Here is a 130,979-nt window from a genome sequence, read left to right as displayed (position 1 = left end):
TTCAAAATAATCTAATCTTTTAATTAACACTCAGATTCTCTAGGAATTATGTTTTTAAATAATAAAATGAACCAAATTCAGCTTTTACTTTTCATAGTGCCCCTCCTAAAGATAAAGAAAACTAGAGATTTTCACAGGCATTACTGAAACAACAAAGATAAAACAAAGTTCCAACTCCATACCTTTGTAAACACACACAAGTCTCTTTCCTTCTGATCAAAAGAGCTGTGTGCATCTGATGTTGCTTCATGTGAGTCCATTTCCCACAGGATTCTTTCAAATGACAGACTGATCTCTGGGCTATCCTTCAGGGACTGCATACGTGTGTATTAAGTAAAATAGGTTGGCTTTTTTTCAGTTTTTTTAATTTTGTAAATACCTCATTTCAATTCCAGCTGTCTTTTGAAGAGCACACATCTTGCTGATACCCTAGCTATATTTGGTTCTGCTTATATATATATTATATATCTGTATATATATAAATATATTCCCTGTGAGATCTGTAGAGCCACCTCTGCTCTGCCTGTTCCATATCACAAATGTGAACTGAGGTGTTAATGAAGATGCATCTGCAGGGTCAGATGCTGGCCTTTGTAATGGCTGCAGCCAGCTACTCCCCTGTCTGCCATTGTGTATTCTGAAATTATGATCTTTCAGAACATAAAGACCAATGTAATGTGTTAAATATTATCTTCCTTGTTGCACCTATCCACCAGACAGTGCAAACAGTCTGACTTCTATCAGAAATGGTGCTTCTTGGCAATAGAGAACATACTTCTTGCTTATATTAGGAACATGATTGACCTGACCTCTGTCACAGAATCATACAATCCCAGACCGGTTTGGGTTGGAAGGGACCTGAAATCTTATCTAGTTCCAATCCCCCTACCATGGGCAGGAACACCTTTCACTAGAGCAGGTTGCTGCAAGCCCCATCCAACCTGGCCTTGAACACTTCCAGAGATGGGGCAGCCACAGCTTCTCTGTATAACCTGCTCCAATCAGACAGTAAACATGGGATTCTTAAAGCCTGCATTTATGCCATTGCTTTTTTTGAGTGAAATATGAGTTTAGTCTGCCTTAACCGGAAGAGGAAAGTCATGTCATTTCTCATGACACCACCCACCCCACTGTGCAGTGGGCTACTGTTTTCCTTAGACTTCTTTTTGCTGTCATTCTAATTCTGAGAGCTTTCTTGCCGTATCATCACACACTGGTTCCTACTTCAGCTCAGTGTCAGCCTCACTAATGTGACCTCAGCATGGTCAAGTCAGGTTTCTATATTCCTTTGAGCAGTCCATTCCCACTTTCACTGTGCAAATCCTGTTCGCACTTGAGCTCAGGACTTTGTTGCACATTCATGTTGGTTTCTGCAATGCCTGTTTGACTTCCCATGGTTTGGAATAGTGCTTTCTTGTGTTTTGAGGAGGCTGTCCTTGCAAACCCATAGTCTGTCGTGAGTCCTTTGCCCTTCACTGCAGTATTAAGTTGGGCAGAATTTTCTAGGGAATGTGATCAGGATGTGGGTAAAACTGGCTGGGATGTGGAGTGGTAACAAAACAGATTAAAGTTTGCTCCTTCAAAATGCTATATAATCACAAATATATAAATCCTACTGAAAGGAAACAGAAGAGAGGTTTGAAATATTTCACTACCTGGGCTTCCTCAAGGGTGATGTTTACAACTCTAACTCCTACAAACTAGCCAGAAAGGATTATTCTACTTTTATAATATTATGATCTGTATTCCTATTTATTCCTCTTCTGTATATTTTGATTATAAGAAGCACTTCTGAAACATCCTGAAAAGTAGTGCATCATCCAGGCTGTTACCTTGGGTTTAGCTGATGTAATCTAAGGTAAAAGGTAATGTACCCTGCAAGTGAACTTTATATTTTGTCAAATTTTTACATCATTACTTGCTGCTTTGTTCATATATTTCATTATACCATAAATTAAAAAGACAAGAAGTTCAACTACACCCCTGTAACTCTGTACTTTTTTTTGTATCATGAACTTCTAGTAAGCTTCCTATTTTCTAAACAGTAGACATGAAGCCTTTGTAATATTTTTAATTAGCTACAGTTCCTAGATCCATCTGGAAATCTGACAAGTTTGTATTCTCTCTGTTTCTATAATATCCTTTTTATAATAAATGGATGGCTGCATCACACAGGATAGCTCAAGTGCAACATGTTCATAAACTAAGCCAATCCAAAGAAATATTAACAACTGATAAAAGGGCTAAAGGAAATTAAATGTGAGGAAAGGGAGTTAAAAATATATAGCTTAGGGAGAAATAGATGACAAGGTGAGATATAAGTCTACAAAAATCAAAAGTGTGTCAACAATGAAGCAAGAAACAGCAGAAGGACAGGAACACAAAATTAAACGTGCACAAAATGACTGAGGGGAAGACGTAAATTGAATGCTAAGGAACTGTTGGGGTTTATTTACATATAGATCCCTACAAGTGCAAACATAATCTCCATATAAAAGCACATTCTAAAATTGATTATAGCAGATTTTTTTTTTTTCTTTGTGAATATTCTGGAATAAAATTGAGAAATAGGGATTGTGAAAGACAGCAATCAATCTTCTTGACCTAATTGATCATTTGCCTTCTAATACCTTTTCTCCAACTGCAAATTTTATTAGAAAAATATTAAGTTTACAGGGAAGTACCCAAAATTTGAGAGTGTTGCAGTTACTGAACCAGATGAGCATTCCTAATACAAAAAGTCCAGGTTTAACCTCAGCTTTTAATTTATCCAGATGTACAAAGATAAGGAAAGGTATGAGTAAAAATTATGAAGTTTGATCTCCATCTTATAGTTTCACCTTGTATTATACATATCACATATTAAACGGTCATCATAAGGCAACTGTGTGCTACTGCCTTATTTTTATCATCAGCAAGTATATAATGTTTTTGAACAAGTTTGGTTTTGATCAGACTGCAATGCTTTTGACCAAGTGGCCTGACTGTTCAATGGTAACTATAACATCAGTACAACTGACAACAGTAAAATGAGAAACAAGAACACCCATTGGAATTACTAAAAAACACGCAGTTATTAAGGCAAGCCACTTTTGCCAGGAACAGATGCTCTTGCTTTAGAAAACAAAACTCACTGAAGGAAATCAGTATTTTGCCAGATCTGGTACTTAAAAAGAAAGAATGGGAAAAAAAATAATAAAGGAAAAAAATTAGAGCATTGGAAGATTAAGCAACTGTGCAAAATGAGAAAGCCTCCTTTGCAGAATCCTGAGGCAAATAACAAAAGAACTGGGGCAATATTAGCATATGTATTCAGTATGCTTCCGGAAGCAAGGGGGTGTTTGGAAAGATTCAGTTGTAACACCTGTCTTTTATACTAAGGAAAATGCAAGAATAAAAAAGCATGCAGGAAGGGTAACAGAGGACACCGCTAAGCCAAGATGGAGCAGGCCAGCTGGACTGTTATAATTTAATTAAGGAGAGTTTGACTCTGTGGGATTCACACATGGGGGATTATTCCTATCAAATCTGACAGAATTTTTCACAGTGGTAACAAATATCACAGAGGGAAACTGTGGACATAAAAATGATTTGACACTCTGCTGCATCTTGTTAAATGAGGAAGCTAATGATTAGGGTACATACAGCATGAAAAGATTCCAAAAGGAAAAAGCTGGCTTTGATGTTAAATATATGAACTAAAAAGATAAAGTGTAAATCAAATTTTAGTTTACTCAGCTTCATCAAATTAAATGTATCAGCCTACTCCTAATATCTTTTGGTCAACTAGTCCTAGGGGCATAATACACTTCTTTCAGCAAAATGTGAATTCCCATCTACTGAAAGTGCTTGAATTGTGAATTACCTCAACGTGACCAATTCCTTCTTTGATTCTGAACTTATCTTTTGTTCTGAGGAGCTCACTGTCAAGCTGCTTTACTAGGAACCAGTTTTCTTATCATTCCCAGAGGCACAGAACTGTTGACATTAGAATGTACCTTCTGGACATCTAGTTCAACACGCTGCCCAAAGTTGGGTAAGCTAAAGCAGTTGGGTTTTGAATACCTCCAGGAATTAAGACATCACAATCTCTCTGGGCAACCTGTTCCAGTAGTCAGCTACTGTTATAGTATGAAAGTTTTTTTCTTCCGCTTAGAACTGAATTTCATGTATTTCTGTTCCTGCCTATTGCCCTGTCAATATCTGTCTCTGTCTGCTTTACTCCCTCCAATCAGGTAAAAATCAGACTGATAAAATCCCATTTGATCCTTCTCTAGGGTAAGCTCTACCAACATTCTGAGTATCTCCTCATAACTGGTCTGCAGTTGAACCTTCTACCTCTGCTCACGATGCTGTGGTCAAGTGTGGTAACTGTCCCAGCTAGGGGGAAAGGACATACAGTGGTGCATAACTACACTGAAAACACACCAGTAGATATTCAAATAGACATTATTTCTTCAGTAAAACCCCAGCCAACAGAAAGCCTTTTTACTGCTTTATCTTTACAGTGCTGCTGTGCAGCACAGAGAAGAAATTAGTCAGTAGCTTCCATTTATGTTTTCAAATTGTCAATATGTCAGGTTTTAACAAGAGAGAGCACACCCTATGTTCAGCTGAATGCAAGGACTTAATTATAAACCAAAAATACTTGTGAGTTTTTCATACAACACTCTCATGGATTCTAACATCTGAGGCTGTTGTACTACCCAGGAACTAGTTCTAGAGGAACTCCAGGTCATTGCCTGTGGAAAAACTTCTTCAGTGAATGCTTCTCAGCTCTAAAACTCATCTCCCTACTTGCCTTAAGAGAAAGAAAGTTTCATGATGTTGGTCTCAAAACTGTACTTCAGTCAACACTGAAGTTATTTGTGTAAGAACAGAATGTTTCTAGATAGAAGTTTAAGGTTGAAGGCAGTCGCTCTAGATAATATCAACCAAATAACAAAGAACGTTAAAGAATTACTCATTTATTTTACCAACAGTAATGTTTATAGCAATGTAATCTGTTACAAAGATAATTCTAAAATTGCCTAATATTTGGAAGGAAATTAAATGCAGGCTTTGACAGTTATCTGTTCTGAGGATCAAAACTGGGGCCACACATATTGATTCTCTGTAATAACAGTGAGTTCAGATTGCAGAATGTCAGAGCTCATTCTGGTAGCAAGAAAGCAACACATTCATCTCTGTCAGGCTGATATTGTGATCATTTCATAGAAAAAAGAAAGATAGTGGATTCTTTACTAAGAAAATCTAATAATATGTACTGTTAAGTAATGCTTGGAAAGTTCAGTCCTGTAGTTTCATAGACACTGTAATCCATTTCAAAACTCACATGCTAGTGTGGCATTTACTTATATACATTTTAGGGTACATGTGTGCAGCACATAGCTACATCACAGAGCACTCTGCCATTATTCTTCCTCAGGGAAGAAGATGCATAAATCCTCTTTCTGGAGTGATCTGTTAACAGAGAAAAGAAGCCAGAGGAGGAATGCTTTCATGCCACAGCATTTTGGTGCGTCTCTATACCACAGATGCCTTTAGCTAATGATAAGTCCTTGAATATTTATGCATATGGAAGTATAGCTATTTCTCAACAGACCTGAACAGGGGATTGTGCAGTACTGAGTAAAGGTCAAAACGCAAATCTTGAAGCTGATTGATGTTGAAGATACCAAAGTGAACATGTTTTCCTTTATGGCTGCCATGGACCATATTACCCAACCCATGTGAGGAACCAGACACAGCTGTCTAGTTGCACTGGCTCACTCAACCTAAGTCCTGAGCTCCGAAAGGAATTGGGATTTGGGAAGGGGATATATTAAACATAGGCTGAGAGTATAAAGCAACTAGATATTTATTTTCTTTTCTCATCTCATATCTGGATATAGTGCTACCTCTCAGTTCTGCTGGTATATCAGCATCTCTGAGCACTGTTAAAGCTGTGTTAATCTATCCCACTCAGTATCTCATTGTAGCATATGCTGTTCTCAACTTTCTGGAACATGGACTCAGCCCAGTTAGCACTGGAATAGTTTTGCCAAGCCTGGCCAGGGCTTCCATGTGGACCTGCCTCAGGCTTATCTTCAGGAATGTCAAATGAGTCAGCACTACCCCACAGTTAAACTGTTTGTTCTTCACTCAGAAGTACGCAGCTCCTCAGAACCATACTCTTCCTGCGTCCTCCCCATTACTGCTCATCTGCCTGTGACATACACCATAGAGTCAAAATGCAGATGGGGAAAAAAACCAAAACCAAATAAAACATTTAGTCTCTGACTACACTACCTCTCCTTGAACAGACCCTGTTTTTCCTCAAATCTTATCTACTTGATACCCCTCATACTGACCTCTACCACAGTCTGTGCCCAGAAAAGCTTTTCACTTCTCCAAAACATCTTTATCCTCAATTGCATACCAAGAACGTTTATAAAGCCATCTCTTATTTTCCTTTACTTGAAGAAGTCTGTGTGCCTTTGTGTACGTGACTGAAAAGCATTGACCTTTTTTACTGCTAGTCACTCATCATACACAGAGACAGAATTTATGCTGACTGGTGTCCCAGAAAGCAGACAAGGACAACCTAAAGGTAGACTTCAGTGAGTTGAAATGAAGATTCAACTCTTTCAGCTTTTAAACATAAATGACAGTGAAGCATCAAAAGGAAGGAAGATGTAGGCTTCTTTAAGTAAGAATAGAATGCCCTTGAGCAATAAAACGATGCAGAGTGAAGGAAGCATGAGCAGAACAGAATGATTCACACATGAGAGACATTGCGGACTGTGCAGTAAAAGGTGCTTATTGTTCACAGAAGCATCCAGTTACATGGGCACCAGAGGGCTTGGCTTACCCCACTGGGCTGTCACCCTTGATTACAGGAAACATAAGTGACAGTAAATGTACAGGGAAATCCCAGACTGCTCTGAAACAGAAAGATGGCACATAAAGGAGGGACTTGCATCATAAAAAGTGGTTGACCAATAAGTTCTCTGCCCTTTGCATAGAAGTAAAATTCCTAATACATCTTCTGCTGGCAATGATCCTGATAGGGCTCTTGATATTGACAAAACTCAGTAACGACATTATATAGACAAAAAAGGAAAAACTAATACAGTCCCTTCAAAGGTTAAACTCCTTAAAATCTCTGGTTTACCAAACCAGCCATGAAAATGTCAGAGAGTTTAAGCTGTCACTGTGCATAACCCATCTCAATTCCCATGTTTGCTACAGTGAACGACATGGGGGTTTTTTTGAGAAGATAAGTATCTATCATCTCTTACTACTCTTTCTCTTCATCTGTTTTTTCATCTACCTTTCCTGCTTTCAATCTCCTATTACAAATCTCTCAGTCACAGCACTGAGGTTTCTGGCCTGTTTTCTCTGTTTCCCTTTCATTCAAAAGGGAGCTGTTTCCCTAAGCAAGAGTTGGGGTCTAGTTCCTAAACACACTCTGCTGCTTTTGCTTATAATGTTTCACAGTTCTGCAAGATGCCTTTTGGTACCGTTATCTTTCTACCTTCCAAATTAGTTTGTTCTTCAAATCTGGTCCATTCCTGGCTAAAGAACACAGTATTTCTTTTCACACTTACTTCCCTGCCTACAGTATGTCTCTGTTAACTGTCTGCTAATATTCCTCTGTTCTTCTTCCTCCAGAAAACCTTTGTGAATCTTTGTGTCTGGTCTTATCTTCTTTTTCTCCAGTATGTTTATTTTTCCTGTTTCAATGTAGATCAAGTCACCTGTTAATGTCCTATTATTCCAGCTCTGACCTCTTCCTTCTCCCTTCCTCAGCCTTGAACTTGACACTTCACTTTTCTGTGCTGCATTTGCAAATAAACTTCAAAAACCAACCTGGTTATACCCTAGAAATAGTCTATATTAAATCACCATAAGGTTTGTAAGTAATAGACTCTGAAAAAATTCAGTGTTTAGACTACAGTTTACTGTTGATTTGTGATGACATTTCATGTATACTACAGGAATCTGTCATACATCCAGCTCTACAGAACTGGTTTACTAGCACCTTATGTGCTATAGTAATGCACAAAATTTTAGCTGATGCCAGATAGGGAAAAAGGCAAGCCTTTTGGTATTCAAAAGTACCTTGTCAATTTGGGAGGAAGAGTCTGAAATAAGACAGAATTTCATAATGACACATTCAGAAAGGTACAGTCAGGCAGGTCAGAGCAAATACAAGTGAGTAAAATGGGGAATTAAATGAGTGAGTAGTACTGCAGAAAATACCTGGGGTTATAGTGGTTCACAGACTATTTAGATGCCACTTTCAAGAACCAGAAAATCTCATTCCGGGGTATATTATCAGGCACACTGTATGCAAGACAAGGGAAGTAATTATTCTGCTCTACTTGTTACTAGCGAGAGCTTGGTTCCTGCTTTGGGCACTGCAATTAAAGAAGCATGGGTATAGAGAATATCCAACAGAGAGCAAGAAAAATAAGGGTTTTTTTCCAAAACCACTGTCTTTTTAGATGATAAGGTGATGGAGGGAAGGCAAGAGAGTCTTCCAGTTTATCAAAGGTTATTACAATGAGGACACTGATCAGTTGTTCTCCGTGTCCTCTGGAGGAAGGCAAGAAGTAATCTGCTTAATTTGCAGCAAAGAGGATTTAGGTTACACACTAGAAAAACACTTGCTACTATAAAGATAGTTAAGCTCTGGAACAGGCTATCTGGAGAGGCAGTAGAATCCCCTCAATAAGAAGTTTCAAGAATAGTTTTGGATAATGCGTCAGGGATAAGAGCTGCAGGTGTTTAATATTCCAAGTAAGGCAGAAGATCGTTTGGTTGTCTCTTACATCTTTGTGGAAGTTATACCACTGTATGTACATATATTCTATACGTAATGATACTGGACCAGGCTGTGCATCTAACCTCACACTGTAGAGCATCTTGGTTGCCGATTTAGCAAGAATTCTTGTGAGAAGCTTGCTAAGGTGTTTGGTATACTGAGTATATTCCAGCCATCCTTTATATAACTGGCTATTTACACACTGGCAAGGACCATTAGCAGCACTATTTGATGACAGCTTTTCATTATGAACCAGAGAAGAATATGAAAGTAAATTATTACAGGGCAGATCCTGCTGGAGCACTTTATGACTTTGTCAATAGGTTGCTACAGTATTTTTGACACTGGACTTCTCTAATTTCCTGAATTTTTGTGCGTCAAATAACACAAAGAGTACAACATACCTATATTTTGCAGTGCAATGCTTTCACCTATTAATTTTTTTCTATAAAGCTCAGTTGCTTGTGTCTTGTTTACCTTGGCAATCCTCTTTCTCCCCATGTGACACTAAGCAAATTCTTACTTACTGAGCTGCTTTGATACATGACAAGCTTTTAAATGGGAGGAAACCAGTAACCTGGTATTTTCTTTTGGTCATCTGCAAGTTGAATTCACATCCTTCCTGGATATGACAAGATGCAAAGTTAGTCTTTCAACATGTAATGTAGCTAGTGGGTTTTATTACACTGAGCTTAGGAGCTTTAAACATTGAAGAGAAATAAGGAATTCTGTAGATTTTTTAAGGACACTAGGCTTGCTGGAATTTCATGTTTCAAAAAAGTTATAAAAGTGTCTAATGGTTCAAGCCAAGTGCTTTGAGTAAATAAATTTAAATAAACAGAAAAATACTATGCTTACACTAAGCTGTGATAATGACTTAGTCATCTTTAATTTTCATTATCTTTCACTTGCCCATTTGTGGGTCTTTCATTGTGTCAGGCCAATAACATGCAGACTTTCTAGAATTTAAAAAATACATTACATGTTTTCTTTCCTATGGATTAACAGCTGTTTCAGTAACTCCTTTCAAAATCCCAGTTCTCACTTTTGTGACATTGCAGGTCCTTTATTGTAACAAGCAACAGTGATGCACACAGCAAGGTGAGAGAACTGTGCTTCCAACTAATGCACGATCTTGCAACCACAAGACAAAATTTGGGAGATAATGGGCAGGACGTACTGTCTGCCAAATATTATTACAACAGGATAGAGATGCAAGAAAAGTTTGTCCATGCAGACTTAATCAGCTTGCCACTTACTGTAGCACAGGTCTGACAAAAAAGAAAAAAATAAAAATCAAAACCAAATGAAACCATGAACACCCCACAAAAACCAACAAACAAACAAATAAAAAACCCTAAACCAAACAAGATCAAGACTTATGAAGCAAAGCAGTCTGAACAAAAGCTGCATAAGACATCCCGGAGCACCAGGCTGGTCCAAGCATAAGCCAGGTTGATTGCTGTAGGAATTAATGACTGAGATGCTCAGAAGTTTGTCTATTGAACTCTATTGTTTTAAGCTTGTGAAAAGAAGTCTATCCTGTCAGCTGCTCGCAAAGGCCTCAGACATATAATAGGAGCAACGTAAATCAAAGTGCTCTTTCCCTACCACTGTAGTAAAAAAAAAAAAACCACAACAAAACCACCCTGATAGTACAAAGATCACCAGAAAGTACCAGTTGGTTTTAAACAGTACTAGGAGTCTCTGTGCTTTGATCTGGGTGTAGATACGGAAGGATTCCTTTTAAGGACTAGCTAGATAACCAACTGCCATTCCCTTTATTACATCAAGGAACAACTGCTTTGTTCCAACCCAAAAGTTTTCAGCATTCACTTGGTATTTGAAGTTATTCATTCAGAGAAAAAACAGCAGCAGCTCAAAAATAACAGTGAGGTAGGTTAGGGTGTATGCTCTTTACTCTTTTCTACAGTATGTGCATGATAAGACCAGAAGTACACAGTAAGGTGTGCACAGGCTGCAGTGGATCAACTTCATGAGTCTCAAGAAAGGCAGACTGGGACACTAGGCTTCAGGACCTGGAACTGTTCAGAGAATCCAAAAGCATACTGTTAACCTGGTGACAGACAGGGAGAGGGAAGGCAGCAGAAAAAATTCTGACAGTACTTTACTCTTTCGTTAGCTCTACCTTCATGTGATGTTTACCATAATTTGGATTTTAACCACTGAAAGCATACTGCATCATGTTCCCAAGTTGTACAAGTCAGGGAGACGGTGGTGGAGCTGGAATATGTGCAAAGGAGTGTAACTTTTTTTCCCTTGAGTCAGCAACACAGAGATGGTGTAAACCACCCATGTTTACTCCATGCCTTTAATCTGTCTGCAATCTATAGCAGAATGCATCCCTAGAGTCTTTCCTAGTCCTTGAATTCTAGCAGCTGTCACCTTAAGTTAATTTCTTCCCTTGTCTGGAAGCTATTTTAGTGCAAATGGAAGTACATATGCTCTGAGCAAGGCTCTTAAGAGCAGCCAATGTGACAGGTACACTCCCACATATGTGTATTATCTTCTTCCAACAGGCTAGGAACCAGTGCCAAATATTTTTCCTTTGAATGTATTTTTTGTTAATCCATGTCCTGTTGCTGTGTTCTTTAACCCCATTGCTTCCCAAATCATTCTCTACCTCATAAAGCATTTGCCACAGCAGCTTAGAGTTTAAGGTGGTACTGGGCTCACAGCAGCCAAAAGATCATGGGGAAGGAGTAGCACAGGGACCTATGCTAGACGTTACAGTTCTCCTCCTCCACAGTCTTTTCATGTCTGTGTCTCTTGAGCTCCAGCCTGTTCGGTCAGCAATTGCTTCTGAGGTCACACAGCCTCATTTCTGGCTTTCCCATTGCTCCCTGAATGCATTGTAGTTTTCTACCTCCTCTTATTGTGCAGATAATTACCCCACAACCACTTGTCCAGCGCTGTCTCTTTCTGTGCCTATTTGACGTATATTATGAGCCAATGATCTTGAGAAGAGCCTGAACTTCATTCTATTAGTCATTCTCTCCCTCTACCCAGTATAAATTGCATTGCCATCATACCTTGCTCCCCAGAATAACAACCTATTAACCTTTTCATCAACATAGAAACCTCCATTCCTCCTACACTCAAACAATACTCTGTTGGTACAAAATTGCGTGTGTGCGAGGCTTAAGCAGGAGAGAGACTGAGAAGACTTATTTAAGCAGAAAAATAATTGCATAATGTTTACTCTGAACTTATAACTAATCAATATCTACTTGACCTCAGAAGCTCGATTGCTTGAAGATGAAAATTAAGAATAACAATCAAATAATCTTGTTGGGTTTTCTCACTCTAAACCAAGATTCTAGTAGATTCCCATGTGAAGAAGCCCTGCCCATGGCAGGGAGGTTGGAGCTAGATGATCTTAAGGTCCTTTCCAACCCTAACTATTCTATGATTCTAAGAGACAGAAAAGGAACTTTTGGCCAGACATGTTTGCAGGAGCAGACAGCTGTAAAACCCAAAGCGTGGGATTCCTCTGTCAAAATGGAGATGATTGTGGTGCAGACTGTCACCTTGGAGCTCATTGTCTGGGCTCTCTTTATGAAGAGACAGAAATAGGCCTTTCAAGGGTCACCTCATCTCACTCAAAAATAGAACAAATGACTAGAAATTCAGAAGCGTTTATTTCCCTCCACTGAGTATGAAAGGAGACTCAAAGATTAGATCAGATGCAGATATCTATGCTGCAGACTTGTCAGATTAGGCAAGGTGAATCCCACTAGGTTTTCTAAATCTTGCCCACGTATTTCCCTGTTTGCCCATGTAACATGAAATATATGAATACTAGCTATAGTATTAAATATTATTTATTTGATTCATTACTGAGAATAAAGTTCCTTGGTTGACCCCTTAGCATGTTGTAATTGAGTACAGCAGTACTAGTTAGGGAAACAGACTACTGTGATGGGAGCATTTAAAAGAGAGATAAATAAGGACAGTTTCAAACTCTAAAATCAACTCCACTTGCTTGATACTAACAATATGCATAATTAATGGCTGTTGGTACTTATGATAGCAATCACCATGCATTCAAATAGCATAAGGCTCCCATCTTTGATGATCTCAGTCCAGAAGGTGAAAGGGATCAGTTGTGAGAAAGGAGAAGCTGGAATCAAAGGGGGAAAACCTCTCCTTACAACCCTGAATTCAATACTTTCCTCCTTTTATAAGTGTTTCAGTTTCCAGACAGTTCTAAGCCATTCACCCGTGCACTGCAGCATGCTGGGAGGGGGGAAGATGTACTGTCCCAGGCTGCTACATATGTCTTGGCCTGTTGCTCGTTTTTCATTTTGTGCTGGGATTTCGCATGAGATTTCTCTTCTTTAATCTCTTGATAAGCTGCTGCTGTTTCTGCTTCCCACCACCTTACAGTAAAAGCAGTCTTTTCTCAGCTTCCCAGGATGTGGCTTTTTAATCACCAGGAGCTGATCACAACTGATCAACTCATTGCTGACACAGTTCTGGGGACTCTTTCAACATGTGCCCATATTTTCAAGGCCTTCACTGCTATCTTCTGTTTAAATTGTATATATAGCTAAAGACCCTAGTTGAAGCTCAAGTTTACACACAAGTTCTTTTAACAAGCTGCTACCAAACCTAACAAGCAGGGACTGGAGTCTGGTACAGTTAGTGTAAAGCCTAAAACCTGTTTCTAGCAATGGCAATACTACTTTTATTAGGTACACCAGGTACAAAAATGCTTATACACTGATAATTATACAAGTGTGCTTATGTTTGAATTCCAAACAAGCTGATATTAATTATATCCTGCTTACGAACTGCCTGCTTCCAAGGATACAACAGGCCTAAGCTTTGGCTACAGCCACCTGCCAGGCCCAGAAGTTTTGAAAGCTTAGTATTCTCTAGAAAGAAAGTCTCAAATATCTTGTCCAAAAATACAAGTACTCATTACACTAATGAAGAAACAGTTGCCTTATTTACAACTTTGGTGATTTCATCCTTCAAGCTGTTCTGTTTGAATAAGTGGGTTACTCTATTTGTTTTTCAGTGAAACTTCTATGTTTGCTTTTTTAACAGGCACAAAAACATAAGCAGTGATTTAAAAAGCCATTACAGAAAAGAAGGAATAGACTAATTTGGAAAGTCTGAGAACAGCTAACTGTGAATACAGCACTTTTCAACTTAGTTTCACACCTATAATTTAGAGTAAATTTATTTAGAACAATTTGTAACACTGGGGACTAAGTAAGCCAGCATAACATTTCATATATTCAGAAATAAGGGATTTCCTTTTAGAAATGAATATTCAGAAATAGCTAAGATTTCTTACCTCATGCTGGTCAGAAAAAAAGAGCTTGATAGGTATGGTTCAGACTCGGGACCTTGCATACCTGGACATCGGTCTCATCTTAGAAAGGCCCTCTTAAAATTTTTCACAGTGAGAGAAAAAAACCTCATTTCTTGAATGAAATAACTTTTGTCTAATGAGGAACATAACCAGCACCAAATACTACTTGAAACTTCTTCCTGCAGTACAGAGCTAATGCTCTCTTGGTAACAGTTTCCTGATTTTACTGCAATACTGAATTATCTACTTCATCTTGTGACTTCACGTAACTTCTCAGCACTTTTTCAGTGTGGACTTCTGAAATGCATTTTCTTAAATTCAGAATTTATCATCACCATTGTGGAACTGAGTAGCATTTTTTAAAACATCAAAAGTTATCTTGATGGCTTGGATAAAGCCTTGTCCTATCTCTCTCTTCCATGTCTGGTATCAGCAGTGAATTTGTTGGAGCATTAGTGATCAGCGCAACCTTATTTGTAACCAGGAAATCTCAGCCAGAATTTTAACAGCTTCTTGAGAAATTGCTTCATTTATTACACAATTTTAGCCAGTTAAGTAATTGGCTACTTGATCTGATGGAACTCTATACACACACCCTGCCTTCTGAAAAAGGAAAAGGACTTTGATCCTTTAGAAAAGAAGAATGAGCATGTCCAAGTGATTATTCACTTCCAAAAGCACTCGGAAGAGCTATCATCCAGGAATGCTGTTCTTTGTTAACCAGTAAAGTGATTTGGAATAAACTCATGACATCGAATAAAGAAGAAATGGCTTTGAATAACTATTCCAATTTAAGATATCTACATTTAGAAAGGAGAAATCCACACTTTGCAAAGTCGTACTTGTACAATTATTTTAAACTATAGAAACCACCAGGTTGTTTTTAACTCTTTACCATTTTTACCTAAGATCCAGGCTCTTTTTGAGGCAGAATGCTACCAGGTTTTGAAGCAACAAACGATTTGAGATTACACAGAAACAAAATTCTTTCCTCTTTTTTGAAAAAACCCACTACCTGCGAAAACCACGGGCAGCCTGGGGGCTTTATCATTCTTAATACTGAAGTTCACGCAGCTCTTTCACCTCAAACCCCGTTACGTCACTTAGGAAAAGGAACAAGCAATTCAATACCTTTCACAAGCTGAATGAAACCGGACGTTTTTTAGCCTAACTGAAACGCTTTAACTGATCGGTATCAATTAAAAGCACATGTGGCTCAGCTGTTTATTCTACTGCCTTTGCAGTTATCCTCCCAGCCCACGTGTTTTTTAAAGTGATGTGTTTTCTCTGCAATATTGTTATCAGACTTAAAGAGAATAAGCAAAATTTAAAAATTCATGTTCTTTAAACTGAAGATTCTTTAAGTTTAGGTGAAAGCACTTTCTTCTTCTTTTAAATTCTGTTTCCTCCCCTGCCTCCTGCAAAATAGAAACTTCAAATGCAAAAATGCTTCCTCCGTGTTGCAGTCAAGAGCTGCTGCTTGCCAAAAAGCAAGAGCAAAGGTAGAGATACACCTCCAGTTCGCTCTTTGTCTCACAGCATGAAATGTCTGCTTAGGACTGAGCTCCCATAGTCCGAAAGTGGCTGATGCTCTAAGAGATCTGTTCAGCCTGAATCCTTTCTGGAATCATGTCCTTTTCTGACACTGCCAGTCCAGAATGGTAACTGGAGAGTTGAATATCACCGGATAACTTGTATTTTCTTCTTTCTCTCTCTTCCAGTGATTTCAGAACAGAAATGATTATGAGCACTTGTGTCTTATAAGAGAAGCAAACAAATTAATGTAACGCATTTATTTACTGAAAAAAAGGGAACGGGGGAGGAGAAGAAGGAAGATACTTAACCATCCTCATAATATTTAAATACTACAGCAAACCCTCCCATCTCAGCACTTAACAATAAATTAGTTTAGCCTTGCGGCACAGCCAATAAGGAGGCAAGCTTATGTGCACACAGATTTACTCAAAGGATCCACAGCTGGCAGCACTCAACTCTGACAGAAGAAGTCATCACTGGGCGAAAGTGAATTTTAAAAAAGCCAGAAAGAAGAGAAACTGAAAAAGCGTCTCCTTCAATGTAACAAGGAAACTCCGAAATCTTTTCCAACTGCAACAATACGGTTTCTTCAGGCCCCGCTCAGTGTCCCCATTGTCATTGTTAATAGTGTGGACTACAGCAGGCTTTGATGATGTGTAGATATCGCAGTGCTAATTGCCCATCAGACTTAGTGCTGCCCATCACTGAGTAATGTTTATTAGTTGTTTAAATGACACTGCCTCCTATTGTTACCTACTGAGTAATGTGGCCCCTAGAGCTTAGACGAAAGGTACAGGTGGAAAAGGAAAGCAAATTAACCCATCCGTGTCCCACTACAAATCTAATCTGCAAGACCTAGCAGTTATTTACAATACGCTAGTACATAACGCCGTTGTCTTCTTTGAGAGCACACGCAGAATTAGTCTCGAGGAGAAAAGACAACGTAGAAAGAATCGCTCCCCGCCTATACCACCCAAGGAGACCTTTCACTGTGCTTTTTGCAACCAGATTTGCCTATCCCACATTGGCCTTTTTAGTCATCAGCGCACTTGTACTAAGCGTGGGTAAAGCCCTTCCCAAATCTTCGTTCGAGAAGTCAAGCCATGATGATGATGATGAGTGTAAGAGGATATCGGGTGCAGAGGTGAAAACACTGTCCCAGAGTCTGGCGGTGACTGCAGGGATATAAAGGATTTAAATAAAGGATTTATATGATGTGCTTTAGGGTTGCACATAGGAAGTTCCCATTAGAGAGGTGAAGGCACTGTAAGCACATATTTGCCATCCTTGCCTATTTTGAAGGACAGCAACATTGGAAGATCAATCTCCCACTAGTAGAACTACAAATAGCTATTTTTGTGGTTCAAGACAGTCTTTCTCATTAGAGGCTGTCTTACCTGTTTACCTATCTGTCAATTTTTAAGTGTTAGAAGTAGATCTCCACAAGCTTGAAAAATCATTCTTCCAGGATTCAAAAAATCTAACAAACTTCAAGTTCATAACCAAACTATTGCTATCCTACACAAAAATGTTCAGATTTAGCTACTAGGTTCTTCAGACGTGGAACTCCCAAACACTGATCAGTATATGGTTTCTTCTCTCTGTTTTTTTGTAACCAAATTATTCTTTTACATTTTTGTTAAAAGCATTTTTTTCTCTATCCTCAGGGTTTTGACATAGAATAACCTCCTTTCCTAGTCTGAAACACAGTAAGCTGTGCATTAAAAGAAGCTCAGCTGCTCATTCTGTAACAGATTTTTTATAAGATAACATATTATCTTTTTTAAAATTATATGAGTGAGAAGGGTGTCAAATAAAGCATTAAAGGAATGACTTTGAAAGTCACAGAATGAAAAGCCCAGGTTAGTAAAATACATAAGATTTCTAACCTCAATCAAAACAGTCCAGCTGAGCAATTCTTCTGCTCCCATTGGTATTTGATTTCCAGATCAGCTGGTTAGGACAAAAAATAAACCACCTCAAAACCATTAAATGTGTATAAAACAGTGTTTCATTGTTCAGGATGGGTTCTGCCACACAATAAACCCTGGTTGTGTATGCTCATACACAAAAATGCAGATATTTTCCTGGATTCTTAAGCAGGCAACCTAAAATTGCCAGTTCTGGACCATGTCTCTAAAAGCAGCATGCCCTCGTGCACTCATTTCTTTGTAGGATCTGGTGTGATTGTTGCCTGCAGCAGAAACGTACGAAGAACAGACACTTTGTTGTTAACATTGCTTGGGTGGAAAAGAAATAGTGACTGTTAATGCCTTGAACCTATATGTGCCTTTTCTTAGCCATATTCATAGTGAATCACAGTGATCTTATATTTGGGGAGAGGGAGGGGAGAGGGAGGAAAGCAGTAATATGATCACAGTGACCTTGCTGGATGTATTTGAGGAAGAAGCTCATTTATGCGACTGTAGCAGAAAATGTCTTGTACTGACTGAGGAAACCAGTGTTTCTAATGCTGCACTGCTTTCAAAGAATGCCAGAGAAGGCAAATTTGCCCCCAGCTTTTATTGTGGCATGTTTCATTTCATTACTGTGAAAAGCTAGAGGCTGATAAAAGACTTGGTGCCTTTTGTCCACTGTAGGATCAAATTCCTATTTTATTTCTGTGATTTCATGCTTGTCTTTGTCATACAGAAGACAATCTTGACAGCATGTCTACATGTTGAAGGGGTTGTCCTATGTCACCAGTCAGCCAGAGAAATGTGAACTGCCACATCTCTGACAGCTGAAAATGGTAGAGACTGTGGCAGTGAGTGTTTCACCACAAAACTCACTTGCTGTGGTGCTTTTGCTTTGTAATTTAATCAATGCAGAACTAACTTCACCATCAATATTGATCAGGCTGCGAAGGCTTTGCACTATAGCACTGCAATATCCCATTACTTCCAGGTTGCTTTGCATTAGCCTGTGTGCATACTAATGAACGCCAGAACCTCCGTGGCTTGGCAGGTTCACAGAGGGAGCCCAGAATGCACAATAAGGGCCTAAGCAAAGATACTTTATGAGTATTTTATTTTTTTTCTTAGGTACAAACAATTGGAGCAATCTAACTCACAGGTCAGCAGTTCCTGCATCAGCCAAACAGCGCATTTGACAACTATGCAGATGATATAGGCTATTTGTGAAAGCCTGTTTGACCCAGGGGGCCATTAGCAAGATCTATAGGCAGAATAGCCTCTCCTCCTGACTGAAAGTAAGTGCCTTTAGTGCCCTGGGTTGGCCTCTCACACTTTGAATCTCTTGTATCTTCTAATGTTAGAATCATAGAATCACAGAATAGTTAGGGTTGGAAAGGACCTTAAGATCATCTAGTTCCAACCCCCCTGCCATGGGCAGGGACACCTTACACTAAACCATGTCACCCAAGGCTCTGTCCAACTTGGCCTTGAACACTGCCAGGGATGGAGCACTCACAACCTCCCTGGGGAACCCATTCCAGTGCCTCACCACCCTCACAGTAAAGAATTTCTTCCTTATATCCAATCTAAACTTCCCCTGTTTAAGTTTGAACCCGTTACCCCTTGTCCTGTCACTACAGTGCCTGATGAATAGTCCATCCCCAGCATCCTTGTAGGCCCCCTTCAGATACTGGAAGGGGGATACTGTTATGGAAGAATCCGCCCACATAACACTCCCAGCACTTTCTGGCTAATAAATGTCTCCTTGCTTGAGCAGCTGGACAGAATATGACCATATGTGACTAGCTCAGACCTCCTCGTGTGTTTGCAGGGAACCTGAGGATAAAAATAAAACTGGTTTCACCTTTTTGTGCCATTTACTCTCTGAAAACAGGGGGAGATACTTGTGCCCACCAGCTCTCAGTGCAGTTACCCTCCAGAGTAAGATGCAGCTTAATCTCAGGTTTGCATTTATATTGTAACTGCACTGAAGTAGGTTAATAGAAGATCCTTACATGTGGCTTTGAGAGATCAAGGTAGCTTTTGTGATGCTTGGTGGCAGCTTAAATTCAGTCCTACAAAGAACTTTTGTGAGTCTACAAATAGCTGATCTAATGCAATTTATACACTCTTGGGGTTAGGCAGCTCCTCTTTATCCAGTAAACAGCCATCAGGAGCTCTGTGGATCACTTCCTCAAATGTCAGTACCTAAATGTTGCCCCTTTTAGGCAGGCAAACAGAATTTCATGGTTTTAGGCTTGTACCTTATCTAACATGCACCCCAGGTAATTTCCACACCACAAGGGAGGGATTTGACAGCAAGTTCAGCAAAGTTAAGCCCCTTCATCACATCATGATGTGGCCCTGGTGCCACCTGAAGCTCTCCACAGCTGGGTTTCACAGCGTCTGGGAAGGGCCAGGTTGGCATAGCTGCTCCAGACAGGGCCTGAGCCTCCTGTGCCAGCCCATGGGAATGAGGTCTTGGGTCCTCAATAATCCTAAGGCTGTTTATACCATAGGTGATGAAGGAGAAGGTTCTGACACCAGTCAGTAACTGCTTTGACAGTATAGATAATGTGGGGGTAGGAGTAGTGATGTCTGAAAAGCCTTAAGTCCAAGTACAGAACTGATTTGATTTGTAACTGCTCAGCACACCATTTCACAGGCAGAGAGACTTCAGGTAGGATTCTTTAAACACTGGTGGAAAGAAGATCTTCAAGGCAGGGATTGCTTCTTGTTTTCTTAAAGGAGGGCTATGATGCACTAGGGGCTTAGTTAAGATTACATCTACACACATTTTCAGTTTAGCTTCCCCCAGAATCACACACATTTTTCCCACTGAGGCTGCATAAATGGAATTTGAGTTCCAGAAAAGCTGAAGGGTTTACCTAACAGGAAAACTATTACAGGATTAGAAGTCTAGGGTGGCTGTGTGATTGATGTGTTTTAACAATTATTATGTCTTGTTGGGCTTCTTCTGTGGCACCACTCCTTTGATTAATGGGGAAGGACTTTCTGATTCTCCTCGGTGCTGCTCAAGTGGTGCTGAGACATTTGAGGCACACAGAACATCACCAAAAGAGCTGGAACAGGGCTGCCAGGGATTAGGAAGGAAGACTGTACATGGTTTATTTTACCCAGTTGTTGACACAAACATGGCTGGGTTAAAGTAAGTGAGGCCAATTGTATAAAAGAAAGTCAGTAATTGGCTTTACATTTGAAGAATGCAATTATAGTTTGAGAACAAGTGATTTTACAAACAGTGAAAACTCTAACTGAAGTGTTAGATGGCATAAAGCAAGAAGAATAATGGACTTATCATGTACCTAATTGTGTTACATATAGATTAGGGTGCGAACATAGCGAGGTTTCCTAGAGGAAATACTATTTATTGGAACCTTGAGACCGTTAAGTCCTAGAAAGTGCAGGACTAACTTTTTGACCAGCCAACATGAATTATATATCCTATAGAAAAAGCACTGTTCTATAAAGGTAGCTTACTCACATTTCTCCTGGGGAGAAAGTCAATTAACCATGTAACAGCTTTTTCCAAAAATGGAAGCAGTTCTTGAAATGCATCAAATGAGTGAAAAAGAAGGGAAAATGGAAGATGATCCTAAAATATATCAACGCTGACTACAATTAATTACATAATGGATTTTCATATATAATATTTGGGAAATGCATCTGGGGTTCTATTTTCTTCCCCTTATGTAAGAACACTGGAAAACTTTAATTGGATCCTCCCCTGTGATGTGCAATGACCCAAATACTGAGCCGAAAGAAACCTAATGTAAAGTAAGATATCTTTTTAATATCAACATGTAATTAATATACAACATAACTCAGACTTAATTGTTATAAAAGCCCAATAGTTTTGTTCACTGATCTTGTATGCATAAAAACCAGACTTCCAAAGACAATACAGAAAATACATGGATTCTGAAAGAAATAAATTGTTCAGGTGGTAAAAGGCCCCAGAACTGCAATTACCTTGTTAACAAATTCTGCAGTGTACTTTGTCTTGCTCCTTTCATTGTCAGCAAGAGAATAAAAGAGACTTTTGTGTCTTGGTTTTTATTGGTCTTGGCCACCTCTGATTCTCAGTTCTCATTGTCACGTAGTATTTAAGCAGCACCCCCCAAACCTGTGGCAGAATGTGCAAAGTCTGCCCCCCTCCTACCCCACAAACACTTTGTGCTGAGCATTTCTCCTCCTCCTGGACACCAAAATCAAGGATGTCAATGGTATGATTTGTACACTAGTTTTGAAATAGTCAAATTTCACTTATAATGTCTCAGCATTCCAGTTGTACTACAGGTTCCAAACACAGAAAAATCTCTTAAAAATCTGGTGAGCTGCCTGATTCGGTCTTCTGAAAACACAGTGAAATCTGTGTAATGCGTATTCTACTGGTGCAATCCAGTCTCATTTTAAACTATGCCAGTAAGAGCATCTTTCTCCTCTGAGAGTTTTTTTGCTATTCTATCAGATCTCTATACCAGAATGCTTCTCTTCACATATTTTGCTTTTGTCTACCAAATTATGCAAGCATAAATTCCTCCATAAATAATCTGCAGCAAAGACAGCACTGGCAAAAGTAGGTTTGTGTTAAAACAGGCAAATCGGGCATAGTGCAGCTCTTGGTTCATTTTGATAGAAGCAAACCTTGGAAAATCAGCTTCATATGACCACGGGTGAAAAATTAATCAGATTAGGTTTATAGAGGAAAAGGGAAGCACTCAGAAGAAAAAATAAAGATTAAACTGATATCTAAAAATAATCAAATATTAAAGATTCCTGTAAGATTTTAATCTTTGTGTTAGATTTTTGCCAGAGGCATTGAGGAGAACTACTTTACGATGAGAACAAAACAAGAGTATCCTTCTATGTGTTGGAGTTACCTCCATAACTCCAGTTTATAAACATTTTGGAAATGGTTGGATTAGTCACCAAATAAAAAAATCAGTCTAAATGTACTTGCATAGAAGACTTGCATGAAAGAACAGCTCCCTCCCCAAATCTTATGTTTTTTCATCTTGGCTAGCCTTTAGAACTGAATCAAGGATTCTCTTTCTCAAGTATCATCTTCTTCATTGCCAGTAAACCAAGACTGGTAGCACAAGAAAACTCCAAATAGACCACATGAGGCCATTGGTGGTTCATGCTCTGAGATACGAGTTCTTTTATTAGAGCTGTACCTTCTGTGGTGTTTTAAGACTTGCTGCAGGTTCTTAAAAATGAATAAGAATTCTCCTATTCTGAACTGTCAGCAGTTTGGAAACTTAAAACATTCAGGACATGTCTCAAGAAATCCAGTTGTTCTTTTTGATGCTAGATTAAAGGGCCTGTTAGAAATCTTAGAGCTATGTAGCTTCTTGCACAGTTCCAATTAATAAGACACTTCAGCTTTATTCTGTGAATGTACAATAACGTAGAAAACTCCTTGGAATTCCCTCATCAGCTATATGCTATTTAAAAATACATGTATTGGTTTTATATCAACATCCTCAAGCACATTCAGCACTCCATTTACACCCTTAGGTTTAGTAATGCACAGAGCTTAAGCTTCACAGATTCCTACCAATAAATCCTCAAATGCATGCATAGCTTGATTTAAGAAAGATATTTTACTTGTGTTTCATACACAAAAAACTGATAATCAACAGTGGCTTAAAAAATTAACACTACTCCACTTTTCCACAAGTGTACAAAAAAGAAATAATGAATTTACATTCAACGGTAAAGCTTAATGTCCACTCTAATAATAGTTGCATTGACATTCACATACACAAGCACAGAATAAATATTTCAGGATTCTTATAAGAGCATACAGCATACATACAGTACTCGAATTTTACATAATGAGTGTTAATAGGGTCAGAAATTCATAATCTCATAGAAAAGTTAAACTAAAATCAGAAAAGGTTGTGTAGGAGGTAACACGAAGGTACTGCACAAAGCTAGCAGGTTAGTAAATCCATTTGTGTGAGGAGTTTGCTTCTGCTTCTTCATATGAGGACAGTTTGTTTGCAAAGGTGTATTCAAAGTGCAGATCAATGCAATAAAAAATAAAAAAAAAAGAGAAAAGATATTCTTGTATTTATTAATACATGCAAGAGGCAGCCCCCAAGTCACCCGACAGAATAAAGCTGTTATTGGCAAGTGGCCGATATAATACAGATGTTTCAGGCAATTTTTCTAAAGCACTTTAATAGCAGCAATTGTAATTTATAATGGCTCTAGACTGACTTCTGTTTGGGTTAAAGGGCATCATATTTCTTCAACATTTACAGCTATATTTCTTTATAAATAAATATCTCAAATAACAAATAGCATAGTTAATATTTTTTTTTTTCTCTCTTTTGCATAAGTGTCGTGGAAAAACTCTGACCTTTTCAGAGACATAATGTGCAAAATCATATTAGAGTGGAAATAGGGACATAGAGCATCACAGTCAGTTACATTCCTGGAATGTCAGCCCAGCTCTTACACTCTGAGAGCTAGCCATGCCAGGGTAATACAGGGCTTCAAAGGACAATTGTCCCAATGGCTTCCTTGGTAGAAGATAAAATTTATGGTATCTTAAAGAGCTGTAAATGTGAGGTTTTATTTGCAGGGGTGTGTATAATACGTCATGTATAGGACTCAGTATTTCCACACAGTGACTTTTCAAGATTTGAAAAGTCTGGTCATCTCCTTTCAGACATTTCTTCCCCAGCCTGAACATCTTTGAACGTTTGTGTTCGTTAAGTGTTTCCTCTGTTGCATATTTACCAGCTCTTCTTGCATTTTATAATCTGATCTCATATAATCTAGCTGACATCTGCACACAAATATTTCCAATCAGGTAGAGGGTGCACAACATTAAAACTTTTAAACCTGTCCTGTAAGTGTCATCAAGACAGGAGCACAGGAACCACAGTGCAGAGTCCAACCTCTTACTGGCTGTACTGTGAAGATTCTCCTTTTCGGCGTAGGAGAAAGGAAACTTGTGTCTGCTTTTTAGATTCTGAAAACAAGCCAGAGTGGAGAAAAAGAGTTAACACCAGACTTAATAAAGCTTTTAAGACAAAACCTGTTAAGCAATTTAGACAGACACTGTGAAATTCCTGTTGATTTTCTCAAGTCTGTACATACAGGAAATTGGTTAACAATAGGAAGAAGTTGGGAGTTGCTACATAGGAGAAATCTGCCATTATTACAAAAACTGGCTAAATGGTTTCTTTCAGTATAAACCCCTCACTGGTCACTGTTCTCAGTGGTGCTGTTGCCCTTTTCTTTTTTCTCCTGAGTCTTGTTCCCCTTCTTCTTTTTCTTCTTTTTCTTGGTCTCTTCCTTCTTGCCAAAGGTTATGAAGTCACTTTTGTCAATTTGGCTGTTTGGTGGCTCCTGCCGGATGGAGATGATTGCAGGAGATCCTGGGATAATGAATTTGTCTGGCAACTCACCAGGACCACCTTGTTTGGGATTGCCCGGTCCAAATTTAAAGGTCCAGCTGTTGCTGTTCACACCAGCTCCCACTGGGGGGGACACTTCTCCAGCCTCAGGTTCTGAAAAAGTCAAAACAAGCAAGAAAACCTTAAAGCATAATTAAATACCAGCACTTGGTGAGTATCAGCTTCCTATTTGAAAGCTATGGCTTTAGCCTGGTTTTAGCCAACTCTTGGTTGCCTGGCTACTCATCTGGGGCTTTATTGACTGGTTCTTGTCCAGGCTGCTCAATGCACTGCCTCACTCCACATACTGCTGGGCCCAACACATTCTAGACCCTAAATTGTGCCTTGAAATACAGTTGTTTTCTATTTTTCTTTTGACTTTGAAGTGCATGGAATAATGGATTGCTGAGATGAAGCAAGCTGTAGTGTTTTATAGCATGAGATACAAGCACATGTATTGCATGGCATAAGGGTATGTTTTAGGGTGTCATATTTGTGGCAAGCTGTCAAGAATGGTTCAGAAGTAAATAATAGTGCAATGACTTCTGAAACTGGGAAAATCCCCCCTATTACATTTCTTTTTTTCTTATTATAATATCACAACATGAAGGCTGAAAAACACTAGAGTGGTGACTAACTCTTGATTCTCTGAATTCATATGGTAAAATGGTAGATCACAATATTTGATACAGGCAAATCTAAAGTGAAGTCTGTCCCCACCTTTAGGCTTGCAGTATGAAGCAAGTTTTAATTTAATTTCCACAATTTTGACAAAACTGAGCTAATCAGATTGAAATGTTTACATATGTTGCCCTGACAAGGACAATTTCCTAGCATAATGAGATGCAACACAAATTAGGTTCTTCTATGAGAGAAAGTCTTAGAACCTGGCTGTTTTCTTTCTTCTTAAACTTTCAAAAATCTTTGCAATTTACATAGATCCCAATTTTGAATACAAACTGCAAATCTATTTTAAAGTACCACTTTAAGTGTTTAAAGAATCGTGATGGGGGGAAGCTCTATGTTTATGCATTGATGCTAAAGCCCTCAAATCTGATGAAAATGCTCTTATCCACATGCTAAAAAGTGCAGTATCACAAATGTAGGACCTGTCACACTTGCAACACTCCTAGCCACCCACACACAAATTCTTGCAATACGACACAAACAATGCCAGTACTACTGATCTGATTAAATCTCAGCATCATGTATTCTGCATCAGAGATGTCCAGCTGAATAGGTAAAGATGTTTGGGGTAAAGAAAGAGGTGGGATCTGCGTTACTACAAAGGAAAGGAAAGGTTAAAAAAACAGCTGAAAGGGACTCTCTATCCCTTGGAAGAGTAGGCAAGAGCACAGAAAGCAGGAGAAATCCTTGGCCTCCAACATTTTGCCAGACCAGAAGATAGTATCCAGTAAACCTCAGCTACTAACTGCTCTGTACCCCTGTAGCAGTAATGAAGAATCGTGCATTTATTTTAGCAGCCATTTCATGAAATGAGCAGCATCTCCTGTACTTCTTATTCTTTTATGATTTGTCATCTTCTATAATGTTGTTCATATATTTTATTGCATAAAATAGAAAATTGTATGACATGTTTGCAGACATAAGGCTCTCTTGGTTCAAAAGCTAAAGAACACATTCTGCTGCTTGACAACCTCTCTCTCACCTGGCAGCAAAATAAACACTGCTGGAAAGCATGATTCCCTTTTAAGCTTTTCCATAGTTATGTACTATGTCCATGTTACAGAGCCAAAGAAATGTGTATACATGACACATCAGAACTGTCCCTGAGACCATCTGTGCAATACGTTTGGCACACAGAATCTTTGTGAAGGAGATGATACGACTTCTTTTACAATGTGATGTTTAATCATGTATTAGAAGAGCCTGTACACTTCTTTTTCCCCTAAGACTGTATTTAATGAGGAAGAAGATTTGACTTTGAGTTTATGTTCTTCCCAGGAACTGCTGAAGTTGTTTTAGTGACCTTAATCTCCCTAGTCTCAAATATCTTTTTTGACATTATTAATGTGGAAATTCCTCTCTTTTATCATTTGTAGCTTTTCTGTAGATTTCCTACAGTCTTAACTATGAACTTCAGATTTTACATGTTTATTGTTGCTAACAGCAAATTCTTAATAAGCCCTTTCATACTAAATGCATTAATATGAACCAGCTTTCATTTCTGCTTAAAAAGTATTTTGGTCAGGTACCTCCTATATCACTTTTCTTTCTTTGAGATAACAAATTACAAAGGTGAATATTGTGTGCCTTTTACCAAATTATTAATCAATGTCTTTCTCCAGCAATACAAAAATGTCACCTTTGATATTGTACATTATAATTTAAGTCCTATCTGACAAGTAAATCCTTTCTCTTTCACAACAAGCCCATGCAACATTCATTCCAAACAACAAGGGCTCAGACCCAGTGCTTTCTTCCTATTCCTGGCAGGAAAAACACAGTTGAAGGTGACCTCAAATAATTTTTGAGCCATCCTTGCTCTGGCTGGGGAGAATCCTATAGCAGTGAACAGTCCAAAATCCCCTTGGAAGTGTACAGGGTTACAACACTTCATGGACCACAGTGCCACTGCGCAGAGCTGAAACAACATGGTGTGTAAATGTGCCATTTTGATGTGAGTATATCAAACTGAAGACAGGACATCAGGCAATGATGGCGACTTTATATTATCCACTTTACAATACAAATACAGTAACACGCAAGAATAGAGGGTATCCTTATTTAACAGGGTGCGCATCCATGTCTGCATTACTGAAATCTAGTTCAGAACAGGATACTGACACTTTAATCTGGTTCTGCCTTAGACAAATCCATTCCCCAGATGAAGCCAGTAACATTTAATACAAAGCTATCTGACAGAACGTATCCAAACACAACAACGCATCATATCTACCTGGGAATCAGGACTCTGTCAGTTTAAAGACTTAGGGGGTTTTTTTGCATTTTTGTGGGGTTTTCTCCCAGACCCCAAGTATGTTTGTTGTTCATAAAAACTAAGCATTTTAATACTCCTTAATACTCACTAAGTTAAAGGAAACTAATTATCCTTACAGCTGTGTGGAGTGCTCACACACAAAAAGGCAGACAGACCTTAATGAGTTAACAGCCATCATTTCCTATGAGTGGGGCTTTAACAAACCCCTCAGGAAATCTCTTTCTGTGTGATTTACTTGATAACATGTGTGTTTATCTGTATTGGCAGGCTGGAAGGTCACCGTTGAGCTGTACTAACAATGTTGTATGTTTAAGCATTTCAATCAAGTATAAGTGTCACCACCTAGTTTCCAAAACTTCCTTAAACACCTCTTCTGTTTCACAGAAATCAGCAGCAGGAATTTAACAACAAAAACTTTCCATTGAAATGCTGTTTTGCATTAATAGGATTAGTTGTACTTCTCTTGCATATTTTTCTGGGTCTTATTAAATGCTTTAAAGCTGTTTATTAAACTTAGAGGAAAACCTAAATAAAGCAAATCCACCAGCTATATTTATAGCACTTAATTTAAAACATTACACTTCTCTTCCTACAGTTAGAGTTCCTACATAAAAGCACAGTCTGGCCATTTCCTGGTGTAACTCAAAGAACTACTTTGGAGACTACCCCTTCATTTTACTCTCAAGGAATGAGAAGTAACTTTATTCTCAGTTCATGTTCAATGACCAAATGATTCAGTTTTAAAATGAATGCATCCAGCAGAACCCAAAATCTAGGCTGCACCTGCAGCTCCTGATGCTTCTCCGCCTGTGTGTCTGCGTGCTAAAATGAGAGATGAACTCTTCACCCCTTCCATTTCGTCCTACTCTCACCAAGATACAAGTGTCTCAGTAGACTTTAAATGGAACCTAGAGCAACAGAGGCTCTGCAGTTGAGTAGATCATGTACTTAGTTGGGAGGAAAGGACTTCTAGGTTGTCTTTCAAAATACTTTTTTCTATTCTGTGACTTGTCTGAAATACACAGGCAGATTTACATGCAACAAACCTCCACATCCTAAAATCGCCTATCAGAAAGCTTAAAGCAGTAGGGTATTTCCTCTTCCAGATGCATTTATGGGTCATACACTGTAGCCCTCACAGGACTTGAAAAACACACAAAACTGAGCCAACAGGCATTTGTTTAACCAGTCCTAATTGAAAAGCACCTGATTTCCTACACATTGCAGATAGGAAGTATCATGTGGATGACACAGGCTCCAAGATCCCAGAAAAGAGCAGGCTGCAGGTGAACTGTGTCACCTCACTGAGCACTGAGCTTCTCCCTTGCATGTTCCACGCAGTTCTCACCTCAGCACACAGGTTTTCAGAGATAACTAATTTTCTCCATGATCAGAGCTGGCAGCCCAGGCACCTAATACAAAGAACAGGGTCCCTAAAATGTAGCTTGTAGTAGCTGTGAACACCTGAATTTCTTTTTCTTATATGTCAGCCGCATAGTAAGGTAGCTCTTTTCTAAATTCAGCCACCAAAGAAGTAGGCATCCACTCTGAGCTGTCTAATTTAGTTCTTGTTACAGTTTGTAAAGAGAAGCAGAAGGCAGTTCAACCCACTTAGCTTAAAAGCTTGGTTTTAGATACAGTGAGTTGTCTCTCTCCTTTCTGCTGGAGCTGGATTACTTTTGCTTCTTTACCTACAGATAAAACCCAGACAGCCAATTTAAACTCTTGGGTGGCTAGTGCAAAAGAAGCTGAATTCCACTCTTGGCAAGCTAAGCAGCATCATGACTTGGGGGATGTTGCATTAATGACCATGTCAGAGTATGTAAAAAACAAAGAAGTTTAAAACTAATCTCTCTAACAGTGACAGCCACAAAAATCCTTGCAATTATTTGCAAGATGAAGCCACTTTCTCAGCCCTAACCCCTTAATGGGATTTTCATTTAGGCAGGCATTGGCATCTCCTGTTCAAAAATACCTGAGAAAGCTCAGCGGTATCATTAAGGTCCCACCATTTCCACCCCTTAAAAGGCTACATTTGAATTGTGACAGCAGGGACATCAGTACAGTTTAGGTCTTCAGCAATATCGTGCTGTAAAACTCCAAAGCACAGGTCTGTCACTGAGATTTGCAGCACTGTCTTTTCAGATGCTGCATTTGCAAATTCACTCAGTTGAAGGGCTGGCTTTCATCAGCTTGTAAAAACCATCCAAAGCAATGCGTAATGCTGAGTGATGGGTACAAACAGTCTGAAATTAAGATGTCTTCTAAATCTGGGGTAAAATGCCTGCTCACAGAACATGTTATCAGTCAGTCCACAAATTAATATCCCATCAGGTTGGGGCTAAATCTGCAGTTTCTACCTCACTGACATTTTTCTCTCTTTTGGGGAGACCATGTGTTTTTTCCCTGTCCCTGGATAGCCCTACAGCTCCAATCTGGTGTTTACTAGGAACAGGTGGTGCTCACTTCCCATAATGCGAGCTGGCTGTATATTCTGAGTGTCATGTACATGGTCTCTACCTCCTATGCCTCTGCTGCTTTCTTAGGGAACCTTTGTCGGAAGAAGGCTAACTCGTGTTAGAACAGATGTGTTCCTCCTCAAGGGGGAGAAGAGAAAAGCATTTCTCTGCAAGTCTGTCTTCCTGCAGAGGCATTTTTGACTGTGTGACATGCTCAGCCAAGACAGCAGCTTGCTTTTACTCAGTTCCACCCCTCCCCACTCATCACTTTGTCCCTGTCTTTAAAAATTTGGTGGCTCACAGACTCAGGAGATCACTTAGACAAAAGCTTGCAATCAAACCATCCATTATTATTAAGTTTAAAGGAAATCTTTTTCGATTATTTTTCTAGACACCAGAACACGCCAACTACAGCCACTGTGAGACTATAACTACCCCATCAGTAACCTGTGACCCTTCTGTCCACAGGTCAGAACAGCAAAACACATTAATTAAATGAATTTATTTAAAACTGAGATCAGGCAATAAGCAGGAAGCAAATTGCAGAGAAACCCAGTCATTAACCTGATTTCTCTTCCCTGCCTCCTCCGCTGATGCTGTACTGACTGCAGCTTCTGCCTCTGGCAGGCTTAATGAATATTCACCATTATAAAGAGTCTGACGTTCTGCACTGATTCTGAAACAGCATATCAAATGCAAATAGCGTGCACTGAAAAAACCTCTCTGTGTCATTTGGAGGATCTCTGTAGACATTCTGGTTTCACTCATCATCCATAAGCCTTTTTGGGATTAAAATGCCCATTTAATCTTTAAAACAAAACAAAATTCTCAAAAAACCCATCAAAAAATCACAAAACAAAACCACAGCCAACAACACAACAAAGAAAACAAATTGAATTCCATCATCAGCATGATAAAATGACAGATACTGAACTGAAAGACAGAGAAATGATTCAGCCAGAACAAAGTTGAACCATTTTAACTCTAAGTTTGCCAAACAATCCAAATCATCTCTAAGGGCTATGTCAATTTGGAGTCTGAAATCAAAAACCACTTTCTGCCCTTGCATCTGTTTCACCTGATCTGCACTAATGAGTCAGAGAGAGGAGGAACGAACAGAATGAAAACTTATTCCCACCAAGGAGCCTACAGCTTTAATCCATTGCTTGGATTTAAAGCCAGTAACATTAAACAGGGTAATTATAGCACATATGTTGAGGGAGATGTGTAACCCCCCACTGCTCCCACATCCAGATACAAAGCAGGCAGTGGGTGTGGGGGTCAGTCTCAGGTTACTGTCCATGCTGACATAGAAATTTAATTCAAATGGACATCATTTATCTTATTATAAGAAAACAATCTTACTTGACTGTGTATTAAAGCAATTGTCTCTGCTACCAAATAGCTCTGCCAGCATATTCTGAGACATGTGAAAGCAAAAATTAGTTTGCTTCCTACCACAGCCTGCTGCAGCCAGAGCACAACACAGGGGAAATGGCTTCCCACAGCTGCTGAAGAAGCAGAATACAGTGTCTGCAGCTCCTCTACTTTCTTTTCACTAAAAGAGTGGCCACAAAAATATCAACCTTCTCAGGTAACTTCCTTCTAGTGCTATACTGGTGCCCAGTCCTGCTCCCCACCCCCGAATTTGTCTTAGAAAGCACCAGTTAGTACTCACTCAGCACAAGCTTTAACCTTCTCCTCACCAAACTGAGGACTAATTTGCTGCATCACTGAGAGAGCGTGCACACACATCCAGATGCTCCATATCATCTTTCCAGATCTAATTGGACGCTGGACTCTGATGGATGCAGTATATGAACGTCTGTGTTGCAAACAGGTTGTTAGGGACGGACTATCCCGCTATGGACTATCCTGGTAGATGGATTTTTATTTGGGCCTTTCACCATGTCTGCAGGCTCACAGTGATCATTTTCAAGATTTCATAGTTAAAAACAAGCTCGGCACCAAAAAAAACCTCAAACAAAAATACCCACAAAACTCTCCACAGATTATTTTAATCTTATAAATGCATTATAAATATAATGTGGGCAGCCAAAGCACCAGCCATTCTGCCCTTGTTTGAATACAAACAGTAAGGCAAAGGGCAGAAAATAGTGCAGGAAAACTGGACTTGGTGTTGAGGGGACTGCTGTGCCTCTCAGTTCTTGGGAAGGGAGAAGGGAGAGGTGGTTTGAAGGGCACAGTGTTTCCCTGAGGACATGAGTGCAGTGGATCGGCCTTGCTGGCACCCATCCATCTCCTCCAAAGGCTTTTTTTTGCCTTCAGGTTAAACCAGGTGCTACATAGCCTCCTTCAATGCCCCAAACTGAACCAACTGGAACAGCAAACAGCTGGCCATGCCTCTGCTGAGGGCTGGTTTTAGGTGACACATCCCAAAAATGTGGACTTTGAGACAAATCTTTAAACACTGGGATGTCTGATTTGTAGCTTAAATCTCCCTCTGGATGTGACCAGGAGGGAGGTGGCATTCTGCTCCCAGCTGACTGGTGCTGTGCATGGGTGCTGCCTCTATTATATAAAAGACATGAAATATTGCCAATAGAGCAAAAGACATTGCAGAAGACAAAGCTCTGAATGTCAGGAGGCCAGGAACAGATCTGTGTACTGCTTAGCCTGTGTTACAGAAAGCCAATTCTGGTTACTGTGTTCTGTCAAATTTAAATAAAAATAATTTAGTTCTTATAGGCAAGCACTTTTATGTGAAAGACAACAGGCTCACAAAGCATCATAAATCCTCCTGTGAAGGTGAAAAGGAGGAAGCATTTCCTGGCTTCTGCTACAGCCTGTAACAGCGTTCTGCAGGCAGTCAACCCCCCTGCTCCCCCTGCCTCGATCTCTGCTGGATGAGCTGTTGAACCGAGGCCAAGAGCACAGACGCTCTCTCTATCCGGTCGCCTCCTGCCACTGGAGGCCACTCTGCTTCCATGGGGTGATCACGCATCAGCAGCTTGGGCTCCCGGTCTACAGCCACTACAGCTGCCACCTTCTGCCACAGCCGCCACCTTCTGCCTCAGCCCCCAGCTCGAAGGCTGTCTGAGATTGCCTCCCCAAAGAAGGAAAACTTCAGATTGGGGATTTCAGGTTACTTCAAGGGAAGGCAGAAGGCAGGATTAGATGTTCTCTTAGCACTGGACCTCCTGCACAGGACTAGCTTGTTTTTATTTCTGTCCATTTTGCAGAGTGAACACTCCTACGAGAATGCAGTTGAATTCAGTCCCTGCTGCTTACCCTCAACAAAACTGTTTACTAAGTACCAATCTCTACAGCCGTGAAAACCTTCTGCAAGTAAACTTACCTTAGTCCATATTAACTGCTGGAGCATAAAGAAGAAAAAGCCCAGCACGGCTGCCAAAACCCAGCACTAGTAGGCAAAAGAGAATCCCCACTTTTTAACTGAGCACAATAGGAAGACAGTAACTATGGAAACTTGAAGCATCAATTTTAGACTTTGGAAGCAGAAGCTAATTTTAGCTAACTGATCGGATGCTTGAAGTGGTAGTGAAAGAAAAAGGGACATATTCATTTTGGTGCTTTAGAGGCATCTATTTTAAACATGAATGAACGTGCAAGCTTCATGACTTCGAAAGAGTAGGATAATAACGGATCATGGACACCTAAGGAAAAGTCTTAAAAGATAACTTTTTCTTTCTTTCTTCACCATCTATGTTTAGCTTACAGCTTCAATCATTCCTCTTGCACATGGCTCCCACCCCAGCAGCCCAAACCATTGTAATCTCCAGGCCAAATGACTACAGTGTGAAGCTTTCTAATTGGATTTTTCAGTGCTTCAGCGAGTGGAAAATGTCTCTTATAGGTTGAAGGTGGCTCCCTGCTCTGAACGTTAGATCTGGAACCTGTGTTTCCTGGCTCCCTCTGGCTCTGATCACAAATAAGGAGATAATTTTACTGGTATTTTGTTGATGAAAGCTGAAACTGGCCTTTTCTCTGTCTGGACCATAGAGAGGAAAAAAGGGTACTATTACTGTGTAGTTTAGTTTAGTTTGGTTTTGTTACCTTCAAGGGATTTCTTAATTTTAAAAGTAAACTATACCATACAGGTATATAAATTGAATTTAGACCTACAAAATCCTTTAGCTGACCTGCTCTGACTAGTTTATCACTGAAGCTCTGCAAAATTCTCATCTTCCAAAAGCCAGTTAACTAAATACTAAAGATCTATGTTGATTCTCACTCATATGGCTGATAGCCAGCAACCTGTTCTAAAAGAGGTGTGTCACTTTAATACCTTCCACAGGAAGGGGCTGTAAAACTGAAGACATCCCAGGCCTCAAAACAGAGGCAGTAACAGCCCTCTTTCCTTTCCACAATATGTATGTCACATTAGCAGCTTCCTATCATCTCCCATTAGGATCACATCCCTTTATTATTCCTTTTTACAGATATGGGATGAATGGAGCTAATAATGTTTCACATCAGCTAAAAAGGAATCTTAATTAAATGTGATGAGTAACTGCTAATACAACATGATAAGCCCCCTGGATATGCACGCTACACAATTCCTGTGGTTCTCAGCATCCTTTGAACATTCTCTAAGGACAAAATGGAGGTAACCTTGTGAACACTCCCCACATCCATTCCCCTGCTGCAGAAATAGCTTCACTCTTTCAAGTGGTTGAGGTGTCCACCCTTGAAGGACTTTTTTTAGGTTGCAGGTAAATCCAGATGTTATGATCACTTTGTCACCTGGGTCTTCAACACGTTAATTATTTTGGTACTGATGAGATGAACCAGACTGACTGTCCTTGGAAGTCTGGACCTACTGTATTGTGGTGCCAAGCCTTCTACCTGTTTGCCCTCCCCTGCAGCTAAAGACAACCTCTTCAAATTGAAAGCACAGTGCCTGCTTGAACTATACTATGAAAAGTTTGCATTAGGTTTTCAATAGATGAATATTAGTGCCATGCTGCTGCATTTAATGATCTGCAGGCAATTCTTCTCTGGCTGACTGTTAAAAGCCAACTGAAATGTGTTTATGAACGTCCTAACTTGTTTAGTGCTTTATTCTACTTGATTACATAAACTGAAAAAACTGCTTCATGATGTGCTGCGAAAGCTATATAATGCTGAAATACAATAAATTTAACAAAGAGATTACTTGAGGAGGGATAATTCTAATTGGATACTAGAGGAAAATTTTTCACACTGAGATCAGCCATTGGAGTCATCTCCCTGGAAAAGTGGTGGATTCCTCAACATTGGATACTTTTAAGATTCAGCTGGACAGGGTGCTGGGCCAATCTAGTCTAGATCATGCTTTGCCAAGAAAGGTTGGACCAGATGATCCTTGAGGTCTCTTCCACCTGGTATTCTATGATAATACACAATTATGGAATATTAAGGTATGATTATCTGAGCAAAGATGAGGTCAAAGTTGCCAGTTGCTTGAAATGGGTGGCAGCACATTGCAACAACCATTTCAACAAAGTTACAGATGCCTTTTATGTCTTGTCTCTAGGACTACACTTCCTTAAGTATTCATCAGATGGAAAGCATTAAGTCTCGGAGGCTTAACACATATGAAAAATGGGCAGAGCCATCTCTTAATTTTTGATCACTGTAACCTTTTCTGAATAGAACCCTCATAATCCCAGTTATAGAATTAGTAAATTACCTACTTTATATTTCAATTATTTAGATTTTAATTTTATAGCCCCAGTCATACTTTAAGCCAAGAATTGTTCTCAATGGAACAATTGAAGAAATGTCTCAGGCTCGTCCTTCCACGTAAAATGATGCTTTACATTATACTCAGGAACTGCTCATTTGCTAATGAATTCTCTTTCAAGAAAGGCATTGCTCAAACAGTTGTAGTAACATATCAGAAAGTTATTTATATATAACATGCCTGCCATTTCACTTCTCTGAAGGAAATATTAAAAATGGAAGAACTGCCTTGAAATGAACAGGAAGATCAAATTTGGGAAATAAATTATTACACATAAAGTGTAATGGATGTAAATGGATGTCTGAGAATGAAGTAAGGAAAATTAACTTCATTTCTGCATTATTATTTAATGGAGGCTGACTTAGAAAAAAATCCTATCCTGATTAAATTTTAGAAAATTCACATTTCTTATAGCTGTGGTTCTTTTAAATGAAAAGGCAGGGAGAAAATCAAGGACAGACTATATCTGGATTGATAGCACAGTTATTTTCCTTCCAGGAAATGTGTCATATGCCCAGGTAACTAGGACAAGCTGACAAAGAATAGAGAAATTTAAAAGATCTTAGTCTTTATAAAAGCCAAAAGATGATGTTACTGCTTCCTGAATCCTTCACTTCAAAAATAATTTTAAATTACCATCTGGTGGTATCTACACGTAGAATATTTAAAATATTTTAGCACTGAATTAAACTTTAAACTTTTCTGCTTTCCCATTGTATTTGTGTGTATATACATACATGTTAGTATAAAATTGGTTCATTTGTGATTGTTGAGAAGGTGACTGGCTTCTTAATTATTACATACAGACTTTAGATGTAAGTGCACTGAGAACAATGCAGAGAGCAAGTCCTGACAGCAACAGGGACCACTGTGAATCGTCAGCCTCACGTACACCAACCCATAATACAGACACTTCTCTGAACTCCTGCAGACTGAAGCTGTGCAAGGCTTTTCTTCAGCAGAAAGGAAACCCATGACCAAGGTGTGTGCATTGATACATTCTGTGCATAAACTGTGGCCTGCTGATATCCACAGTAGTCCTTGCACGGAGGTGAACATACATAATGTAAAGGCAATCTTTCTTTCAGAAACTGTATGCCAAATCAAATGCTTACACCTCAGGAACACTTTAAAGATTGATTTGAGCTGGAAACATGAGGTGAGACCACATTATTTGCAATTCCATCAAAGCCATATCCAACCAGAGCCTCTTGAACCTGTCTTTGTGCTTCTCAGGATGAGCTAAGCCCTCTCATGCCTCAAAACCCACCACATTTCAAGTTCTACTTTCCTAGCATCTTTCCTCAGTCACACCGCTACTACATCAGGTCATGGAGGAAAAGGTCTGTTAGATTATCAATTCTGCATCTGGAATAATATCTTAATGGGTATTATGTTCTGATCCATTTTAATCCATACAGACCACTCAAATTCAGAGTGCAAATGTGTGGTGCAGCTCACATGTCAGATCATATGATGATTAAGCGCATATTTCTGCTATACCAGGGAACACTGTTCTCCCATTGTTCATCCTACTTGGGTATGTGAGGTGCCAGGCAAACCAACTCCTCCACCAGCTCTCCAGAACTGTCAGCAGACTGCATTTGGTGTCTGACTTGGCAAGATAAGGAATTCTTCATTGCAAAGGTGTGAGACCAGCATGTGTCAGCAGGGGAACAAAAAGCCAGAAGAACTTAATCCTTAGACTGTCCAACCTGACAGTTCCGTAAAGAGGGATTTTTGTCAGCTATTTCAACATGTTCCCTCACTAGAAAGGGAATTCATCTTGGTATGCCTTGTCCCACTAGGTGCAAATGTCTGCAGTCCTTAAATTGCTTCATATTCTCTCTGTGATCCACAACTGCAACACTGAACCTAAACTAAACATATTCTCTTTATATCAGACTTGCAGAAGAAATAGCTTGGGGTAGCCTTCAGAAACATAGTTTGTGACAACAGGGAGAAAAAAAAAGCTCTATTTATATCTCTTCCTGCTGACACACGGAATACCATACACTTCAGTCAAGCATACACATGCAGCTGCTCAGTGGCTGGAGTTTCTGCAGTAGCTTAGAGACTGGAGGAAATGCAATCAAAGCACATCCAATGTGTACCAATGAGAAAAGACAGCAAAAGGATGCTTCAAAATGCTGTGCTTGATCTAGTTCATTCTACTCACCAGAGAGGCACACAATCCTGAATTTTATATTCAGAAACATGTGGGTGTATTTACTGAAACTAGCACTAACTTTTAATACCTGTAAAAACAATATAATCATGCCTGCAGATCTTCACTGAGCAGCTATGGACAATTTTTGCATCAGCAACTATTCAGTTTGCACCTCTAGTAAAACAACTGGGTGAACAGGCAAACAGATTTGTATCTCAACAGATGAGCAAATCTGCCAGTTGCTAAGAGCTGATGTGTCAGTCTTCAGGAGGGGACAATACCTGGACAATTAGGCACAACAGCAAATACTGGCATGAGCCATATAGCCTTGCCTATAGCACCTGAGAAAAAAAAATAGCAGAAATTAACTACAACAGCTTTACTCTTTTTTTTTTTTTTTCCAGGGGCCAGAGCTTTCCCTTTGGCCCATAAATATTTTTCATATTTGTAAGACATACAGACTCAATTTTAAAAGAAAAAGGTGAGAGGGAAAGCCAAACAAGACAACAACAAAGCAAGTATTTGTGAATCATAGAATAGTTCGGGTTGGAAAGGACCTTCAGATCATCTAGTTCCAACCCCCTGCCATAGGCAGGGACACCTCACACTAAACCATGACAGCCAAGGCTCTGTACAACCTGGCCTTGAACACTGCCAGGGATGAAGCATTCACAGCTTCCCTGGGCAACCCATTCCAGTGCCTCACCATTCTAACAGTAAAAAATTTCTTCCTTATATCCAATCTAAACTTCCCCTATTTAAGTTTTAACTTGTTACCCCTTGTCGCATCACTACAGTGCCTAATGAAGAGTCCCTCCTCAGCATCCTTATAGGCCCCCTTCAGATACTGGAAGGCTGCTATGAGATCTCCACGCAGCCTTCTCTTCTCCAGGCTGAACAGCCCCAACTTTCTCAGCCTATCTTCACACAGGAGGTGCTCCAGCCCCTGATCATCCTCTTGGCCTCCTCTGGACTTGTTCCAACAATTCCATGTCCTTTTTATGTTGAAGACCCCAGAACTGTACACAGTACTCCAAGTGAGGTCTCACGAGAGCAGAGTAGAGGGGCAGGATCACCTCCTTAGACCTGCTGAATACTGAAAATAATGTGTTCATTGCTCAGCTACTCTCTTCAAGGCCTCAGTCATTCACCAAAGTATACCAAATGGTGCTAGGTGGGATAACTTTTTACTGAAGAAGCTGAGATAAACTCATTGATAAAAGGCCACATTAGGACCCGAAGTCACCTCTTTGGACAACTATGTCTGCAACTGCACCCACACCTGAAGAACTTTCTTAATGTAAAACCTGCTCTAAAAATCTTAGGAATCAGTTCATACTCTCCCCCCAAATCCCTCCCACTTCTGCCTGCAACTTCGATTTAGTGTTTGTCTTTAAAAGCCAAAGTGATCACCCATTTCCTGCCTCCTAATCCTCAACTATCACAAGCCTCTGCAGGTTTTCTGCTGCTTCTCCAAGTACTTCTGCTTCGGGCTTACTACAAAAGCTGCATTAAGAAAGAAAAATGCTGAGCAGGTGGCACTGCCATAATTTAAAACACACAGAATGGAATCAAGCTTATTCCCTTGTGGCTGTAGCATTTTAATCACAACTAAATAATGAAAGAACATAAACTGCAGCCTGAATTTTCTCATGTATCTTTTTCTACCCATGTAAGACTTCTGTGTCTCTAGTCTTTGCACTGTGGGATCATGTCATGCCCATTCATCCTGCCTATTCTCAGAATATTTGTCTCCTATCAGTAGTTTTGTGATTTTTGAGAGAATCTCAGGTTTCACAGGGAAAAAACAAACAAAACAACTTCCTTTTGGCTGCTAATGCACCAGAAACAAAATAAATCTTTGGGTTTGATAAAAATACTAATTTTTAAAACAACCTCTACTTGAGGCTTAAGTTTGGAGCATTTTGGATTGGCAGCATAGGACTGACCCAATGCAATATCACGGCCTCTTTCTCCATCCTGTTCTCTACACCATTATCCTTTTAATAGCAGGTGCTTACCTTTAGCCAGGCATGTGTGACAAACAGAACATACCATGTATGTGCTACTGCAGCAGAAAAAACACCTGCCTTTATAAATCTAATTCCAGACAATGAAGAGCTTGTGTCTGAGAATCACAGAACTGAGTAATCAACAATCATGGTCTGCAAGACAGAAAAATATCTTCTGATGGCTTCCTTCAGAGTTGCGCACTGTTTTTTTTATTCTTTTTCAGTATTACAGTATTATGCTGCTTCCCTAAAGGCTGTGGGGACTAACACTGTTATTCTGCATAACCGTATCTGGCACTTGACCTGAATATGTTTCTCCAGATTAGGCAGTGACATTCTCATCTGGAAACTGTTTGTACATTCAAACTGTTGTCTCAGCACAAAGGTGTACACAAGTTATTCTGAAAACTTGAATGCGTGCTAGGATGTACTGTCTGTATCTCGAAAACTTTGGTGATTAGAATGATTTGGAAACTTTCACATCCAGATTCCGGAATCTCTGCAACTTGTACCTCCCAGCCTGTGTTATAAAGTGACGGGTCTGTGTCAAGTGGTGGCAGGGACAAACCTCCACACTGCAAATAACAGGGACATCTTTTCCCCTAACTGCAAACCTCAGTAGAGAAGTAAAAGAATGATTAACACATAAATCAGAAATAGCCAGGGGCTACTAGCCTCGATTCTTCCAGGTCAAAGATGAAGATGAAACTCAAGCAGGTCTGCAAAGGAGGTAGAAATTCCCACCCAGTACCTCTGCTCTGCAGTGAACAGGAGACATCCTGCCAGGTGCTGCCATTTGTCCCCTTTCACAAATACTGAATTTATCTCATCAACAAAATAATCCCCTTACCTTAATGCATGCTACATAGTTTTCATTATTACCATCAGAATTGCATAATCTTAGACCACATGTTCTGTATGATAAAAACCCTGCAACACTTAGTTGCCCTTGTTCCAAGTGAATAAAGGCTATTCAAAACACAAACAATCCTCTCTTGTCTCCTCAGTTCCACTGTGAAAGTGGAAGGACTTTGATTCAGCCCAGAAGGCAAAATACCTCAGTATCTGCTCTACAAGAATACCTATTCACCAGCTTCAAGAGTATCTGAACATCTGAGCTGACCTTAACTATTAACATATGAAGTGAGAAATTGTGCATCCAAAAGTCAGGACCAAGGAGATCTAAAAATTCACAGTTCAGCAGCAACACCATATATTGAACATTAGCTTGACCAGCACGCCAAAATTGCTGCAGAAAATTATATGTTCACAAAAATTAATACCATAAAATTAATATAGCTCCAGTTTTTACTAGTAGTTCCTCTGAAGTGCAAAATGGCCAGTTCTCTCATCTTGTGCATGCTACATGATGGCTGCTAGGCTTTTGTCAAGGAATTACTGTACTTCTCAACCCCCTTATCAAATGCTTCATTATTCTTGGACATTGTTTGTGTTCTTCTTGCTCAGAAAATGAAAGTCCTTATTTCCTTCTCTCTTCATTATCTGTTACAATCAACCCTACAACAAGAACAGTTCTTGTTTTTTCTTTCTGCCACCATACTTTCACAAGGTTAATTTTCTGCAAGCACAACAATCCTTTGATCTGAAGATGCAGTTCCAGGCATGTGGCTTGTGTTATTCCTACCCTTTTTGTGCCAGTATTAGTTCCCATCAGCAGCTAATTGACTTGAAAATTAAGTCTACACAAGCCTTTTTCAGGCAGATCAGCTCCTCAAACCAGCTAACTCTATAATCAGAAGAGAAACAATGCTGATTCGAGAGAGGACTGGAATGTGTGGCAAGACTTTAAAGAAGCAAACCCAAAAATCCCAGACTTAGACTAGTATAAATTGATATGGAACTACACAAAGCTCATGCATTTAGTCCACACAGCCTCCCTAAAATGCAGGCAAGCTCCTTCCTGCTACAAGCCTTACTATCTTCCCTGTCAGCTGCCTCCTTTTTTCCCAGCATACGAGCAGGGTAAGAGCAGAGATGTGTCCTAAAGTTGAAAACTAACTCTTTTTTAAAATTAAAATTATTTGCAGTAAGCCTGCAACACAGGACTACAGGCAATCAGGACAGAGGTCAGCTTCCTAGTGCTTCCTTCAAACTATTGCTTTGTGCAGCCTCTCTCCTCCCTCCACTACTTTGCTTAACCATCACTAAAAAAAGGTAAAAAAAAAAAAAAAGGAGGAATAGCAGTGAAACTCCATCACGCTCCTGATATTATTGTGCTTTACAAAGTAGGGATTTTTATTTCGGTTTCTTAGCAACTCTGCAGGCCAACTTGGCAGTGATTTTGTATGGAGCACTAGTTAATACAGGGTGTTGCAGCTTTTCTTGAGGAGGTACGTTAGACTCTTTAACTGCCTTTTTTTCTCCTTTAATGCACAAGTGGAGTGTGCACTAAGGCTGCCTGAGAGATTAATATGAAGCAGGAAGAAACACCTACATTTTACTTTTACCTACATTCCATCCTTCAATGATTTTTTACTTCACATGAAGAGCCCTTAAACTAGTATTTGACTAATATTAATCAGGAGAAATGAACAAATGGAAAGGAAAATCTGCAGATTAGAGTGAAGTTATCATCAAGGATCTCCAACCAGTGCTAACCTCACGTCATAGTTATGAGAGACGCAGATGCACTTTCTATAACGTCTGTTACGAACACTTGCCATCTGGGAATAGTAAAAAGAGAAATACCAGGCAAGCATAAGGAGGTTAATTATAAAACTTGATGAGGATTAAGCTTTTAAAAATATATTTGACATATAATTTGAAGATGCATAAAAACGCATCGAGAAATAAACACTCACAGCATCAGTACTCAAGGCTGGGAGCATATTTTCCACTGAGAACAGCTAGAAAACCAGCAGAAATGCTCCAAGCCTCCATCACGCTTTCTAGCCAACACACCTCAGGAAAGCTCAGAAACTGACTTGCATGGATGTTCTCTGCATGACCCAATGGCCTCCCTGCTAGGGCTGCCAATTAGTTTCAGTTGTGATAGTGTTTTGCCTGATATGGCAAAATGCCAATGGGGAACAGGATTAGGATCACCAAATTATTTTGCCTGTCAGCCCAGAAGTTAGTAGCTCTCTTTCCCATTAATGGGTCTTATAGACAGGTTTAGCTGCAGTTTGAAAGTCTGCACACAGATATGGATATACTGATTTACAGTGTGGAACAACAGAAAAGGGCTTTGTTGTGTCTCCAAGCTTCACTGCTGGAAACAGTTTTACTACATAACTGCACCTGCACTCTTCACAGGGACAAAGACAAGGGGACCATAGTGTGTGTGGTCTTTGTGAAACTTTGTAACCTTTTTTGCACCATGGGAATAAAGCTCAGTTAGAAGGAAAAGGTGATGTTCATCATGGTGCTTTACTTCTCCCAGCTGGAGTGAAGTCTGGGAATGAGTGAGGTAGATAATCTGACACTACTGTAATTCATTTATTTTAATTCTTCTGTTTCCACCTACACATGTGGGAAACTCTGCTACCTACTTAGCATAAATTTGCAGCAAGATAATAATCTACAAAGAAAAGGTAATTTCTACTATGAAGAAATGGCATTATTCATGATAACTAGAGAGAACAAATCCCTTGGAAACCTAATGAGCAGTTTGGTGCTAACACATTTTTCCTGCCACAGTTGCTGGTTACTTTTTTGGGCCAGCTTATCTTCTGTGACTGAATGCATTTGACTCCAGGCGTTTGTAAAGACTGCCTGCTTATACTGGCTGAGATGACAAGAAGAGCAGTTAGAAATTGTATGGTGAACACTGAAGATAAAGAATTCAGTTACTGTAGTTATTAATTATGACCACTTAAACACCACTATAGGCATGCAAATTGATTTACCACTAAAACGATGGCCTCTTGCTCCTGGGAGCATTCAGGATCCTGGAAAACTAATACAGCATGAGATAGTGAAAAACTGAGAGCAGGAGGGAGGAGAATGTAATTTGCAACTACAGATCCTGAGATGTGTTTAATGCGTAATGCTCCTTGGTAATGAAAAATGCAGTTTGGATTTTGTGTCTTAAAAACAATGTTGCAAGGTCTGCAGGCAGAGTCTGAAGGAAACCTGGGAGAGAAATTGTTCATTTTGCACTTTCCAGTATTATTATAATATTTTTAATACAGGTTTGACATTTTCACTGACTTCCTTTGTTCAAAACCCCTTTGTCTGTCTGACAACTTTCTGTTCTTCTTTTAAGCTCAGCTACCATATTCAAATGACTATGTGCAACAAAAAAAATATCAGAAAATTGCATCAAGAGAACTAAAGACAACTTTCCTGATTGTTTCTGAGTTCAGTTTATGGTTTCTTGATTTCCAAGTGCCTTCCAGTGTAAGAAAAACCTGAATGCAAAATGCTGTAATGACTTTAAGATCAGAGCTTGCTTTTTGGAAATAATTAGGTATTTCTTTTTCAAGGTTTGAATAACCTACCTAGAATAAGCAATCCATAAGACCAGGCACTAGGCCAAGGAGGTGTGATTACAGGATAAGAAGATATAACCTAAGGCAAATCCCTCAGCCAGCTCTAGTTATCACAGGACAAACACAGAGAGGGAAGGACAGAGGACCTCTCTTGCCATTAATTGTCTAAGTGAACCTAAGAAGATTAGCTGCATAATTAGATATTTAATCAGTGCCACTCCCAGCCCAAGCAGCAGCCTATCACATGTGTGTTTCAGTATTATATGCCTGAAGTCTGACCTTTACACTGAGATTGAACTCACTTTGCAGCTCCTCAAATCCTACCCCACTCCATGCAACAGGATAGAATGCACCTCTCAAGGGAGCCTTGGCACAGGATTTGCTTGCCAGTCAACAAATCTTACTTGACTTTTCAATAGTCCCTTTTCTTAACAATCAAAAAACAAGTCATAGGAGGCTGGCACAAGACAGAACTGGGCCACTAATAACAGGAAATGAAGCACTTGCTCAGTTCCTAATAACAAATTCAATTAAAATATAAGCAATTCAATTTCATCATGTTCAAAACACTACCAGTGAATTTTGTTCTAGCTCCAGTCTCCTTAATAGCATCTGTTATGGGATGAACTGCTGCTGCTAATGATTTTACTCTGGTCTCCTGTTGGTATCTGATCCCAGCACTGCCTGCTGAGCTGGGGTGTGCAGCCTCACGAGGCTGCACCCAGTCTCCCTTCTCTGAACCTGTCTTACCTACCTGTGTAACCAGAAGCAGCACACTATTTTTCCCAGCATAAACACACAGAAACACTTCCCACAAGATCACAAAGGGTTTGTGGTGGTTCTTTTTTCCTTCCTAATCAACCTATTTATTTTGCTAGCTCTGTGTGCATGCTAAGAGGGGATGCTTTTAGGGATGGGTGACTCTAATTATACAAGACAAGAGCAGAGAAGCTGTACTCAGATTCATTCCCTCCACAGTCAGAGCCTTGCTTTTCTGAGAATTAAATCCCATAATGAAGGGATGCCTTTGCATGCTGCTATTACTGTTTTACATCTCTCATTACACCCTCTGAGTGCACACAAGTAATGACCGAATGAGTTCAGAGTTTAGCTCTCAAAGTAAATTCAGTATCTCTAGGTCAATGTTACATAAATAATCAGAATTGTTTTTCAGTGCTGGAAAAACATGCACGGTATTGCAGCATTGCTTTCTCTGCTTTGTGTAGCACAGCTCTATTCCGCCAGTGCCACCAAAGCAAAAAGGCAAAGAGATCAGAGACGTGCAAAAGAGAGAAACAGAATGACCAAGAGGAATGTGAAGCAGCCTCTGCCTCCCTCTTTAAAAGTTGCTGAAGGTCTGACATGGCAGGGAAAGGGCCTGTAAGCACTGCAGTGAAACACGAAGGCTGAAACCATAATCCCATAGTGTTCTGGAAGCCCTGACCTAATGGGCTCTCCATGTTCCAGCAGCTGGAGCACCACAGGGAAGGATGGGCCCCAAACAGTCTTACAGCTCTGTTACTCTTTGCTCACTCCTGGCTCAGTGAGAGCATTTTGGGCCAGGCAGATGCTGATCCAGTCCTCAGCATTGCCATAAATCTCTCTATGATAAGAATAATACTAGTCTTTCTGCACCTCGGTTTTTTCTTTTTTCAAACAGGATAATGATCATGTCCTTTCCCTTGTGTTCCCAGACTTTACTCTGCTCATGTAAGCGGTAAGTTCCTTAAGGCAAGGTTTGTCTTTTGTTATTTGTATGGGTTTTGTGTAGTGCCATTGGAGCTGAGAGGCACTGCCACACTACAGCATTACTAACAGGCACTGAAGCAATGCCTGGTTACAAAAATAAACACATAAAAAATACATTCATGACCCTTATGAACAGCAAAGTGCTGCACAGAGGCAGACATCTATTAGGAGAAGATGTAATATCACAGAGTGGTCTGTACTCCCTCAACCTTTCTCCTTCCATCGCTTGCAATATAAATACGTTCCAGATAAAAAATGTCATAGAACTCCTTAGAAACTTCCTTATTTTATGCACCTGTTTTCTATCAGAGAGTGAACTATATATTGCAAGAGATAACAGGGTTGAAATTCCTCTGGGATCATAAATATCATTGGCTGTTTTGACATTTACTTGAGTATATATTCTTTTTTAAAAAAAAATAAAGAGAATAAATTTAAGCAGGAGAGAAAGAGAAGGATAAAACCAAAATAAAACATGAGAACAAAAAAATCCACTCACAAAAAAGGAGGCACAACAGGGAGAAAAAGCAGCTGTAACCTCATGTGGAAACAATTTGATTACCATCAATTCCCTGAAGTACTGACCAGATAAACACTTATTTAGCTTATAAATTCTGACGAGATCACAACCCAAGGTAGTACAGCTGCAAGTGAATGATTTTTCTGTTTATTTATTGAAACCTCTGAGAAAATAATAGTGATGGGAATAAAACCCCATGTCTTCTGTGTAGCTACAGAACATTACTAGTAGGCACAAGACAAACTCACTGATACCTGGTCAGAGAAGCACATGCCCAAAGCAATGGACAAGTCTATTTTTTCGGTAAGGAGTGTTGTGGCTGCCTGCCCCCTTTTTGCTCAGTTACAGAATCCTTTGGGGTATGTCTTGCTCCTAGATGGTAGGTTAATCAGGGTGCAAAACCTGATAAACTAGCTGGAGTTTTTGATGTTGGATTCAAAAGAATTAAACTATTGGTGATTACATATGTAACAAAATTAACCATAATCAAAATCAGCTACTTTCTAAGAGAGATATTTTGTTCTTAAAACAAAGAGTTAGTAACAGCTATTCAAATGAGAAACATTTTTTAGGTGCAACTGTAACTTCCATTTTGAGGAAGCAAAGAGATTATTCTAGGAAGGGATGAATTAAGTAGACAAGGAGTTGCTGTCATTAAACTTTCTTCTAACACCTAAATATAGAAATTATAGCCAGCTAAACTGCTTGTGTAAAATCTTTATCGCTCCTTAAAATTACAGAGTCTTGAGCTGCCATAGCTTTTATCCACAGTTTGGGAATATCTGCTTCATACTACTCAGTCACAGAAAACCAATGGCCTTTTGTCCCCATGACTCTTCTTTTATTCCTGGTTTTGGAAATTTAGCAGGTCTCCTGTGTTATTAGTATCTCAACTGGAGCTATCAGTCTTACATGAACCTTCAGGAAGTTTGCACTGGAACAATCACCGCATGTGGAGATCAGAATTTGGACATGGTAATCTCCACTTTGGCAAATAAAACAACTGGCTCCAAATAAAACCTAGCTGTAATCTAAATGGAAGGACTGCACATGTACAGGGACTAAATGACAAGATGCACAAATGTGCATTTCTGCATTGCCTGAGGCTAATGAGAAAGGTTAATTCACGAATCTTTACAGCAGGTGGAATCAAGAATTCTCCACAGTATATGAAGACATAAACTCTTCCAAGACCATTCTCTTCCATAGTTAAAATGAAAACAAAGTCTTATTCAAATATATCAAGACAAACAGGTCACACAACTTTGAAGTTTCCAGAGCTAGCCTTCCTTAAATTCTGATGAGCCCTATTTTCCCCTCCCTTACACTGAGTCTTCAAGGACTAAGGTATCACACACTATTAAATCTCTCATCCACGTCATCTAATTTACTTGGTACATTCCACTGGAAAATAATGGACCCCATGATAAAGATCACAAATGCTATTTCAGGTCAGCCATGGGTTTTTCTTTTGCAGCTAAGAGGAAAATAACAAAATAACAGAAAGTAAATTTAACATTAGCGAAGTCATGACTACAGTTTCTGTATAACACCATATATCTTCCCCCTTCTTCCTTTGCCCACTCAGCTGAATAGAAATCTAAACTAACCTATTTATTTACCTAGTCCTGGCTGCAAATCTTAAAAGCCCAAACTGCTGGTTTAACTGTAGTTTGCGTATGGTGAAGCAGACGAGCTCTTGGTCAGAGTAGTCATCAGCTTTCAAAAAATAATACTCAGTCTATGGCAAGCTGCATCTCTCCCATAAATACTGACTGACATACTGTTTTGAAGAATCTTTCTGATTTCAAAATGCTTTTCTTTAGCCCAATCAGCATCTGAAAATCTCAGTCCTGCCCAGCTTCCTTCAGGCTGTCAGACATGAGAAGCATTTAGCACAGAAAATTCTTAGTTCAGTATGAAATATTGAAAAGGTGAGGTGTGGCCAACTACATTTAGGCATTCCTGGAATAACAATACAGAGGGTTGGCAGTGGACAGATGAGCAGGAAGAGACCAGAAGCATTAGATGAAGGGAATAAACAAACTTTGAAGATAAACAGAGGAGAGGTTCATACCTGACAAACCAGATAGGTAACAGGGAAGAGGTGAAAATGGAGGAAAAAGAAGTGGAAAGCCAAAGAGCAGGAAGTATACAAGGAATATCCTGGGAATAAAGTGTACTGAGAGTATGTGCATTATGTTGAAAGTCTCAGCAAGGAGGAATTGAGAATTCAATAACCAAGATCAAAACAAGAGATAAAAGAGATTTAGCTTTATACAGTCCTTGCAGACTATTTCTGCTTCAGTATAGTGTTATTGTTCTGCCTCTGCATGAGAAAGCTGGAACGATTTCCTTCTCTGCTGAGCTAGTAGAGATACTGCAGCTTGAAATAATGAGTGTGCATTATGGGGATGATTTTTTTCCATGATTACAAGAGGCTGTGAACCAAATCTCTGTGATATTTTACTATGAAGGCTAAGGAACTAGTTAAACTGCTTATGACCTTCATTTTGGGGATTTATTCAAAGACTAATTTTCATGAGTAACATGAATAACTTGGCTGTTCTGTATTTTCCCTATTTTCTCCTTTAAAATTATTGTGCTTATCATCAGTGTTTCTTAGACCACTTCAGGTATGGCTCTTAGGGCTGGTACTTTGACGTGTAGGTATTTCTGGGTTTGAAAGCTGGAATTATGAAATTCCATAGAAAAGTTGTTAGTAATTAGAATAAACAGAGAGGATATAGATGTGCACAGCTGCATTTTCGAGCTCCTTCCATCTTACATAGCTGCAGCATACTGCATCACAAGACCACAGTTTTGTATTCTGGGTTGCTAATTACTTATTATCTTTTATAGCTTTGATCAATGAAGTGCTAAAGCTAAGCCAGACTAGTGTTCTCTGCTGTTAGCTGTAAATTAACCTTTGCCAGTCACTTTCAGCCCCTGCACATTCTTTGCAGTAACTGCTTGATGAGTCTCTATTAGACTATTTTTCTGGGGATAAGGGAGGTCATTTGAAGAAGGTGAATAGAAACTCACTGACATTTAGGAAGAAATTGTTCTTCATTTACAACCACAATGTAAAGCTTTATCATATGAAATATGTTATACCTCAGGTCCCATAAGTCTCAGAGTTATTTTCTTAGGCTCTTTCTCTTTAAACTGATTTTTTAGAAAAATACTTCACAGGCTAAGAGCCCTGTGACAGTTCTGTGACCCCCTGTAAGCTTTTACTGGACTGTTAATGTCTGCCGAATGTCAAGAACAGTGCCTGTGGCAACAGTGAAAGAGTCAACCTAGAAAAATAATAATTCATTCATTCTGTGCTGATGTTAAATGGACTCAAAGATGCAGACAGATCAAATTATTATTCCATGAAAAGAACAACTAACAGCAGTGTGGCTTTCTGCACCCCTCATCACAATCTACAACCCAATCTTGGTGTGCAAATTTTCTCTCCAGGGCCCCAGGCTCAGACACATAAGCATCCCTTTTCTTTTCTTCACATCTTTTCCACAGTTATTCCATTTACAAGACTTTACCCCAAACCAGCAGTACAAAACTTACTGGAAAGACTGATTTTACTTTTCAGATAACTTTGCTTATTTGCCATATTTATAGTTGCTTCTCATTTAATATTCAGTATTTGTCACTTATTCTACAGCCCATGCCTCTTAATGGACCTCTTCTGCATCCCAGCTGACTGCAACGGGAACCATCCTCTGAGAGCCATATAAATCTATTCCAGAGCAACTGCAGTTCCCCACATAAAACCAGAACAGTCTGAGAGCATATGGGCATGGAATATCCCTAGCTGGCAAGACATGGGTAAAAAGGTCACAGCTAGCCCGGAGGAAGGAACAGCAGGAAAAACTGAATAAAGAGAGGAAAGCTGTGATAGCTACAAACTTCAGAGGACGTAAGTTGAAAGAATCAGACTTGGGGTGATGGGATGCAGGGAGCTATATCTGTGTATAAAGATTTTACATATACACAAACTTTTATAATATATATATATAGAAGACATATATATATACACACACACATATAGCACAGAGTCCTCTTCAGACTTAGGGCTGATCTTTGGGTTTCTTGGTTATAATATTCCCCTGCCTTTTCAAGTAGCTATGAAACCCACAGCTAACCTGTCTATTCTGCTTATTTTCCTTAAGGAATAGCAGCCAATATTACTACTGCTGTTTATTTGGCTAGTTCAAATGATAAACATATGCACCATGAATGTCAAGCATGGAGATCTGCCCATGCTGAGGTCAGTAGATTCTCACACAATATAATTGCTTTCTTCCTAAGAGTGCTTTAAAAAACAAGGCTACCACCTCCTTCCCCAGCTAATTACCCAGGAAAAGGAAACAAAAATGACAGATGTACTTAGAAGTATGTTAGCAATGCAAAATCAGAAGCAGAAAATCAGCATATTTTAGGATGGCCTTTGCCTATGCAACCTTAATTCAGTCCCTTGTGCATATTTTGTAAGCCTAGACACTGAAATTCTAGCTTCCCTGAAGTCAGAGGGCTATTTGCTGTGGTCTTCAGAGATGCCAGTATTTCACCCATGGTCTTCAGCTACATGCTTATAAATTTCAGATGCTGATTTTGTCATGAGATTTTTTTCCTCTTTTATTTACAGAGCTGTCTGAATGAAAGTATTTTTTTTCCTTCAATATATATGGCCAGTGCCTTATTTACTGCACACATATAAAGTCTACACTGAATAAAGGATTTAAAATTCCTCTCGGCTGTTTTTCATCACAAAACCTTATCATTCTCCTGAGTCTTTACATGTGCTATGAAAGCATCTTTAGACTGTGAAGCACTTGCATTGCCAGTTCTGCTTTGTAAACTGGAACAAGGAGCACAGCGGAATACATACAGATTTGTCTAATGCCCACTAATTCTAAGCTCTCAATTATGCATAGGTCTGATTTATTCAGAAATCAACAGTGTTGTGTCTTTAGAGCAGATTTTCTGTTCATTTTAGTTTCTGTTATGAGCTCCTACCATTTCTGCAAATCAAGCTCCATTTCTTTCAAGGTAGGCACCCAAAAAAATAAAGTTCACTCAGATTAGCAGCCACCCACAGAAAGTCTGATCTAATTGCCAAAACTGTCGAAGGACACAGAACAGAAACTAGAAATCTGTCTGCATTTCCTGGACTCACCATATAGCATGTGAGGGACAAATGAGAGCTAAACATAATGCTATCCTCTACCCAGAGGAAGTCTGAGCCTTCTTGGCCCACCTCACTTGGAAGCATCCTGACTACAAACCTCCAGACTTTTGGACTATTGGAAAACCCAAAGACGATTAAAAAATGCCAGATAAAACTCACTGTTCCCTTCATGGATGAAATATGCAATAAAGTCAATAGGAGTGCTGTTAGTCAAATGAGGACCAGGTTTTGTCCAGGTAATACATATCTGCTGAAACATCATGTGATGTTCAAGTACAGCTATGCACTAGGAATCAAGGATTTAACTGATTTAACACTTCTTCATCCTTCTTGAAGTTTTCCTATGACATCATCTTTGATTGCTCTCATTGATTAACTCTCTGAATCTGTCTCTGTGAGGCATCTTACCCATGGTTTTTGTGGATTGTTAAATTAAATGAATGGTTTAGTGACAAACTGATAGGTATTAATCAATTGACTAAAACAACTGCATGGAGAATGCATGCAGAGAACAGGCTTGGAAGTGATCTCCAGTAATCAGAAGTGGAGATCTCATCAGTATGCTGATGATAAGAGAGATAACAAATAGCTTATCTAGGAGTTGATCTGGATGCAGGTGTACTACTCCATTCATATGCAAGTGATATGTCAGGAGCAAATGCATTTGTTGATTCAATCAACTGCAATTGACCATAATGAGTTGAATCTCTTCTGAAAGGCATCAGTTGTGTATGTTAACCTGATGACAAATACTACAGGTCCTGAACCTAAGCCAGAAAAAGAAAGAAGCATTGAAAGAGATATTTGTAGGAAAATGCAGATAGGATTTTATATATGATGCATGATGATGTACTTAAGCTACATAAATTAACACAATCATTAATCTTGAGATTTCCTTATGAATTGCCTGTTTGCTATTAAGGATCAGGGATATTTGTAGCTTTTGTTTACAAAGAGTAGTATTTTACCTGGAACACTCCTAAAAAAGGACTTAAAAATCAGTGTTATGTCAGAGTCACAAATCCCTTGAGGATGGACAAAGACAAAATAAATGAGTCTTCATTGACCAGGAAAAAAACTCGTTTATAAGGAACCTGACTTACAAAAATTGGATTTACAGGTAGCTGTTAACTAGAGTGGGTATTCCGTAATGCAGGTTTTATTAGTCACATCTTCATTTATGGCAGAAATATTTCCTGTTGCTGAACGCATTTCTTACAACCTGTTTGTATAAATTACCTAGAAATAAAAATCAAAGAAAAAGAGTGATCTGCAATGCTCAGTCCAAGGGCCAGAGTAAACAATCTTGGCATTTGGACTCTCCAGGTGCCCAGCTCTGCAGGGCCTCCAGCCAGCTTCTTCTCTCACTATGCCTTACGCTTTTCTCCACTCTACACAGCCACCAACATAGTGTGCATGACAGCAATGCATTCATTGCATGTATGCCACATTGCATGGTCCTGGAGGAGAAGAGCAATAAGAGCCAAGGGTTACTAGGCTCCTTAAACAAAGAGATGTTCAGGTTCCTAAAGTGAGTCTAAAATGATAAACCAAAAAGAATAGCAGAGAGGAGTCCAGATAGTGGAACAGGGCTCTGGGACCCAAATGCCAATGGACCTTCTCAGAAGCCAGGACCATCCTACCTTTGCATTTACATTCAGGCACTTAGAAATCTGCTTTACGAGCAAGCAAACATCTGGGTGAATATTTGCATCCATATTGAATTTGATACAAGGTAATACACTAAGTGCTCTGTCAAGGATGATCAGCGCAGCTGAAAGCCTGAGGGAACCCCTTTATAAAGGTTACAGTGTACTTGTGACATTTTCAAATGCAAGCTCAACAGTTACACACCTTTTACAATGAACACAAGCTGTGTCTTCCTGAAAAGTCTGCAACAGAAGGAAGAGCACACAAACCCCAGGTCATTATAGCCTAGGGGCCCATTATATATTATATTAATTTAGTGATTTGTTTCTGCAGACAACCATACTGCAACACCAATGCAGATTTTGCTGAGCACCATTAATTCCAGGGTATGCTATAACTGTGACTGTAAATTCTGAAGTTGCTCCTCAGCCTTTTATCCAGATGAAATTCCCATTTAAGCCATGGGAAAAATTTGCACCAAGAAAGATTAAATATAGCAGCTCTCATATCTTTTCTGCTGGAGACACCACTTCCTGGCCTTTGACCTGCCTCTGTGGTATGAGTGTCACTCCTCATCTGAATTTCTGGAGGGCTCGTAATGCTCACAGAGCTGTCATACAGGGCTCACAACCCTACACAGGACATCCACTAAGCTAACAGTTTAGTCTGGATATGACTGAAACTGCTGATCACACCAGTGACTGCCTGCTCCATGACATCTCTATATTATTCCTGATCCAGCATACAAAGTGAGAATATTGTATTGCCTGCACTGCAAATTTTCTTAACTCAATGCAAATTTGCCAATTCTTACTGACTGATGGGAAGTCATCAGTGACTGAGTAAATGAAGCTACACTCTAATATGTGGGCTCGGTCATCTATTTTGACAACCAAATAATGGTTTAGTTTTCATCATAGTGTATTAGTGAATGAAAATAGCTAGCAAAAAGAAAAACAAAAAATAAAAAGGTCTGATTTCACCACAGAAAATGAGAAGAGACGTTCAAAGAGACTTAATGGGTTTGTAAAAATAAGAAAACGAGAACTGAGAAGCTCCTACCCCAGTTTTACTGTTCTTTTGACATGGAGGACAAACCAGTTCTAGACTCAAGCATTTTTAATCTGAATACATACATCAGAACCGAAGCCCTGCCATTATTCCATTACACAAACCAGTAACTTACAAAGGCAGGGTGGAAGCTAGGATCAAGGATTCTTATCTCCAGTGCTCATCTGAGACCAAGTACATCCGAGACCAAACAGTATGCTTTACTATTCCACTCAACTTAGATTCCATAGATTAATTTACAAGAACTTCACTCAGAGACTCAAAACAGAAGAGAAACTAAGGTGGAAGCATCAGTTGACACTAGTTCCTCACATATATTCTGAATTGTCATACCCTTACCTGTAGTAGCACTGGACACTGTTGGCCACTGTTGATCAGGCCCTCCTGGTCCACCACGTAGGATTCCTGCCTCCTCCATATGCACAGCACTGAAGAAGCACATATCATCATTAGATTATACAGTTCCCTTCTGCCCCGGGCTTTATAACATCTCTCTTTCTTGCTACTCTTCAAAAGTCATAGCCATTTGTAGTATTGCATAATGCTAACAAATTCTGCTGGAGCATGGAGAACTGTTTTGACTTGCACAAGTTATCTTTGATTATTTACTAAAACATAATTGTGGCACAGTTTGTAAAAACAAACATACCTGCAGGATGCTTTGCTTTCATTGACTGGAAGTCACTAACAAGGAAGTTAAACACCTTTGTCATTACAAGCAAATGATAGTGTTGGTGGGGTTACTTCTGAGCTGCTGTCATTATGTTACTTTAACAGATCCCACCTTCCTGGGTTATTGCATGCTCCTCATGAGCAATTCAGAAGGAGAAATACATTTTCTCAAATGTGGAAACTAACACGGCAAATTTTACAATGTCACATCAAGAGCACTTGCATTGAATGCACCAATCTGGGTAACAGCCAGCACCTTATATGGAAGGAAAAGAAAAAATCTGCTACCTTTAATACAAAACTAGACATGTTTGTGTGTAATTCCTTAGACAAACAGGATTTTGTGACTGTGCCTGTCTCTGCTCATCTGCTTCTCAGCTCCCTTCCATACCCCTAGTCGAACTTAATGGGCAGTTTCAACAAAGCATGGCAGACGTCAAGGTTCCTGGGGATACCAAACTTCTACAAGTTTTATGAGAAATCAGCTTTTTATAAAAATCATCAGCTGGGCAGGTCACACAGGTGCAGACCAAGTAAAGACAGGACTACTGATGGGAGAGAAGTAAGGAACACAACTTCATTAGCTTCCCTGCCTGTAGAGTGAATTGCTTTAAATGAGCTCTGACTCTTCATTAATTGTTCAAGTAACTTCAGGCAAGATCTTGAACTTTTGTATGGAAAGGAATATGAATCCATGGGATTTGGTTGGGAATACACAAGAGCATGCCTGACTCTGAGGACCAGTAGGTAAGATGCTCACACAGGCAGAATTCCTGCTTCAGCATCCTGCTCCCAGGCTGTTTTTTCATTTTGAATAAAGCAGTCAGAGATTAAAAAACCCAACACAATAGCAGGAACATAAAAGAAAGAAACCAGTTTGCCTAACAAGCCACAGAATCAAGCTTGCTCTTGCTTCCTTTCCTTCTGGACCCTGAGGTTTAGGTTCCTTGGTACACAGCAACCCAAAGTCAGCTGTCCGTGTTAGACAGAGGACACCATCCTCTAAAGAAATCCAGTCTAAGGAAATTTGGACACAGCCTCACTTTTCCTTTTTTGAAAATCCTTCTCATATCTTCAAAACATGCTTTAAACTGCATTAATCATCTTGATTGCCCCATGTGGTTAATAAACCGACTGCAGCAGCAGCACACTTCTATGGTAATGAGAAACAAGAAAATACATCAATGCTGCAGTCTATTGAGAAGTATTAGTATTGACGATTACAGGGAGCTTTAAAGTAAACAAAAAGTAGATAATCACAGTTAAATAATTCAATATTGTAGCATTTATGCCTTGACAGTCAATGTATCTAAAGGCAGCAAGCAAACACAAAAAAAGCACAGATCTATAGTAGTACAGTAACAACGTAAGATGCAGTCAGATTGAATCTGTAACATTTGGAGACTGAAAGTGACAGCAGAACTTGGTTGCTTTCCATCTCAGCACAGCTATCCTCAGACTAGGGCATCAGAGGAGCCAGGCAGCTTTGTTCTTTTCACAGAGGACAAACACAATTCCCCTTCATATGGGGAAACATCATACATACCTTTGCATTCCTGCCCTTAGGGATGCAGAGTAGCGCCAGTCAGGATTGGGATGTTTTGGCTGTAGAAACAAAAGCCCAGGAGAACGTTGTTAATGTATGTTAAACATGCTGAAAAGGATATGCATCTGAGTGATTTTGTCAGAAAAGTCTATCTGGAGCTGCTCAATTTTTAGGAATATTCAGAACTGCCAAATCTTTCTACAAATCTAAAGAAACTTTCAAATGGACACACAGAGAGAGTCTCTGTAATAGAGAAACTTGTTTGCATGCCAAGGCCTTTGGCTAGAGATGATCTCTGTGGAATGACATTTAATGTTGGAAACTGGTGGACAGTCATTTTGTACATTTATCAACATTCTGGGCATAGGAAAAAAACTACACCATAAATCCATACAGCATGTTGTTTGTTTTCCTAATAAGCTGAGGAAACTCGAGCTCCTGCACTGAACAGCATCTGTCTGAAGATATATAAAACGCAGCTCCCTGTGAAGGGGACATGTGGGGCGGTCTGTCTGCTGTGAGGTTTCTGCTGGCATTCCGTGTACTGCAGAGGACTGCATTAGATTGTATCAGATTTCCAATCTGCAGCAAGTCTTTAATTCAATGCACACACTTTCATAACACCAAGAACCGTTACATTTTCCGTATTCATGGAAGGGGAAAATAGCCAGCAATACCCTTTGGCCAACAAACCTCAGCATGTGCTGCAGTGCTGCAGAATGGCTTGCTAAATAAGGAGATAATTAAGAAATCCTAAGTTGATAAAAAATTGCTCCAGAAATATTTTTTTCCTTTTTTTTTTTTTTTTTTTTTTTTTTTTTGGTTGCATTGTCAGGGGACCATCAAATATAATTTTCAATGCAAGTTCAGGTCTTTCAAAATTAAGCCCTAAGCACACAACAAGGTTATTTCTCAGGATTCTCAAGATGTTATTCTGTAAGTGATATCGCAGTCACTGCTTAACTTAGGGCACCTGAATTCAAAGAGAGAAATTATGTCCAGAAAAATAATGGACTATGTTCATTCCTGGTCTCTTGTACAGTGCCAAACACACAAATAATATACGACAGTGATGGTTTAATTGTCTTAAGTTATTGGAGGCAGATCAGAAATGAATTTGGTCCCATTACTTGAAAGAGAAAAAGAAAGTGTTGAATGCTCTGAAGTATTTAAAACCAACTCTGTCTTTTCTCTTGAGGTTTGAGGTATGCTTTTACCTGGATCAATAGGTTTTATTCAAACAAAAATGGAGCAATTACAACTCACACTATCGCTACATCACTGTATTTGTTGGGCCCAGCGTCACTCAAGAGTGAGATGCTCTTGGATGATGTGCATCCTAGTATTTTTTATGGTCCAAGTTACACAAAAAGGAGGAGGCTGCCATTTGCAACCACACATTAAACATCTGTGCTAAGCAATTTCCTTCCCATTTAGCCCCAGTTCCCTGGTATGCTCAGGTTCTGCTGAGTTTAGCAGAAAGTGGCTTGACAAGGAGCCCATTATGCATGGTTCCAGTATTTTCTGATTCATTCCATTTTGGCCCCAGTCCCAGGGATGTCAAAGCAACTCTGAAGTCAACCATGTAGTAAGAGTCAATGAGTGCGGACAGAAAATAATACACTGATCAGACCCACTTCTGAGTTTGACTTTCTTGACATATGAAGGGTGCTGACACCAGAAGGTTTGGCTTTTTCTCTGCTGGGGATTTTCTTACAGCAGAGGAACTGCTGGTCTGAGGGTGGGAGGAAAGCCCCTTTGTCTTTTTGCAATGGGAGAGGTGCAGGTTAGTGATTTATACAGGCCTATAAGCAAGGTGAGGAGGAGGAATCTTACCATGGTCCCAGGCAAAACACAGATGAAGTGAGATTACATCAAAAAGCCGGAAAAGTCTAAACATGAGCCAAGTAGGAGTGAGAAAATAAGAAAATGGGCACTTCCTCATAGTATACAGATTTTTGGTTTTCACACGACAGCTTTCCAGCTCTTGGCTAGAAGACAAAAATCTATGGGGTTTTTTTGCAGTTGGAACTTTCAGACATCAGATAATAAATGGGTGATGGTGGCCAGAGAAACCCATCAGTTAGGAATTCATCACTTATTCACTTCACATGCATAGACCAATATTCATCATGTCACTATAACAGAAACAGCAGCAATTAGGAGATGGTGGTATTTTCAAGAGTTACTATCCACAAGCTGTGGCATCTTGTGGCTATTCCTAAACAGTTCTCTGCTTGCTACTACTCTTCAAGCAAGGCTGTAGTGCTGCTCCCAGAGAAGAAGGAAGGAAGGATGAGACAGGATCATAAAAACATACTCTGGAGATGGAAAGATCTATTGCCACAGTTGACTTTTAGACCTTTGAGGGGGTGGGGTTTTGTTGTTGTTGCTATTAACTGTGAAAAATTCAGTATCTGGGACTTCTCTAATTTTTCAGGTCTTCACAGGAAGAACAGGAGGAGCAGGCAGTTGGGTAGCAGCCTGCCTTTGTCCAGACCTATTCACATCCAGTTTTACCATGTGCACACTGATAATGCAGGCTAAGAACTTTTAGACCTCAGCAAGATACACGTTTGTTCCACACTTGTGTTACAAGAGGCTAATGTCCTGCAACTGGCAAAACTGGTGGAATTCCAATTTTGTCAGTGTAACTGGCTTCTCTTTTTGTTCTACTGTAGACTGTAATTCTTTAAGATCCTGTATCATAAGACAAAAGTTGTTTCAATACAGCTTTAAATAACATTGGGCAATTAGGAGCAAGAAAGACAAAAAACCACGGCCACTAATAGAAGTGACAGCATAACAGAGGCAGCAAACCTGCTCAGCAATATTCTTTCCCAGATCAGACACAGCAATGTTGCTTCTTATACCCCCATCAGGCATTCATGGTCTGCCTCATTGGGTTGGCTTATGTCTCTGGTTAAGAACAGTCCACCTTTACCAGACCACCCACTGAAACCTGCCACATTTGACACATGCTGTCACCCAGCACACAGTCACAGTGCCATGACACGACATGGCCCAAATCAAAGCAGAAACGTGTCTTCAGCACAGTCCCAGGGGACAGGAGTTTGCCCAGGAGCTGTCAATGGGCTCCTCTGCAAAGCCCCGTCACAGACTTTGCTGTGAGAAGTGCAGCTGTGTCATAAATCAACACCACTAGGACAAGACACAGCTGGCCAGGAAGCATGAGTACAGAGAGGAAACCTGCAGAGGAATACTGACTTTGAAGTGTTCCAGATGCTTCCCAGCTGTATATCCCTGTACTCTTACTATGTCACATCATGTTGATGTAAAGTCACACAATCCAGCATAAAACTAATTAATCATTTCCTCTTTCTCCCATCACCTGCTTTTCCTGATTTAGTAACAGCACACATCATCATACTTGCAAGATGAGTCAAAATCTATCCAGACACCTAGAGAAGTGGCTGTCGTCACACCAGTTGAACACCTCATGCCAACATTCTAGTCATCATTCTGCCACCCACACAACCCCAAGCATTATGTAACTAGTAATAAACAACCAACCCTACCAGAAAGTCTGATAATCAAAGTGAATGTAATATAAAATGGAGCCACCTAAAAGCTCATGCAAAATTTCACACAGTTGTTTTCAAATAGCACAGAATGGGTTAACTTAATAATCATTGCATTGGTTCATGGAGAATAAATTTAGTTGAAAGTACATTGTTACAAACATTTTGCTCAGTTCTCTTTTTCAGCTGACACTTCAACACAGTTAGGATTTGTCCCTGGAACAGGAGGAATTTCTAGAATCTGTTAATGTTGTCCTGTCATGCAAATCAATGCAAAGGCTGCCATTCACTTCAGCAGCTGCTAAAACAGGGCTTGCTAGAGGTAGAGAAGAGTGAATCAAATATTGCAAACAGTTACCAGATGACAAGACTGCTAAAAACACCCCACTCCATTCCTATTTCCACACAAATGCACAACAGAATGATATAAGGTATATTTATCAAATACATCCACTTTGAAGCAATAATAAAAGGCCTTTTAGCACCCCTGACCGCACGCAGCTCTGCCTGTTTTCCAGTGAGTCACTACTGACAGATGTGGGGAAACAGAGCCTTCTATTTCTGATTTTCTTCAGTAAATGTTTAGAATTAATCTGATGTGGGGAACAAACTATTTATAGGCCTAACATGTATTTATTATACAGGAAACCAGACTGGAAACTGGAAAAGGGTGTAATTCAGAAATCCAAAGATTTTAGCCCCCGCAGTGTTTATTTCCATTCCTAACTGAGAAAACAAGGGTGAAGGGAAAAGGCAAGTGCTTCTGTAAAGTACCTTTAATGAGTGCCAAGAGAAGAAAACCGCCTCTGCTTAAGATTGGATGCAAATTTCTGCTGGCACAGCAGAAAGCATCTAACCAAGAGCATGACCGCGCTGAAGCACAGGGCAAAACAGGTTCAGATACTGCCACTAAACAAAAGAACATTTATAGTTACCCTTTACAATGTCAGGGGGCTGGAGAATTTCTTAAAGGCTTAAGTTCTTGAACTGAGATTGTAAGATATTCCACCTTTAATACCTTTAAAGCCTCTGTGAGAAATCTCTTAGAAAGACTGCTCCAGACAATGCTGTGGGTTTACTGGATTTAGACACTTCAAAACATGCTTGCATTTTAAAGCACTATCAAGATGTGTTCACCTCAAGCGTTGTTTTTTTTCTGTATGCTTAACAAGCCTGTTTTGAAGTGCAAAATACAGAGAAAGAGGCAGGAGTAAACAGCCGTAAAACTCCAATGAACCCCTGAATGTTACTGTCACTGATGTGCAGCTTTTGTTATGCTTTCTGAAAAGTGTCCATAGAGCATCATGCAAATTTATTTCTGAACATCACATGAAACATCGTATTTTGTCAGCCAGATGTATCACCACACAAAAAAGGGTACAAGGAAATGTATAATTAGAAGCATTTATATCTAGTTATATGAAGTATCCAGGCAGCCCACCCATCATTAGGAATGTGTCAGGCTGCCTCTTGGGAGAGAAAACTCCCGTTAAAGCCTGTTGGCTTCATTGTTATTCCCTGCATTAAAGGGTAAAGATCGCCATGAGATGCAAGACATAATGGACGAGCTTAGCTGTACAGAACATAAGAACAAGACAGGAGAGTTGAAAAGAAACTAAGGACCAGAAGCTACCCAGACATCACTCAGCATCTTCACAGGCATATGAGAAAAAGGACTCCAGAGTAAAGCACCAAAACCTTTCCTGAAAATGACAGATCTCTGCTGCAGCAGTGCCCAGTAGCAAAATCACATCTTCACACACCCTCTTCATAGCTGAATGCACCCCTCTTTCAAAAGGCAGGAATCCAGGCTGCCCAAAACCTCACACAGACCAGCAACAAAGCCACAGTATTTTGCTCTTTATGTATGTTGCCTGCCTGCTCAGCTGCAGCAGTTACCCAGCTGATGAGAGAGAGATACCCATTAACCCTGTGTTCTCATCCTTATCACCAGGTTCCTGTGAGCAATAACCATTTCTAAGGTTTTCAGTGCAACTGTAAACATCAGTACACTTCTTTTACAAAACACACTTGGTTTGAGAGATTCTTATAAACCTGCAACTGACCGTACAGGCGAGGAGAGTTACTGCAGAAGTACAGGCTGTTTTTTAGAAACAAGCTTCCGTTCCACCTCCACAACATTAGCAGTACAAGTCAGAACACAGGAATCAGTGCTTCAACAGGTACAAAGAATTCCCTACCTAACCTTAATACACTAGATTCCCCCTTCCACTGCTTCCTTCTAATGACCCAATGAAGTCAGTCACAACTCAGTGTGAAGTAATTATTAACATCTTTGACCTTACTGATAAATATGCAAAGGACTAAGATGTTATTGCATTGAGTGTTACTGAGATTTATCCCAAATAACTCTGAAATATTTTTCTCTCGCTACAAAGACATTTACAAAATATTAGCCTTTGTGAAACCCTGCATACAGTATGCAGACACAGAAAGCCCATTTACCTGGTCCCATCTTCATCATTGAGCAACTAATAGAAGATCAATTTCCCAAAACTGGAATAAAAGGTACCTATACACATTATCCAAAAGTAACATACACATCTGCAATGAACTTTGTAAATCAATGCAAGGGCAATTATGCTTGTTGCTATGCTACACAGGTGAAGACATGGATTTTAAAGCCTGATTAAAAGTCCACTTTAACGAAAAAAACCCCACAGTTCTCCAAAGATCTGCTAATACAAAGATCATTATTCTTAAAAAGTATCATTCAGTGTTGCTAAGCAATGGACGGCAGCTTCAACGCACGTGCTGAGTTTGAAACAAGTGAAAGACATTATTTTACAGTATGTAATTAACTAGGAATTAGTAATTAGTGAATGCCATTACATTCACTCATTTTCTCATGTACACCTGCTTTACATCTTCATAGCACGTGCTACCACAGGACAGTTTAAGAAGCACAGACCTAAGAAAACAACTTGTGATGAGCAGAACTTGTCAGAATTTCACCTTTGTTTCAATCATGCCGACCTATTCGAATAATTGGTTACTCTTTCAGCTCTGTTGTGCTATACATCTCTCTACTTTTATACTCCAAGTTTAGGCTGCCTTTGCTACAGCTGCCTGATCTGCACTGGTGTTCAAAACTTGCCAATTCATTGCATTCAATCGAGTGATTCCCAAAATGCAATAGGATTCTGTCTGTTGAATTACTTTCCTACTCGTTTTGCATCCAAAGTGAAGCTATTTTCAATTATTGCTTCTCTTTTTCCCCCCGAAAAGCAGATGCAGGGTGTATGTTCACATTCAATTCTTTAGCAGACATGCTTACACAGTATGTCTCACATTCCCTCCTATATCAAACAGATTCCAGGCATTTTGTTGCACTCAGAAAGATTTTAAGGTGAAAAAATTGCATAGAAAAAGAAAAAATAACACACACACCCCCAATACCCTGCCACCACGATTTACGAAAAACGCTGCATACATTTTAGATGGATTAATATTGAATGGACAATCATTACTCTTTAAAAGCATTTTTATGGAAGATTTACTAGTCCTTAAGATTTGTGCATGTTTGTGTAACTAAACAGTTGAAAAAGATGCTAACATCTTTATAGGTAAAGAAATATAAAGAAATAAATTATAGTTCTGTGGCAAGAACACAGAAGCCAGGCTCCTTTCTATCCCACCAGTTACTCCCCTAGATTTCCCACATCTGGAAACACAGCACACATTAGTGCACAAACTGATCTTATTCCTGCCACAATCATAGGACACAAACACACAGTAATCACAGGATTTTCCTTTTGTGAATCACAATTAGTCTCTTTTGTGAGTGCTTCTGGGTTTAGTTCCAATATGTGTAGAAAGCAAACTGTACAGAGCATGCAAACCACACACTGACTGCAGACTGCCTGTATGCTGGCATAAAGCAACCATTAATTCTTCACTGTGGGAAAATATTGAAAAGGTTAATATGCTGCTGGTCAAACCATAGGTATTCAAGAATTTTCAGTAGCAAGCCAGCAGGTTAGAAGTTGTCACACTGTAACATAATGACAGGAACTTGCCATAATTCTCCACAAAGATGTCACTGGCTTGTCACTGCCCAGAAAGCATGAAATGCGGCATTGGGTAGAACAAACATTATCAAAGGAGGGACTGCAGTTTTCAGATAACTAAAACATGCCCATATTAGGACACAAATCGTATGTTATTGCAATGATCTAAATTCAACAGCTTTGTCTAGTTATGAAACCACTGAAGCAGAAAACATCCATAACTGACATAATCTATTGATTTCCAGCCTAATCACATTTTCTTAATTTATGTTTTCCTGCAACATTAGTTTCAACATCCAAAATTTAAGACCACATGTGTTATTCTCTAGCACTATGGCTGCAGGCAATCTTAGATCTGTAAAAGAAAAGAGAGGCAGTACTGTGTACAGCATACACTGCGAAAATGAAGTGAATCTCAAACAGATGTACATACTGAACTTACGAAACAGACCCTGAAAGTCCCACTATTTACCTACAAACAAAATGTATTGCACAGATTAGATTCATTAGAACCATATTTCACAGCTCTGAGTGAGTGAGCCCCGAAGGGAATACACTTTAGAGTTTTCCAGTTTGAACCTCTGCTTAAGTACAGATTTGCTCAGAGCACTATGCTGACCATTTATCAATGTAGCCTCACCTCGTTAGGCGTAATGGAGTCATTTTTAAGTATGATCAGGTTTTGTGCGCTCTGCCCACTCTGTCCTGTCAGATGCCTCTCAGTCATGACTGCAGAGGGACCAGTAGTTCCTGTTGGGCCACAGGTATTGTAAAACATAAAAGTGTCACTTCCCGAGCCCGCTGTTAGGCATGCCTTATAGCAGTAGGTCTTAGTGAGAGACCCATTGCCCCTCACTTCAATGAAATGGGGCTGTACTTTCAAACCATGAGGCAACCTAGCATCGATGTTGTTGTTGGCCTGCTTGTATAATTCAGCAGGGGACCGTTCTCTGACCCCACAGAACCCTCCGCAGCAGGAGTCCCCATACAGGCTGTATCTGTAGCACTTGATAACAGTAAGCCCAATGATTGTGAAAAGGAAAACAAAGGAGATGGCGCTCAAAGCAATAATGAGATAAATAGTGATCTCTGAGTAATTGCTTGGACTTTTTAAGTGCCTTCTTTTATCAGGGATGATTTTGGAAACTCTGTCCACCACAGCAACAGTGATGGCTACTGATGAGGACATCGGTGGTTCTCCATTGTCTCTCACCTCCACTGTGAGGTTGAAAGTAGGTGTGCTGTCTTCCCCCAGTTTGCGAGTAGTCCTAATCTCCCCAGTATGGAGCTCTACCCTGAACAAACCTGGATCTGAGGTTTGCACCAGGTGGAAGAACAACCAGGCGTTTTGTCCTGAGTCCCCATCAATGGCTATAATTTTGGTTACCAAATATCCAGCATATGCCGAGCGTGGGATCATCTCCAAGGCTGCTGAAGTGTTGGTTGAGGTAGGATACAGAATCTGTGGAGCATGGTCATTCTCATCCACCACGTAGATGTGGACAGTGACAGTGCTGCTCAGTGATGGGATCCCAGCATCCTGAGCCTGGACAACCACCTGGAATTCCCTTAGTGTCTCATAATCAAAGGACCTGACAGCATACATGTCACCACTATCAGATTTAATGGAAACATAGGAACTGACAGGTAGCCCTTCAATCTCCCCATCTAGTAGAGAATAGGTCACATAGGCATTTTCAGCGACGTCTGGGTCAGTGGCTTTGATAGTGCACATAAAGGCTCCAAGGGGGTTGTTCTCAGGGATGTAAACTGAGTACACAGGTTCCTCAAATCGTGGAGGATTGTCATTAATGTCTGAGATCTCCACACGGATAACCTTCTGGGAGGAGAGAGGAGGGTTCCCAGAGTCTGTAGCTGTAACTGTGATATTGTAGGCTGCTGCTTTCTCATGGTCCAGATTGCCCTGGGTGACCAAGGTGTAGGAGTTTTTGAAAGAGTTCAGTGTGAAGGGGAGGCCGGGGGGAATACGTAGGCTCACCTGCTTGTTCAGCCCTGAGTCCTGATCAGTGACACTCATCAGAGCCACCACAGTTCCTGCCTTTGCATCCTCTGGCACTGGGCTGTACAGGGAAGTCAGGACCACCTCAGGAGCATTATCATTGGCATCCACAATGTTGACTAGCACCTTACAGTGTCCAGCCATAGAGACAGGGCCCTGATCAGCAGCTTGCACATAGATCTCATAGGAAGATGCTTCTTCGTAGTCCAAAGTGCCATTAACCCGCACCTCCCCTGAGTGTGGGTCCACACTAAAGAGCTGCCTTACCTTCTGTGGGGTGTAACTGCCAAAGGAGTAGATCACTTCTCCATTGGAGCCCTCATCAGGGTCTGAGGCATTGAGTTTGACCACCAGCGTGCCAGGCAGGGCATTCTCCAGAAGGCTCACAGTGTAGGTGGAGCGGTCAAAGGTAGGTGGGTTATCATTGGTATCCACAACACGCACAGATATCTGGGCTGTACCTGACTTGGGGGGGTCCCCACCATCCACAGCAGTGAGCACCAGCTGCTCCAGGGCACTCTGCTCCCTGTCCAGTGGCTGCTGCAGCACCAGCTCCAGGAGCTTGCTGCCACTCTGGAAGCCTTTAAGGTCCAGGGCAAAGTGGCGATTGGGGCTGAGCTGGTAGCTCTGCACAGAGTTGGTGCCCACATCAGGGTCCTGAGCACTCTCAATGTGGAAGCGGGCCCCGGGCACGGCAGACTCACTGATCTCCAGCCGGTAATCCTGGCGGGGGAAGCACGGTGCGTTGTCATTGATGTCCAGCACTTCCACCTCCACGTTGTGCACCTCAATGGGCTGCTCGATGACCAGCTCCAGACTAAGGAAGCAGGTAGGGCTCAGTTCGCAGAGAGCCTCGCGGTCCATGCGCTCCCGCACCAGCAGTGCCCCGCGGCCCAGCTCCAGCTCCAGGTACTGCCGGCCGGTGCCCGAAGTAAGCCTCGCTCCCCTCGCCGCCAGTCGCCGGGGATCTACGCCCAGGTCGCTCGCCACGCTTCCCACTAAGGCTCCGTGAGGCAGCTCCTCCCGCACTGAGTAGCGGAGCGGCCCGCCTGCCGCCCGGCAGGCGCACAGCCCCAGCAGCAGCAGGCCCAGCACCACCGCCCCGCCGCGGCTCCGCCGAGCAGCCGCCGCCATGGCCGGGGCGGGGAGGTGCCAGGGGGAAGCTGCCAGAGCCGCCTCACTCCCTGGCCCGGCCTCACTCCCCGCCGCCGCCCGGTCGCCTCATGGAAGCGGCAAGCAGCAGCCGCCGGCCGCCTCCGGCTCCGCCGCTGCCCGGTCCATGCTCTCCGGCTGCCTGAGACGGCGGCTCCCAGGAGGAGGAGAGGGAGGAGGAGGAAGGAGGAGGGACCGGGACTTGCCGGATCCGCTTTCTCTTGGTCCAGCTGCTGCGCGGGAGGAGGCGGGGGAGGCCGCTAAGCCGAGGCTGACTCCAGTTCAGTACCTGAGTAGGGAACAGCGACACGGCTGCGGGCGGAGCCGCCCCCCGCCCCGCTCTCGGCCCCGGGTCCCTCGCCGCCTGCCCCGCCGCACCCCCTCACCCACGTGTTGCCGCCCCTCCGTGAGCCGGGCCCCTTGCTCCCGGCGGCCGAGGAATCTCGCTGCCGAGCCGGGGAGAGGGCGTCTCCCGTGCCGCTGCCGCCGCTCGTCTCCGCCCCGGTTTCGCTGCTGAAGCTTCGGGGACGCGGGGAGGAGCGGGGGAAAAGCCGCAAACCGCACGCACTTCTGGACCTGCTGCTGCAGCACTAAAGTACATCCGCTTGGGAGGGTTAAATCAGCGCAGGGCTCCGAAAAAAAACGGGCCTCCAGCCAGGTCTGGTGCCGTCTGTGTGTTGCTGCAGTACGTATGACGACCTCTTTCTTGGAGACCTGCCCCTCTGCTCCCTCGGAGATTCATCCTTGCTGCAGCACCGTCCCTCTGCTCAACCTCTGCATGCCCCCCACCTCGCTTCCACTTCCTACCCCACTCGCTTGGTAGAATTCTGCGAGTCACACCCATGAGTTATGAGCATTTAAAGTGGGCTTCAGTTCCTCATCCAATGCAATACATAGGCTCAAGGGGATCAAGTGCAGCTAGAGAGAAGATAGAACATGGTCTGTTTTCCAGTTACAGTTTTTAACTCCTCTGCCTTTGTGATGGAGGATTGGCAAAAACCAGGGCCACACAGTTGAACAAACTCAGCAGCAAGGTGAAGGTGCTGCAGCTGCAATGAGTTTTACCCCAATGCCACAAATCCCAGCAAAGACAATAAACTTAAGCATTCATTCATTCATACAACATCTATGTCACTAAGCTGACATATTTAGTAAGACAAACTACAGAACAGAGTCCTTCAGGGGTGCAATGATGTTGCACCTATTATCCACTGCAGAAACTGCTTCTCTGCTAGTATTTCTTTCCCTGGTTTTTTTTGCCCTGCTTAACCCATAAAGTCTTTTGGAGTGTCCAGTGAATCCTCTCTGGATTGGGCTGGTCTATCAAGGGAGGTGGAGATCCCAACATTCAGCTAAAACCTCTTTCATTGCCCTTTGTGAGCGTGGGCACCCCTCACCACATGGAATGACTTTTCAGAGCACAACCTTATGCTATAAATCCCCAAAGTTTTTACTATAACACACCTGATGTACAAGCCCCAGAGAACAACTGCCCTAATCCTGACTCAGCACTGCTGAGAATGATTACCAGTCTATCAGCACTTACCAGTGGCCACCATTATCAGAAGAGAAAAGAGTAAGAAAAGGATTACCCCATTTATGTTTTGGCTGACGGGTTTATTTATTTCTCATCCAATTTTTGCATCCCTAATATTTACCCTCATAGTTATTCTAATGTGTCCAGTATCCCCAAAGTCTGCAAATACTGCTGGAGAACCACCCAACCCTGCTTATCTTTTAAACTAAGATAAAGGTCTGTGCAGACCAAGAAAGACAGATAGAGATGCCAAGTGCCTAGAACACCTGGAAAACTGCCCATTTAATCCAGTTGTCTAAACTGGAGCCAAACACTTTTTAAAAGAAATCAGCTTCAAATTTTTGGCTAGCTACCCAATATTCACAGATTCAGAATAAAATGCCCAAGTAGCCTCACAAACCAATCAACGCACCAAAGCTACCCTGCTATAAAAAAGCAGCTATAGAAACACTAATATACATGGACTATGCAGCTGTGTCCAAAAAACTTGCAGCCAACACATGAAACAGAAGCCAGAGGGGGCACACCCTCAGTTTTCCAGAGAATCATAGTGGTTTCATTCAGACAGTCCACAGGTCATCTCTGCCCCACACCTCCCGTGTGTACATCCACAGAGTCCTCTAACAAACACACACCACACCAATAAAGGGCACAAAACCACAGCAACATTGGCAACACGTTGGTAGAGACTTTCCTGGGAACAGACAATGCCGACTCAAAGAGGTGGTGAGAAAACAAAGCTCATCTCTGTAGGCAACACCTTCTTAGCCATAAGTTTATTTTACTTACAGTGTGGGAATGACAGCAATATCACATCCAGAGGTTTTTACTTCAGTGAGGAATCTTTCCCACTGTTCCTAGACCCCAGTGAGTTACTTCTGATCCAGGTTGTGCTCTAGAACATTCCAGGTGGGTTCCCCAGCAAGGAAAGGCTGGTGAACTCTCAAATCTCGGCCCACCTCACTATTCACATCCTACCTAGGTTCATCTTCTTCACTGTCTCTCTGTGGACAGCTAAGACTGTGCACATCCAAAGTTTTGCAAAACACCATAGAATGTAGAACTGAAGAGAGATAACATACACACAAGTAATTCTTCAACATATTCTCAAGCATATTCCGTAACATTTTCATTCCTATCAAACATGTTTCTAAACCTCAGGTTCTTAGAAAACTTGTCTTCTAATTTCAGAATTGTAAACCCTAGGTTGTCAGCTTCTTGCCTTTGTGTAAGTTTTAGAGCACCAATCAAATAAATAGGTGCTCTGATTTTCATTTTACAAACTAATACTGTAGCTTGGCTTTTTACAGTAACACTGTACAAATGTAAAAGTCTTTCTCTGAACAGTAGCCCTATACAGTTTATGCTGACTACACTGTTTATAAGTGATATACTGAAACTTGCTCTGTTCTGAGCAAATGTTCCCTGAGTCTCTTTACATCTCTATAAAATTCAACCATGGCCACAATAATTTTAGTTATTTCCTTCAGCTTCAGTGGTAATGCTGAGTCAGTCCTGCAGGCCTTGATTTTTAATTCAAGAAAAACTTCTATTAAGAAAATACATCAGGATCTGGGCTGTAGCGATATTGATTTTTCTAGTGAAAGGCAAAATTGAAACACAGAAAAACATAATTTCGGTATTAAATGAATTGAGGCTTAGGGGCTTTTCTTGCTTTCGTCTTTCCCCAGAGTTTTGTTGTCCAGTAATTTCTTGAAATTTCATCTAAGCATCACATCTGAAACACCTTCAAAGCTCACTCAATAAAAAGGTACCCAGTGGGTTCAGAACAAAGCACATGAGTAAGAGAATCAGAATCTGTCCTTGCAGCAAAACCAGCTGATAAAACCTACCAAGCCCAACGACCCATTTGCTGATAAATCTGATAACCCCTGAAGAGACTGAATACTGCTTGTACAGACTATCTATATACGCAGGCCTACTGGGCTTTGCTGACATACAAAATCACACCACTTTAATTAGCTTGGTTGAATTAAACGGTATGAGTCCTTTCATATGAGTACAAACATACTGGTGTAGCAAAGAATATACTGACTTTATCAAGTCCTGCAGAAGAAAATCAAGAATATACCAGGATATTGATACATATCTATGCTAGAAGTCGCAGCAACATAAATCTTTTAGTATGAAAAGTCCTCACATTCCTATGCAAGCCTTCCTTCAAACAGTTCTACATATAGATATGCCTGAATTAGTAGCAGTCTAATGCAGTGCCACAGAAATATTTCTGTGCAGATATTTCCCTTGGCAGTGATACAATCATACACAGATATAGTTCTGTAGGTATTTACAGCCTTGAAAGGTTCATTCATTTCAAATTACACCTGTACAAGCAATGCTTTTATATAACATTGTAACTAGAATCACCTAAATTTGCTTGAGCAGCAATAAACCTATGTTCAATTTGCTTCATTGCAGAACACTGCAGAGTCCTTCCTCTGGCTATTTTTGAGTCTTAGACAGCAAAAGGAAGAAGAAAAACATATTAGAGAACAGGAAGAAGTGAAAATACAACATGTTAACTGAAGAACCCCAAGGTATTTCAACATATAAAAAGACATTTTGCTTCTTTGTAACTAATTTCACCTTCAGTAACTCACATCACTTAAACATGATACTCAGCAACTCGGCGTCACCATGTAGCTCCTTCTGAACTGGTAAGAAGGAACCAGCTCCAAGGATCAGGGTCTAGATTTTTGCATGTTTTCTTGACAGCATGTAAGTTTTTGGCAGCAATGAGATTGCTTGTATACCACATAAATGCTCACACCATTTCTGCCTACTGATAAAAGTGTACAAAAAAATATGGAGACAAGTCTAGAGAATCCATATAGTTTAGCTGTTAACAAGCCAGGAAGTGGCGTCATTCTCTAGAAGAAACTACATTTTCTCTATGTGCCTCCTTGCATGTGGTGCCTACAATTTGTCTGCCTTACTTAGAATTAAATCAAGTCCACAGAAAAGGAACATCCATCAGTCACAGACCTGATTACATCAACCACAGTGGAAAACAATACCTGTAAACTCTGAAGAATGACTCAAATTCGTGGATTTTCTTACATACAGGGTTTTTTTCCAGTGAAATGGTGGACTGTAGCACCATTTTCTAGTCTATGGGTCTATGCGACTCATAGATAATATATCTTGGTAATTTCTGGGGATGCTCATGCTACTTCTTCAGTCCAACCCCACCCATCTTTCATTTCACTCTTGAGATTGCTGCATTCTTCTGCACCCTACTTACTTCAGCCACAGCCCCCTCTCCACTTTTCTCTGAAGAATATGTACACTATTGGTTCTCGTGACTCCCCATGTCTCAAATACTACCTCACCAGGAAGATACTACCTAGAGATGATAATGCAATGCAAAGGCAGGAGTGAAAGTGATTCATACCCTACAGCAGCTCCCTGCTTGACAAGCTTCCATCAGTCTTCATTCAGCAATACAAGCTCAGAGATCCCAAAATATGAGACAGTGGGTTCTGCAGTCAGAACGGGGCCACTGAGCAACCCCTTAAACAGAGCTCTGCAACTGAATCAGATATCTCTCAGTATATGGTCTGCATTCTCTCTAAGGGATTTTCTGACGATGTGCAATTCTCCCTCTTCCTAAAAATACTGCAAAATGCCTCTCTGAGGTCATGCAAACTTCTTGTTTCTACATTCAACTTCTTTGCTCTTATGTTCAAGTTGTCTTACACACTTGAATTACTTGTTGACATGTCATCTTTTCACATGCAACTTGCCTCTTATAAGTAGGTCTCATGCCATATTGCTCAGTTGGATTGGCTCCATTCTTTCACATCTTTTCCTAAATCCATTTTTCACATTGGTATGAATCTAACTGATGAGAATTTCTTTTTGTAACTCAAACATCTGAAGCCATACTATTTAAAACATTGCTGTTATGGGAACCAAGGCTGCTAAACAGCCAGAAAAAAATCCTGTTAGTATTTAGGTCACAATTTCTTTGCAGTTCTGTGCTTCCTGTTATTCTAGAAAACAGCATGTAAAGAAAAAGAGGTGGTGGGTTGGGGTATGGTGAGTGTTGCAAACCTCAATTCACACAAACCATCTATAACAAAGATATGTAGAAAATACATCTTTTCTCCTGATCATCAGTGTACACTTGTTTCTCACTTCCAGTCTAAAATTTAAGGACAGATCTCTGACTCATTCTGTTTGTCTTCTGCTATATTTTTCTGATGACTTAAAAATCCTTTCAGTTATTTATTGACTACAATGTCACAGTGTGCCATTCTAAACGGAAGGACATTAACTTGGACATCCACAAAATATATTTCACATTTCTAAAGTGATCACAGAGCTTGTCAGTGCTACTTCTTCTGCCAATATTTTCTTGAAGGTTTTAGTCAGTGTATTTCCTTTACTACCATCGTCTCTCTTCAGAGCCTGTCTTTGTCTCTCTTCTATGCATTGTGATTCTTCAGCACAAGCAACTGCCACTAGATTTCAGCCCAATGAAGTGGTTGAGAGTCACACTCTAGTCAAACAAACCACTTCCAAATGATAACTTCATTTGTTTCCCTAGGTCTGGCTACTGCCTTACCCCATGGTTCTATTCACACGTTGCATCCCCTTCTGTAGAGTCTGAGAACTGGGATAAAGTTAGAAGGTAACTGTACCTTCTCCTGCAACTGTATATGAATGTGTCAGAGCAATTGCCCAGAAACTGAAGACTCAATTTCACTTTATGCTTTGAGAGTTCGAACTTCTTTCCTCACCTCCCCAAAAGTGCCTTCATCATAAGCCTTCTACATTCTTATTCAAAGGCTTCAAGAACCTGTGCCATTTTTGGTCAAAGAGAACAGCAATATGAGGTGTCATTCTGTATCCTAACACCCGAGGTACTCACTTGGAAATGAGAAGATGGTAGAAACCTCTTTGTGCTCCAAGAAGTTTCATTAACCTTATACCAAGCCACCTTGGGATATAATTCACAATAGAACTAGTTCCAATGTTTTATAACTTTTGTGTTACTTCTTATACACATACGTGTTAGTGATACTAAACTACTTTCACAGCAGGAGTCCTGCCATTTCATGCTCTTTGTACCAGAACCTGATGATCCTTTGCCACAGAAAATGCATAACCAGTATCATTATATGTGCAACAGCACTTTTTACTGTTTGCTGTATTTTTAATATACATTTTTAATACATAAATGCTGAGATCTGTGGCTGTAGTTTAATTTTACTTATGCTACTTTTTTTCTATCCTACCCACAAAATTTAGCTATTAGCCAGATAGTCCTTGACCCCATTCATACCTGTACATGAAGCTTTTCATACTATCATTCTCATGTTCAGGCATATTAGTATTTTTTTTAACTTTACAGTTCCTCTGAGAAGATCTCAAAACTGAAGGACCTATTTTCCATCTCCCTCTGGAAATCAGCTCTCCTGGAAGATTTTCTGACTTTTCCAATGTCATGCATATATCTGTCAGTAAGTCATATTTCTGAGGAACAGGTTCATTCTGGCACAAAGTTACTCAAAGATTGATTTATCCTATTAAAGGAGATCTTCTACTAGACTTGGATGGTCCTATCAGTTCGAGTCACTACTAATGGCTCCCAAGCTCTCCTCAATGGACATCCAAGTTGGACTGGCAGCTATAAATAACTCTAAATTCACAGTCTGACTCTTAAAGCCATCGTATTTTTCCTTTCCACTTTATCTATTTCCTTTCTTAACTATTTGTTCTGCATGTGTGTAGGCCTTTTTTCCCCTATCACTAGCCACAGCTTAACTTCAACTTTCCATCTTTTGTTTATACTATTCTCCCCCCCCTCCCCTTTTTTTATTTTTCATTTTGATTTCATACTTTTCACCATCTTGCCTTTTTCCACTGAATATTCTCCTCTTTCCAACTTCAACCTCTAGTCCATTCGGTTATTTTCTACTCAATTTCCAGTCAATCCTCTTGCCTTTTTCATTTTTGCCTTGATCTTCCACTTTATGTTGATTTTCCATCCTTATTTCCCCTCAGCACCCAAGGACTTCTGCATTTGTCCTCTGGATACACAAGAAATTTACTGTCTTCCAAAATGATGCTGATTAGGGATGCTGATATCTCCTTTTCCCTTTATTTTTGTCTATACACCACAGATAAAGTAGGAAGCTAAGCACCAAACAGTGGCAGGGAACCAATAGAAATAGAGAGCTAGGTATAAAAATAGATAGTGGGAATCAAAAGTACAGGAAAGGAGTAATATGAGGAACAGTCACCTTCCTCACTGCTGAGAAAGACTGACGGCATTTTCTTTAGAGCCTGCCAGTGCTTTTCTTTAACAGGAAAAGAGGTCCGGTTTGCATTATAAAAGACTACATAAGTACTCAAGTACTGCTTTTTCACTCTCTTGAACACATGTACTGAGTTACACCTACTAACTTTATTTCTGCTCCCTGCATACTTTGAAGTGTCACTTAGGAGTTAACCACCTAAACTTGAAACTGCTCAGTTTGGATCTGAAAGGGAGCTGGCAATCGCGTAGGTTGTTTATCCCACAGATTTAATGATGACCTAAGTTTGCCTTTGAGCATGCTTGAAGTATTGACTGTCAACGCTCTAACTATAACCTGTACATCTTGTGCTAGATCAGATTTTGCCTTTTGGAAGGTCAGTGCTTTCTACTCCTTCATTTGCACTTTCTTTTTTGTTCTGATGTTCACCTAATGACTTTTCCAGGTTTGATGCATTTCCTAATAGCATCTCCATGAACTCTTTCAATTTGTGAAAGTACATCAAGTCAGAAAATGGTAAATTAAAGACATAAAAGCATATCTTAAGCTTTAATGTCAATGCTTAGTTTACCAAGCCCTGTATCTGAGCAATCACATTCAATTCAGAGCCACAAAATGGCACAAAAAGACACTGTGAAGATCTCCTTTACTCAGCAGAGTTGCCCTGCTAACTACTGACAGGATTACCACTTGTACTGGTTAACTCATGATGTTGTTACTTGAAGATTCTTTCACTGCAACTCATACAAACATGCCCAATCCATCCTTAACACACCTTCAAGTGACTAAAATGTTACAGACCTTCCACTGACTAAATGAAAACTTAGAAAAATAAATTAAAAATTAACAGAAAAATATGAAAGAACCTGGGCTTGCCCATCTCACACCTGCTGCCCCTTTGCTTCCTGCTATATTCAAAACATATACACCACCAGCTGAAGCATGCATCAACTGGGTTGCTACTACTAAGTGCATTTTCTCGAGAAAGCAGACCTATGTGCAACTTCAGGCCCATGTGACTTCTTAAATATGACTTAAGTGTTTTGTGTTTATTCCCTAGATGGAAATTCCAGTATACATTCAACACACTGCCTGCAGCCACTCCAGATAGCCCAAGGTATGAGAAGTCTAAGATGCACAATGTGAAGACGGATGGGTTATCCAGTAGTTACAACTGAGCCATTTTCAGGTTGCTCTATATTTCTTCCAGCAGCTGAGAGCCCCAGTTCTGTCCTTTCCTCCTCCCTGGCTCATCTTCACTCCAATGCTATATGGGAGGTTAGCACCGAGCTACAAGAATCTGTTCCACACCACCATAACATTCTTACACAGCAGCAAGCTACAATTTGCTCCTAAGACTAAATATTTAAAGTAGCACAAAAACAATGAAGGACAGATTTTCTCAGTCTAAAAATCAGACCCAAAATGCTGCTGAACTGAGCTGTACAGAAGTGCCTTAAATTTCAGCAATTTCCCAAATTAATTATATTTCATCAGAGTTAAAAGCGTAGAGATGACTTTCCTTTTCAAGGATATATTTTAGTATTAACAGCTTAATTGCTGTTTTCTTGATGCTGGAAAAAGTTAATGTCAAGTTCACCAGGAAATTAAATCACTAGAGCTTTTTAAAACACAGAAACAAGGCAAATCCTCACCTCTACCTCTGGCTGTTGTACTTGGACACAAGTCCCATGGCTTTCTGCAGCCAAAAGCACAAGCAACCACTATGGTACTATCTCCAAGCCAGAGTAGTCAGAACTGTTGAGATATCATGGAAGTTCCTTGCTGCAGAATGGATGAGCAACTGAAGAAACAATGAAAGTGTTGCTCTGCACTTCCAGAGCTCACCAAAACAAACCCAGGTTGGGCACAGGATGTATTCAGCCTAAATCTGCCATGACAGAAAAGCCAGATACAGTGTGGAATGAACCTCTGCATGTCTAGTTCCAGCCTTTCAGAGCATTCTCAAGATTACCCATTGTTCAGACTTGAAGTTCTCTACACAGGGGAAGGATAAACTCATGCCAAAAACAAATGATTGAGGAAAATCTCCATCACAGAATCTACCCAGCTTTTAGCACAAACTGGAAAAACTTTGCTCAGCAACACAGCCAAATACCTGACAACCCTCTACTCTTACCAGCCTTGCCACTGCACTTTCAGTTGCAGGTCTTTGACTACAGTTCTGACACACGTAATCTCAATTATACAGACAGAAAATGAAAACCCTTCAACTATTTTAAAGAGCAGCTGAGGGCCACAAAGGAGGCAGGAATGAATTAGAGCACAGACCACACGACACACTGAGGCTATGAGGATTTTTTTATGAGACCAGTATGCTGCTCCAGAGCTTTCTGTATTTCACATGTCTGCACAAGAATGGCTGAGCAGTGAAAGTAGGGCAGGAAAATATTTTGGTTTGTTTGCTAATTCTCAGCAGGCATTTCTGTGCTTAGAAGATTCTTTCCTCAAATCCTATTTAGCAAGAAAAAATCCATCTGCCCAAACTGTGCTGCACTTGGACTATTTTTAACCTATAACTACATATATATATGATGGGCAAAATGTTAATACTGCAGATTCTGCCGATATTATCTGACCTCAGAACAAGCCCCATTGATTTTCTTACTCAGCATAACCAGGAACAGCATTTGACCCTGACTCACGCTCTCTGTCAATGATTTTGTTATATACTTGTGTTTCTCTTCAGGGTTCTGGCACTCAGTGGGAGCCCACACCCTCCTTGACCCCAACTCTCTCCTAGAGTAGATATGCAAAAGCTTGTTCTTTTTTTCTCTGTTGACTTATAATCTATGTTCCAGCCATTTTATGCCCTTTGCTGTACTTCTACAATCTCAGTTCTGTTTTCCCTTTAATAAGGTTATCAAAACAGCACTGGGAATTGGATTCCAACTGTGCACTTACAAGTAGTACCTGGTAACAAGCCAAAAGACTGTCTGCCAACTCTATGCAAAAACCCAGCAACAATTTTGCTTTTTTGCTGCTTGTGACTACTTCATCAATAGTTTGAGTTCTTTACCATAACTAATCTGTCAGCTGCATAATCCACGGTATGAATTTGTGTGCACATGTGAAAGCACACACAGAAAATACAAAATAGGAACTAACAGGAAACATATGCATTAATTGCTGCAGAGCACCCTACACGGGGCTTTAATCCAAGTGAATGAAGAGGAACAAAATTACCTAAAATAAGGTGTTGAGAAGATGGAGAAGAGAACTGGAGCCTTAAAATATACAGCTGAGGAATACAAGAGAACCATGAAATGAAAGAATTTTACTTAAGACTGATAAAGGGGTGAGACAAAATAATGACACAAAGGACCCCAAACAGCACCTATTCCTAAATGGAATCAAGGGCAAGTCCCAGACCAGTCCATTGTCAGCAGTAAATGAGAACATATGAGCTGTGATAGGCAGTGTCCCTTGTCTTCTGCATTGACACAAGTGATCCTGCTCATCAGTAAACATCAGGCACATACTTCTGAATATGTGAATATGAGCAGATACTTGCAAATATGTGCGTGTGAGAGAGCAAAATCTATGACAGAATGAGTGGCAGTAGAAACCAGAGATTTTGCAGAAGAAAATCACTTTTCCCTTCCACAGGATCTTTCATTCAGTTCTGTTATGCTAATTTCCTACATGACAATTCCAGAATCTTCTGTGTGAGACAGTTTTTGTGAACAAGGTCAGATCCTGAGAGAGTAAGGGCTCAGTCAGAAAGGATGAAACATAGCAATATCCAGAAGATGCTGTGAGGAACCAATTAAAAACAAAACCAGACAACACTACATGGAAATGCCCAGAGAAGAACTAGAAACAACTTCTGCAACCCAGAGAGACTTTAAGAAAGGGTTGAGGACACAGCTGTATCAACTCTTTGCTTCAGGTCCACTTTCCCCCCCATATACAGACATCAGCACCAGCTTCTACATCCTTCTTTATGGTTCTTCACAACCTCTGGCACCCACTGCTGCTATTGCTACTGGAGAACAGGATCGGCTCTAGGTAGTAGCTGGGGGGGCTGCAAGGAGTAAAGCAGGAGGGAGACAAGATGGAAGCAGTCAGCAGCATCATTCAAATCACCACCTGGATGGCAGCAGAAGCAGAGAATGAGGCAGTGGTGAACAGACCTTAGGAAATACAAGAACTGTAACATCACACACAGTATTAAACCAGGATTCGGCACCATGGCATGAAAGTGATCCTATGTTGCACAGGCTGACAGGCACACCTCTGGGTGAAACAGTGGGCAAGTTATTAAGAAGATGACAGAAAGCCTCTGACCACATCTGCCCAGTTCTGGGCCTGTATGCCCAGCTTCAGCGCTACTGAGATAACTCTGTTCAGATTCACAGGTGCAACAAGTTCTCCCTGATTTACAGTATATAAGAGCTTCTGAGAGCACTTGGAAGGGGAAGCAAAGAAAAGGGGAGATGCAATGCATGTGGTGGGGCAGATTTTGACCAGAAGCCTAAGAAGCAATGGCTCTCATGCAGTAATGGGGGGGGGGAATACTTCCCTAGAGCTGAGTTAGGGCTTTTGATAATGGGACAAAAGCGAGATGGTGACAGCAGCAGCTTGCCATAAAAGCAAGAAGTCAAGAGACTTAGGTTCTGTCCACTGTTACATCAAAGGCTTCATAATTTTTGGCAAGTATCTTAATTGGTTCCTAAAATGTCAGCAATATCTGGGCTGAAATGGCAACTGCAAGGTTTAAAGCACTTCAGTAAAGGATAATTGAATATTCTCAAGGAAGAAGATACATATACATATGTATAATTTATTATTTGTAATGGGTGCTGAAGGGAGAGAACTGCTTGCCTTTTTTGAAGTGTACATTAAGCAAATCTGTTTTCAAACTTATCTTCAGAATTCTTAGAACCTCAGCAACACAAAACATTTATGTTTGAATTTAGTAAGAGTTCAATATTTCTTTCCTTAAGCATGAGAGTTCTTACTGAGTATGTCAGAGTGGTTGACCTAATACAATATTCTTTTAAAAGCTAGACTGTATCCAGCACTTAGCACTAGTTAGTACTGTGATATTAATGCAGATTTACCTTATGCATTTTGCATGGACCATACATGCATCAAACTTACTCTTCAGTACTAAAGGAAACCCACATTGTATATACCTGTTCCTGCAACAGCACACAATGGTTCTGTGATACAGAGGGGCCAGATATCCTGCCTGGTCCTCAGCTGATCTTCAGAAGGGCACAGATCTCCCCCAGGTCATATCTGCCAACCTTACAGTGATACATCTGTTATCCCTGGTATACCTCAAATGACACTGCACTTCTAGCTTTTAAGAACTCAGCTGAGCTCAGTGTGTTTCTTCCATCCTTGAACAGAGAAACCACAGAAGGACATGTTAGATGAGTGATAAGCAGTGATGACGATGATATCAAATGTACCCACTGAAATCAATCCTCACTCCCTGTACCAATCAAAACATTGTCTTCCACAACCAGATAGATTTGCAATAGCTCAGCATGATTCTTCTCATTTAACATTCTCTTTAAACTCTCTTGTTTGGAGACAGATTTCAGTATTCAGCATCTGCAATAAAAAATACTACTGGCTACATGGCTAGGAGAAAGTTAAATACTACTCAGCAGCAGCACTGGTGTTCCTCCTGGGTTTCTTTATCACACAACAGTAGCTGAAGGCACTAAATTTATTAGAGACCTTCAAGTCCAGTCCACTGAGAAGGCCATACTCCCCCCCCCCCCCCCCCAACCATTACCACAGTGGTCAGGGGAGGTATTTTTGTAGAAACAGAGTAATTGTCCAGCCAACAAAGTCAAGGCTCATGAGATCCAAAAAGGCAGCCTGGTTCTGTGCCCTGGAAAGGACGCAGGAGGCTGAGTCTGGTCCCTCTCTCAGGGGCTGATATACTTTAAATCAAATTACAATCTGAAAATATTTCTAGGAGTAGAAACTACATTTCAAGAGAAGGTGAGAAAAGAGGGACAAGCACTGGGGAAAACAAAATGAAAGCAGAAAGAGCCAGAAAAAGGTTTGGAAGGACAGGAAGGCACAATCCAATCAGTATTCCTATTCTTTAGGTATTTGGTCCTCCAACCATGAACACCATAGCTATCTGCCTGCCATGCATCCACTGGGAGCAATCTTGACATTGCATTTTCATCAAAGACTTTCAGTTCTTTTTAGTCCTTCATTCAAGAATTCTGGCACATAAACCCACCCAGAATGGGAACTCTGCCAAATGTCAATACTGCTGACTTACTTCCTGAGGTTTATACCGCTGCAATACAAAAGCTTCTACAGTTTTCAGTCTCACTAGAACCTCTCTGAAACAAAGCATCTTCACTTCAGGTGAAAGTATTAAAAGAAAGGAGCTATTACATTTCTGAGCTATCACACCACATTTTATCATCTTCCGTTGTAATATGCCTGTTTAATTACTATAGAGTTGCATCATGTAATGACTTAGTTAAGCTGCTTATTTATTCTCCTCTTAGATACTTCTAGCTTGTTCACTTTTCTGTTCCTGGTTTCTTACACTCCTTTAGTATATCTTTAGTGATACTGTGAAATTAGTCCCCACACGAAGCTTCATATAGCCTATTTGTTCAAGAAGTAACGCATTTTCTACTAATGAACCTCCACTATATGGCAACTGCCCCTCCAGACTTACAGGCCTCTACTCCAAAGTTTTGAGCCAAATTTCTTCTTAAAACAGATTTTAAAAAAGTCCTTGTCTAGCCAGAAAGGCATATCCAGTCACTGGAAGACACAAATAGAGGGAAATGGTGTCGTTAATATTCAGTTAATCTAATTAAGTATTCCTTACACCACTGTCCTTCATTTGCATGTTCATGAGAATTGGATTTTTGATGAGCAACTGATCTAAAATTCAAGCACTGGAACACAAGACTGGAGGAGAAGGTTGGTCCTTTCAACACTATCTCCTGAGACACCACTTTGTACACCACCTTTCCTACTGAACTCAGTCTTAAAAGCTTGTAGGTGTTGAACCCCAGTGGAAGGCTCTAATTACTATGATCTTTGTTCTCTTACCAGTGTACATGTAGCATGGCTACTTATGCCCATTTGTAGTTAAGAAGCACTGCCTTTTTTCGTAAATAGCTAAAGGAGTTTTTCCTAGACAATAAAACACTACTTGCTAAATATCCCAAGTCCTTCTACTCTGTTCTCATTTGACAGGCACTTCTTTCCTCAGTCACACATACAACCCTTTAGAACATCTTTTACAATTTCTGTCTGTCCTATTTGAATACAGGTAGCAAAAAAACAGAATTTGCCATTCCTCATACTATGTTGTCAATACTCCCCAAGAACCACTATAACTATCTTGACTAATGAAGCCTCTGATATGTTTTCTTACTGATGGAGACATCTGGGCAGTTTGAGTCATGCTGTAATCCATGTGTTTTCCTCCTCAACCACAGCTTATACACAAAACCTCACTTGTATTAAATTAAACTATTTTAATGCTACCCCAAAATTTTGTTAAGGGATATCAAGACCTCTCCTGCTTGACTGCTGGAACGCAGCCCAATGCCCTGGGAAACAGGTCTCTGTGTGGCCTGAGAGATGCAGCTGCTGCTCTTCCATTTGCAGGTTCAACCAGTAGCAAAGCTGAGCATATACCCCAGGTACAGGCAGATACCCACACATACGCTGACAGCTGGTCACACAAACTGCTGCCTTCAACACCACCTACATACAGGACTTCCATAAGACAAGCACAGCCAGTGACGTCCCTTTCTATTTGTCTGGCAGAGACAGGTCGCTTGTGAAAGCACACACACATATATGCACCACTCTGAATTCACATCTTTCTGGGATGGCACGTTCATGGATCCCTCAAGTACTGCTATAGCCCCTTGAACCAGTGCTGCTAGGACCTCAGCTTTATCTCCTTACTAGTTGCAAAGGCCTAGTTTGCCTGCAGTTTCTTGATAACCCATCAGTTAATGGGATTGATTAGATTCATTTCTGTTATTACCTTTGTTATTCTGATTGGTCAGGTTTTATACATACATATGCTTGCTTTTCACCTTTGCCTTATCATCTCAATCTGGCAAAGTCCTTAATAACACAATCATAACTGGAAAAAAACAAGTATTTTATATTCCACATCTCTTCACCAATTAGAGTTACTGACCAGATCTGTTCTTATCACTACCTCCCTTATTTGTCCATCAGGTTTGTCTTTGTATGTTCTTGTTACGGTTCCTTTGACCAGATACCTTTAAAGGAGCAGACATTTCACTTGAATCCTCCAGATTGTGTACTCCTTCCTCTATGACATACCAGCCTTCCCTTTTAGCAACTGCATCTTTTGCATTTCTGTACTGAACAAACCATACTTTTACTTGTTCTATTGTGGACTTTCATGAGGATCTACTACAGAAAAATCCCCCTGGATAGTTTCTCCTCTAGTACAAGTCCCTGGAATTTAAAGTCAGTTATTTATTTCTCTGTTAAACATCATCTCTAGCTTCTCCAACGTTTTCCCATGTGGCACTTGATGATGTTCTTCACTGATGTCCAAACAAACAGCCCTTCTTCTAAAGTTCACAACATTACTATAATCAGACAATGAAGTCTTCATAAAGTCTCCTTCCTTCCACTCCATAAGATGACTACATATGTATATATATAAACCAACAATAGCTCTTCAAATACACACAGTACTTTTGATTTGATGAAACTTTTAATGCTTTTAATGTAACTTGTTATTGGATTTGGATTCTTATGTGTCAATTTTATTTTCTTTCCCACCTGTCCCACATCTTTCTTTCCTCCCTCCAGCAGTTTCTTTGTTGGCATCTCCAAGTCACCTCCCAGCTTTCTCTCAGCCTCCTGCCAGTTCTCATCTATCTTCTCTGAAACACGGAACATACACCAACACTTAGCTTATATTTAGTACTTCACTTTGGAACATCTCAAAGTACTTCACAAAGGAGCAGTCAGCATAACTGACATAAATTTACAGTCGGAAAATGACTCACAACAGCAAAAGGACATGTCAAGACCATGCAGAAGAAACAAGAATAGATCTCTTCTGTCTCCATAGCCCAGTTCAGTGCTCTGCTCCTGGAAGCACTTAGTCTCCACCTGTGCAATGCATTTCTACACCTTCTCGACTGAAATTAGGGACTCTTTCCTTCCCTGCACCATGTTCCTTGCTGGGCATTGGGCTTTTTTTTTTTTTTTTTGCTTTCATTCCTCTTTTTCTGAGCACCAACCCCAGATCCAACTTTTGCCTGGGTCACAATCATACAACTACAATTAAAGGAAGGTCCTGCCAGCTCTTGGCTGAAGCAGGGCTCGATGCTGGCAAGACTTGGAGCTGAGCTTTCCAGCCTTTGCAAGTATCTACCAGTATCTACAAGTACAGTGAACAAGAATTTCTCAAAAGCTCGCAACTCAGCCAACCTTAACAGATCTTAATGGCTATCAAACATGACATAAAGCCCACTTCATAACAAATATCAAGTCCTTTTCCCAAAATATACTTCAGCAAGACTTTTAAAGGAAAGATCAGACACATTTTTATTACAGGCAAAAAGAATATTTTTCACTACCCTCAGTCTGAGGAATGACCAAACTGTCCATGTTAGCGGAAGTTGTCTAACTGGCAACCCCTTACTCACATATACCACCACCCTGAGAGACTAGACTCAGATCAGTTTTATAGTAAGCAGGGGGGTGAACACAGCCTGAAACATTGAAATGTTTTCATTCAGTCAATAATGGATAGAGCTGGAAATATATAAGCTCATAGCTCTGAGATAACCAATTCCAACTGCATTCAAAAGGAGCAATTTGAAAGTTGCTCACACTGCTAGAATTTCCTTCCATCTGTGACTGAGGTGACAGAGTTCTCTTCAGGCAGCACATGACCATATCCTTTGTTTAAAGCAACACACCATCCCCCATATAAGCAATATAGAAGCAAATTCAGCTTGAACACAAGATGCTACTATATACAGTAATATATATAACATACTGTATAGTTTCTCTCTATGTATTTTGAAAAAAAAACATTCCTTTTGGAACAATTTATAACATCATGCATTTTTAATGTAATAAGCAACCCAACACTATTTATAATAGCAACTAAAAAGTGTCTTTCAGGCAGAATGCTTTATATATAAAATTCTCACAGCTTGATTGGAAGCAAAACAGCCTTGAGCATTAGCAGAAGCCAAATATACACTTGGAACAGTCTAAGCATCAAGGCTGATAAAAAGGATAGTTCTTTGTGGAGGTGGCCGGAAGCCAGCTGGAACCCCTTGGAACAGAGATAAAATACATTATGAGATAAAGTAATCTACATTTGTTTGGGATTTTTAATGTGTTTTAAATGGTCACAAGTTACGGAGATTTTCCAGAGTGCACATGAAAAAGGCTACGCCAAGACTATGATTTATCTAGAGTGAATATAGGGGGGTTGTGGGGGTTTTGTGGCTTTTGTTTGTGTTTTGTTTGTATTTTTTTTTCAAATGAGAAAAAAATGTGGCAATGTTTTCCTGGAAAAAAACCAACCAACCAACAAGCCACACACAGCAAAACCACAGCTCTTGCAACTCCTTTCATTCTGCTACTTCTATTCTAACATCACATCTATTCTACAGAATCAGTAGGAGGGAATAGGGACATTTAAGGGTATTTTTGGCTATTTCAATGCTTTGGGCTGCTATTGGATGAATCCAAAACTCCCAAAAATCCCCAAAGTCCAGAAGCAAGTGCTATCTCATCGAACAAATGACCATTTCCCTCCTCTACTGTTAGAATAGCACCAATGGCAGTCCTGAAAATCTGCAAGTTGTCTGATCTTGAATACAGTGTAAAAGTTAAATTTCTCCATGAACTTTACAATAGTGTAATCTCAGGTAAGAATGCCCTGGGAAGGGGGGATAACAAGGCTGTGAAGTGGAGTGAAATATGCTTGCATGTTTGTTCCTTCCCCCATGTATAATTTGTACTACCAACCACAATATTGTTAAAAGCACAATGAATTAATAAAGCCTGATAAAATTTATTTTAATCTTGACTGTAAGTAGGTAAGTAAGCATTCAAAAGGTTATTTACAATGGAAAATTATGGATGGCATTATCGTATTGTATTTTAAAGGAGGTATTTGTGAATTATTCCAGAAAACCTCCTTGCTATCTGGCAGAAAGGGAAAGTGAATGAAAACTCCTTACAGGACTTCAGTTTGGAAGGATTGCTGCAGTTGCCACCATTACAGGTAGTTAGCTCTCAGCTGGTATCAGTGGTACATAGCACAGGCATAGGTTTAGGCTCATTTTGAAGTATTAACAATGATTCCCAGTAAACTGAATTTTCCACTAAATCAGAATGATACTTAATCTAAGTGCTCTAGAAAAACAAAACTAAAAACCACTTCTGTTCTTTTATTCTTTTATCTAACTGGTATTTTTAATCTGTCAGGTATCTCTACTCCATTAACTTGTCTGCTTCTTTAACGACTCCTTTCAAATCAAATATGTAGCAGATTAAATGATTCAGTACCTATCATGTATGAAACCTGTCATTTCCTTTAATCAACTTCCTGATGAAAGTCATCATTGCTTCTGTCAAACAATGAACCAGACTACAGTGATTGTGTATAACCCTTTCATCAAATTTGCTGGAGGACTAGAGTCACCAACAGGTTCAAGACGGAGTACCAGAACCTGGGAATTTCACAGCAGAAAGTAGAGTAAGATCTCCTTACAAAAGGTAATATATGAGCTACAGATTCTTACACAGTACACCACAAACTAATAGCCGCAAACCTGATTCCCACTGAATCAGGACACTACAACCATGGATTATCTCTCCTCTTCCCTGTTTACAGTTCTCCTAGAACCCTGAGTGCACATAACCAGCAAGGTGTCTTCACTCTGCCACCAGGCTCATCATTTATACACAGGACTCTCATTTTATAAGGGGAGAGAGAGAGAAAAAATGAAAGATTTCTTAGTTATATGTAGCTGAGGATAAAGGCAGATCTTCCTGTGGAAGATGAATTATTAGCATAGATGTTTTCTAGAAAAGGAGAATAGCTGTTCTATTGCAGAAAAAGATTCTTTCAGAAAAGAACTCAAGACTACAGTTAAAAGTGCAAAGCTGGTTTCAGATGCCAAAATTTTCCCCAAAGCTACATATGTGTGGTTTCGATCTCACGCCTGTGTGGCAAACCAGAGCTTCCTAAACGTGTGGTACTTGGGTAGGATCATCACTGTAGTTACAGCTGGAGACAGCTGAGTATAATCCAGCATCAGGATCCACAGCAGGGGATGCCACCAGCTGTGCATCTGACAAGGAAGGAATAAAGATGTTTTGGTATAATTTTTGTATCTTTCACAGTGGGATTTGAGAATCTATTTGGAAATATACATTAGTTTCAGAACCCTGTAAACACCTCAGTGTAGCTCTTGAAAACTGAATGAAGCATTTAGGTTTTGGAAAGATCAGAACAATTTTTAAACATTTACATTTGGCCACATTTCAAAGAATCACAAGGGAAAAAAAAAAGGTTGGAAAGGACCTCAGGAGGTCTCTGCTTCAATCTCCTACTCAAAGGAAGGAAGGTTAAACTGACAGATGGATTAGGCTGCTCAGGACATCTGTTCAGTCAAGCTCTGAGTACTTCAAAGAACAGAGATCCCAACACCTTTCTGGGTCCTGTTCCTGGGTTGCAACTTTCCTTGCTACAATTTTTAACAATTTCTTCTCCTTCTGTCACTGCAATGTCCCTTATTTAGTGGAAAACTATTGCTAATTCCCCTGTCCAGGCTTTTTGGGTTTTATTTTTGATTGGGTTTTTTGTTCAATCGGGTTTGGGGGGGGATGGAGTGGTTATTTTTTGGTTGGTTGTTTGGCTTGTTTGGTTTTTTCCCAATCAAGTTTAACACTATTTTCCAAGTTTTCCAAGAACCTAAATTACATACAGTGAAGAACATTGGCCTCATATCCTACACAATAATACAAACAACACAAAACTTGGTGATGAACTATTAATTCATACAGTGGTGAGTTACAGCTCAAGGGCTCAATGGTTCAATTCAAACTTTATCCAAAACTATCTGGCTCCTCTTTGAGCAGCTTGAATGAAGAGCAGCTTTTTCATGAAACATAACACTGCTATAGTAAAGAGCCTCACCACATTAAGAGCTGCAGAATGATAATATTCTTCAGTGCAGATTTGTATTCTACAGGTAGGTTCTGACCATGATCAAACTGGCATCTTTCCATGCACTGCATTAGCACAGGTTAATTTTTCTTGCAGTGCTTCAAATAATGTTAGAAGCATTAAGGAGATTGAATGCCTTGTAGAGAAGTATGATGTAAAAGAGAAGACAGGAACTTCCTAATTGCAATCCCTAGACAAATATATAAGAAGATTAAAACAAAGATGAAAATGCAAATAGCAGTCCTAAACCAACGACCCAAACCCCTTTGAAGGTATTCCAGCTGACAACTCAGATTAGACAAGTCATTTGCTAGGGTGATTTTACTTTGCCAGCCCAAAAATGGTGAGAGAAGTTGCCAGTTTTATCTCCTCTGACTGGAAGGAAGAAATCACTTCATTTTTCCACCAGGTTTCCCTCCTAGCAATCTTATATTGAAAACAAATAGCGTTAGATGTTATGTTCAGGGTACTCATGATCACTGAGCCAAAAAAACCCCCACAAAACCAACAATGAAAAAACAACAAAAAACAACCAAACAAACAAAAAACCCACAAAACCCAAAAACAAACAAAAAAACCCAAAGCACACAAAAACCACCATAAATACACATGAAAAAAAAAAAGGCAACAAAAAAAACCTCACAACACAGCAACAAAAATTGGGGAACAAATGCTTGAAGGAATAAAGGAACATATGTGGACAATAGAATTTATCTGGACTATGCTCCATGAGACTAGGATTCTACAAGCAAGAAAACTGAGTCACCAGAAGGAAATAGGTTCACACCATCACATTTTAATGATTCATGAAATATTACAAATATTAGGTAAACCTATTGGAGATTAATAGCAGACTGATACATAGAGCAGAATTACAACTATTTGAATAAATTTGACTACTCTTTTGTTTTTCTCTTTTAGGGACCGGGGGTGTGAGGAGTACAGGAAGAATGGGTAATGCAGGCAAATTGGATTCTGGCTACAAATCCAAAAACATTGAAAAAACCCACCCAAAACACACAAAACAGCCCCAAACACCTCAGCCTGCACTGTTGCAGGGGTTGTTAGCTTTTAAAATATAAATTATTAAGTCAGTCCTGTGTCAGCACCTTTAGCATTCTTGTGCCCTTTGCAACATCCATGCCCTTTCAGAAGATTTAGTCACTGAACATTCAGCTCATCAATTATTTCAAGCAGTGCTTTTACCAGAGTTTATCAGCATTCCTAAATTTCTCATTTTTTTACTAAAAAGAAAAACAGGACTCCTTGAGTTCTCCAGTTTTTAGGCCTAGCCAAATGCCAGATCTTCTGAGTTCTTGGTATCTCTGGTATCTTAAAACAAGTGAAAATGAAAAACAAAGAAAAGATCTCCCCGAGCAAACACGTAATTGAAAGTTTAGGTTGTTATTTTGGTTTTTGGTTGTTTTTTTTTTTTTGGGGGGGGGAGATGTGAGGGGATGTTTCGGCCCAGAAAATTCCCTGAAGTACATACAAAAAAACCTCCAAACTCTCCAAGTCTATGGAGTGTGATGTTTCAGATAGAAATTCCTTGGCACCACAGATCTTATGGATAGATCATCCTCTCACAGAGTACTGACTTGCTAAAAACTGCCCTAACAGCGATCTAAAATAAACTCCCAAGACAGATAGCAAACAGCTATGTAATTCAAAAGATGAAGAGATCGTTCAGCTGTAAAACTTCCTTGCTCAGCTTCTGTCCTCTACAAGGGAATTGGAAAAGGTTGAGGAACAACTGCACAGAACTTTTTGAACCAGCTGCCTCAGCTTTTGTGAACGAACATTATAAACTTTGATTTTTGCAGACCAGTCATGGAAAGATGTTTGACAAGGCAGCTGGTACAGAACAAGAAAGCCACTAAATGTGGTGTCAAGACCCATCAGGCTAGGACAAGCCCAGGGAGAGATGGAAGAACTAATAGATCAAAATATAAAAACAATTCCTTTGGAGAAGAAAGAAACCAAAGAACAAAAATGTGTTAATTTTCCTTAGAAAGACCGCTCAAAGACTAGAGACTACAGACCTCTGCTTTATTTCTTAATGTATCTTCTTTATCTGATATTTAATTTCCACTTGCCATATTTGTCAAATCTGCTTTTATTTTCCAAATGCCTCTGATAGCATCAAATCTTTGAGCTGTTGCCCTGCCCTTTACTTCGCCTTACAAAACTCAACTGAATATCTTAATCCCCATTTTCTTTCCCTTTTCAGTTCTGGTGTTGGACTTTGTTGCTATTCTTTTGATTAATTGTGACTTTAAACAGTACTCAGCAAGGTACACTCTGAGCAGAATTCTTTTTGTTACACTGAAACAAGCCAACTGTAATCCCCAAAATATATAGCATGAGCGCAGTTATATGGGGCCATACTAAAAGTCCAGCAGCCTTTCTCCAACAGGATACAGAGAATGCACAGGCCAATAGTACAAAAACATGGCACACATTTGACCAGTCATCCCCACGAGACAGCATCCCATCTCATGACAATAAACCTATATTTTCCTCTATTTTCAATATGTTGAGTGTGATGTTAACTATGTGACAAATTACTCTGAGAGAACAGAAATTGCTGTCACCAAGGCAAAATTACAATAGTGGGAGTTTAGCATCCTCAAATCCCCACTACCTGATTTCCATAACAGATTCCTAAAAGAACTGACAAATGAAAGTGTAGGATTGAGGAAGGTTTGATTTGTTTTTAAAGATAAACCAGTCAAGACTGGAGTAGAATAATCAGATTGGAGAAGAGCAACTGCAGTGCCAGTAATTTAGACTGGTAAAATAAAACCTATGTGACCACAAGCCCACTGCCCTGTCTGTTTAGATAAAAAAATTGCAGGAAGGGATACGTAAGAAATGAAAGTAAAGGAGGGAAAATTCTCATAGATTTATCAAAGACAACTATTTGCTGGTCTTCAATTCTTTTCGCTGGAAACACAAGCTGAAAATCATCTCATCTATTCTGATTTCAGGATAACACTCAACACAGTGCTATATTGAAAAGTTTAACCATGGCACAAAAAGTTGGTCTATTCTAATAACATGGTTATGGTTGGGGAAGACAACCATATGACATCACTCACAGCTGGAACAACTTGACACTTGTCACAGAAATGGATGATGACCAATTAATTACCCAAAGTACAGACTCCCATAAGTTACTACTTATATCAGCTAATTTCAGTTATTTAGAAATTGTGTGTCTAGACTCAGCAGTGTTTTTAGACTGTCTAAACTCTCATATCTAACTAAGCTAAACAGGATCAGTTTCCTTTAGCAGGCAGCTATGACTTTTTAACATCTAAGTTTCAAACACAGAAGATGGGTGGACGGGTGGGTGAAGTTAGGCAGAACCACTTTGGGAACCAACCTTCCCCCATCCACCTCTACCCCAAAGGAGTTCATCAATAATATTTACATGACTGATCAATGTATTGCAACTATGGAGAAAGTAACTGCCATTCCAAGAAGCATTCTCTATCCCCTGGGCTAGGAAGTATTCCTATCACTGTGTAGGAAGCTCTTTGTCTGAAATATTACATATAATTCTGGTAATATTTTTGTAAGAAATACGTATCCACGAAGAACATATGCAGAGAAGGGATATTAGCCTGATCAGACAAGTGTAGAAGTGACTGTAGAAAAAAAGACTGGAAGAGATTGACTTGTTTAGCTTAGTCAAACAAAGCCTAAGAAAAGATGTGGTTGCTGTCTAAACTATGAAGAAAGAAAGCTCTAAAGAAGGAAAAGAAATGCTTATCCTAAAAGCACATGGCTGGCACATGAACAAATGCTTACAAATACATAGCAAATGTCAGAAGAGAGTTTCAAAGATTTAGAGGAATAACTTTCCAATAGGAATAATGGGCAGAACCTAATGAATTTTGAAATTAAAATTGATATTTTTACAAAGAGAATTTGAATCTTCGAATCTGAAGATTTAGGATTAAATGGAGGCTGATATAAGAAAGGGCTGGACTTTACCTAAATTGTGTTTTCTTGTTCTATGCTTTCATACAAGAATTACTACTCACATGTACCCTTCCCTCAGCACAGGTCACCATCCAATCTAATCCTACCCATCATTGCTTTACGCATCTCCAAATACAGCCACATTACTCTCCACATCCCCTCAAGCTTTTTGTCTCAAGCTACTGCTCTGTCACTCTCCCTTCCACTACCTCTAAAAATAATACTCCAAGGCAGCCACCAGACAAGCAAAGTTTCAGCCCAGGCATTTGTAGCTTTTCCTGGACAGTGTTCTTCTGTTGAAAACTGGAGTTTCATCCTTCTTTGCAAAAGGTAATTGGAGTGGTCAGAAAGAGGGAAATCTACAGCAGTTTCCCTTGCTGAATATATTTTAATCACTCCTTCTAGGATTTTCTTGGCCTGACCCCAAGAATAACTTCTGTAGCCAAGAAATCCGCCTACACAACAATTCTTACAATATGGACATAAGACTGCTGGTCCTAGGCAGGCTGTTATCAGCACAGACAGAAAAAAATGGGAAGGTGCTTCACCCTTACGTTTGGCTGTGTTAAGGAGCATCTCTCATCAGAACATGACACAGGGAGGGCTTACTCACATGGCTGGTCTTTACTTGTGCGAATAAGCCACTGATGCTTAGCCTGCAACAGTTCAGCCTAGATTGCATGTCACAGTCTCAATGCAAGTGCATTCATTTTTGTCACTGAAAAAGCATGGCGTATTGTGCAAAATTTTTCCACTACTATTACAATTTAGCAAGAAATACTCTCCATTGCTAGGTTTGTGTCTATTTTTGGATGTAACCTAAATATTGAATGTCAAGTCACAGAGAGGTCACTACCTTCTTAATGTAGAAATATCTTGAAGGCTTTTTGTGTAGCACAATGGACAACACAAGCAAATGAAAGAACTGTAACAATCCATGGCCACATCATGACCCCATAAATACTCAGCACTACAACCCCAGAAATACTCAGTTAACTACTGCTTACTTTGGTAACCCTGCTAGTGTCTTGTCTCAACACACAGTAGCAGAGCACTGTAACATGCTATTCACTTAGCTGTCACTTATAGCTACATTGCAGAAAGACATAGCAAAATCCTGAGATACATTAACAGTATCCTGAGATACAATAACACAGCTGGTGTTATTTTGCATATAAGAAAACTGAATCTTGGACAAGTGATGCAGCAACACCCAAAAGATCAGATCTGCAGATATATCCCACCTTTTAGCCTTTATGCTGTGATCGAAGTATTTTCTCCTGCAAAGTCACTCATCACACTACTGAGAAGAAACCAGAGGCTCACAAGAAAATTCTTTTAGATACACAAAACCTACGGATAGCTTGGGAAGGGAGATGAACACTACAGATTACATGTCCTAAAGAGGTGCTGGATATTGAATTCCTGCTATTCTACTATTGGGCAGTGTAAACAGCATCCTGGCTCAGCAAACTACTCACCCCTCAATATAAAAAATATCAGGAATCACAGGCTCTGTACAGTGCAGATCAGAAGAACACATAAATTTGAAACTAGCATGGACTTTTATCATGCTCCTGTATGGCTATCAGAAGACAATGGCTCAGCTTGCTACATAACGCAGTTTTCACTTACATCTTCTTTACCTTCAGTTACGTCTGAAGGTCTTAAATGTTAATGGGGAAAAAAGATCTCTTTTGCCATCCCATGACCATATTTCACCCACAGACATCTTGGCTTTAGAGAAGTTATAAGAGGAACTGAAGCTTTTCTAGGTGCCATGAAATGACACTTGCTCTCCAAATACGCTGATTATCTTCTTCTGTACTGACAGCAACCCAGTGTAGGCACAAGGCCACATGCCTGGGAGAAAAAAGGTGAAAGGAAGAAGTACTTACCACAAGGACAGCACTCAACCGATCACTTTGGACCTTCTGCACTTGAATGCAGGGTCCTGGCACTTGTAACCTTGAACCTCCAGGAATGTTCCCAGCATCACCATTTGGGATGCTGCCATTACTAAGCCCAAGACCCACAGATGCCCTGTACAGGTAGGTATGAGTCAGTTTACCGACACCAGTGACCTCCAACACATCTGGTGGGAGATGGGAACTAGGAAGCATGCGTATGCTATAGCAGTACTTTTCATACTCATCAGCTGGGCAGCAGCAGCTAGCGCAGCAGCCAGTCCGGCAGTGGCACAACCGCACAATGGCAAGAAAAAGAAGGAATGCCGCAAAGATGAAGGAGACGCAAGCAAGGGAAACAATCAAGTAGATGTTTGTAGCATTGAGCAGTGGTGGTGGCTCCCCATTGTCATCAAAATCTGGCAGTGCCTGTGGCAGGGTGTCAGTCAGCAGGATGCCCACAGTCACAGTAGAGGAGAGTGGTGGATCCCCATGATCCTGTACCACCACAACCACCTTGTGCTTGAGAAAGTCAGTGGAGCGCAAGGAGCGTGTGGTGCGCAGCTCACCAGAGTGTGGCGTCAAGTGGAACAGGGTGGAATCAGTGGAGTGGGCGATGTGATAGGAAAGCCAGGCATTCTGCGCATTGTCTTCATCATCCGCCACCACTTTGGTCACCAGGTAGTCCTCATCAGCCAGGCGGGGCACAACTTCCACTGCTATTGAACCATTTTGGCTGGTGGGGTACAGGATGGCCGGGGCATTGTCATTCTGGTCTGAGATGTAAACATTCACAGTTATGGCAGCACTCAAGGGTGGTGACCCATTGTCCTTGGCTTCCACTTGGAAACAGAAGCTCCTAAGCTGCTCAAAGTCAAAGGCACGTTTTGCATAGATGCTCCCATTGGCCAAGCTCACAGACAAAAAGCTGGCCAGGGTATTGCCTGCAACTGTGGAATTCCTGAGTATGTAAGAGACTCGTCCGTTCTCATCCATATCAGGGTCAGATGCTGAGACCTGGTAGAGAAAAGCACCAAGTGGATTGTTCTCCTCCACAAACACATCAAATGTGTCAGCACTGAAGACAGGGGGGTTATCATTCACATCAGAAATCTGCACACAAAGGGTCTTCTGAGTGGTGATGGGTGGAGAGCCCAAGTCTGTGGCAGTGATGGTGATGTTGTACCCACTGATCAGCTCTCGATCCAGAAGCTCACTGGTGACCAGGCTGTAGTAATTTTCAAGAGAAGGCTTTAACTGGAAGGGAAGGTTGTCAGGGATCCGGCAGGTTACTTTCCCATTCTCCCCAGGGTCCTTATCCAAAACACTCAGCAGAGCTATCACTGTGCCAGGAACAGCATCCTCAGGAATGGGATTGGAAAGGGATGTAACTGTTATCTCTGGGCCATGGTTGTTCACATCAGTGATCTCCACCAGCAGCTTAGCTGTGCTGGACATGCCAAATGCCCCATTATCCCTTGCCTCAATAAGCATCTCAAGGAGAGGTCTCTGAACAGCTAAAATGCCATTGACTGTCACCTCCCCAGTGTGTGGATGAATTAAGAACATTCGCTGCAGATCAGCAGAAGTAGTATTGCTAAAGGAATACCTGATTTCTCCATTTGAACCTTCATCTAAGTCCGTGGCATGCACTTGTACTACTAAAGTGCCACTGGGGGAGTTTTCCAAGATACTCGCCCTGTAGACTGAGTGCTCAAATTCTGGTGCATTGTCATTGGTATCCAGCACCGTTACAATGACTGGGACATCACCAGACCTTGGAGGATTCCCACTGTCTTTGGCTGTAAGGACAAGTCTGTGAATGGCTTGCTGCTCCCTGTCTAAGGCTTTCTTCAGCACCAATTCAGGATATTTACTCCCATCCCCGCGTGTCTGCATTTCCAAATGGAAATGTTCGTCAGGGCTCAGCGTGTAATTCTGGACGCTGTTGGTACCTTCATCAAGATCTTGGGCATTGGGGAGTGTAAACCGTGCCCCAGGTGACAGGAACTCAGGCACGTTTATATGATATTCACTTAAGGAAAAGCTGGGGGAGTTGTCATTTATGTCTAAGACTTTAAATTCCAACCTATAAAGCTCTAGAGGATTTTCTAACACAAGTTCATAATTCAGAAGACAGGGAGACTTTAATTCACAAAGCTGCTCTCTGTCTATGGGCTCATTAACAGTCAAAGTTCCCGTGCTGGCATTTATATTAAAATATTGCTTACTTGAACTGGCGATCATGCGAAATTTCCGAGGTAAAAGTGTAGCTGCATCTATTCCGAAGTCCTTTGCTATGTTCCCAACAGACACTCCACGTTCTGTTTCCTCAGCGATGGAATACACTACTTGCCCGTTCGCGGTGCAGCAAATAAGGCAGAAGAGCATTAGATAGACCCGCATTCTTCCTCCCCGGCTCAGCTCCCCGCAGACCGGCTCAGCAGGAACATCATCCAGAATTTCAGCAAACACCCCAAGTTCCCAGCGCAAAGTGAACGGGCAGCAGGGTGCACCGACGGCAAGGCGAGAAGTTCGCTGCAAGCGCGGGAAGAGCCCCGGCTTCGCGGAGGCTCCGCGGCGGCTCCTCGGCTCCCACCCTCCCCAAGCCGCTGGTTACCGTGCGGGGAAAGGCGGCAGCTCCTCTCCGCTGCGCCCGTCGCTCGCTGTGCCCGGCGCGACAGCTCCGCGCGTCCGTTAGACGCCACCCAGAGGCCGCGGTGTCACCTGCGCCGCCTGGGGGGGGAGGGTCGATCGAAGGGGGGTGTCTGCGCTTCCCTCGCCGCCGCTTCTCCCCCTCTTGTTTCTTGCTTTTTAACGCCCCGACAGAGATCCGAGGGGGCTCCGCACATGGATGCGTTTCCGTGAAGGAGAGATGCTCCCCCCACGCCCTCCGCCCTTCCCTCCCCCTGCTCCTTGCGGGAGAGGCAGTGAGAGGGTGCGGAGCCGCACGCTGTCAGCGCACCGCGGTGGAAGAGAAACGCGTATGAGAAGTGACAGGCGTCGGCTAAACACGGAGCAGCGCAGCACAGCTGAGCACAGCGTTTCCCAGAGGGGTCTTAAGAGCACAATTCAAGGAGGCAGCTAGCTCTACCCCTGTGAAATTTCAAAATAAACGAAAGCGAGGAGGGCAGGAGAAGGTGAAAAAAAAAAAAAAAAAAAAAAAAAATGGTTGGAAAAAATTAAAAATAAAAGGAAAAGTGGGAAAAAAGGAGAAAGCCTCTTTCCTCCTTTGCCTTCTGGCCAAAGGAAATTAAAACGGATTATTGGAGAGAGGGATGTCTCCTTCGATTCTCCCCAGCTGGACCACTTACAGCCACAGACAAGCCCTCATCCAGCCCATCAGAGCAGGATGGGGATAGCTCGGGTGGGCTGCTGCAGTGGAATTACTCTTAAAGAAGTAAATATTGGAGCCATAGAGATGTTGGTTTAGGACATGCCTGGAACTGTGGGGAGAGATGATCTGATACCACAGAGAGACAGCAGATAACAACTGAAAAAATAAAATCAGATCTCTCTGCTTCCCTGACTTTTTGCACCATGGGCACTGTTTGCAACTGTGGCTGAAGAGATGGAGAAAGCATTTCCAAATATCTCCCTGGAAAACCTTCCCAGAATGACCTTCAGTAGCAGTTTACACAGATGGGCTTCAAGCCCTGACAACATCTGCAGTGTCCTCCACTTTCAGCTTCCTTCTGTGAGAGCTTGTTACCATGAGATCCTGATTGCTCAAAAGGAAGAGGCTATAAATGTGCAACAAGAACAAATCTTAACACTTCGTGCATTCATTGTGCTTCTTTATGCAGCTGAGAATTTCCAGGCAAGTGAAAAGGTACATTTCAGTTATACATATTATCAGGGCCTTTCAAAACAGGAGAGAATTGGGAGCACAGCCAGAAGTTGTACATCAAATAATAATACCAAAAAAATCAATACCTCTGTTTACATCCTCACAACTCAGCAAAACCTCACAGTGAGGTTCCCATCCTGCCTGCACTGGAGTGGGCCTTGGTCAGTACCTGCAGATAGCATTACTTTTTCATTCTAGGCACCCCTGGCAGTACCCAAGTGTTGCATTTTACTTCTATTGTGTTGATGTTCCAACAGCCCTTACAGCTACAGGAGCTGGGGGTGCACCCACCTTAATTCACACACTATGTAAATTTTTTCAGTGGACCATTGCATACAGTATACAATGCAAGTATTAACTATACACAGTTTACCTCAGTGGGTTTGTCCTCGATTGCTAACTGCAGAAATCCCCAGTTCCAACTTAATTACTATAAAGTTGTCATCCAGACTCTCACTATCCCAAATTTGCCCTGAGCTCCTGTTCTGCCAACATACAATGCCTTCTACAATATATAAAAGAGTTGTTAGCTTTACTGCTCTGTAGTGATGCACAGACATAAACACCCTGAATTAATACAGTTACACCTATCAAGGCTACAGGAAAGACTGATGAATTTCCCTTAACATTGGCCTGCAGCGAAGATAAATCTATCCCCTTGGGAAGGCCAGGGCAGCTGGGTGTTGGTGACTGAAAGACACACACAGGTAAAACACACACAGCCTTTGCTCATCCTTCTGTGACTGGGTTTGCAACAAAGAAATCCAATAATTCTGGGGCCAAGATCCTCCTGCTGAACACATAAACCCTCTCAAAGGCACATTTTCTATAAATCTTCATACTGTAATAACAAGCTGTGGTTGTGCATACCACAGCCTGAAATACCAGCAGCATTAGCAGAAACTGATTGATACACACTGGCCAAAATCAAAGTAATCACACATTTGCCTCTTCCCAAGATCTACTCACCTTCTGAGAAGTATTTGGCAGCCTACACCAAATCTGTCTTTAAATCACTCCTTTACTACTCATTTAGCATCTAAATAACTTCCTCAGCTTTCTGCTACATCTAATTTTGTAGCATTGCCTAATGCTTCTTTAGAAGGCTCTAAGAGAACATGCTATCAATTCTTTTTAAACGTTTTTAAACCTTACAAACTTGCTTTAATATTTGGGCATCCCTTGTCCTATTATCTCCTTTTCTCCACTCCCACACTTACTTGGCCGCCCTTCCACCTAGCCTCTCTTTTCAGGCTCTCCAATCTCAAAGATCTCTCCATCTTAAGTCGCTTACAGTAATTACGTTATTTGCACAACAGTCGCATGAAACATCACCAATGGAAACACTTTCCTTGGTATTAAAGCTGATAATGGTTAAAAGGCCTCATCTTTGATGTCACTTTGCCTTAGTGTGCCACCTCCAAACCGGTTCCTATCCTTCCCAGGGCTTGCATCATTCTTAAAGCTGGTTTGACCCGAGGAATTCAACGCTTGGCGATTCCAGGCACCAGCTGGAGCTCTGAGATCTCCCTCAACACCACACAAACCCTCTCACCCCGTCCCGCTCTCAGAGAACTACCACCACACCCTTCCGCAAGAGAGTACTACCTTAACACCGCCTAAGAACCTCCCCATGCTCTTGCTCCCGCCCCGTCTTATATTTTTAGCCAGACATTCCCTGTGATAATAAGACGTAATAAGACGTCATGAGTCCGACCGTGCACAGTGTGCTTAAAACAATGGCAGCGAGCAGAAGGGACTGTTAAGCCAACAAAGGAGGGGAGGGGAGGGGAGGGAAGGTGAATAGAGTGAATAGTAAACCCGGGTTATCCCGGAGCTGCAGATCATACGGCTGCACCACGCGTGTTTGAAGGTGCCTTTTCCGCGGGTACTACCGCGGAGGTGGTGCGGGAGCAGAGCTCTCGGCGGCAGTTTGTAGGACACGTCCCTCTCGGTACCGAGGCGTGGGAATATCTCAGGGCGCTCACTGGTGTTAAACTGGGAGACAGCCAGAGGGGCTGGATCCGCCCGGAGGAGCGACAGCGGCGGCAGCTGCCCACGAACCTACCGGCAGTCCCGCTCTTTATCTCCGCCTGGAGGGAGCAGATGAAGAGCTCGTACTCTGACAGGAGCCCGGTAGTAAACAGGATCTGCCTGCGGACAGAGGAAAGCGGAGCTCTTCCTTCGACAGAGCCCAATTAGCCAACGCGGAGCCAAGGATGGACGTGCAAGATCCCCACTACCGCCTTTCCACGGGGGCTCCTTCGGGCGGGGAAGAGTGCAGGGAAGGCGGTACCACAAGCAGCCCAAAACACCGTGCTCCTCCCTCCCGGGGTCCCGCCTGGAAGGCAGCCCGCAGTGCCTCCCATGGGAATCGTTACCCGTGGGAGCTGAGCAGCTCCGCTGTTGCTCCCAAAGCTCTGCCGCCTCCCTCCCTCCGCCTCCGCGGGGGCTGGCAGAGAGGGTAGCAATGTCAGGATACCCTTCAACAAGCCACAGGCGCTCGCAGCTCCTATGTAGGGACAGTGGGAGACAAGATGACTTAAAAGGAGCCCGGGAGAACAATCTCGTCTGCAGAGGATTTTTGGATTTCAGCGAAGCCCAGAAAAATCCTCATTACCCATATCAAGCCACAGAAATACGGACCCAGAACGTGCTATTGACTATGTCGCAGGCAAAAACTCGTCTCTTGAACGCGAGGACGTACCCCCAGTGGCTTTGAGGAAGCTGCCGGGGAGGACGACAGCAGAGAAAGCGGGCTCAGGGGACCAGACTCGCTCGTGCTGCAGAGCAGCTCTGAGCCAACACCCGGCGTCTTCAGCAGCTCCCCTGAGCATTCCCCTGCCTGCAAAATCCCCAGTTGCGAAGCTGCAACACAGACCCCGGCCACCTCGGTGGGGTGGGCGCTGCAGCTACCGCTCTGCTTCCGGAGCTCCCGCGGAAGCGCAGCCGAGCACGTTATGCCGACAGCAGCTCAGCTCACCAGGGTCATCCTCCAAACCAACATGCGGCGGGATGAGATGAGAGCCTGGGCTTTCAAGGACCGAAAACCCTGTGCGAACTTGATATCTTCTATTCAAGCCACTGACTGAATATTCTAGCGCCTTCTGCTAACGATTCCCGCCCAGACCATGCTAAGAAGTAAAAGCATCCACATAAAAAAAGCATCCACGAGCTCCGTTTCTAAAGTCAAGATTGCTTTATGTTTCTGAAAGAAATACGGAAATATTTCCTGACAGTGTACGTCTATAGTAAATCCCTTTCAGATCTTCAATTCATTACTGCAGTCACAGAAACAAAAAAAAACCCATCCAAAATCCAAAGCCTCTCCTGCCCCAAACGATCAGCATTAAGAGATTCTACATCACCCTTAATCATCGTCCAAGGAAACAAGGTGCTTCCCACACCCGTGTTTTTCGGTCCACTTCTACAGGATTAGTTAAACTTTCTTATAAATGGAACCAGAAGAGTCGCGCTTTGCTGTTCCTGCCTTCCATGTGAACTCAGGGAAGAAAGCGACAGCCCTACATAAGCCTTGCTGCTCCCAAGGGAAGATAGTTCGCACATACTGAAGAGGCGATAACTCACTCCCCCTTAACCACATGAGCAATCGGACTTGGTCAATGGAGACTAGAAAAACAATCCCCAGGAAATACACAAAGAACTCATATATAAAGCGATCTAAAGTAGATGTAGAAAGGAAAGATAAATTTGTGGGACACGCTCAGGTTTTTCTGTGGATGAGCGGGAGATAACCCACTCCTATGATTTTTTCCAAGATGGACACAGAATCACAGAATCCCAGGTTGGAAGAGACCTCAAGGTTCATCTGGTCCAGCCTCTCTTGGCAAAACATGACCTAAACTAGATGACCTAGCACCCTGCCCAGCCAAATCTTAAAAGTTTCAACACTGGGGAATCCACCACTTCCCTGGGAAGATTATTCCAATGGATTGTTTTCTTATTGTGAAAACTTTTCCTCTAGTGTCCAACCTGAATCTCCCCAGCAGTAACTTGTCCCAATACCCCTCATCTTTTCCATGTGACTCCTTGTAAAAAGGGGGTCTACATCTTCTTTGTGCCCACCCTTTAAATACTGGAACATGGTGATAAAGTCTCTCTGAGCCTTCTTTACTCAAGGCTGAACAAGCCCAGCTCTCTCAGCCTTTCCTCATATGGCTTCTCAGTCCTTGTATAATCTCTGTGGCCCTTTTCTGGACTCTTGCCAACCTGCTCACATCTTTTTCATATAGCAGGGATCAAAACCGGACACAGTATTCCAGGTGTGGCCTGACAAGCACTGAGTGGGATGACTTCTTTATCTGTGCTGGTGGTGCCCTTGTTGGTGTTCCCCAACATCCTGTTGACTTTCTTTGCTGCAGCTGCACACTGTTCACTCCTATTGAGCCTGTGTCCACCAGGACTTCCAGGTCTCTTTCCACAGAGTTGCTCCCTAGCCGAGCAGATCCCAGCCTGTGCTGTACACCCGTAAGCACCATCTTTGTCATCTTGGAAACAACGATCTACAAGTTTGTTTAGTCATCTTTCATCTAAAACACTTCTATTAGTACAAATCCAACAAAATACACATTCACAAAAGAAATACATTGCATTACAGAAGTCACTTTGCCATAAAACTATGATAGTTTTCCAAACAGGTGTCCTTGGTGAATTAAGCACGTAACATGAAAGAATAATACACAAGTACTGCTTGTTCTTACTACTCCATCAGCGCTACAGGCGTTGGTTTTATACTATAACAAAAACTGAATCAGATACAAGATACCGCTTTTCCCCATGCAAGTTCTATCAAGTTTCTAACAGTTCTTAACATCGAACAAGGAACACTAAACATGACCCTGGACATTTAATTTAAAAGAGTTGATTCAGTGCATGGCCAGGATCAGCTCCTTCTATAAAGGTACTAAAACAACCCCGTAACTAAACAATCACATGCTACAGAGAGAAAACAATGTTGAAACCAGTACAGAAAATTTCTTCCCTGCTGAATCTGTGTTTCCCTGCTTCTTCTGCTGGGAGAATCAAACATTTTCTACCCACCATCCCCAGCCTACTCGGTATATAGATGATCTCGCTTCCACTTTTCCCTTAACTACACCTCCTCCGTTTCTCGACTTCTACCAGCTTTCAACTCTCCTCCCCACAGCACACTAGGGAACAGATGGGGTAGAACAGATGACAGAACAACACAAACATGGTGGTATAGAATAGCAGGGGAATGCTGGGGAGCATCCTCTCCTCAAAGAGCTCTCCACAGAATTCTGTATCTTGCTCCACTTCCCTCATGCTTTACACGGACTTCCAGAAGCAGAAGAGTACTCAGAACCTTCACCAAAATTTCTGACTCTCCTGGCACACCATACCTGTCACTTGATGTAGTTCAGCTTCTTAAAATTTGTACAAAACACGAACCAACCAACTTCTGAAGCAATAAAAACCCGAGCGAGCCGTTGCACAACTGAACAAATATTCATCAAACCAAGCCTAAACAAACCTGGTTTCCAAAATAACTAGGGCTCTAATTGCAGTCAGCTTGAGGGAGAAACCGAACACCTGGGCACATCCCGGGTGTTTAAGGACACTAAAAAACGGAAATGAAAGATCTGCTAAAGCCAATACTGTCATCTGATGCCAAGTAGTGGGGAAAAAAACCCACAACTTACAAACATAAAAATATGGGTAAACATAACATCCTACACAAGAGAACTAAAAGAAATGGACCAGAAATTAATGAAATAAAAAAGAAAATGGATCCTAAATAAAAGAAATAAAAGAAATGCACCCGAAATAATTAAAAAGGGATCAGATAGACAAACAGTGAAATTTCAAACGGGAAACACACACATCCAACGAGAATAAATACGGCTAAATCAACATAATCAACAACAACAACAAAAAAAGCCTAAAACATCGCAAAAATACTACCACAGAAAAAGTGTTTTGATACCTCAGTTATTCAACGAAAGTGACGAATAAACAAAACTATATGAGAGAGAGGAAGAAAAAAATCATAATAATAACTTGCAAATACACTTACCACACTTGAAGCAAAAGGGGAGAGAGAAGGGCCCTTCTCAGCAGAACAGTTCTCTGCTGTGGGGCACGGAGGCGGCGGCGGGAAGTTGGGGCTGAAAACCATCAGGTCGCTCTTGCCTGCACCGTCCCCCATACACAGGCTCCGGCTCTGGCGCTGCGAGTACGACCAGCTCCCCACTTCACTGGCGCACACGAGCGTAGCGGGATCAGGACCCGACAGCACGGCGGCCCGCGGCGCCCACCGCGCCGCCCCATACAGCACCACCGCCAGCAGAAACAGGCTCGACACCGCGCAGATGGCCACCACCAGCCACACGTTCGTCGTCGTCGTCGTCGTCATCGACGCCGATGCCGCCGCCAATGCATCGCCCTCCGCCGGCCGTAGCCCCGCCTTCGCGGAACCGGAGTCAGTGGCAGCCAGTGCCGCCTCAGCGCTTCCCACCAGCGACACGCTGAGCGTGGCCGTGGCCGAGCGCGCCGGATCGCCGTGGTCCCGCACCACGATGACCAAGCGCTGCCGCGGGCCGTCCGCCTCCTCCAGCGCCCGCGCCGTGCTCACCTCGCCGCTGTACAGCCCCACGCGGAACGGGCCCTTGCCCCGCGGCTCCCACAGCTCGTAGCGCAGCCACGCGTTGTAGCCCGAGTCCGCGTCCACCGCGCGGATCTTTGCCACCACCTGCCCCGCCGGCGCACCCCACGACGCCCACGCCCACAGCTCTGCCGAGCCCGCACCCGACGCTGCCGAGCCCGCGGCCCCGGCGCCCGGACCGCCCCCGGCAGGCGGCAGCAGCACCGGCGCGTTGTCGTTCTCGTCCAGCACGAAGAGCTGCACCGTGGCGTTGCCGCACAGCGCCGGCTCCCCCGCGTCCACCGCCCGCACCTCGAACTGCAGCACCTGCAGCTCCTCGTAGTCCAGCGGCTGCAGCGCCCACAGACGCCCGCTCTCCGCGTCCACCGACACGTAGCTCGACGCCGGACGCCACCCGCCGCCCGACACCGCCGCCCCGCTGCCGCTCTCCGACACCGAGTAGCTCACGCGCCCGTTGTCCGCCTCGTCCGGGTCCGTCGCCCACAGCCGCGCCAGCTCCGCGCCTGCCGCGTTGTTTTCCCGCGCCAGCACCGTGTACACGGCCTGCGCGAACGCCGGCGCGTTGTCGTTCACGTCCGACACTGGCACACGCAGACCCCGGCTGGCGCGCAGCGGCGGCGCCCCGCCGTCCTCCGCCCGCACCTCCACCTCGTACTCCGACACTCGCTCCCGGTCCAGCGCCTCCCGCAGCACCAGCGAGTACGAGCCAGCGAACGTCGACACCAGACCGAACGGCGCCGGCGGCCACACAGTGCAGCGCACGCGCCCGTTCGCCCCCGAGTCTTGGTCCGAAACGCTCAGCAGTGCCACTACCGTCCCCACCGCCGCGTCCTCCGGCACCGGCACCGACAGCGACGTCACCCACACCTCCGGCGCATTGTCGTTCACGTCCAGCACCTCCACCACAACTTTGCAGTGACCTGACAGCGGCGGGAAGCCTTTGTCTCTTGCTTCTATTGCGATCTCGTAACTATCCTTTTCTTCGTAGTCTAAATTTCCCCGAAGCCTCATTTCTCCTTTGTTTTCGTCGATCGAGAACATTTCTTTAACTTCTGCGGTGACATGTTTATTAAATAAATACATGACATCACTACTAATGCCTTGGTCCAAATCCGCGGCACTGAGTGTGATTAACTGAGTCCCTGGTTCTGAACCCTCTAAGACTTTCACTTTATACACAGACTGGTTGAACTGGGGAGCGTTGTCGTTGGCGTCCAGCACCGAGATCACCAGCTCCACTGTGCTCGACAGTGGCGGACGGCCTCCGTCGCTCGCAGTTAGCACCAAACGGTGAATCGGCATCGTCTCGCGGTCCAGAGGCTTCCTGAGCACCAGGAATAACGACTCTTCCTCCATTTTTTGTATATCCAAAGCGAAATGCTCACTGGGGCTGAGGCTATACGAGAGCTGAGCGTTGGCTCCGACATCTGCATCCGACGCGCCCTCCAGCGGGAACCGAGACCCCGGCAGCGACGATTCCGCGATGTTATGGGCTTCCTCTCTTACATTGAAGACCGGGGCGTTGTCGTTGATGTCGGTGACCTCCAACTCTACATGGAAGACGCGCAGCGGCCGCTCCACCAGCACCTCCAGCCGCAGGGAGCACGGCGCGCTCTTCCCGCACAGCTCCTCCCGGTCCAGCCGCGAGCTCACCACCAGCGCCCCGCTCGCCTCGCTCACCTCCACGCTCACCCGCCGGCCCTGCGACACCAGCCGCAGCCGCCGCGCCTCCGGCTCGCCCGCCTCCAGGCCCAGGTCCTGCGCCAGCCGGCCCACCACCGTGCCAGCCTTGGCTTCCTCTGGCACCGAGTACCGCACCTGCCCGCCGACCAGCGCCCAGACCAACTGCAGCACCAGCACCCGCAACAAGGCACCCCGACACAAGCCCATCGCCTCCGCCGGCACCGGTCCGGCCCCGCACGGTTCTCAGCCGCCGCTCGGTGGCTCGCCTTAGGGATTCCCCGGCAGACCCGGGCCGCCGCTCCTCCCAGTCAGCCTCATTCTGTCTCCCGCTGAGCTGACGGTGGCCGTTTCAGCGGTTCAGGGAGGAGGGGCCGCCTCTCGCAGGCTTCCGGCGTCTCCACGGCCAACAGCGGCACCTGGTGACCGACCGCATTTGCTTCCGTCAGTGGCAGGCTCTGTGCGCCGCGCTCTGTTCCTGGAAGGACGGGCTCTTGGCTCACCCGCTAGGCCACCAAACTCAGCGCTTTCTCTTTGCAAAGTTTCCCTTCTTCGAAAACAATAAAAAGTGGCGGTTTCCTCTTCTCTCTTGTCCTCATCCCTCTTCTTTTCTCCTCTCTTCTCTCTCCTCGTTTCCTCTTCTGTCCTCTCTTTTGTCCTCTTTTACCTTTTCTTCTCTCTTTTCTCCACTCGTCTCTCCTCTTTCCTCTTCTCTTTTCTCTTTCTTTTCCTAAAGGCATTTTAAATGATAGATACTTGTCAAAATGTTTCCTTAAACACCTACCTTAACCCAGGAATCACACCTGGGAAGGTCTTCATCGAAAAGAGCCTACTCCACTTCTGATCTTCTGGCTTTGTCTCCCCTACACTTTGCTGATGAAGTACAACTCAGTTTCCTCATTTCTTTCTTTCTTTCTTTGTGAATAAAATTCAGCTGTTCCCTCTCCAGAAGAAAACTGTATCCTTGATCTTCCATTTGTGGAAATTACTCAGGTCTCCAGAAGACATAGATTCACATGGAATTTATTTTTGTCTAGTGCAGCAATGCTAAAAGCAAGCAGAAATTGCTTCCTTTTTCATGGCTTTGTAACAGTGATGTAGTTGTACAACTCCCCTTGGTTTTCATACAGTAAATAATAGTATAAGGCCATTATATTACAAAGAATAACTGTGTCTGTCTGTTATAGAATGGTTTTGCCTTGATCCAACATAAGAAACCACAGATGCATACAAATTCCAAAGTCTTTCAACTCCATCAGTGACTCCCTAACTCTGTATGTCATTCTATGCATAACCCACATAGCACAAATCCTCTTGGAAAGGTGAAATAGCTTAGGGAACATCTCTAATAGTTTTTATCTCTGTCAGTGATATATTTCCTGGAAGTTTTATTCCCCACTTGTAGGTGTACGATGAATGACAAGTTCTTTCTTACCTTTTTTGACAGACAGGCTCTCAGAGCACAGCAAGACAATGCACCCATTACTGATTGAGATGAGCTGCTACAGGATATAGAGTACAGCCATCTACCCATGATGTAACTGAACACTACACAAAAGGGTCATATCAGTGCTCTGGCAGAGTTCAGTTTGTCTTACACCGTATTTCCAGGCTCCCATCTTATCCACTGATGTAAACACGTCATAGCCCCTTCTCTACACAACCACAGACCCTAGCTACTAACCCTCCTTGCGGGCCAGGCAGCAATACAAGACGGATTTCACATGGTATTGAGTTGCTGGTTCCACCAAGAAGCAAAAATGATGCAAAATGAGGTCAAAACCAAATGAAGATACCAAATGCTAAAACAATCCAACTAGGTCTGTCAATAGGTCATCTTTAATTACACTATTGCTATTCTAACAGTTGTCTTGATTTATTTCCATGTCTCCATTGCCAGGGCAAAGTTCAAGGATCACTGTTACTGATTTCAGGAGAGAAGGGCTAGAAAAACAAACAGTTTTTGTCAAGACTCTGAAATCCCTGCTTTACTGCCAGCATTCCTATATCCACTGCCATGAAGGCAGATATGGAAATGAAACCTGAAGCCTCACATCATTCTGTTGAGGTAAAGCTCACCTTAAGAGGTTACAAGAGAGTGACCCACAGTGATGGCAAAGGGCACAAATTCTGAAATCAGAGACAACACCATCTGGCAGCATGGCTTTCACACACAATTACTGACATCTTCTGAGGAAGACAAGCTAAATCATGGAGCCTATGGCGGTACCAGGAGTTTCAAGTGTCATCCCAGTTCATATTCACACGATTCATCATAAGGAGCTCACACAACAAGACCAAAGTTTATTTTCTGGGGTATTCAAAGCCTACCACTGCAGAGTACATGGAACTAGCACAGTCAGGAACCATAGCTGAGGTGCTTCCACAGATGTATTCACCCACCCAAACCAAGTCCTCTAGCAATGCATCTACCTACCTCTCTAGCAATCACACCTACCTCTGTTCATGCGCTTCTATTAATAAGTATTTTATATTAGAAAGAACATTTACATCACACTTCAAAAAGAGCAACATTAAATGCTTCTACTATCTTGTCCATGACCATAATAATTCTGTAGTACATTACAAACCATAACATGCAAGGTGAACAGAGAAGAATGTGGAGTTCTGTGGTCCAACTGTGGTCACTCTGCATCATCTATCATTCAGAGGAGAATCAAAAGGGAGGAAAGACTTCTGATTAAGAAAAGACTGGAAAACAGCACTGCAAAGCAGCCAGGACTAAAAAAGCTGCCCTACCTGTAAAACAGGAAAAGGTACACAACTGAAAATACTCTACAGAATGAGGTAAGGCTGGAAGAGGCACTCAAGTCATGATAGCAGATGGCAGAAAAATCAGATCTGGTCACTTCAACAAAATACTAAGATCAACACAGCTGTCGGGCAGAGATCTTTGTCAGAACTGTGCCATTTAATAGATCATCAAAGGTTCTCAAAAAGTCATGGAGAGAGATGTCACAAAGATTACAGGAGCTATTAGTCTGCAGAGCAGAGTTAAATCACAGCTCTGCTCAGAAGAACAACTTAGGAAAGAGTCATTGACCCTGAAGACCTAGGTAGGAAAATGGCAAAAGATTTTCCAGGAAGGACACCACAAAGCTGAGCAGAGGAGGAAAAATGCAGCTTCACCAGAACTGTGATTGACTCTGGAAAGATAATGCCAGGTTCTGAAATTACATCTTTGGCATCAAGATCTTGTGATACGTGAATTATGTCAGCTAAGTTCTCAGTGCCAATCAGAAAGGTGAAACTTCAGAGACTGTGCAAGAAAACAATGAATTTAATTAATGCTTGCAGAAATATAAGGTTCACGAACACTTTGAATATTTTGTGTAGGTCCTACCTTCTTAACATAGTGAAGAGATGACCAAGAAGTTTCCGAGAAGGCCAGTGGGATGACCAAAGTTTTACAGTAACTTCTTGAGGAACATTGTCTCAAGTTAAAAAATAAAAGACCAAAAGGCAAGGCAACGGGAATCTTCATATCAGAAGAACCATCACAAATAATAATAAGCAAAACCATGAAACACCTAGATGAGAAAACACTACAACAAAATGCAGCCAACTTCGAGATGTCCACCTTTAAGGACAGGTTTAAACTGTATATTTCCACACATCCTTTCAATGCAAAATATGACCTCAGTCTCCTAATTCACGAGTAAATGAAACTACCCAACTGAGAGAAAAAAAACCCTTAATTTGTGAATACACTTACCGCGGCTGAAGCAATCGGGGAGATAGACGGTCCCTTCCCAGAAGAACCGTTCTCTGCTGCGAGGCAAGACGGTGGAGGGAAGTTGGGGCTGAAAACCATCAGATCGCTCTTGCCTGCACCGTCCCCCATACACAGGCTCCGGCTCTGGCGCTGCGAGTACGACCAGCTCCCCACTTCACTGGCGCACACGAGCGTGGCCGGACCGGGACCCGACAGCACGGCTGCACGCGGCGCCCACCGCGCTGCCCCATACAGCACCACCGCCAGCAGAAACACGCTCGACACCACGCAGATGGCCACCACCAGCCACACATTCGTCGTCGTCGCCGATGCCGCAGCCAGTTCGCCGCTCTCCGCCGGCTGTAGCCCCGCCCCCAAAGAGCCCGAGCTCGCGGCAGCCAGTGCCGCCTCAGAGCCCTCCACCAGCGACACGCTGAGCGTGGCCGTGGCCGAGCGCGCCGGATCGCCGTGGTCCCGCACCACGATGACCAAGCGCTGCCGCGGGCCGTCCGCCTCCTCCAGCGCCCGCGCCGTGCTCACCTCGCCGCTGTACAGCCCCACGCGGAACGGGCCCTTGCCCCGCGGCTCCCACAGCTCGTAGCGCAGCCACGCGTTGTAGCCCGAGTCCGCGTCCACAGCGCGGATCTTTGCCACCACCTGCCCCGCCGGCGCACCCCACGACGCCCACGCCCACAGCTCTGCCGAGCCCGCACCCGACGCTGCCGAGCCCGCGGCCCCGGCGCCCGGACCGCCCCCGGCAGGCGGCAGCAGCACCGGCGCGTTGTCGTTCTCGTCCAGCACGAAGAGCTGCACCGTGGCGTTGCCGCACAGCGCCGGCTCCCCCGCGTCCACCGCCCGCACCTCGAACTGCAGCACCTGCAGCTCCTCGTAGTCCAGCGGCTGCAGCGCCCACAGACGCCCGCTCTCCGCGTCCACCGACACGTAGCTCGACGCCGGACGCCACCCGCCGCCCGACACCGCCGCCCCGCTGCCGCTCTCCGACACCGAGTAGCTCACGCGCCCGTTGTCCGCCTCGTCCGGGTCCGTCGCCCACAGCCGCGCCAGCTCCGCGCCTGCCGCGTTGTTTTCCCGCGCCAGCACCGTGTACACGGCCTGCGCGAACGCCGGCGCGTTGTCGTTCACGTCCGACACTGGCACACGCAGACCCCGGCTGGCGCGCAGCGGCGGCGCCCCGCCGTCCTCCGCCCGCACCTCCACCTCGTACTCCGACACTCGCTCCCGGTCCAGCGCCTCCCGCAGCACCAGCGAGTACGAGCCAGCGAACGTCGACACCAGACCGAACGGCGCCGGCGGCCACACAGTGCAGCGCACGCGCCCGTTCGCCCCCGAGTCTTGGTCCGAAACGCTCAGCAGTGCCACTACCGTCCCCACCGCCGCGTCCTCCGGCACCGGCACCGACAGCGACGTCACCCACACCTCCGGCGCATTGTCGTTCATGTCCAGCACCTCCACCACAACTTTGCAGTGTCCAGACAGAGGCGGGCTCCCCTGATCTGCCGCATCCACTTGCAGGCGATAGACACCAATATCCTCAAAGTCTAAGTCTCCCTGGAGTCGGATCTCTCCGCTATTTCTGTCGATCCCGAAAACGTCTCTTCCATCCTGAGGAAACAAGTTCTGCAGAGAGTACGAGACATTCCTGTTCGCCCCTTCATCCAAATCCGTGGCTGTTACTCTGTACACTATAGTACCGCGTTCAGAATTTTCCAGCAGCTGCACTTTGTACACCGACTGGTTGAACTGGGGAGCGTTGTCGTTGGCATCCAGCACCCAGATCACCAGCTCCATCGTGCCTGTCAGCGCCGGACGGCCCCCGTCGCTCGCAGTTAGCACCAAACGGTGAATCGGCATGGTCTCGCGGTCCAGAGGCTTCCTGAGCACCAGGAATAACGACTCACCCTCCTCCTCGTTTTTTTGTAAATCCAAAGCGAAATGCTCACTGGGGCTGAGGCTATACGAGAGCTGCGCATTGGCTCCGACATCTGCATCCGATGCGCCCTCCAGCGGGAACCGAGACCCCGGCAGCGTAGATAATTCCGCGATGCTGAGGTTTTTCCTTGCAGCGGGGAAGACTGGGGCGTTGTCGTTGATGTCGGTGACCTCCAGCTCTACATGGAAGACGCGCAGCGGCCGCTCCACCAGCACCTCCAGCCGCAGGGAGCACGGCGCGCTCTTCCCGCACAGCTCCTCCCGGTCCAGCCGCGAGCTCACCACCAGCGCCCCGCTCGCCCCGCTCACCTCCACGCTCGCCCGCCGGCCCTGCGACACCAGCCGCAGCCGCCGCGCCTCCGGCTCCCCCGCCTCCAGGCCCAGGTCCTGCGCCAGCCGGCCCACCACCGTGCCGGCCTTGGCTTCCTCTGGCACCGAGTACCGCACCTGACTGCCGACCAGCGCCCAGGCCAACTGCAGCACCAGCACCCACAACAAGGCACCACAACACATGCCCATCTTTATAGCCATCGCAGCCTTCGGCACCGTTCCGGGCCCCGCACTGCTCCCCGCCGCCGCTCGGATGCGCCGGCTCTCCTGCCCAGCCCGCACCGCCCTCCCCGCGCCGCGCTCACAGCCGGGCTCTCTGCCGCTCGCACCGGGGCACAGCCGCCGACACGCCGTTTCTGAGCCTGCAGCGACACCGTGTGCTGCTCCAACGCCTCACACGCTTTCTGACACCGCCCAATCCTCCGGACCCGGGCTGCTTCTCTCACTAGCCTCTTCCTTCCTTTATCTTCTTTCGTTTTTTCTTTTTTTTTTTTCCTTATTTCGTGTTTTTTTGCTTGCATACATTCCTTTCTTTCCTTCTTCCTCTTTCTTCACCTGATTCTTCTCTTATCTTTCTTTTTTTACTCAAATTCTTAGTGTTTTATCGGTTCTCCATTCTCCCTTTTCATCCTTGCCCAGCCCTATCTTGCTCTTTAAGCCCTTTTCCCGTCACTTCTCCCCAGTATCTCTCCTCTTCTCTCGATGACAGCTCCCAGTCAGCTCCGGCGCCGCGGCAGACACCGTTATAGACGGACACATTCCTGTTAATGACAGGGCAGCAGCTCCGGAGCGCGGCGCTCTGACCACGGGAGGAGCAGCTACTGAACAGTTCCGCTCCGCTACCAGAAGTGACTTCGGTGCGGGCTCGTCATCATCTCTTCTCTCCTTCATTTCTAACCTTCCTTTTTCCTTCTTCATTTCCTTCTGCTAGTCTCTCTCTCTGTTTCCCTCTTCATATTCTTTCCTTTTTTACTTTACGTCTTCTTTTCCATTCCCTTCCCTTGCCTATGTTTCCTACACTCCACTTCCACTTTCATCTTTGTCTCTTCTGTTCTTTACTTCCTTTAATAAAATATATTCCCAAAGCACACACGACGTTCACAAGGAAGGATAGACAGGCCCTTTAGCATGAACCCTTATTCTTCTTCCTCACCACACTTCAATAAAGCCTTGCAGAGTGTGCATGAGTACCGAGGATGCTGAGTTCCTCAACTCCATTTAGCATCTCCAGACAACATTAGACCAAACTGGTAACATCTTCAATCATATCATCCTTCCTCCTTTATATTTTTTTCTCCCACTGAGTACTTCCTTTCCTACATTTCTTTTGCTAGTTCTCTTTTTATTTCTTGCTACACTGTGCTCTCTTTTGCTCCATTTCTCTTCTGCTTCCATTCTTGTTTCTTGTGTTCTTTTTGTCCATTACCAAATTGTTCTTAAAATAGTTCCACCATGGTTGCTACGAAGCACCGAAATGCCCTTTGGCAAGAGCTCTCATTCATCTTCCATACCACCTTCCATTCTTCTGGTCATGGAAGAGCCTTCCTGCTTTCATCCCATCCATGCATCTTCAACTTCCCCTCTCTTCACAATGAAGGCCAAACTCTACAGCCTCCACTCCTCTCAAGCACCCAGCAAATAACAGAGCAAGGCAATCAAATGGCAAAGAACAGCTCTGCTACAGCAGATCAGAATCCGTCACCCTTTGTAACAGAAGACTAAGCACCATGTACTGGAACCTCTAATGAAACAGACTCCAAATACTCCAAACTACTCAGGGGAAACTCATTCAGAAAATCAAACCCATCACAGCTCAGCAACACAACCCTTCCCAAAAGCTCAAAAAACATGAGTGAACCACAACTCCTGAGTGCTTTCCATGTACCTCGACAAAACAGCCATTCTTCCACCCTCATCATCCACCTGCAGAATGAACTTCAAGATCATTCTTCTTTTTTCAGGCATGTATGCTCTGCTAGAACAACACAGCAAGAACCTCCATTCCCAGGGCATTAGTCCCCATGCCATACATAGCTCCCCGTCATCAGCATGATTCACTCATCACACATACAAACTAAAGCCACCAAGGTAACACCACAGCGTTTTCACCGAGAACATCCCCTCAGTGCCCAATGCATCCACTCCAAGGAACGCATCAAAGTCCCTCCTTCATCTGTCTTTGCTTCCACCTTCTCAACCTCTGTCATGCAGCAGCAGGAAGGGAACAAGGGCAGGTGGTGGTGCTTTGCTGCCCCAAACCTACCGGCATTTCAATCCAGGCAACATTCAGTCGATACAACAGGAAGAACCACAACTAAATGACAACAGAAGTACATCAGCTTCTCAAACACATTCTCTATAATAAGTGACTTACCTGTAGTGTCACTGGTGTCATCTTCAGAAAAAGAAACACTTTCAGTACAGCAGAATCGGTTTTGACAGGCTTTGTCCCTTAACATTATCTGCAATCTCAGGGGATGCTGGACAGAAAAAATTACTCATGTTCTCCAAAACCTTTGAAAATGCTCAACATTGTATGGTGCTCCCTCATGCATCTCTATCAAAGGGGAAGCAGGAAGGAAAGCTGAAAGCTAGTGAAATTCTCTTAAGAACATGATCAGTTCGGAAGAGTGGAAAAACCTTCCCCCACACTCATGAATATTCCCCAAAAGCCAGCCACCTGACAGGTGCCAAAATTCCACAGTCTCCATCTCATCCCCTGTTCCCAAAACACTGACAGTATGAGAGAAGAAAAAAAAAAAAAAACCAAACCAAGGGATGGACCTTTTCACTACGGAGAAGAAAAGAGAAAAAAACCCATCCCATCTACTGCAAGAGAAAGCTTGCAGACAACTTGATTAAGACGAGCACTTCTTCCCCTCCCTCACAAGACTAAGAACAGAAAGCTGATACAAATTTGTAAAGATCCTCATTTTTTAATCAATGACATTCCATGTCAAAACCAAATGATTAAAGGCACATACAGCAGTTATTTTCAAAAGCACTGAAGACACCAGTCTGCATAGATATGTAGAACTTCTGGAGGCCCTTAGAGGATCCCAAGTGAGCAGCCCTGCAAGCCAGACCTCTTAAGGTTATCTATTGGCATCCTCTATCCTATGCCATGGGAAATGTGAGCTTCACAACTAAGCAGAAATTTTCCAGTTATTCCCCAATGACATAGACTGCATTCTCCTCAGCATCTCCATTTCCTTAAGGCAAAAGCTCTTCACTGCTCAAGGTCATGCTTTCAATGATGGAGACACAGACCTTACTCAGTGTCATCACTGCCACACTACTCAAAGATTGCTGCACCACAAGGATATGTCTCAGCTCTAATCCCCTCTCAGATCATGACCCAGGTCTTTGCACTTAAACATCTTCTCTCATAATTGGCACCACAATATATGGGGTGATGCCTTTTCTGCACACTAAGGTTCAAATGGAAATTGAGTTCTTAAAAATGTTTGGATTAGAGCTCTGACACCTGTGGTCCCAGGCCACACAGATCTTATTCTTCACAAGGACCACACCAGATGCTAGAAAACCAGAGCTGGGTGTGTATGTCCAGACATCAGAATGAGCCATGTGTGGCAGCAGGACACTCCATCTCTACCAAGGCTGATAGTGCAAGTGCACAAGGACGGGAAGTTGAGCAACATAGATTACACCCACCTCCTCATGTACCCTGAGAAATCCTGCCTCAGCAGAACCAACTAACTGTCACAGCCACATCAATGCCTGTAGAAATGCTGTAGATGCCCACCACTATACAAGGACAGCAGGTTGAAACATTAACTTCCTACAACAACTTTCCCAAAGCAGGAACAAAAAGATTCATCAGACAGTACTTAGCAGTCAGCATCTCACCAGCTCTTAACCCACACACTTCTTACATCAGCCAGCAACAGCAAAAGGAACCATCCCTGGTGAAAGATATTCTCAAAATCAAAAGACATTGTTGGCATTTCAGTATCACATACTACCTTAAGATCCAGAAGGCCTCCAAGTCCAAACTGTCTGCATCCTGGGAAAGGATCCTGGACAGGAACAGGCTGTGCATTTCCTGCTTCATGCTTTACTCTGGTCATCTCTCACTCCCCAGTCTGAGAGATGTGTTCTCAGGAAAAGTATGTCATCTCCATTACTGCCTTGCTACATGGCCCATGATCCTCCCAAAGACTTCCAATTCAGGCAAGTCTTCCCACTACTCAAGGTCATCCCTCAATATCATCAGTTGTCCAGGGCCTACTCAAGGTCACTTCCACACTCACCTCCTTGACATGCCTCTGTTTCACTGCAAAAATTAGAGCTCATTCCAGCATTTGGACACCCTTCCAAACAATGAGACCACTTTAAATAAAACTACATGCCAATTGTATCATACAGACTCTGTGCAGAGCACTTTAAATGTTCAAAAGGTGATAACAGAACAGCTCTAAATTGCAGTGGAATTCATTATGTTCTTTGACAGAACAACAAAAATGTTGGTAAGCCTTCAAATGTAACAGATTATTTTGGTTTTGTAGGACAACTCGGATTGAGGGGTTAGTTATGAGGGGTTTTTTTGCTTTGTAAGAGTGTGCCTGCTGATGCAAATATTGAAAGAACATCAAAGCTACCCAGTGTGTCATGTTACTTCAGCGGTCAGAAGTAGAAATCAACACCTGTTGCCATGAAAAAGAGCCTCATAAAAACCATACAGACAATGTAATAAACACTGTGTTCAGCAGGCTCTCTTTAACTGACCCTTCAAGTTTTGTTATCTTTGATGAAACTGATCCACAATTTGGACATCATGAGCATAGCACAACATTACGATGTTACTTAAAGTTGAGGAGAATTTGGGGTCCTTCAACAGAAGGTTTCCAGTTCATCCCTGAGGCTGTCAATGCTGATGATACAAATGCTGAAAGAGCATCCAAAAGGCGAGAAATGGAAATCTATAACATGATTCAGCGATGCAGAAATACAAAAGGACTTCCCCTTTCTGGCAAATACAGTGAGTCACAGTCCTTGGTCTGAAAACTCCCCTACTGAGCAGAGTTACAACATCCTTCCAAAAGCACACAGAGAAGTCTAAAATGCATCCCTCAATTTCATTATAACTCTGATGAGGAAATCAAAATGGAGAAAATCCACCACAAGTAGGGAAACTACTGAAATCCCAAATGTCACCTGGCATCTAATCTCTTGCAGAGGAGAATCAGGAAAGATGAGAAAACATCACTCATAAAACCAGGGATTACATTCTTGGGGAGATCTTTCCCTTCACCCATCAACAGAGCTGGGGTACTCCGGACAGAATTCGGAAGAAAATGCTAAGATGCCCGCCAACCGCCTATCACATTCAGGCCCGAGGGCTGAACCCAGCTCACAGAGCGCCTGCTTACCGGGCGGGCGAGAAGGGCGACTGGGGAAGACGGTGTCGGGGAAAGGGGCTACAGGCGGGAAAAGAAGAGTGGGAGCGCCACTGACCGTCTGCAACAGAGAGGGCGCCTCCGGATGCGTCTCTTTCACTGCGGAAACGGCCGGCGGAGGGAAGTTGGGGCTGAAAACCATCAGGTCGCTCTTGCCCGCACCGTCCGCCACACACAGGCTTCGGCTCTGGCGCTGCGAGTACGACCAGCTCCCCACTTCGCTGGCGCACACGAGCGTGGCTGGACCGGGACCCGACAGCACGGCTGCACGCGGCGCCCACCGCGCCGCCCCATACAGCACCACCGCCAGCAGAAACAGGCTCGACACCACGCAGATGGCCACCACCAGCCACACATTCGTCGTCGTCGTCGCCGATGCTGCTGATGCACCGCCCTCCGCCAGCCGCAGCCCCACCCCCGAAGAGTCCACGCCCGCAGCCGCCAGCACAGCCTCCGAGCCCTCCACCAGCGACACGCTGAGCGTGGCCGTGGCCGAGCGCGCCGGCTCGCCGTGGTCCCGCACCACGATGACCAAGCGCTGCCGCGGGCCGTCCGCCTCCTCCAGCGCCCGCGCCGTGCTCACCTCGCCGCTGTAAAGCCCCACGCGGAACGGGCCCTTGCCCCGCGGCTCCCACAGCTCGTAGCGCAGCCACGCGTTGTAGCCCGAGTCCGCGTCCACAGCGCGGATCTTTGCCACCACCTGCCCCGCCGGCGCACCCCACGTCGCCCACGCCCACAGCTCTGCCGAGCCCGCACCCGACGCCGCCGAGCCCGCGGCCCCGGCGCCCGGACCGCCCCCGGCAGGCGGCAGCAGCACCGGCGCGTTGTCGTTCTCGTCCAGCACGAAGAGCTGCACCGTGGCGTTGCCGCACAGCGCCGGCTCCCCCGCGTCCACCGCCCGCACCTCGAACTGCAGCACCTGCAGCTCCTCGTAGTCCAGCGGCTGCAGCGCCCACAGACGCCCGCTCTCCGCGTCCACCGACACGTAGCTCGACGCCGGACGCCACCCGCCGCCCGACACCGCCGCCCCGCCGCCGCTCTCCGACACCGAGTAGCTCACGCGCCCGTTGTCCGCCTCGTCCGGGTCCCTCGCCCACAGCCGCGCCAGCTCCGCGCCTGCCGCGTTGTTCTCCCGCGCCAGCACCGTGTACACGGCCTGCGCGAACGCCGGCGCGTTGTCGTTCACGTCCGATACCGGCACACGCAGACCCCGGCTGGCGCGCAGCGGCGGCGCCCCGCCGTCCTCCGCCCGCACCTCCACCTCGTACTCCGACACTCGCTCCCGGTCCAGCGCCTCCCGCAGCACCAGCGAGTACGAGCCAGCGAACGCCGACACCAGACCGAACGGCGCCGACGGCCACACCGTGCAGCGCACGCGCCCGTTCGCCCCCGAGTCCCGGTCCGACACGCTCAGCAGAGCCACCACCGTCCCCACCGGCGCGTCCTCCGGCACCGGCACCGACAGCGACGTCACCCACACCTCCGGCGCGTTGTCGTTCACGTCCAACACCTCCACCACCACCTTGCAGTGACCTGATAGCGGGGGAGTCCCCTGATCTGTTGCTTCAATTTGTATCTCGTATGAATGGACGTCTTCAAAGTCCAGGGCGCCCGTTAGACGGATTTCCCCTGTTTCTGGATTCAAAAGAAAAATGTTTAATCCTTTCTGGGGAAAAGTATTACTCGCTGTGAATGTCACTTCAGCATTGCTCCCCGCATCCAGATCCGTGGCGTTCACCCGAGCCACCAACGTCCCCTCTTTAGCGTTTTCCAGCAGCTGCACTTTGTACACCGACTGGTTGAACTGGGGAGCGTTGTCGTTCGCATCCAGCACCCAGATCACCAGCTCCACAGTGCCTGTCAGCGCCGGACGGCCCCCGTCGCTCGCAGTTAGCACCAAACGGTGAATCGGCATGGTCTCGCGGTCCAGAGGCTTCCTGAGCACCAGAAAAAGAGATTCTCGGTATTCTTCACTCCGCTGTAAATCCAAAGCGAAATGCTCACTGGGGCTGAGACTATACGAGAGCTGAGCGTTGGCTCCGACATCTGCATCCGACGCGCCCTCCAGCGGGAACCGAGACCCCGGCAGCGTAGATAATTCCGCGATGCTCAGGTTTTTCCTTGCAGCGGGGAAGACCGGCGCGTTGTCGTTGATGTCGGTGACCTCCAGCTCTACATGGAAGACGCGCAGCGGCCGCTCCACCAGCACCTCCAGCCGCAGGGAGCACGGCGCGCTCTTCCCGCACAGCTCCTCCCGGTCCAGCCGCGAGCTCACCACCAGCGCCCCGCTCGCCCCGCTCACCTCCACGCTCGCCCGCCGGCCCTGCGACACCAGCCGCAGCCGCCGCGCCTCCGGCTCCCCCGCCTCCAGGCCCAGGTCCTGCGCCAGCCGGCCCACCACCGTGCCGGCCTTGGCTTCCTCTGGCACCGAGTACCGCACCTGACTGCCGACCAGCGCCCAGGCCAACTGCAGCATCAGCACCCCCAACAAGGCACCACGACACACGCCCATCTTCATAGCCATCGCAGCCTTCGGCACCGTTCCGGGCCCCGCACTGCTCCCCGCCGCCGCTCGGATGCGCCGCCCCCCCCCCCCCGCGTTCACAGCCAGGCTCTCTGCCGCTCGCACCGGGGCGGAGCCGCCGACACGCCGTTTCTGAGCCTGCAGCGACACCGTGTGCAGCTCCGACGCCTCACGCGCTCTGTTCTCCTTTCGCCTCTTTCTTCCCTTATTTCGTTGTTTCCTTTTTTCCTTATGCCGTGTATTTTTGTTTGCACACATTACTTCATTTTCTTCTTCCTATTTCATCATCTGCTTTTTCTTTTATCTTTTTTTTTCCTCTTACCCAAATTCTCAATGATTTATCTGTTCTCCATTCTCCCTTTTCATTCTTGCCCAGCCCTATCTTGCTCTTTACACCCCTTCCTCATCACTCTGCATCCATCTCTCTCCTCTTCCCTCGATGACAGCTCCCAGTCAGCTCCGGCGCCGCGGTGGACACCGTCATAGGTGGACACATTCCCCCTGGTGACCGGGCAGCAGCGTCGAAGTGCGGTGCTCTGCCAACAGTTCTTTTCCGAGATCAGAAGTGAGTTCAGAGCGGGCTTGTCATTGCCTCTTCGCTCCTTTCTTTCTCTGCTTCCTTTCTCACCTTCCTTTTTCCTTCCCTTCTGCTAGTCTCTCTTTCTTCTCCGTTTTCTCTTTATATGATTTCCTTCTTTTATTTCTGTCTTCTCTTCCATTCTCTTTCCCTATGATTCCTACACTACACTCCTCTTCCACTTCCATCTTTGTGGTATTTTCAAACCACACATCACGTTCACCAGGAAGGATAGACAAGCACTCTAGCATTCGTCTCGCTGACAATTCTTCATAAAGCACTGCAGAGTCTGCCTGAGTACCGAGGATGCTGAGTTCTCAACTCCATTCAGCGTCTCCAGATAACATCAGAGCATGCTGGTTATCTCTTAAAGCATCTCTTCCTCCTCCTTTATTTTTCTCTCCCACCGAGTCCTTCCTTTCCTTCTTTTCTTTTACTCCTCCTTTCTCTTCTCTTCATTTTCTTCATTACTTTTCTCCTTTCCTCTCTTTCATCCTCTTTTTCTTTCTTGCCAGGCTGTGCACTATCTGTGCTTCCATTTCTCTTCTGATTCCATCCTTGTCTCTTCATTTTATCCTTTATAAAAATGTTCTTAAAATAGCTACACCATCCTCACTATGAAGCACCATCGTGCCCTTTGGCAAGAGCTCTCATTCATCTTCCATACCACCTTCCATTCTTCTGGTCATGGAAGAGCCTTCCTGCTTTCATCCCATCCATGCATTTTCAACTTCCCCTCTCTTCACAATGAAGGCCAAACTCTACAGCCTCCACTCCTCTCAAGCACCCAGCAAATAACAGAGCAAGGCAATCAAATGGCAAAGAACAGCTCTGCTACAGCAGATCAGAATCCGTCACCCTTTGTAACAGAAGACTAAGCACCATGTACTGGAACCTCTAATGAAACAGACTCCAAATACTCCAAACTACTCAGGGGAAACTCATTCAGAAAATCAAACCCATCACAGCTCAGCAACACAACCCTTCCCAAAAGCTCAAAAAACATGAGTGAACCACAACTCCTGAGTGCTTTCCATGTACCTCGACAAAACAGCCATTCTTCCACCCTCATCATCCACCTGCAGAATGAACTTCAAGATCATTCTTCTTTTTTCAGGCATGTATGCTCTGCTAGAACAACACAGCAAGAACCTCCATTCCCAGGGCATTAGTCCCCATGCCATACATAGCTCCCCGTCATCAGCATGATTCACTCATCACACATACAAACTAAAGCCACCAAGGTAACACCACAGCGTTTTCACCGAGAACATCCCCTCAGTGCCCAATGCATCCACTCCAAGGAACGCATCAAAGTCCCTCCTTCATCTGTCTTTGCTTCCACCTTCTCAACCTCTGTCATGCAGCAGCAGGAAGGGAACAAGGGCAGGTGGTGGTGCTTTGCTGCCCCAAACCTACCGGCATTTCAATCCAGGCAACATTCAGTCGATACAACAGGAAGAACCACAACTAAATGACAACAGAAGTACATCAGCTTCTCAAACACATTCTCTATAATAAGTGACTTACCTGTAGTGTCACTGGTGTCATCTTCAGAAAAAGAAACACTTTCAGTACAGCAGAATCGGTTTTGACAGGCTTTGTCCCTTAACATTATCTGCAATCTCAGGGGATGCTGGACAGAAAAAATTACTCATGTTCTCCAAAACCTTTGAAAATGCTCAACATTGTATGGTGCTCCCTCATGCATCTCTATCAAAGGGGAAGCAGGAAGGAAAGCTGAAAGCTAGTGAAATTCTCTTAAGAACATGATCAGTTCGGAAGAGTGGAAAAACCTTCCCCCACACTCATGAATATTCCCCAAAAGCCAGCCACCTGACAGGTGCCAAAATTCCACAGTCTCCATCTCATCCCCTGTTCCCAAAACACTGACAGTATGAGAGAAGAAAAAAAAAAAAAACCAAACCAAGGGATGGACCTTTTCACTACGGAGAAGAAAAGAGAAAAAAACCCATCCCATCTACTGCAAGAGAAAGCTTGCGGACAACTTGATTAAGACGAGCACTTCTTCCCCTCCCTCACAAGACTAAGATCAGAAAGATGATACCGATTTTGAAAATATTCTGGTTTAATCAATGACATTCCATGTCAAAACCAAATGATTAAAGGCACATACAGCAGTTATCTTCAAAAGCAGTGATACCACTGAGAAGATCAGGCCGTGATGATATGTAGAACTTCTGGAGGCCCTTAGAGGACCCTGTGAGCTGGGCCTCTTCTCAAAGTTACCTATTGGCATCCTCTATCCTATGCCATGGGAAATGTGAGCTTCACAGCTAAGCAGGCATTCTCCAGTTCTTCCTTATTGACACAGAATGCATTCTCCCCAGCATCTCCATTTCCTTAAGGCAAAGTTCTTCCCTGCTCAAGGTCATGCTCCCCATGATGCAGACACAGGCACTACTCAGTACCATCACTGCCACAATACCCAGACGTTGCTACACCACAAAACCATGCCCATAACACCATCTCAGATCATGACCCAGGTCTTTGCACATACTCACCTTCTCTCATAATTGGCACCACAACATATGGAGTGATGCCTTTTCTGCACACTAAGGTTCAAACTGAAATTGAGTTCTTAGAAATGTTTGTCTTAAATCTCTGATACTTCTGACCGCAAGCCACATGGATCGTATTCCTCACGAGAACCACACCGAATACTAGAAAACCAGAGCTGGGCGTGTACGTCCAGACATCAGAATGAGCTATGTTTGACAATCAGAACACACCATCTATACCAAGGCTGATGATGCAGGTGCCCAAATAGGTAAAGTCAAACACACAGAGATCACACCCACCTCCTCATGTGCCCTGAGAAATTCTGCCTAAGCAGAACCAAAGAGCCATCTCAGGAACATTAACACCTGTGGAAATGCTGTAGATGCCCACCACTACATAAGGACAGCAGGTTGAAACTCTATTTTCCCACAACTCTCCCAAAACAGGAGCGAAAAGGTTCATCAGACAGTATTCAGCAGTTAGCATCCCACCAATTCTTCCCAAACACATTTCTTACATCAGACAGCAGCAGCAGCACTACAGGTTAACTGTCTCTGGTGGGAGATAAAAAGTCATTATGGGCATTTCGATATCACATACTGTCTCAAGATCCAAAAGGCCTTCAACTCCAGACACACTGGGAGCCCGGAAAAGGATCCTGGGCAGGAACAGTCTGTGCCCTTCCTCCTTTGTGCTTTCCTCTGGTCATTTCCCACTACCTAGCCTGGAACATATGTTCTCAGGACAAGCATGATGTCTCCCATTATCGCCTTACTATGTGGCCCATTGTCTTCTCAAGGATTTCCAATTCAGGCAAGTCTTCCCAAGGACTGCTCAAGGTCACCCTTCATATCATGAGGTGCTAAGTCCATACTCAGGCCCACTGCCACATTTACCTCCCTGTCATGCCACTACTCTCTTCACAAAATGAGGGCTCATTCCAGCATTTATGGATCCTTCCAAACAACGAGACTATTCCAAAAAAAAAACCCCAAACATAACAATTGTATATACAGATGATGTGCAGCACACAAAAGGTGATGAAAGAACAGCTCTAAATTGCAATGGAATTCATTACATTCTGGGGTACAGCAAGCCAAATATTTACAAGAACCCCAATGTAAAAGATTATATTGGTTCTGTAGGACAATTTGGATTTAGGGGTTTGTTACCGGGGGTTCTGTTTGTTTTTTCCTTTGTAAGTGTGTGGCTGCTAATGCAAATATTGAAAGAACACCAAAGCAGCCCAGTGTATGCCACGCCACTTCATGGGTCATGAGCACAAATTCACAACTGTTGACATCAATGAGAGTCCCCTTAAAAAAACCTCAAGAACAAACCCCCCAAAAAACAACACAGCCTTATCACTGTGTTTAGGAGACTCTGTAGTTGACCTTTCATATTCTGTTACCTCAGATGGAACTGATCCCCACCTGGGAGATCTCTTACACCTCTAAAATGTTAAACATGTATTTGTAGAGATGGTGCCAAAATAGCACTGATGGCAATAGGCACTAACTTCCTTTGGTGAGAGAACAACTCGAATGCTGATGAGCACAGCACTGTAATGGATGCCAAAAAATACATGGGAATATTTAGGGTTTTTTAAATATAAAGTTCCCAGTTCTTTGCTCATGCTGTCAATTCTGATGATATAAATACTGAAAGACTATCCAAAAGGGCCAGCATCACTTCCGCAGCAAGGAATAAAAATCTACAGCATGATTCAGGATTGCAGAAATACATATGGAGATGTGCAATTACTGACACCAACGATGGTTCATGGTCCTATGCCTGAACACTTTATGCTACTGAGCAGAGTTACAAAGTCCTTGAACACAGGAAAATGCCTCCCTGATTTCATTATGACTGTCGTGGAAGAACAGATGTGGAGAATATCCACCACGGGCAAAAAAAACCATTGAAGTACCAATTGCCACCTGGCATCATTTCTCTTGAAAGGGAGAACCACAGCACTAGAGGAAAGGTTTTTGACAAGTAACACCACATAACGCAACGGATTTTCTACGGGAGACCTTTTCCTACCAGGCCGGGATGCTCTGGTCAGGATGCAGAAGCTGATGAGGAGCCGGAAGAGCTTGCAATATCGTCGCAGCACCTACACCTTTCAGTAGCCGGGGTGTGAGCCACCTCACACCAGCAACTACCCAGGGGGCGGGTATGAAAAGTGACAGGGGCAAATGGGCGTAGAGGAAAAGGACGAGAGGAGAGAAAGGAAAGGAGGGCCACTGACCGTCTGCAGCAGAGAGGGCGCCTCCGGATGCGTCTCTTTCGCCGCGGAACCGGCCGGCGGAGGGAAGTTGGGGCTGAAAACCATCAGGTCGCTCTTGCCCGCACCGTCCGCCACACACAGGCTTCGGCTCTGGCGCTGCGAGTACGACCAGCTCCCCACTTCGCTGGCGCACACGAGCGTGGCTGGACCGGGACCCGACAGCACGGCTGCCCGCGGCGCCCACCGCGCCGCCCCATACAGCACCACCGCCAGCAGAAACACGCTCGACACCGCGCAGATGGCCACCACCAGCCACACATTCGTCGTCGTCGTCGCCGATGCTGTCGATGCACCGCCCTCCGCCAGCCGCAGCCCCACCCCCGAAGAGCCCGAGCTCGCGGCAGCCAGCACAGCCTCAGAGCCCTCCACCAGCGACACGCTGAGCGTGGCCGTGGCCGAGCGCGCTGGCTCGCCGTGGTCCCGCACCACGATGACCAAGCGCTGCCGCGGGCCATCCGCCTCCTCCAGCGCCCGCGCCGTGCTCACCTCGCCGCTGTACAGCCCCACGCGGAACGGGCCCTTGCCCCGCGGCTCCCACAGCTCGTAGCGCAGCCACGCGTTGTAGCCCGAGTCCGCGTCCACCGCGCGGATCTTTGCCACCACCTGCCCCGCCGGCGCACCCCACGTCGCCCACGCCCACAGCTCTGCCGAGCCCGCACCCGACGCCGCCGAGCCCGCGGCCCCGGCGCCCGGACCGCCCCCGGCAGGCGGCAGCAGCACCGGCGCGTTGTCGTTCTCGTCCAGCACGAAGAGCTGCACCGTGGCGTTGCCGCACAGCGCCGGCTCCCCCGCGTCCACCGCCCGCACCTCGAACTGCAGCACCTGCAGCTCCTCGTAGTCCAGCGGCTGCAGCGCCCACAGACGCCCGCTCTCCGCGTCCACCGACACGTAGCTCGACGCCGGACGCCACCCGCCGCCTGACACCGCGCCTCCGCCGCCGCTCTCCGACACCGAGTAGCTCACGCGCCCGTTGTCCGCCTCGTCCGGGTCCCTCGCCCACAGCCGTGCCAGCTCCGCGCCCGCCGCGTTGTTCTCCCGCGCCAGCACCGTGTACACGGCCTGCGCGAACGCCGGCGCGTTGTCGTTCACGTCCGACACCGGCACACGCAGACCCCGGCTGGCGCGCAGCGGCGGCGCCCCGCCGTCCTCCGCCCGCACCTCCACCTCGTACTCCGACACTCGCTCCCGGTCCAGCGCCTCCCGCAGCACCAGCGAGTACGAGCCAGCGAACGTCGACACCAGACCGAACGGCGCCGGCGGCCACACCGTGCAGCGCACGCGCCCGTTCGCCCCCGAGTCTCGGTCCGACACGCTCAGCAGAGCCACCACCGTCCCCACCGGCGCGTCCTCCGGCACCGGCACCGACAGCGACGTCACCCACACCTCCGGCGCATTGTCGTTCACGTCCAGCACCTCCAGTTCCACGCTGCAGTGTCCCGACAGCGGAGGCGTCCCTTTATCTCTCGCTTCAATGCGAAAATCAAATATATTGACTTCTTCGAAGTCCAGCGAGCCCGTTAGAAGGATTTCTCCCGTTTTCGGATTGACAGTAATCACTTCTTTTCCACTCAGGGGAAGGAAGTTTGTCACCGTGTAGATCATCTCACTGTTAATTCCTTCATCCGGATCCGTGGCGTTTACCCGCGCCACCAGCGTCCCTTCTGCAGCACTCTCCGGCAACTGCACTTTATACACCGACTGGTTGAACTGGGGAGCGTTGTCGTTGGCATCCAGCACCGAGATCACCAGTTCCACTGTGCCCGTCAGCGGTGGACGGCCCCCGTCAGTCGCCGACAGAACCAGATGGTGAATCGGCATCATCTCGCGGTCCAGTGCTTTTATTAAAACAAGATCGGGTACAATATTACGCCCATTCGATTTTTGTAAATCTACAGAGAAATGCTCACTGGGGCTGAGGCTATACGAGAGCTGAGCGTTGGCTCCGACGTCTGCATCCGACGCGCCCTCCAGCGGGAACCGAGACCCCGGCAGCGACGATTCCGCGATGCTCAGGTTTTTCCTTGCAGCGGGGAAGACCGGGGCGTTGTCGTTGATGTCGGTGACCTCCAGCTCTACATGGAAGACGCGCAGCGGCCGCTCCACCAGCACCTCCAGCCGCAGGGAGCACGGCGCGCTCTTCCCGCACAGCTCCTCCCGGTCCAGCCGCGAGCTCACCACCAGCGCCCCGCTCGCCCCGCTCACCTCCACGCTCGCCCGCCGGCCCTGCGACACCAGCCGTAGCCGCCGCGCCTCCGGCTCGCCCGCCTCCAGGCCCAGGTCCTGCGCCAGCCGGCCCACCACCGTGCCGGCCTTGGCTTCCTCTGGCACCGAGTACCGCACCTGACTGCCGACCAGCGCCCAGGCCAACTGCAGCACCAGCACCAAGGCACCCCGACACACGCCTCCCATCCCTCGGGCCCCGCACTGCTCCCCGCCGCCGCTCGGATGCGCCGGCTCTCCTGCTCGATCCGCACCGCCCCCCCTCGCTCTCCGCCGCTCGCACCGGGGCGGAGCCGCCGACACGCCGTTTCTGAGCCTGCAGCGACACCGTGTGCTACTCCAACGCCTCACACGCTTTCTGACACCGTTCAATCCTCCGGACCCGAGCTGTTCCCCTCTCGCTCGCCTCTTCTCTCCCCTTCTCCTCTTTCTTTGTCTTTTCTTTTCTTTATTCTTTCTCTTTACTTGCACACATTCCTTTCTTTCCTTATTCCTCTTTCTTCACCATCTTCTTCTCTTGCCTTTTTTTTCCATATTTATCAGGTTTTCATCAGGTCTCCATTTGCCCTTTTTATTCTTGCCCAGCCCTACCCCGCTCTTTGAGATTTTTTTATTTCTCTCCGCACTCTTCTCTCCACTTTATTCCCCGCTGGCATCTCCCCAGTCGCCTCCGTTGCCGCGGTTGCTACCGTCAAAGACATACCTATCCTCGCTACTAATGGGGCAGCAATGCCGGAGCGCGGTGCTACAGATCAGCTCCACTCCATGACTAGAAGTGACATCGTTGCTGGTTCCTCATCACCCATATTGTGTCTTCTCCCTTTCTTCCTTTCGTTCTTCTTTTATTTCTCTTCATCTCTCCTTTTCTTCTTCATTTCTTCACTGCTTTTCTACTCCCTTCCTGCTTTTGCTTCCTTTCCTTCTGCTACTCTTTTTAACTGTTTTTTTTTCTCTTTATCTTCTTATTACTTGTCTTCTCTTACTTTCTCTTCATGTGCCTATTTTTCTCCTCTCTTTCTCTTCTATTTCAATATTTCACTCCTTTGTTTGCATCTTCCTTAACTAAAATATTTTCACAAGTCCACACTATGCTTGCAGTTAAGGATGGACAGGCCCTCTCAGGGGCTTTTATACCCCTTCCTCAGCACTCCTCATCAAGCTTTACACTATCCATGAGTACCTAGGATGTTAAGTTCCTCAACTTCATTCTGCAACTTCAGGTAGCATTGGTTCACATTGGTAATCTCCTCAATCACCTCTTCTTCCTTTTTTCTTTTTTCCTTTCAGCGATTCCTTCCTTTCCTTCTTTTGTTTTGCTACTCTTTTCTCTTTCTGTCTTTCACTGTTTCTCACTTCTTCTCTTCCTTTTTCTTTGTTGGCCTGCACTGCTCTATCTTTGCCTCCACTTCTCTTCCGCTTCCACCCTTGTCCCTTCTTTTAATTTTGTCTTTTACAAAAATGTTCTTAAAATAGGTACACCACACTCATCATGAAGCACAGACTTACACTTTGGAAAGAGCTCTCATACCTTTTCCCTACCATCTTCTATTCCAGTGAACATGTAACAGCATTCCTGACTTTTTCTTATCCATGCACCTCTAGCTTCCTCTCTTCAAGATGAGGTCCATGCTCTTCAGCCCTCTCAAGGATACAGCACATAAAACAGCAAGGCAATCATATGGCAGAGAACAGCTCTGCTACAGTGGAACAGAGTCCACCACACTCAGAAACACAATCCCAAGTACCAGGTACTGGGACCTCTAATGAAACAGGTTCCACAGACTCCAAACTTCATGAAGGAGTAGTTCAGGAATTCAAACCCATCACAGCCCCCCAAGACAAACCTGCCCAAAAGCTCAAAAAGCACAGGGTAACCGCAGCTCCTGAGTACTCCTCATGTACCTCAATGAACAGGTATTTTTCCACCCACAGAATGAACATGAAGCTCTTGTTGCTTTTTCTGGCACACATGCTCTGCCAGAGCAACACAGCAAGAACCTCCATTCCCAGGGCATTAGTGCCATGGAATATTTATTCCCCTTAGTCTCACTCCTTAGGGTGATCCACTCATTACACACCGAAACTAAAGCCACCAAGGTAACACCACAGCGCTTTCACTGAGAACATTCCCTCAATGCCCAATGCATCCAAACCAAGGAATGCATAAAAGTCCCTCCTCCGTCTGTCCTTGCCTCCATCTACAAAACCACAGCCACACAGCAGGAGGAAGGGAATGAGAGCAGGTAGTGCTGCTTTTCTGCTCCAAACCTACAGGCATTTAAATCCAAGCAAAATTAATTTGATCCAATAT

General features: G+C 43.4%; 1 protein-coding gene and 1 pseudogene across 4 annotated transcripts; both read right to left on the bottom strand.

The window, feature by feature from the left end:
• Nucleotides 1-24,853: 24,853 nt before the first annotated feature.
• Nucleotides 24,854-113,886, bottom strand: LOC308225918 (protocadherin alpha-C2-like; the record flags this gene model as incomplete). 3 transcript variants are annotated; one of them, XM_080627150.1, is made up of 4 exons in its annotated part: nt 24,854-25,164; nt 55,344-55,432; nt 57,223-57,281; nt 110,826-113,886. In XM_080627150.1, the coding sequence occupies 4 exons, from the start codon at nt 113,310-113,312 to the stop codon at nt 24,854-24,856; spliced, it is 2,946 nt and encodes a 981-aa protein (XP_080483276.1). The 3 variants fall into 3 exon arrangements, with proteins under 3 accessions (XP_080483276.1, XP_080483277.1, XP_080483275.1); XM_080627151.1 differs by lacking the exon at nt 110,826-113,886 and adding an exon at nt 94,911-97,325 and having other exon boundaries at nt 24,854-25,156; nt 55,338-55,432; nt 57,221-57,281; XM_080627149.1 differs by lacking the exon at nt 110,826-113,886 and adding an exon at nt 65,436-67,949.
• Nucleotides 103,821-107,305, bottom strand: LOC308225842 (protocadherin alpha-6 pseudogene; annotated as a pseudogene). Its single transcript has one exon. The product of its transcript is annotated as a protocadherin alpha-6 pseudogene (transcript).
• Nucleotides 113,887-130,979: the final 17,093 nt, after the last annotated feature.

Source organism: Psittacula echo (genome assembly GCF_963264785.1).
Source record: "Psittacula echo genome assembly, chromosome: 11".
Classification (NCBI taxonomy): Eukaryota; Metazoa; Chordata; class Aves; order Psittaciformes; family Psittacidae; genus Psittacula; species Psittacula echo.
This window is presented reverse-complemented; position numbering and strand designations above follow the sequence as displayed.